The following is a 144,179-nucleotide window of genomic DNA, read 5'->3' as shown; positions in this document are numbered from 1 at the left end:
TGGATTTGTGTGGTCCCATGAGAATTCAAAGCAGGAGTGGAAAGAAATATGTTTTGGTTATTGTTGATGATTATTCTAGATTCACTTGGGTTATTTTTCTTGCTGGTAAAGATGAAACTTTTAACGAGTTTGTTGCTTTTGCCAAGAAAATACAGAAAATCAGTGGTCACTCCATAGTCCATCTCAGATCAGATCACGGAACTGAATTTGAGAACTCAAGATTCGATGAGTTTTGCAGGGAAAATGGCATGAATCATAACTTCTCAGCTCCAAGGACTCCCCAACAGAATGGAGTTGTAGAAAGGAAGAATCGAACCCTTGAGGAAATGGCTAGAACGATGCTGATTGCAAGTGGATTGCCAAGGAACTTCTGGGCTGAAGCCGTGAATACAGCATGTTACATCCTTAACCGGGTAACAATCAGAAGTATCATCAACAAGACTCCCTGTGAACTATTCAGGGGAAGGAAGCCAAACATATCTCATCTTAGAGCCTTTGGTTGTAAGTGCTTTGTACATAATAATGGTAAGAAAAACCTAGGGAAATTTGATGAAAGAAGTAAAGAGGCTATATTTCTGGGATATGCCTCTGATAGCAAAGCTTATAGAGTTTACAATAAAAGCTCGATGTGTGTTGAGGAAAGCATTCATATAATCTTTGATGAAGTTAACCAATTTGTGAGTGTGCAGGAACTAGAAGATGATAATGATTTTGAAATTGGATTGATAAGTGACAGGGATGAAGAAGAGACTCAAAAGCAAACCAAAGAAAAGCAGCCTGCTCCAGAAGAAGAACATCAAGAAAATGGAGAGGTTCCTCAACCAGATGAACAGGTGAATGAGGAACAAGCAGAAGAAGCAAAAGGAACAGAACCAGAAGCTCCTCAAATTGGAGTTCCAGCAAGGGAATTTCAACCCAGGCCATTCAAGTATCAAGGTTCCCATCCAACTGATCTAATTATCAGTGATATAGGAAAAGGAACTCAAACAAGATCACAAATGAGGAATTACTGCGCATTCCATGCATTTCTGTCCATTCTAGAGCCAAGAAATCATCAAGAAGCCTTGGGAGATGCTGATTGGATAGTGGCCATGCAAGAGGAACTCAATGAGTTCGAAAGGAACAAAGTCTGGCACCTTGAGCCAAAGCCTAAGGGAAAGAAAGTAATTGGGCTCAAATGGGTGTTCAGGAACAAGCTTGATAAACATGGCACCATAGTAAGGAACAAGGCTAGATTGGTTGTGAAAGGCTACAACCAACATGAAGGTATTGATTTCGATGAAACCTTTGCTCATGTAGCTAGATTAGAAGCTATTAGAATCCTAGTAGCTTTTGCTTCTTTTATGGGTTTCAAACTCTATCAAATGGATGTGAAATGTGCTTTTCTTAATGGTTTCTTAAATAAGGAGGGGTTTGTTGAACAACCTCCAGGTTTCGAAAATCCTAAATTTCCAAATCATGTTTTTAAGCTTGATAAAGCTCTCTACGGGCTTAAACAAGCTCCAAGAGCCTGGTATGAAAGGCTTTCAAAGTTCCTACTGAAAAATGATTTCAAGAGAGGAAAAGTAGACAAAAATCTTTTTCTTAAATCTCAAGGAACTGATTTGTTAGTTGTACAGATCTATGTAGATGATATTATATTTGGTGCTACTAACAATGGTTTGTGCAAGTACTTTGCTGATCTAATGGGTGGTGAATTTGAGATGAGCATGATGGGTGAATTAAATTTCTTCCTTGGACTTCAAATAAAGCAAACAGCTGAAGGAATAATGATTCACCAAAAGAAGTATATCAAGGAACTTCTGAAGAAGTATAACATGGAGAATCCCAAGACAAATCACACACCTATGGGAACAGCAACAAGACTTGATGAGGATCCACAAGGAACAAGTGTGGATCAAACCACTTACAGAGGTATGATTGGTTCATTGCTATATCTAACAGCCAGTAGGCCTGACATTTCTTTTAGTGTTGGATTATGTGCTAGATTTCAGTCTAATCCTAAAGAATCACATCTAACGGCTGTTAAGAGAATTCTGAGATACCTCAAAGGAACAGATGACCTGTGTCTGTTCTATCCTATAAGTGATGACTTTATGCTTAAAGGATTCACAGATGCTGACTATGCAGGTGACCTAGTCAATAGGAAAAGCACCTCAGGTATGGTTCAGTTCCTTGGCTCTTGTCTAGTTTCTTGGGGCTCCAAGAAACAAAATACTGTTGCATTGTCTACTGCAGAGGCTGAGTATGTAGCAGCAGCTGCATGTTGCTCTCAAGTCCTCTAGATTAAACAACAGTTGCGAGACTTTGGTATTAAATTTAATTGCATTACTATCTACTTTGATAACACTAGTGGAATTTGCATATCTAAAGATCCAGTCCATCATTCAAGAGTTAAGCATATTCATATAAGGCATCATTTCCTTAAGGATAATGTTGAAAAGGCTTTGATTAAATTAGATTTCTGCCAAACTGACAATCAAATTGCAGATATTTTAACTAAACACTTGAACAGAGAAAGGCATGAGAAGATGAGAATGGAACTTGGGATGATTAAATTATACTAAGAAAAAATGCATCAAGTTCCCCCAGGTATGAAGCTCAAACTGACGTGCTTAAACTATTGTATACTGTGCACAAGTGTTATATGTTTAATTACATAGTTAAGACAGGTTGTGAGCAGGAGTAATATTTACTAAGGGCATGTAAATTTGAGAGTCATAGAATATGGAAAGTCCAAAATTGATTGCATGAGCCTAGTTGAATTGTTCCGTGTATCAAGTTGTATTTGCAAGTGTGTTCCACTGATAACTTTCAAGAGATAAAATTTTCGTGTTTGTCCAATTTTCAAAATTCCAAATTCTTTTTATCTAAACACAAAATTCGGATGAATGCATCCAATATTCATCATTATCTTTTGTTCAAAAAGTAGCCCAAATGCAATACTCTCATAAAACACGGTTTTCGTTTCCCTAAGCAATAAATAAGAGTGTCAAATCAACTAAATTCACTTCACCTCCCAAGCGACACCTCACTTATTCACTTCACCAAGTTACCTCCACCATAAAAGCAATGTTAGCCTCCTCAAAATTCACTCCACACAAAAATTACCTTCTCTCTCATCACTCCGATCAAAATTACTCTCCAATGTCTATCTCACCAAAAACCCAAATTGAAGCCGAAACAAACACAAACCCTACCCAAGACATCACCATGGAAATCATCCCGGAAACACAAAATCCTGAAGCCTCCAAGCATGAATCTCCCACTGATTCTAGCACCTCTCGCAAAAGGAAAGCTAAAGACATGCAAGAAGAAATCGAGAATATTCCAGAGATGGGTGTCAACTATCGAGACAAGCCTGCTTCCATGAAGAGGCTGGAGAAGATCAGTGACCACTTTGTGACAGGTTTGGCACTTAATTTACCTTGGTGTAGATCTGTTAAGATCTATGAATTGCTAGATTTGTTTGAGGCTCAAAATTGGGTGAATTTGTTGGGTGAATGTTTCAATCGGAGTTTGTATATTGATGCTATGAAGGATTTCTGTAAAAGCTTTAAGTACTCTAAAGGTGTAATTCGTTGTTGTGTACTTAAGAAGGATATTGAGTTTGATGCTATGTATTTGTCTGAGTTGTTTGATGTGCCCAATACTGGTTACGATATTTATTTCAAAAATAATGTGATAAGGAACCCTCTTCCTGATGCTAATATTGATGAAATAGTGGAGTATCTAGGTGGTGACCCTGAGGAAACCTACATAAACCACAATGACCTAACCCCTCTTGATAAAATCCTGTTAAAATTTGTGTTCAATGACGTAATCCCTCGTTCTCAAAAGAGAGACAGTTCCAACAAGCTTGATTCTATCCTAATCTATTGCCTAGCCAAAAAGATCCAAATCAACTTTCCCTCCATCATGATCCAACACCTTTCCCACTTTGTTCCTAAGGGATGGAAGGTGGGATATGGTAACTTACTCACCTATGTATTTGAAAGCTTTGGTATCTCCTTGTCTAATGTTGAACCCTTGCCCCTCAAAAACACTGAGTACATACAGCCTATATTCCTTGAAAACCATAAGTTGAGGGTTGTAGATGGGTGTTTTGAAGCAGTGCAGGAGGAAAAGGAGACAAGACCTAGGGAAGTGAGTGCACCATCTGAGGGGGAAGATGAAAGGGTTGCTGCTATGGTTGAGGGAGTTGTTCAGGAAATTCAGGAGCAAGAGGAGGAAGAGGAAAAGTAGGTGGAAGAGGTCATTGAGACGGGGGGAAGGAAGAAAAGGAATAGCTTGAGGCTGATGAAGAAAAAGGAGCCCTCTGCACCCATTTGCATTGATATGACTAGGGTGCAAGAGGAATTGCAGAAAGTCACAAGCTCTCCTATTTCGGGCAAGCATGCATCTGCAGGTACAGGTTTTGCAGCTTTTAGCTCCCCACCTAAGGTTCCCAGCGAAGATGTGAAGGAGATGCTCCAGAAATTGCTGAAGTAACAAGAGCAGTCAAAGGTGAAGATGGAGGAACTGAAGAAGAGTGTGCTCACTCTAGATGCTGATGTGAAGGAACTAGTCACGAGCTCAGAACAGGGGAGACAGTCCACTGTGAAGGACATAGTGTCTCAAATAAGCAAGAAGCTGGAGGATCTTGCTGTTGATGATGACCAGAGCATTGCTTCTTAACCTACCTTTCTCTGCAGCCTTTTTATGTTGATAAAACTTTTATTTTATCTGCTTTTGGGAACAATTTTTAATTTGGCCTGTAATATTTTGGGTACTTTTAATTTCTTTTGTTGAAACTTGCGAATTTGGTACATTTGGCCGATGTTTTAAATCGGTTTTGGATGATTATAATCTATGTTTCTTTTGCCTATATGCTTTGTGAATGTTTTTTCTCTATGCATGCTTCTTGTCTTAACACTAAACCACTAGATGGTGCTGTGTTATGGTATACTACATGTTTGTATGTTAGTTTTTGATAATGCCAAAAGGGGGAAAAGAATGCAAACTATCAAGGAAACTTAATTATTCTATGGTCTTTGTTCGAAATCTTCACAAGCTGCCTAATCTCTACAAACAGGTATCATGTATATACAAGTTTTTTCAATTTTTCCTTAAGTTATTCATTTCTGCATTGTTTTTATTTCATTAACATTAGTTTCCATTCTGCATTATATTTTGTTTTTGCATTTCCTTTCTTTAGGAATAAAATGGATTATCTCTGTTTCCTTGTAAGTAAGTTTGGTTTGTTTCTCATCATCAAAAAGGGGGAATATTGTTGGACTTAATGATTTTGATGATGACACAACCTCACTTACTTACAAACTAATAAGTGCTTGATTGTTTAAGTGTGTACTCAGTTACAAAGACTAGGAGAATGAAGTGTCTTGTAAAAATACCATGAGGAACAAGAAAGCCAGAAGCAGAGCTATCCATATGGAAGAGTTCCCTCTCAGGAATTGGCGCTTCAGAAATGAAGACTGGAGAAGAGAAAGGTTCCCTTAGGGAACAGAAGCTTCAGAGAAGAAGCCTCATCAGAGAAGAGAAGTTCCTCCCAAGGAACAGAAGCCTCGGAGTAGAAGCTTCATCAGAGAACATGAAGACTAAAATATATTTTATATTCTAGGATTTATGTAAGTATAAGATATTAAATTGCACTCGAAAAAACTGTGTGGAATTGGTCTAAAAAGATAAAATTTTGCATGCTAGTTTTTAGGAAAGTGGTTAAGTCTTTAACAATTATCTTTTTCTTAACCAAAAAGATTTTATTTCTGACTTTCAAAAATATCTTTAGAAAATAAAATCTCTCACGTTTTCTAAAAGCTTGCGGCCTACTCCTCCATGATTTTCTTCAAGTCATGGTCTTGCACATTGAGGAGTTCATGTTTCCTTAATTTTAGGAACATGATCTTCTTAGTGGGTTGGAGTAGTGGCGTTGTGGATTTGCTGCACAAAGAAGTTTTTCCTAAACGAATTTTGGTCTATAAATAGCTGTTGATTTCAGATGGAAAAACTCACCCTTACTCATATAAGTTTTCAAGCTTCAAATCGAGTCAAGTGTCAATTCCACACAAGTTCATTAGAGTGTGCTTAATGTTCTTATACTAGAGTTTGTTTACTTTTCGAGTTGTAATTTGGGGAATGGGGAAGTTCGAGTGAACGTTTGTGTATGAGAAAGAGAAGTGAGAAAGAGAAGAGAAAGAGAACAGAGAATAGAGAAGTGAGAAGAGAGAAAGAGAAGAGAAGAGTAATAAGTTGGGTGACTTGTTCCTCAGGGTCTCAAGTTCGTAGAGGAACTTGAGTTTGAGTCGTTAGCTTGTAATAGGATCATTTGCCCTATTATAGTGAAGATTTTTTTCCCAAAATCTCAAGTGGTCGTGGTTTTTCTCCTAGTTAGGGCCAAGGAGTTTTCCACGTAAAATCTCTCTTGCATTCTTCAGTTCCTTTAGTTAATCTTTCAGTTCCTTTAACTAACTTAATTTTAATTCCGCAAAAAGTTTGGCTAAATTCTCATACTACAATTCAACCCCCCCTTCTTGTAGTATTCTTTAAAACAACAGGGTATTTGAGTAATTTCATTAAAAAAAATTTACTAAAAAGGGAAAGAAGAGGAAAGTTGCATCTAATGTGAACTTTCCGTTTTTGGAAAAATTTGCATTTAATGTGTACCGGAAGTAGTATTAAAAATTAGTGTGAAGAAGAGATACAATTTGGGGCCCCACTCCTCTAGCTACAACAAACCCTATCCTAGTAAAAATATGAGCAGCAACACGAATGAACTCCAAATGTCCCGAGTCGTTGAGAACTTCTGAACCCGCTTCAGTAATGTGACAACTTCCTTCTCTAATTACCCAAGTGAAGAATAAGAGAAGGGGAGGAAATCATATCCAATTGCCCGACAACTAGATTTGCACTTGACCTGCTTTCGATAACCCACATCGACCACAACTTGTCCAGTGTTAGATCCAGACTTCGGATTAAGTGTGTTCAGGAAAGTCAAAGTCATATAATTAATGTTATAAATCTATGGTAAAATAAGTATTAAAACTACTAATTATCACAATACTTAATAATCAATTTTCAAAAATTCTACAACTATTATAATTTGTTTAGACAAAACTTACTTTTAATCTATAGATTGTTGACTTGTATAATTGTTTATTCGTTGAAATCTACTATTAGAATTAGAAGGTAATTAAAATAAAACAATCAAATTTAAATCAATTGAGTACTCCGCACAATTACACAAAATCACAAACCACAAAACCATTGTCAAAATATTGTACTCCGTACAATTAAATATGGGGTATTTAGTTAAAAATAAAGAAAAATTGCTCAGAATAATCTCAACTTTGCTCTGTCCGCTGAAATTAATCCCAAATTTAGTTTAATTTTTATTAATCCCAACTTTATACTACATCTTGACATCTTGTTGGCTCATGATTGGTTAAAATAATTTTTTTAAACAAAAGGCAGCCATTGCACACGATCGATAACTCTTGCCATCCAACCTTCCCTTTCCTAGATTTCGGCTACCTTTCAGCCGCCCAAACAACAATGCAAGTAGTCTTGCCGTCATACTTCAGTAACTCACAAGCACCACACCGCCAATTCACCACGCCGCACCTCCAATGCACTCACCGCAACACCAAGCAGCGAACTCCACCAGCAGTCACCCCCACGAGCACCACATGCGAGCTCAGCCATCACCAACCACTATTCCCCAACTCTGCACATCCAGCCACCATTTCGCCACCTCCGGCGACCCATTTATCAAAATTTCACAACCGCGAGATTCAAATTTAGACCCAATTCGTTTTGAAATTTGAATTTAGAATTTACCCTTCCTTGCCCCGACTCCGGCCAACATAGCCTTCTCCTTCCTCGATTCCGACAACCCAAGCTCAAATCCGGCCACTCCCTGCCTTCCCTTCCCCGATTCTGGCAAACCCCTTCATTCCCCTCCTCAAATTCGACCACACTCACATTTCTCCTTCCTAAATTCGGCCACCACTTTATCCCCCTTCTCGAAACAGGCCACCCACTCCCATCCCCTCCCCAATATCGGCTGCCATTTTAGGGTGGTTGTCAATTTTATTTTACAAAAATTTTAGTTAATTTTTTTTTAATATTGGACCTATCGCATGGTGACACATGTGCAAACAAGTTGCAAGTCCCTTGGGAGTGTTTTGGGCGGACATGGTATTTAGTTGGGATTAATAAAAAAAATAAACGAAAGTTGGGATTAATTTAAGCAGATGAAGCAAAGTTGGGATTAATTATGACAATTTTTCCTATAAATAAATAAAAAAAAAAACAATAGGGTTCGTTTGGCATCGCTGTGGTTTTCTGTTTTTTGGTTTTTTGTTTTTTAAAAGTATATTATATATGTCACATAATGAATCAAAAATTATTTAGACTTATTAAAATCATGATAATTTTGAAAACTGACAACACAAAAGTGGAAACACCTTTTTCTTGTTTCTTGTTTTTGGTTTTTAGTTTTCAAAAAAACAGGAAACTGAAAACCAAAAATGATGCCAAACAAGCCCATACTTGCCAGTTGCCGCATTCACGGCTCAAGTTGGGGAAATTGAAATGGTTAGATAAAATTTAAATTGTAAAAGGGAAAAATTATATCAGATCTTGAATCTGTTAAGTATAGGTAATTGCCAATTGGAAAAAAATGAAATATTTTATTAGTTTCCTTAGGTTTTTTATTTATTCGTTTATTTATTATTAGAAAATTTTGATTTTTACCACCTTCAAATAACGACTTTATTGAATTTACCACCTCCAAAAAAATTAAAAAAATTTAGGGGCCTGTTCTCATACGCTGAACTCAGCTAAACTAAACTAAACTAAACTGAACTAAACTAAACTAAACTAAATTAAACTAAAATGAACTGAACTGAACTGATTAGTGATTTTTAACTTCGGATTAGTGATCTTTGATTATTTATTATTATACATATGTGTGTATATACAAATATACATATTAAAATATTTAAGAAAAACATACTATGTAATTATAATAGTTATGGAAAAATATTAAAAACATGAAACCCCAAAGCATTTTAAAAACATATACTATTTAATTAAAAAATAAAATATTATTATGACAAAAGAACACAAAACACTTTGTAATAAATAGTCACAATTTAAAAATAATAATAAAAAAATTAAAAAAAATAAAAAGAAAAAGCTGGAACGAAATAAACAAAGCTAACCCCCCAACTATATACCACTCTCTTTAGCGCGGCACCTCAACGCAACATTGTGTCTTGGCGCGCCCACTGTTCAACGTTGACTTTGACTCGTTACGAGTAATATCATACGGAGAGAACGATATTACCGCTTCAAGGTTAATCGTTAAGTAGGTGCTAAAATATCTCTTTGGCTAACAATGTTGTCTAACTTTTACTATGATAATTTTTTTTCGTTTTTTTGAAAAATCCAAAAACATGTTTTTTAATCGTTCTTTTTGCGTTTTCACAAAAAAAAAATCAAAAAATGTTTTTTTCCGTTCTTTTTGCGTTTTCGCAAAAAAAAAACAAACAAAAAAACGCATGTGGTAGATACTATTCTTGAAGATGCACTTTCCACTTAAGCGCAAGACGGAAAATTGCGCACGATACTATTTTTGTTTATAATCATTCAATTACGTACTTTATAATCGAGCTAATGACATTACTTCTTATGAGGTTCGTCATTAGAAGTTCGCATCCCTTAATAGGACGTCATCAATATGTTTATTCTTAAATGTGCCTATTTTCGTGTTCATCATGTTTTAGTTGTAATTGATCAACCTTGATTTAAGAGTATAATTTATGGGGAGTGCTAAACGCAACCCCACTTTACTTAACGCAATCTTTATCCCCTTAATCAATTACATAATACTAAAAGCGAATCTGACATCACACTTGTCATGTTCCGATTAAAAATTTTCCCGCCACTTTTTTCTTTCCATTTTTTTTTCTTTTTTGGAAAAAATCTTCATTAATATTATTTTATATATCCTATGATATTTAACTTTCAATTTGACAACTATATACGAAATATATTCTATACGCATATCTTTCATGTTTTTTATAATAGGTATTTTTCTATAATAAACAAACACATAATAAGGTAATATATTAGAATAATAAAATGTACTACTCCCGTACTTCGTATCATTCTACAACGTATTTTTTCTTTAAAAGTTTTTTTGCTCTAACTAGGATTTGATACTTTAGCTATTATTATATATTTATTGTTTTTTTTTTTATTTTTTTATTTTTTTTTTATAATACGGAGTAATAACATTACAATTCAATAACTATAAGCATAAATATAAAACAAAATTAAAAAATCATGATTATTAATTTTCATTAAAAATAGTCAATTAAATTTGTAAAACATTGTGCAAGTTATAGTATGCTATAAAATATTGTGCCGGTCAAAACATGCCAACAAAATAGGGACATATGGGTATATAATTACATTGCACGGGTTACAATTATAAATTGCATTCTCATATAAAACACTATAATCATTAAATTTTTGTGTTTTTTTTTATTTTTTTATTTTTAATGTTTAATAATCAATAACTTATGATAACAATATAATATTAATTCAAGTTTTTTTTTTTTGAAAAGAAATTCAAGTTTTTTTTTCAATTAAAAATGTTGTTTTTTTAAAAAAAAAAATTATTGTTGTATTAAATTATAATTCACTGATTCATAATTTGATTAAGTAAAAACCGTGCGTTGCACGGGGTTTAAACTAGTTTTTTTATAAAAAAAAAATCATAATAATATACACTATACTTGTTTGTTTCCTTTCTCTTTTCCTTAATTACCTTCTATAAAAGAGCGAAAAAATTTTACAGAAAAAGTGTTTTCTTGTGATAAGAGTATTATAAACAAACTAAGGGCTTCCAATATATGATGATTCTGACTCCGAATACTATGTAAGTTTGTCAAAATTTTCCCCCGAAGTTATCCCATGCAATATGTATGAAACATATACCTTTATTTCCCACAAATCGGATATATTAGTACAAACCATTTCATGTAAATTGAACAAAATATGTAAAACTATTTCATACATAATAAACAAAATAATTTAAATTGCTTCACACAAATTGAACAATATAGTTCAACTATTTCGAACCAGCCACAAGAAATGAAAGGAAGGACTATCATCCGTCAAGTGCTCCTATACAAAGACCCAATTGAAAGCTATCAAATTATCAATTAGAAATTCCAAATAGTTGTTAGTCACTGAAAGCAAGAATGATTGACAAACGGGCGTTTAATTTCAATGGCAAAGCTACATTTTTTTTTTTCCCTAGAACTTAAGAAATCTCAATTAATAATTTAACAGGATCATTACTAATATTTATATTTCAACCAAAAATTTGTGCAATCCTAAATCTTCAACAAGCCCACTTAAGAAAATAACAATTCATTCACCTCAGCACCGGTAAAGGTAATATACCCCACTTTTGAGAAATTAGTAATTCTCATAATCCATAGGTTTTTATTATGTATATAAATATTGCTTTAATTCTTCAAATATCCAAATTTTGCTCCATTTACAGATTCAAAATTTGCAACAATTAAATAGGGAACAGAAGCAAAGAGGGGAATAGAAAAAATCATGAATGTACGGTAAAGGAATTAAAGAGAGTAATTTTGGTATTTCAGGGGTGTGTGTTGAGTAAGTAAGGGTTACGTTTAGCAACCATGTAATTTATTTACCTCTTCTATGGTTTAAAAAGAAAATCCCGAGAACTTTATTTGGGATGATTGCCTCACAAAAAAAAAAAAAAAAAAAAAAAAAAAAAAAAAGAAAGAGAGAGAGAGATTAATAGAACGAAAAAAAAAAGAAATATCGTTCTTAAAAATATATATATATATATATATATATATATATATATATATATATAAAAGAGTACGATATAAAAAAAATATTATTCTCAAAAAAAAGAGAGAATATAATGAATGATAAAACCAAGAAAATGATTTAATTATTTCTTGGATTTTACATTCGGAGGCCATCATTCTTTTTAAGAAAATAGTAAAATATTATCCTTTAAAGATGAGCAATATGAGAATCATAATTGAAAAAAATGATATTGATCTCTATTGTAATCTAAATAATCAACAAATACTATAGTATATTTGATCAGTTTAAGGAGTATGTTCGGGTTGATTAATATTCCTAAAATTTGATGAGCATTTTCAATTCAACTTTCTTGACTTTCTCTTCTACCTTTTTCGAAAACAATTCATTTAAAGTAAAATCCTTAGATGATTACCTTGTTGAAGTCAACACAAATCATGGCATTCCATTAATGATTGTTCGTGAATTTTTTGACATTCTTCATCAACAAACTTGCTTAAAGTGAATTCGTATTACAAGGATTAAAAAAAAGAAATAAAACAATCATTTTGACTTTGGTTCTTTGTTTGAATGCTTGGCAGAAAAGGTTTAAGTGAACGTGCTCAATTTCTTGTGATATACATTACTAGATCATCTTCCACATTCGCATACTAGTCTAATCATGGGTGACAAAACAGCATTGGAGAAACTTAGAAAGGAACTCCAAAACCTAAAGGCCCTACGAGATTAAGAAGCCCAAATGAAGGCTCATAAAAAAGCAGAAAATGATAAAATAAAAACAGAAAAAGAAAAAGAAAACATTTTGCAAGAAAAAACAAGAGCCGGAAGAGTAGAGGCCTTGGAGAAACTTGTCCTCCGAGCTAACTCAGGGAATAAGTACTTCAATTATGAGCTTGCACCACAACCTAGTGGCAAGACTCTCCCTGAAAAGTTCTTGACTACGGATTTGCCAACCTTTAAACTTACATACAATCTTAGGACTCACTTAATGAGCTTTATTGGAATTATGGCTTTGGAAGGGGTTGAGCCAAGCCTATATGCATGTACTTTTCCTCTTTCATTGGACTCAACTGCTAGATCATGGTTTTATAACCTCGATGCAAAACCAACTTCCACTTGGAGTGACGTTGTAAAAGCGTTTTTAACCCAATATGGAGATAACATCGAGCTCACAACTACCTTGCGCGATCTCAAATTGCTTAAGCAAGGGAAATAAGAAGACTTCATTGACTTCTTTTCCAAGTGGCGATCAAAGGTTGCTCTTATTCCACAAAAACCTCCGGATCATGAACTTGTCCCAAAGTTCATAGACAATATGTCTCCACCATACAAGTGCCAATTACAATACCTTGGTTTAGACACATTTCAAAAAGTCTATACTGTGGGAACATTAATTGAAAGGGACTTGATAAATGAAACCATGAATCGTATAGATGAACTTGATTTTTAGAGAGGATTTCACCTACGTCGGGAACGGACAAAGCTCGAAGACGCAATCTTAAGAAGATGTCAACAATTCAAGATGTAGCACCCCAGGTCATGTTTTGTTTCTTTCCTTTGTTTTTATGATAGACTAAGAGATTCATGCTGTCGAATCTACTTATTTTGTACTCTCATTAATTAATGAATAAAAGATATATTTTCAAGTACGTCTATCTTGCTCTCTTTTCAATCTCTTTATAGTTATTGACTTGAATTAAATAAAACATATACATACAAACAGACAATATCAAAAGGCATACATACTAAACACTTTAAGAATCTTAATGAGCTTTGGCTTACAAGATGTATTTAATGAAAAGAGGCCTATTTTAGGCCCACAAAGAAAGGATATGATGATTTCACAAACACAGGAGGCAACTTGAAACTCCATAAATATAATCCCATGTTCTTAACCTTAAAGAAAATCCATCTTTTTGGCATTGTAGGGAATATTTCAAACATTACCCCAAACTTGAACCCCACTGTGATCATACACTTAAGTACAGTGGCGTCCAAAGGAAAAGAAGATAGAGCAAAAGAGTCGCCAACAAGTTTTAGGAACTTGTAAACCGTTCACGAGGTGAAGGTTACACCCCTTAAGGATCCAAGAGATCGTTAACTCCAATAGGTCTGGAACCATGACTAGTAGTTCGGGGATGAAGGTACAAATCCAACCTAAAAGAGATTGAAACTGCCTTAATAATAGGCCTCTACTTTATTCTGATTGTATTCATGTGCGCTTTCTGACTAACATGCAATCAATAGGATTATCCCTAAACTTGTTTATCTAGGTTGGTTGAATATTAATGCAGAAATAAAACTATTATTGGCGATCACTTGAATTATAATCATATTAACCCTAAACAAGATTATTAATTATCTTATTAAGCGCGATTACAAGTACAAATTCCCTTTAAACATGCATAAAAGGCTTGATCAAGCAATAACAATAAATATCAAGCAACATAATAATAATCATTAATAAAATAATAATCATAATCATGATTAAAATAATAATCATAAAAATTATAATCATAAATCATAAAAGTAATCATAACCACGATAAAGCATAATAATAGCAAGATCCTAGACATGATACCAACAAGATTAATAACAAACCCTAGCATGTCTGTAGGCGTCGCTCGAAGTGCGCCTACGTTAAAGCATGTGGTGAATATGCTTGGCACTCATAGGAAGTGGGAATTGACATTACGATTAGGGACAACGATTAGGGACAAATAAAGTAGGGAGCCGCCAACAAGTTTTTAAGGAACTTGTAAACCGTTCACGGATCATAAAAGGCAACCACGAATAAGGGACAACGAAGGCAACAACGATTGACCCGTGAAGGTTACACCCCATTCATAATCCATGAGATTACTAACTCCATATGGTTCGAAACCACGAAAGGAGGATCAGGGATGATGGTACGAAGTGAGTCATGGAGTCACATTCGCCCGTATTGGCCTCTACTCGATTCTTATATTGAAAAGCATTCCTGTGATCTCAAAGGCATACAAACAAAATATTCAATTCGCTCCAAACTATTATTAAGCTAAATTGGTTGAATATTAATGCAACACATGATTCTAAAATATTAGTGATCACTTAAATTAAACAACAAGATTAAAAAGGAACCTAAACCGGTTGTCCAAATTATCTTATTAGGCGTTATTTTCAATTACATATTCCCTTTAAACATGCAGTATGGTGATCAATAAAAATAATAGAATAACATTAATATTGGAAGCAATTCAACAATAATAGCGTTAGTCAAATTAAATATGAAATAACCTAATCATGATACTAGAAATAAGAAAATAAAATAAGAGTAATTAAATTAATTAATTACTCACATTCCGAGCGTTCCTTTAAATTGGTACATCATGAATAAACTGTTAATAACTTCAATAAAAAAATATAAAGTAAATGGAAATTAAATTAAATAAATATTAGATTTGATTTGGTCCAAACCCTCAGTTATTTGTACCTTTCACGCCTTGGTTTAAGGACGGAACCTCGGGTTAAGTATAGACTCCTTGGAGTGCTTAGAGGAATTGTTATGAAAGAATAAGGAGGCTAGAAATTAGGTTAAAGAGGGAGAAGAGAATGATTTTTGGTGTAAGGTGAGAGAGAATGATTATTGGTGCCCCGTACATAAGAAATGAGGGGGTATTTATAGAGAAAATGTGCTGAGGGAGCACACGGAACCCTAAAATGATAAAAACCCTAAAAACGTATCCCGCGACACGGAAAAGTGTACCGTGACACGGGAAATCCCAACGTCAGACGGGAAACTTTCCCGTGACACGGTACAAATTTGCGTGACACGGGAAATATTTAGGTTACGGGAAATGAAAACGCGTTTAGGTATTACGCGGAGAAAACACAGAACTATCCCGTGGCACGGGATGAGCACCGTGACACGGGAAGAAATGCCGTGACACGGCATTGTCCACCGTGGCACAGTGCAGTATGCCGTGTCACGGTGTAAAAAATACGCTTAAATTACACGGAATATTCCCATGTCACGGAATGGGCACCGTGACACGGGAAATTGCACCGTGACACGGGGAAAAAATGAGCAAAATTACAAAAATGGGCACCGTGTCACGGGAATAAGTCCCGTGACACGTCAGCTTTTGCCGCGTCGCGGCATTTTTGCTGCTGCGCGGTAATTTCAGTTTTTTTACCCGTTTTTAAAATAATCATAACTTTTGATCCGTAACTCGGAATAAGGCATATAATATATCATTGGAAAGCTTATCAAGTCTAATTTCCATCACAATTAGAATTAAGTCAAAATGATATGCATATTTTAATATATGGTCGTTTTAGTGTTTTAGTGGAAGGGTGTCGGTTTTAGGCCGAGTTTAGTGTTTTGCTCATATCTTTTTCGTTATAGCTCGGAATTGGGCTTATGATACATGGTTGGAAATCTTATTTAAAGGCCTATCCAAAAAAATAATAATTGGATCAAAATTTTATAGCCATTAAATCAGTATCTCTCAGTTTTGTGATGTGGACACGAAAAGTGGAAAATAGGTTATGGTTTAGGGAAATGAGCTAGAAATTGGATTGGTTCATGAAATATATTGGATAGAACATGAATTTAAGCACTCCAAAGATTAGATACTCAACTCAACCAATAATGGCGGTGAAAGGTGTTCATCAACGGGTTTGGTTTTGGGGAGACATTTTTAGGTGTCTACAGAAGCCCCCACTTTGACTGAGTTTGTAGAAACGTCAGTTTCGAAAACGATAGTCAAAGTAGCCTATAGGGACAGAGAATAATTTAAGACGTTCTGCGATCCTAAATCATTCTGTATACGCCGATACCTGCAGAAAAATGTTAGTTCTACAGATAAAAGAGTAAAGGGATAGAATGCTTATCTAACACCAGTGTATTGGTGGCAAATGAGCTTGGTAGCTTCCTATGCTTGAAGGAATCCACCGGATGATGTCTGTTGAAACGCTTTCCATGCCTGAGGAAAGCCGACTGAGGAGTTTGGTAGTTTTCTAAGCCTGAAGAAACCTACCGGAGAATACTTTCCATGCTTGAGGAAAGTTGACGTATGAATTTGGTGTCATTCTATGCTTGAAGAAATCCACCGATGATGCTTTCCATGCTTGAGGAAAGCCAACTTGGCGGTTTTCTATACTTGAAGAAAAATCCACCGATAACGCTTTCCAAGCTTTAGGAAAGCCGACTTGGCGGTTTTCTATACTTGAAGAAAAATCCACCGATAACGCTTTCCAAGCCTAAGGAAAGCCGACAGATGATGAGATTGCAAGTCTCTATGTATCGAGGACCTTTCGCCGTGAAATGATGGTGGTCCGCTTGTCCCCGGACGTGGGTTGTAGATGGTCCGCTTGTCCCCGGACGTGGGCTGTAATTGGTCCGTTTGTCCCCGGACGTGGGCTGTAGATAAGACCTGCAAAAATAAATTTGCCAATGGACTCGTATATACTGTGATTGACTTGACCACTAACTTGACCAAGTTTGACTTGACGTGACATGACATGTGTATGACTTGTGAGTGTGTGTGTGTGTTTGTATATGTGTGTGTGCAGACACAAGCAAACGAAGATGCAAAAGCAAAAAATTTCCGTCAATTTTTGTCATGAGTGGAGGGTACCGACTTTCTCCCGAAAAAGAAAGATGTGAAAACTGAACTTTTATTTTCGAACTTCCTTCGATGAAAACTTGGAAAAAGTTTTTGAACTTCCCCAAAATAAAATAATGAAAAAGGAAAGAAGTTTTGAACTTCCTCCTTGAGCAAGACGAAATGAATCGTATGGATTGAATTGCTTGTCCTGAAAATAATGTATGCATGATGCATGTTCTTAGGCCAGGAGGATAAGGACAATTACATCATGTGACACAATAGATGAATGAACTTAAGTCATGGAGCTAAGCATCATATATGGTGTAAAGAAGCGATTTTGAACATTACTTAGGTCTGGAAGCTAAGCACGTATAGTGATTATTGCATAATGAACGTTGCTTAGGTCAAGGAGCTAAGCACGATATGCTTTGTATGATTAAAAATCATTGATATATAAATGTTTCTTAGCACATTATGCGAAATAATGAACATTGCTCAGGTCAGGAAGCTAAGCAAGTATACAATGTTTCTTCTACTGAATGTTATCTTTAAATATGATGAAACATGCACAGTGTTGAAACAAGATTTCATGATAAAGGGCTCTTAAAGGGAAGGATGATTGATATGGATATGGATGTGTGAGTGAAGTGTGTGAATGTGATACTAAGGCTGGCTGCAAGGGTTATAGCGATGGAAAGAGATGTGAGAAGAGTTAAAGATGATGACTCTTCAGGCTGGGTAAGCTAATGTGATTTGGGTTCAAGCCCCCAAGTCTAGCTCTAAATGGGTAGGGATAAGCATTGGATATTCTTTGACTCGATCATGCATGGATATGAATATGAATGTGGCCGCACCTCGATGTGAGGTTGCCTACGTATCCGTTAGGAATCAGGCCGAACGTAGCTCTAACCGAACTTTGCACAAGTGTATGTACACCTCAAAGAGGTCTTTCAAGGGTTGTAATGTGGTTAAGTTGATGGTTTAAGGAAGAAAGGGGTAAAAGGATCAAGACCCGAGAGAATCCCCAAGATGTGTAATTTTGAATTTGAAAATTTTGAATTGTGCAAGTTTATTTTCAACTTTTTTTTTTTGAATTTCTTTTTTTTTTCTCTTTTTTTTTTTATTCTTTTGAATCAATGTAGACAATCTCAGATCATGCGGTCCATCACTCACTTAGCATTCATGTTTCTCAGGCACGGTACCAAGCACTCGATGAGAGACGCCATTTGAGACGTGTTCATATCAAAGACATTGGAACACTTGCCTTTAGACATTGTTTTATTGTTGCTTTGCTGCTTTCTTTTTTTTTTTTACTTGCTTTTTGAATGTTATACAACTACACATCTTCCAATCCCAAGGTTAAGTGAATGTGGGTTAAAGAAATGAAGGCCAAACGTTAGACGAGGCTCAAAATGGTTGATGAAGAAATGGAATGTGATTGAACGGTTAACAGGGAATGACATGGTTGCAAAGGTGCCTCAAGTCATTGGTGTACCTTGGGTTTATTTCGGTAATTGATTTTTTTTTATTGAGAATGAATGAATGAATGAAAAATTCTATGATCGAGATGTAAAGGAAAATTGCTCATTTTATTAATGGAAAAGGTGAACGAAACACATGAAACATATAAAAAAATTCAAAGTGGAAAACCTATGCAAGACATGAATGGGGGAATGGAGAAGAATGATAAAGAAAGAAACCATGAAATATTGCACGAAGGATCTGTGTGCCTTGTATTCATTACTTCTTGCCGCCTGGAGGGACAGGAAGTTTATTTGCATCCATCAAGTCTTGAATGACGTCCTTCAAATTCCAATATTGCTCCGTAGTGTGGCCCCTTCCTTGATGGTACTTGCAATAGGCATTGGGATTCCATTTGGCGCTCCTTTCTTCAGGTTTTGGCTCTGGAAATGGTCCAATAGGTGTGATCAAGCCTTGACCGTAAAGGCAATCAAAGGCCGCATCATAAGTCATTCCTAAATGAGTGTAAGTTCTTTTCTTCTTGGGCAATGGAGCATCAAGAGCTAACACTTCATTGATATCAACTTGGCTTATATTGTTGGTAGTATTTTTGTGCTTAGAAGACGAAGAAGAAGGATGGTCGTTCTTCTTGTTTTTCCAAGTGTTATTATTGTTACTACCAGCAGTCTTTATTAGCTCATCCTCGATATTGATGCCGATGTCGTATACAGCTTCGAAAGTGTTCAGTGGAAGAAATTTGAGATGTTCCCTATATTTATGAGTCAGATTTTGAATAAAGAGCCGAACCATCTCTCTTTCTTTGGGAGGATCTACCAAGAGTGAAGTTGTTTCCCTCCACCTGTTCAGGTAAGCAGTGAAGCCTTCATTCTCTTTTTGTTTGAGAATGGAGAGTTCACGTTTAGAAGTTTTAGTTTGAATGTTACACTTGTAACGATTCATGAAACTGTCGGTGACATCTTGCCAAGTCGCAGTATGCTTCGCATCTAAGGAATAAAACCATTGTTGGCAAGCATGTTCTAAGGAGAGAGGGAACACCGTAGGGAAGAGTGTTACGTCCAATCCCTTAAGAGACATGGTTACAGAGAACGCCTTCAAATGGAATATTGGATTGTCAGTAGGCTTGAACTTTGGAATATCAGCAGTGGAGAACTTTTCTGGGAGTCTGTCTTTCACATCCAAAGGAGTGGGAGGTCGTTCCACATAAGTGAAATCCTCAGAAATCTTACTCATTTGTTCCTTCATTTTGTCAAGGGTGGAAACAGTGACCTTGTTTTGTTCCATGGTAGTGACCCTAGTGGTAAGGGTTTGCATCATGGAAGACAGTGCCTCGATGGATTTGTTGATGTTCTCAATATCTTCTTTAGTGGCCATTGTAAGGTGATGAGTAATGGAGATGGCAAAGTTCTCTTTGAACGCCTATTAGATCTGAGAGATTGTTGCGGTAATGACTCGAACCGTATTAATCTATCCCTGTTCCTTGACCAAGTACTGTGAAATAAAATAATTCACTTAATTGTTTGACTCATTGCTCAAGATAGGAAAGGAAGGAAAAAAAATAGACATTTGAAAACAGGTGAGAAAACTCCACTCATTTTTTATTATGACTAAAAAAGAGTGCATGAACCTAATATACGATCATAAACGACCTGGTGCACGACTCGAGTCGGAACATAAAGAAAGTGTGTGGACTATACTTGACTCGTGAGTGACTAAGTGATGTTATAAGACTCGTGGTATGATCGTATGGCTAGACATGTGAACAATAACCAAAATGACTGACGCGAGGACCAAATTAACAAGGAAGACTTGACTGACGCTTTTTTTTTTTTTTTTTGGAAATTCCACCGTGTCACGGTGGAAATTTGCCGTGACACGGTAGAGTTTCCCGTGGCGCGGCAGCCCCTTTTTTTTTTTTTTTTTTTCTTTTGCAGGTCCACCGCGCCACGGTGGACCGTGCTGTGACACGGTGGACAGTCCCGTGTCGCGGCAACCATTCACGTGCCACGGTGGATGCTGACGTGGCACGGGAATTTTTTTTTTTTTTTTCAGGTCCACCGTGCCACGGTGGACAGTCCCGTGTCGCGGTAACCATTCCCGTGCCACGAGAATTTTTTTTTTTTTTTTTACAGGTCCACCGTGCCACGGTGACAAGACACTTTTCTGGGCACCGTGTCACGGTACAGACTGTCGTGACACGGTGCAGTCTGCCGTCAGACGGTAGACAGCCCCGTGTCACGGCACTGTTCACCGTGGCGCGGCAGAACATGCCGTGACACGGTGTGCAGTTCCAGGTCAGTTTTGTGATTTTTCCAGATTTTAACCGATTTTAGATCCGTACTAATTACTATGTGAGAATAAAAACCCTCAGTCATGGGTTAAACAAAAGAGCAAACACATGAAGGTTAGCACCAAACAACCACATAGCATTTAGGCACGATGATGTAAAAAAGTTCGCAACCTAGAGTCAAGATCTATGTTCAACTATTGGTCAAGCTTTGGGTGTCAAAAGGGTACCATGGTTAAGAGTTTGGACGCGTTAGCAAGGCAGCCTCCCTTGAGGGTGTATGCCAACGGGCGGCTCCGCGAGTTCGTGATGAAATCGAACTCGACTCCATGGTTTGGGTGGATTTAATAACTCGGATGAACCCTTATTGCCATGACCGTTTTTGGGTCGATAGAGCTTAAATCCCCCGGGGCTAAGACGCATGTAGAACACATACGTTTTTTCAGAAAAATCGAAGGAAGTCGACTGTGAGGAAAGAAAATAAGCCACCGGACTGATTTTAGGACTGCCGTGACACGGCCAAAATTCCCGTGTCACGGTACTGTGCACCGTCAGACGGTGCACTGTACCGTGACACGGCAGATTCTGCCATGGCACGGCAGTCAGAAGATTTGACTGGTGCCCTGTTTTCCTTCGCACGCAACTAAGTTATCCAACTTTTCCTACGGGACAGACCTGAATGCGACGTTAAAACGTCTATGCATATGCAAAAATGCCAAATTAGTCACAGGAATATTTTTCAAGAATCTTTCAAGTCTAATCCACTCATCTTAATTAAATATCGATCACTCAAATCGATAAATAATCAAGAATCCTCCCCAGTGGAGTCGCCAAATTGTAGGCGTCGCTCGAAGTGCGCCTATGTTAAAGCATGTGGTGAATATGCTTGGCACTCATAGGAAGTGGGAATTGACATTACGATTAGGGAAAAATAAAGTAGGGAGCCGCCAACAAGTTTTTAAGGAACTTGTAAACCGTTCACGGATCATAAAAGGCAACCACGAATAAGGGACAACGAAGGCAACAACGATTGACCCGTGAAGGTTACACCCCATTCATAATCCATGAGATTACTAACTCCATATGGTTCGGAATCACGAAAGGAGGATCGGGGATGATGGTACGAAGTGAGACATGGAGTCACATTCGCCCGTATTGGCCTCTACTCGATTCTTATATTGAAAAGCATTCTTGTGATCTCAAAGGCATACAAACAAAATATTCAATTCGCTCCAAACTATTATTAAGCTAAATTGGTTGAATATTAATGCAACACATAATTCTAAAATATTAGTGATCACTTGAATTAAACAACAAGATTAAAAAGGAACCTAAACCGGTTGTCCAAATTATCTTATTAGGCGTTATTTTCAATTACATATTCCCTTTAAACATGCAATATGGTGATCAATAAAAATAATCGAATAACATTAATATTGGAAGCAATTCAACAATAATAGCGTTAGTCAAATTAAATATGAAATAACCTAATCATGATACTAGCAATAAGAAAATAAAATAAGAGTAATTAAATTAATTAATTACTCACATTCTGCGCGTTCCTTTAAATTGGTACATCATGAATAAACTGTTAGTAACTTCAATAAAAAAAATATAAAGTAAATAGAAATTAAATTAAATAAATATTAGATTTGATTTGGTCCAAACCCTCAGTTATTTGTACCTTTCACGCCTTGGTTTAAGGACGGAACCTCGGGTTAAGTATAGACTCCTTGGAGTGCTTAGAGGAATTGTTATGAAAGATTAAGGAGGCTAGAAATTAGGTTAAAGAGGGAGAAGAGAATGATTTTTGGTGTAAGGTGAGAGAGAATGATTATTGGTGCCCCGTACATCAGAAATGAGGGGGTATTAATAGAGAAAATGTGCTGAGGGAGCACACGGAACCCTAAAATGATAAAAACCCTAAAAAAGTATCTCGCGACACGGAAAAGTGTACCGTGACACGGAAAATCCCACCGTCAGACGGGAAACTTTCCCGTGACACGGTACAAATTTGCGTGACACGGGAAATATTTAGGTTACGGGAAGTGAAAACGCGTTTAGGGATTACGCGGAGAAAAAACGGAACAATCCCGTGGCACGGGATGTGCACCGTGACACGGGATGTGCACCGTGACACGGGAAGAAATGCCGTGACACGGCATTGTCCACCGTGGCACAGTGCAGTATGCCGTGTCACGGTGTAAAAAATACGCGGAAATTACACGGAATATTCCCGTGTCACGGAATGGGCACCGTGACACGGGGAATTGCACCGTGACACGGTGCAAAATCCCGTGACACGGGGAAAAATTGAGCAAAATTACGAAAATGTGCACCGTGTCACGGGAATAAGTCCCGTGACACGTCAGCTTTTGCCGCGTCGCGGCATTTTTGCTGCTGCGCGGTAATTTCAGTTTTTTTACCTGTTTTTAAAATAATCATAACTTTTGATCCGTAACTCGGAATAAGGCATATAATATATAATTGGAAAGCTTATCAAGTCTAATTTCCATCACAATTAAAATTAAGTAAAAATAATATGTATATTTTAAGATATGGTCGTTTTAGTGGAAGGGTGTCGGTTTTAGGCCGAGTTTAGTGTTTTGCTCATATCTTTTTCGTTATAGCTCGGAATTGGGCTTATGATATATGGTTTGAAATCTTATTTAAAGGCCTATCCAACAAAATAATAATTGGATTAAAATTTTATAGCCATTAAATCAGTTTCTCTCAGTTTTGTGATGTGGACACGAAAAGTGGAAAATAGGTTATGGTTTAGGGAAATGAGCTTGAAATTGGATTGCTTCATGAAATATATTGGATAGAACATGAATTTAAGCACTCCAAAGATTAAATACTCAACTCGACCAATAATGGCGGTGAAAGGTATTCATCAACGGGTTTGGTTTTGGGGAGACATTTTTAGGTGTCTACAATGTCACTAAACATATAAAAATCAAAGTTTTAGCCCTAACATGATACTGACATGAATATTAGGAAGAAAATAGGAAGCATAGCAGGAAACACAAGAAGCGTATTTGATATTAGAAATTATAGTTGTTACCCTAAACATGATACTAGGAACTTTTGTTGTCTTTCCAAAGATCAAGTATCCTAACATGATACTAGGAATCAAAATAATAACCTAGACATGATTTCTATATCATAATATCTATAAAACCAATTAAAGCACGTACTTGGATGGCTCGTACCTCTTTCTAAAAACAAAATACACGCGTTAGTAACTTCAAGGAAAATAATAAAATCAAACAATCAAATTAAATAATTGAAAGAGAGATTTGAGACCAAACCCTCAGAAATTAAAACCTTTCATGTCTAGGGCGAAGGCAACTTTGAACAATGCTAGGTGTGTCTAGATCTTGTGAATGCGGAATTTTGTTTGAGAAAAAGGCTAGTTTAGAAAAGAGAGAGAATATCAAGATTCTTGATGAGAATTGTTGAGAGAGAATTAGAGAGTTGATTGATGGAAATTGATGATTAAAAATGGAGGTTGTAGGAGGCTATTTATAGAGAAATCAGCCAAACGGATAGAAAAACAAATCAGAGTTTCGACGAGAATAAAACTAGATTAGCGCCAGACGCTGGACATTAGCGCCAAGGGCTGAAGGTTAGCGCCAGGCGCCAAGCCTTATCGCCAGGCGCTAATAACTGGCGTCAGTCGCTAATAGCCGTTTTCACGCGTTTTCTTAATTTTGATAAAATTTAGCCGTCCAGAAGGGCAAAATCGTATTTTCCTTAAAAACACTTCTTTTAATCTGATTAAAACTCTAAAAAGTCAACCAAAGTCAATTTATCAATGCTAATTAAATTAGGAATGAAAAGAACCTTCTAGAAGAATCTAGAAGACTAAAATCAATTCTAATTGCATTAGGAATGATAAATCAATATTAGGCCCTCCTCTAAATCATTGGGCCGCACATAAGTATCAAATCGGGCCCAGTTTAGTAATTTGGCCATAACTTCCTCATTATTCATCGGAATTGGGCTTATAATATATCGTTGGAAAGCTCTTTTCAACCCCATCCAAATATACCATTATTGGACCCTTGCCATGGATCAAACCAAACTGGATTTGCTGTTTTCTTAAAATAGGTTTTCAAAAACAGAGAGAAAGAAAAGAATTAAAAATTATCCGCAACACTAGAATTTCCACACTTTCATCTCATTCGATTATGATTCGACGTGAAAGGTACTCATCACTGGGTTTGGTTTTGGGGAGACACAAATGGGTGTCTACAAAAGCCCCCACTTTGACTGAGTTTTGAGAAACACGAGTTTCGAAAATAAAAGTCAAAGTAGCGCTAGGGACGGAGAATGATTCAAAACGTTATGCGATTCTAAATCATTCTTGTAACGCCGATACCTGCAAAATAGCGTTAGTTAAAACAGATAAGAGAGTTAAGAAACGCGTATCTTGCACCGTCGAGCACACGTCTCTGGGGGTAACTGATTTGTTGCTGCATTGTTGTATTTGCTGTTGTATTTGTGACAACTTTCCACAATCTGGGGAACACCATCTTGTTGTTTTGATGTTCACTCGTCTCTGAACAATAAAGCTTTTTTGGATATGTTCACGCGCCTCTGAACAAAGAGCTTGAAAGTAGGATGCCCACGCGTCTCTGAGGAAAAAAGCTTGAAAGAAATGTCCACGCGTCTCTGAACAAAACAGCTTGAAAGAAATGTCCACACGTCTCTGAACAAAAGAGCTTGAAAGAAATGTCCACGCGTCTCTGAACAAAACAGCTTGAAAGAAATGTCCACGCGTCTCTGAACAAAAGAGCTTGAAAGAAATGTCCATACGTCTCTGAACAAAAGAGCTTGAAAGAAATGTCCATGCGTCTCTGACCAAAAGAGCTTGAAAGAAATTTCCACGCGTCTCTGAACAAAAGAGCTTGAAAGAAATGTCCATACGTCTCTGAACAAAAGAGCTTCGATGCTTGAATGTTTGTTGCGATAATATTCCGAAGAAAAACTTCCGAAGACCAACGCTTGTCGATCTTTAAAGCTCGCTTGAACTTTGCTTCCGCTATGCCAGTACGTCGATGCTTTTGCTACTTGTGAACCATTATGTCGGTGCCTCTGTTGTTTATGAACCAGTATGTCGACGCCTCTGCTGTTTATGAACCAATATGTCGGTGCTTTTTTATGAGCCAATGCTTAGGCGCTTTAAGTTAAGTGAGATGATTATTCGTCAGGTCGATCACTTATTGCAATTGTAATCAAGCCGACTACTTAAACATGTCAAATTGCTTATAGGGGCTAACTGGCGTACCAAGGAACCCGAAATTGTGGTATGAGATCGAAATAACCATTCTGAGAGGCTTCGAGCTCTGTCGCTGCTGGAATATCTCTGGCGTCAAGACTTGGCTCTATCGCCAGACGTTGGGATCTAGCATCAAGCGCTAAAATCTAATGCCAGACGCTGGATGCTGGAGTTGGGTCTTCCCTATTCTGATCTTGCTGCCGTTGGGATGCACCTGTATTTATCTTTAACTATAGGACTTTGCTACTCTCTTTAATTATTTTAGAGTTGACCTAAGGTTTAATGTCTCTTAACTCATTGACTTGACACGACTCAAGGTATAAACCTGACTCGAGGTTGACTCGACTCGAAGTGAAATGACACGTGTGACTCATGACCCGTGTGTGCATTGTATTGTGATCGTGCGACTCGAAAATGCAAAAAAATTTCGTCATTTTGTGGAGGGTACCGACTTTCTCCCAAAAAAGAAATAAGCGAAGTTTTTGAAGGTGCATGTTGAATGAGCTTAATCCGTTAACGTTGTCTCTCACAGTACAAGGATTGTAACATCTTAGACTATCCTTAACTCGATAATGAAAGTATTTAGGTAACTTAGGCGCGGAGGCTAAGTATTTCATACTTCATGATGCAATGATGATTAATGTTGATATGACAAGGCATGCTTCAATGTCGTGTTAAGATTTAATAATAAAGGGTTCCTAGGGGAAATATATTTAGTCATGTATCTGTGATGTGTGTGAAAGTGATTCTAAAGTTAGGCCGCAAGAGCTAAGTGTGTGGAAAGGTATATTGAGAAGAGTCAAATGGTGGTGACTCTTTAGGCTAGGTAAGCTAATGATGTAAGGATCAAGCCCCCAAGTCTAGCTCTAAGTAGATAGGGATGAGCATTGGAGATCCCTTGATATGATCATGGTGTGTGAATGTGAATATGAATGCATGTTTATTACGGTCGCACCTCGATGTGAGGTTTCCTACGTATCCGTAAGGAATCAGGTCGAACGTAGCTCTAGCCGAACCTCGCACAAGTGTGTGTATACTTCAAAAAGGTCTTTTTAAGGGTTATAACGTGGTTAGGCTAAAGGTTGAAGAAGAAGGGGATAAAAGGCTGAAGACCCTAAATAAGCCCCCAAGGTGTGCAACTTTGCTTTTGAATATTTGTATTTTCATGCTTGAGGTTTCTCACTCTTTTTTAGCTCTTTTTTTTTGCTTTATTTATTTTATTTTTATAAGTGTGGGCAATTCCCAAGGTGTGCGGTCTATCACTCACTTGGCATTCATGTTTCTCAGGCATGGTACCGAGCACTCGATAAGAGACACAATCCGAGACGTGTTCTTATCAAAGATATTTTTATATCAAAGACATTGGAGCACTTACCCTTTTGTACACTTTTATTTATTTTCTTTGCTTATTTTTTTCTATTTTAATCTTTTGAAGTCACTCAAACTTTTTATGAAATTGAAAATTGCATAAGTTTCTCATCATCCCATCCCAAAGTTAGGTAGATATGGGTTAAAAAAAGAAAGGTCTATCGTTAGATGAGGCTCAAAGTGGTTTATGAAGAAAGGATTGTAAATTAGAAAGGTGAAAGGTGATATGATGTGGCTACAAGGGGTGCCTCAAATCATTGGTATACCTTGTGCTTAGTTTGACGTGGATTTTTTTTTTTGTTTTTTTTTTTGATGCAATGCAATGATCATATGCAATAAAAGTAAATTCTCATTTTATTAAAGGAAAATAATGATCCTAGAAAATAAATCTAAGGAGAATAAAAAGATGCATATGCTAGACTTTATTGGGGAAAGAAAAAAAATGAAAAGGGAATAGAAAAAAAGAGGTCATGAAAGCTTATCGTTGAAGCTTGCCTCTTGTCCCTTGGCTTATCATCACTTGGTGTTCTTGCCGACTGGAGGTATTGGAAGCCCGTTATTGTCGATCAAATATTGGATTGTTTCTTTTAGCTTCCAACAGCTCTCAGTAGTATGACCCCTACCTTGATGGTACTTGCAGCGTACATTTGGGTTCCAACTAGGCAATCTATTCTCAAGTAGGGGATCTTGAATGGGTCCAATAAGAGTAATGAGTCCCTTTCCATGGAGTCGATCGAAAGCATCATCGTAGCTAATTCTAATAGGGGTGAAATCCTTTCTTAGTTGCTTTCTAAATCCTCGATTATCCATGGCTAAGATTTCATTAAGGTCGAAAGTACCAATACTGTTACTAGAGTAGGTGTTTTCGGAAGAAGAAGGATAGTCGTTCTTCTTTCCTTTACAGCCACTATTGTTATTGTTACTGATCTTGGCCTTCTTGTCGCGCAGGGGAACATGAAGGAGATTTGAATCAATGAGGTCTTGAACACAATCTTTGAGGGGGAGACATTCTTCGGTGGTGTGACCACGACCTTTATGGTATTAGCAATAAGAATTTGGGTCCCAATTAGGATACCATTTTTCAGGCGGAGGGTCTTTAATGGGACCAATAGGGTGAATGAGACCTTGATCGTGAAGACAGTCAAAAGCTTCATTGTAAGTCATTCCTATTGGTGTGTATTCTTCAATGGTCCGTTTTGCCCGCGCCTTAGGAGCATTGAGTTCTTCATTAAACCCTTGACGAGAATTTTGTTCGATAACCATCACCCGATTTGCTAGTCTTTCTACACATTCAAGAGCATGGCAATGACATCTTGCAGTTTTCGAACGTCGTCTTTTAGACTTGACGAGTCTTCCCTGGTATTATCAATGAAAATACTTTCACCTTCCTCAATCATGGCCACTTCATCAATAGAGGTTATATAAGCTGTCTCGATCATGGGCTCACCTACAGGTGTGATAAGGAGTGAAGGATCGAAGGATGTTTGATCTTCTACGATGGCTAGAATCTCAGAAGTTTTACTGTCATCAATCAGATCTTGAATAGCTTCTTTGAGTTTCCAACACTCCTCAGTGTCGTGACCCTTTCCTTGGTGATATTTGCAGTTCTTATTAGGATCCCACTTAGGTGGCCTGGCTTCTGGAACTGGATCTTTGATAGGCCCTATGGGCATGACTAGTCCTTTGTGGTGTAGCTTCTCGAAAGTTGTTTCATAACTCATACCAAGTGGAGTGAACACTCTTTTTGACCTTTGGATTCGTGATTTAGAGGCGTTCATAGCATGTACTTCATTAATGGGAGAGGAAGAAGAAGGATGGTCGTTCTTCTTTCCTCTCGCACTATTATCTTTCAGAAGGTCATCTTCAATGTCGATGCCTATATTATACACAGCCTTGAAAGTATTCAAGTTGTATTGGTATTTTAAGTGCTTTGCATATTTTTCTTGAAGGTTTTTAATGAACATCCTTACAGAATATTTTTTGGTAGGTGCCTTGACCATATTAGCAGAAGTTTCCCTCCATTTGTTGAAGAAAGAAGTGAACCCTTCGTTTTCTTTTTGTTTTAACATCTCAAGTTGTCTGTGATCTGTTTTATCTTGAATGTTTCACTTATATCTATCTATGAAAGTGTTTGCTATCGATTCCCAGGTAAAAGTTTTCTCTTTGTCAAGAGAGAAGAACCATTGTTGGCAAACGGTTTCAAGAGATAAAGAAAACAAGGAATGAAAGACTTTCCTATCAATCCCCTTAATGTTCATTATAGTTTCAAAGGCTCTTAGATGAAAGTAAGGGTTATCTGTTGCCTTAAATTTTGGGATGTTGGTGGCATCGAACTTATGCGGAAGAAGTTCCTTGTCCAGCGAGACCCCTTGTAAACTAATGCTTTGGAACTTGTAATAGCTAGATAGCTTGCTCAAACTTTCTTGCATGAGCTCCATTTGTTGTTGCTTCACAGGGTCATCAATTTTGAGGGTTAAAGCCTTCAATGCTTCATTCACGCTAGTTAATTGATTCCTAAGTTCATTGACTTCTTCTTAACTTGCCATTATCTTCTTAGTTTTCCTTTTTTGACGAATCGGTTTATCAAAAAGTAAGACTTGAACAAAGGTGTTGTCCTTGATTAATCGCCCTTCTCTCCTTGACCAAGTACTGTGGAAAGGGAAATTAAGGATATTCTTTATTAATTATTTGACTCAAGCTCTATTCAACATGCATATATGGAAGAAGGAAAGAAGGATGAAGAAAGATGATGTAGATGGAGGGATATGAAGAAATTAGGAATAGACTGTACCCCCCCCCCCCCCACTCAAGTGACGGAAAGAACCGACTCATGCATGAACCTAAGACATGGTCATGGTGACATATACCCAAAGTGTGTGCTAAGACTAGTGAGTGTAATGAGTGTAGGTGACTTATTAAGACTCTTGTGTGAGACAATGTGGCTAGCCTATGCGACTAGACTCAATTAAGGACTTAGCGAGGTATTTAATAAATTTAACGAATTGATTAACAGACTATTCAATTAGACACAAAGTGATGACTCAAGCATAATACCGAACTGTCGCCAAAACGACAGGACTGGCGCCGCACTATGCATTGTAGCGCCAGACGACAGAGCTGGCGCCAGGCGCTACACTCCATAGAGTGGCGCTGCAGTCCAAATCGCAACGCCATTGCTGAGCGTTAATCTGGAACTACTTTCGTTATTATTACTCTACAGGGTATGCCTAAAGTCGTACTAAGTCAATTCTGATTAAATTATTAGACTTTAATTACTCAAAATTAATTAATTAATTAATTAATTAATTAATTAGGAAAAGTCCTTTTAGCCATTAATCAGTTTATTTGATCTTAAACACAAGTGAAACAAACGGTTAGAAAAAACACATAGAATATGCACAACAAATAATGCACAATTAGTTACGTAGGCACAATATGATGCAATGAGTTTGCAACCTATCCATGGATCTAGTTCTCTAAAGTTCGGGATATGGGTTAGTCAAAGAGGGTCCATGGTTAATTGTTCGGATGCACCGTGCGGAAGCCTAATCGTGAAGGGTTGGCGCGAGTGGATGGGACACCGCGAGTTAAAAACTCGCTTCCATGGTTTGGTGAATTCAACATTCTAGGATGTACCCTTTGTTGCACAGAACGTTCAATCAGGTAGATGGAGCATGAATTCCCAGAGGGTTATGACACATATGGGTTTCAGAAAAGTGAGAAAAACTCAATCACGAAGTAGGATCGAGCAAATAGTGCTAAAAACTGGTTAAAATTAGAACACATATTTCTGGCTCGGTATTGGAAGAACTTGGCGCCAGCAAACAGAGGCCGGCGCCAACAATTTGGCTTTGGCGCCTGATGACAGAAGCTGTCGCCTGGCGCCAGAGTCAAATTAGTGGCGCTAAACTCTGTTTTCTGACGCTAGTTCCTACATGCCTCAGCAGCTTTCTGTGCTCGACAAAATTTTCCAGTTTCGCGCAGCATTATTTCGGTCCTAGTTGTGAAAGATATTTCTCAAATTTCCTACGTGTAAAAATCCTATGTTTTAACTCATTACGGATGGTCTATCCAATGAGATCTTTTTTATGCATATGACAATAATGATAATCAAAATTACGCACATGAAATACTTAGAAATTTTCGAGTCTCATCCACTCATTCTAAATCATTGCCGAAATAAATTTCAGGAATTAAAATAGAAATCCTTCCCAGTGGATTCACCAAAAAATATAGGGAATATTTCAAGCATTATCCCTAGCTTGAACCCCACTGTGATCATACACTTAAGTACGGTGGCGTCCAAAGGGAAAGAAGATAGAGCAAAAGAGTCGCCAACAAGTTTTTTTAGGAACTTGTAAACCGTTCACAAGGTGAAGGTTACACCCCTTAACGATCCAAGAGATCGTCAACTCCATAAGGTCTTGAACCAAATAGGGTTCGGGGATGAAGGTACAAATCCAACCTAAAAGAGATTGAACCTGCCCTAATAATAAGCCTCTACTTTATTCTGATCGTATTCATGTGCGCTTTCTGACTAACATGCAATCAATAGGATTATCCCTAAACCTGTTTATCTATGTTGGTTGAATATTAATGCAGAAAAAAACTATTATTGGCGAACACTTGAATTATAATCATATTAACCCTAAACAAGATTATTAATTATCTTATTAAGCGCGATTACAAGTACAAATTCCCTTTAAACATGCATAAAAGGCGTGATCAAGCAATAATAATAAATATCAAGCAACATAATAATAATCATTAATAAAATAATTATCATAATCATGATTAAAATAATAATCATAACAATTATAATCATCAATCATAAAAATAATCATAATCACGATAAATCATAATAATAGCAAGATCCTAGGCATGATACTAACAAGATTAATAACAAACCCTAGCATGTCACTAAACATATAAAAATCAAAGCTTTAGCCCTAACATGATACTGACATGAATATTAGGAAGAAAATAGGAAGCATCGCAGGAAACACAAGAAGCATATTTGATATTAGAAATTATAGTTGTTACCCTAAACATGATACTAGGAACTTATTGTTGTCATTCCAAACATCAAGTATCCTAACATGATACTAGGAATCAAAATAATAACCTAGACATGATTTCTATATCATAATATCAATAAAACCAATTAAAGCACTTACTTGGATGCCTCGTACCTTTTTCTAAAAATAAAATACACGCGTTAGTAACTTCAACGAAAATAACAAAATCAAACAATTAAATTAAATAATTGAAAGAGAGATTTGAGACCAAACCCTCAGAAATTAAAACCTTTCACGTCTAGGGCGAAGGCAACTTCGAACAATGCTAGGTGTGTCTAGATCTTGTGAATGCGGAATTTTGTTTAAGAAAAAGGCTAGTTCAGAAAAGAGAGAGAATATCAAGATTCTTGATGAGAGTTGTTGAGAGAGAATTAGAGAGTTGATTGATGGAAATTGATGATTAAAAACGGAGGTTTTAGGAGGCTATCTATAGAGAAAATCAGCCAAACGGATAGAAAAACAAATCAAAGTTTCGACGAGAATAAAACTCGATTAGCGCCAGACGCTGGACAGTAGCGCCAGGTGTTGAAGGTTAGCGCCAGGCGCCAAGCCTTAGCGTCAGGCGCTAATAACTGGCGTCAGTCGCTAATAGTTGTTTTCAACGTTTTCTTTATTTTGATAAAATTTAGCCGTACAGAACGGCAAAATCGTATTTTCCTTAAAAACACTTCTTTTATTCTGATTAAAACTCTAAAAAGTCAACCAAAGTCAATTTATCAATGCTAATTAAATTAGGAATGAAAAGAACATTCTAGAAGAATCTAGAAGAGTAAAATCAATTCTAATTGTTTTAGGAATGATAAATCAATATTAGGCCCTCCTCTAGATCATTGGGCCGCACATAAGTATCAAACCGGGCCCAGTTTAGTAATTTGGCCATAACTTCCTCATTATTCATCGGAATTGGGCTTACAATATATCGTTGAAAAGCTCTTTTCAAGCCCCATCCAACTACACCATTATTGGACCCTTGACATGGACCAAACCAAACTTGATTGACTGTTTTCTTAAAATAGGTTTTCAAAAACAGAGAGATAGAAAAGAATTAAAAACTATCCGCAACACTAGACTTTCCACACTTTTGCCTCATTCGATTATGATTCGACGTGAAAGGTACTCATCACTTGGTTTGGTTTTGGGGAGACACAAATGGGTGTCTACAGGCATCCCTTTTGAGCCTCGTCAATTGAGGCTTAGTTATTCAACCTACATTATTCCATACCTTAGGATGGGAATGGTGCAAAGATACAAATGGGAAATTGGGGGAACGAAACATAAGAGGGGGACACAAATTTATTCTAAACCCAAAAGGAAGGATCCAATGCAAAAGAAAAAAAGAAATCGTTCTAAACCCAAACCAAAACTTGTCGAAAGAAAAAAAAAGAGAGAGAGGACAAGGAAAAGGCACCTAATGTAGGACGTTGCCACACAAAGCAGAAAGATTTTAATTAAAGAAGCACCAAAAGTAAGGGATTTTGGGTGTATACTTGAGCCTATCCATTCTTCATAACCCTAAGCCTAGCCACGTTACAACCATGGAAAGACCCTCCTTGAGGTAGACCATAACCATGTACCAAAATCATCATTCCATGAAAATATGGCCAACCTTAGGCCTTTGCATATATGGACCTACTATTGAGGAGTCATTCCCATATATATAATGCATGAAGTGATGAGTTATGATTACAAAATCATAAAAAAAATCAAATGATTTGGATGGTTTGATAGCCATTGGCTTGATGACACCAATTTAGTAAGGCAATCGAATCAAGCTAAATTCGATGTTTTCCATATCTTTTGCCAAGAAAAATGAGATGACTATCACTCTAAAAAAAAAACAACAATCATCTTATTTTCTTTTAATAATAGGGCTTTTTATTACCAAGGTAATTAAAGTTCTATATACATTTCCTAGAAAGAAAAAGAGTTAATACGATAAATGGATTTGATATGTCAAAAGCCTCGACATCAACTTTAGATGTCTTTTACAACTCTTGAGAATTGGTATTTTCACTTATCATGAGCAACTAAAATGTCCGCCTACGTGGGATATCTCCATCTTCTCTAAGCAAGGAATATTGATTGAACATGATCGCTACATGAAAAAAAATGATCGTTATCGCTATCACACGTATACCTCACTGCCAAGTCATCACGATGATTCAAATATTAAGTCAATAATCCTTGCTTTTCGAAAACATGTCTAATTGTCTTTCTTTATTCTTCTATGGGAAATTTGGATTCCCCTTCCTTTTTATACAAATCCGTCTTTTTTGTTCATTTCTTTTATAAGGGGGTAAGTCAGGATGATCCCTCCCATTTGGCATCTAAAATACTCAAAAATAGTATAATTTTTTCGCTCTTCGCCTCAAATTGGGGGCTTAAAAAAGCCAGGACATCCCCACTTCTCTCTATTTACAGATTAAAACACGTTATTTATGTTGTAAAACCAATGTCATGCAAAGCTTATTACGAACCATCTTAATAACTTTAAATGACAAAGGGAAGAATACTACTTCCTATTTGACCAAGATAATTAATTATGTTACTTGATAAAACAATTTATGATAATCATATGCAATATTCCACAAATTAAAAACACAAGTCTTGGGGCTTTAAATAAACATGAGAAACATCCCCTAGCATATGTATACATGAATTCCAAAAGCCACCTAAAGTCTACGCTTGGGGACTTCAAATTAAAAATATAGGTCTCACCTTAACTTTCATTTTAAAATGAGACCATATTTTAGAAAGTGATTTGAATGATTTTATAAATTATTCTAACACTTCACCAAACCTAGGTTTGATAAACATTCATTTTCAAACTACGGTACTTATTTAATTGAAAGAACTTCACTTTTAATTAGAAAAATATGACAATGATGACAAGTAGAAAAACATAAACAAAATCAGATATACGAAAGTTTGCTCACATTTTCATATCTTTATTGAAATAAGTTGCAAATTACAACTTATCTTCATTAATCTTGTACTAAAAAGTCACACTCAATTACGAGCTAGACTTTCTTTTCATTTTGGGTCCAGTTTTGAAAATAGTATAATTATCGAATCCATTTTCAACTTTTGAATTCTAGTTTGAAACAACATGTTTCTAATAAAAATAGTATTCAAAATTTCCCTTCTGAATTATTGTTTTCTTAAATACTACCTCCGTTACATATTATTTGCAACGATTAGACATTTTTCCTCTCTACTTTATGTCAAATCGTTGCAAATAACATGTAACGGAGGTAGTAAATAAATTTTCAGATTCTCAATAACCGTTTGGATGATACATGTGTATACATAAATATTTCCAAAAGGAATGAATTAAGATTCGGCTTCTTCTTGACTCGAACTTGTTCTCGCTTATTGGCTAAGGGATGGTAAACGAACCACCTACAAGACCAAAATCAAAGAATGACAAGAACAAAGAAAATATTTGATGTTCTAAATCAACTTTGAAGAATAAAATCACCGCAATGATCTTTACAAACGTTTAGACATTAGGTAAGATTACTAAACCTTAAACACAATTGTTTTTGGTCTATAAACAAGCAAAAAACTAATTTGCTTTCTTGAATATAACTTTAACTAAAGTGTGAAAGCCATATCATTGTCCTAAATATTTCAAAAACAAAAATAGGATATATACACAGGTCCATCTCAATATCATATGAATGGCCTAAACAATAGCAAGTCATTAGAATTTACCCCCAATTGGGGGCTCCAAGACTTGTGAAATAGCAAGAATGCGCATAACCCGACACATGGGGGCTCCAATATCAACAAAAAAACAAAATGAGATATTCATGCCATTCGAGCTACTTTCGAGAATCGCCTAAACTACAAATGGTTTACGTAGATCTCGAGCCTTACAATTTTCAAATGTATCAAAATGATATAATAATCATGTTGTTCCTTTAAAAACTAAGTTTGCAACTGAACTTGGCCATTAAACAGGTCACATACTCGAGCCATTTTTAAGTTCAACTTCAAAAACTAATCTTAGTGCATAGAGTTTAGAGAGTATGACTAGTATAAAGCAAAAGAAACAAAATCATGATACATACTTGCTCATATGAAAGTTTAGTACTCAATCATTCATCATGAAAATTATATCAAGACACTTTATTAACATAAAACAAACAATTTCATGAGTTAGAATGTAAACAAAAGACTCCTAAATTCTAAATTAAGGAGTCTTCATTTAAAATTATTCTCCATCGTTGCACACATTGGAATTTCGCAAGGAGGATAACATCTACTTTCTCGAGATTCAAAACAGTGACAAAATTTGAACTTAAAAGAAAGAATTCAAATGTAGCAAGAATAGATGAAAAATTTGAACAACATTTCATTTTACCCTTACTTATTCTAATGAATGACCAGTATTACTAGAATTAGCAAATTTCTTTGTTAAAACTATCAATGGTTAAAAAATGGTTTAAACACACTAGTTTAATCGTTTCCAAGATCCTAGTTTTTATCACAATAAGACAAAACACGGGATTTGTAGACCCATTTCAAGCAACATGAAAGGGTCTAATTATTGACAACAAGCAAATCATCGAAGTCACCCAACACTGGGGGCTACAACATTCAAAAATGAAAAATGGGGGCTTACAAACCCGAAATATAACCAAGCTACACCAGTTCGATGATCTCTTCAAGAATTTCCTAAACTAACTACTTTTGTGCAAATCTTGAAATCACAGTTTTATAAGTGAATAATAATAACCATCGGTTATTTTTATCATTGATAAAACCAATTCTGTAACTTAAGGATGAAAAAAATATAATAATAAACATGAGTCGCGAGAACAAATTCATGCCATTGTAAAAGTTCAAAATTTCATTGATAATTCTAATGCATAATTGTTGTTCTAAACACTTCAATTTACATTAAAATTAACAAGTATAGTCTATGCGAGCAATAAAGTTCAAGCACAAAGTCAAAATATATATATATATATATATATATATATATATATATATATATATATATATGTGACAGGGTAAAACAATATATAAAAGGATCTAGGGCATAGGTTCACCAATAAATAATACTCCAGGGTAAAACATAATAATCAATCATTGACATTGCATAAATAACATGATTAACAGGCTCTCCCAATTTATTAATCAACATAAATCTAACAGGCTCTCGCAATTTACTAGATCTAAGTTCTTATTGAAAATAGCCTTTAATATCAAATTAACATCTACTCGATTCATCAATTTAATATTGCTATACTTTTACAAGCCGTAATTGTAAAACGTTAAAACAATTCAATAAGAAATCATCATGCAATATCAATAATCAAAAATAGTCAATCATCAATGCATCAATTAACCAGATTGTAAAGGGCTTTCGCTACGTATTACAATCACAGAATTAATCTACCGGTATTAAATCTCATCTCTCGAATCTCGACTTAACCATTTATAAATTAATCTGCCTATTGAAACTAGACCTAAACATCAATTCTCATCTCTCGAATTTCGAATCAATGTTGTCAAACTCATGCATAAAAGATCAGGCCTAATCTAGTCACAGAGCATTAAATCAATCAATAGGAAATTAATCTAGCATTGACAATCAACAGCAATAAATTACCCCTTCATATTATTTATGGATCCCCATAAACCCTAGAAAGAAAACTACTCACACATAATAGAAACTAAACTAATCAAAGCAATAAAGCAAGACATGATTAAAGGAATGAAATAAACATCTAAGATTAAGAGAAGAGAAATTGTTACCATAATAAATCTGGAATTAAGAGTAGAATAAGAACAAAAGTTTAAGAGAAAGAAAATCTAAGAGAACAATTAAGAAAGTAAAGAAAGAGTAAAAGGAAAGAGAAAGAGAGAGTTTAAAATCGTATTACGGAGGAGTATTTATACTCCGTACAAATCCTAAACTAGAACAAATTAAAACGACGCTAATCGTCTCCTAATAAATACACGCGCCCGATCAGGCGAGGCACCGCCCGATCGGGCGCGCCTTTTACTCTTATAACACCAATCTCGCGCCCGGCCGGGCGCGTCACCGGGCGCCAACCTTAGCTTCTCCCGCCCGGCTGGGCGCGCCTCCGGGCGCCAGCCTCTTTGGCCGGGAGGCTCACTTGGGCCACTATTTGGACTACGATTGGGCCCATTTCTTCGGGCCAATCTGGGTTTCCTCTTTCGGTCTTGAATACTCGGTCCAAATGCCCCGGTATCACCTATACTGAGCCCTTAATCACCGGTTCGATGGCTCTAACCGGCCCTTAATCTGGTCGTGCTTCTCCAATGCTCGTGATTGCTCCAAAATATCTCGGTAAAATACTCCAAAAGTATAAATCCCTGCAAAAGTCAACCAAATCTACGAAACACTAGAAAACACCAATTAGTAATAAAAGTGGCTCTAAAGAGCCAAAAACACTACTAATTACACCAAGGGACGGGGGTAAAATACTATATAAAATAGACACATCAAACTCCCCCAAGCAAAACCTTTGCTTGTCCCTAAGCAAAGATCTCATCAATGAATCAATAAACATGCTTCACCCCAAAAGTAAAAATCAAGCACAAATGATCCAGGGGAAATCAAATAAACATGCTTCAAATCAACCAATCAAATCCATCTAATTACCAATCTTCCCTAACAATTGTCAAATAGAGCAAACCACAAGAGCATATAGAATTCAAGACTAGTGCTCACGCACTCCACTCTCATTTTTGTGGCGAGTAAAAGATGTACTTGATCGCTCTCCATCCAACCCCTTTATGTGAACAATTCCCTCCCAACTCATACTCTCGTGTGTATAAAACAATGAACGCTCAACCTACTAGTCGACTCGAAATATGCCAAATCATAACTTGCATTGATAAACAACACTTTCACATTCATACAATTCTATGCACAAAGGTCGGAAGGTCTTTAAAGCTTGTAATGTAAGGCTAGGATAAAGGGTAGGATAAATTTGGGAGTATGTGAGAGAAAAGCTATGAATTAAGGGAGCCAAATCCTATCAAAACCCATGATCAAAATAAATAATGATCAACATCTCCTACATAACCAACTCTAACATCAACCAAATATACTTCAATCATAATAAATAATCCCAACTCTTACATATCACTCATAAAATATAATAATGAAGAAGTGGAGTGAATAAACAAACTTTATTTCCAAATTTGAATTTTCATCAAAGCTCTATTTTTTTTCTTTTGATCAACCTCCAACTAGAATATTTGAACATTGAACATTTTTTTCTTTTGAAGTTCACTTATTTTTTCAACATATTTTTTTCTTTAAACTTCTCTTTTTTTTCTTCATAACATCATGCTTTATTTTTTTCAAGAAAATATAACTCTCAAACTCATCAAAAATAAACATGATCACAACAAAACAACTTCTCAAAACCCACCCAAATTGTGCAAATAATAAGCACACTACAATTGTCATAACATCCGAGCGCCAGCCTCTTTGGCCGGGCAGCTCACTTGGGCCACTATTTGGACTACGATTGGGCCCATTTCTTCGGGCCAATATGGGTTTCCTCTTCCGGTCTTTAATACTCGGTCCAAATGCCCCGATATCACCTATACCGAGCCCTTAATCACCGGTTCGATGGCTCTAACCGGCCCTGGGCTATTGAATCTGGTCGTACTTCTCCAATGCTCATGATTGCTCCAAAATATCTCGGGAAAATACTCCAAAAGTATAAATCCCTGTAAAAGTCAACCAAATCTACGAAAACACTAGAAAACACCAATTAGTAATAAAAGTGGCTCTAAAGAGCCAAAAACACTACTAATTACGACCAAGGGACGGGGGTAAAATACTATATTATATGCTTGGCATGCTCATACAGGATCAATACTTTGTCACTTTACATGAAATTTGTTGCAATATATTGCTTAAACATGTCACAACGATAAACAAACAAATTCATGAAAACAAGTCGAATAAAAAACCCCCAAATTCAACATTTGGTGTATAACGGTTCGAAAATCGCCCAAATTCAGCGAAGAATGAACGAATTATGGAAAATATGAATAAGGGACGAGACCTACTTCCTTTAGCTTTGAAAAACAAGAAAATCCGAGTTCTTTAGAGAGAGAAAGAAGCGAAAATCTTGAAGGAAGGAGAGAGAAAGTGAAATGAAAAATCGTGCTCAGCGATTCTCTTTTTGCTGACTTAAATGTCGTGCGCAACTAAATTAGTTGCGCGTGACAGACCAGCGCAACTCAAAATGATGCGCGCGCTTGGCCAGCGCGGCCTACTAAGTTGCGCGCGGATACTGGTCACTAAAATGACCGGTATCCAGATTTTGATCCGTTTGATCATTTTTTCAACGGTTTTTGCTCGTTATTAGACGTAATGGCGCGTAAATTATCAAAATCTTTTTAATTTCTTTACATATTGTAGTTTGTTTTCCTTTTTGTTAGTTTTTTGCATCATAGTGCATGCACACCGTGCTTTATGCCTTCCCTAAGCATACGTTTTAAACGTTTTTTCGTAAGAGTGCCTTAAGACGTTCCATGGTGGTGCTTTACGTAAAAGCACCCATAGACAGGTTTGTCATTTTATTGTACTGACGTTATAAATGTCCGGGTTTTCTTCTTTTTTCACGTCCGAAGCAAAAAGGAAGGCGTTTTCATGCAGCGTAAAAATGCAAATGGCGTATCATACGGCGCAAAATTGTACGGCGTAGGTGTTGCGTAAAATTTCACTCAACCCAATCTTTGCAGGATCAACCTCTCGGGACTAAAAGGTAGAGAATTACTGTAGGCGTTAGCTCAATGAGTCAACAGGCGCTCCGAGCCTTCAGGAACAGGCACTTCTTGAACGGATACGGTAGTTAGTGCGCTTACTAACTTACCGGACAGTTAGGGTGTCGAATCCACCCCTTGTATAAAGAAGCGACGAGACGATGTCGCACCTATGTAGTCATGTGCCACCAGTCCTGAGACACGTGTACTCATCTTGTGGACAAAACTGATGAGAGAGTTGCTGACTTTCTTCCCTCTCACTGAATTTGGATATATGCCTCCAGTCCTGAGACATGTATTTCTATCTTGTGGACTTTTGGCTCGAATACCGAACCATTTCGGCTCGAATGCCAAAAACCCCTTTTTCATCTTTTACTTTGTTAAAGTCAGGCTAAAGTTTCAATGACATTTCGAGGGACTTTAGACCAACGATGACATGATTGGGAGGAAATCCTCCCCTTTTATCCTTTTAAAACCGATCTCTTCTCATGACCTAACATCACCCCGAATACTTTTACTTGTAAGAGTGTTCTACAATTGCAAAGGATCAATCTAGATTCTTTAGCGCGTTAAGACTAGGAAGACTTTTTCTAGCCTTAATAGCTACTTGTTTCAAATACTTAGCGAACCAAGGATTGTTTCGACATCCTTAAACATTACTGAAAGATTCTCTATCCTTAGAGAACTTCGCAGAATGAGTCTCGGATTTATTTTCTTGACTACTTTGATCATAGTCTATTCTAGACTCGATCAAAGTGGGGGCTAACTGTAGACATCTACTTTTGGCCTCCTGTCCCGACAGGAAGTGCAATGACGATAAATAAAACCATCTTCGTGTTGGATCGAAGTGAAGAATACTTATGGATGACTAGTTAAGCCACAAAAACACAAAAGACTAACCCAAGTTAAAGAAAAAGACAAAAAAAAGGTTCAATTAACTAAACCCGAATATAATTAGGCTTAAGCCCGTGCTTAAACCCTAATAATTACGGATTTTGGAGCGCCTAGGTTATAACTTAATGCTGCCGCAGAAAAAGCCGCGCGCATCTCATAAAGTCGCGCTAGGCAGCCGTGCGCAACTTATTCAGTTGCGAGCGACACCCTGAGTTGCGCTGCGGAAGATTCAGAATTATTCGGTTATACGGAAAATATAAAATCGAATCTTACCATAAGGTCGCGCGCAAGATAATTAGCTGGGATGCCGCGTGCAACTTCATCTGTTGCGTGCGACACCTTCTGCGGTAGAATGATCAAAACCCTAAACCTAATCATTCCCTATAAATACGAGCTTAAACTGAGGCCTCAACAGACAGAAATTAACCAAAAACTCTGGCGAAATAACTTATGAACTTGTGCAACCTAGCCCTCTTATCCTAAACACTCACCCTTTCGATATCTTGTTACTACAATGGAGGTTCCCCATCAAGAAAGAGTCCATAAGTGTTCTAAACGAAGATCTAGCAAAGAGAAGTGGTAAATTCCCGAGCACTTAGTTAAATCACCTTTATTTTCTTGTTTAAAAGGACTTCAATTAATTAATTAGTGTTGCTTGATCACCTTTAAAATAATTAATTAATCAATTCCATATAGTATCTTGCGTTAAATAAAGATTAGAATTGAATTAAATAATTGTTGGTTGATCACTTAAGCCAAGGCGAATCTTGTTTATTTTCTTGTCCTTTTCACGAATTTAATTAAATAAGAATAACGACATTACGATGTTATTCCTACGTGAATTAATGTTTGTAAATAAAATCAACTAACATAGTTTTAGGTATCGCGTTGCCTATATTGTTTGGTGATGAAATTGTAAAAAAGGAAGAGCTAGTAGAGGTCGTACTAGGGCTAGGATGACGATTCCCCTCTAAAAGGAACGTTATCTTAGCACCCTCGCTCCCGAACTCATTTCTGGTTTATAGACCAATTTGGGCATGGGTAAACTTATGATTTGTGCTAATTATTCCATGAATTCCACATGGAAGAAAGGCATAAACGAGGTTTATGAGTTTTTCCTAAAACTCATTGGCGACTCCTACTTGTTTCTTACAAAAAAAGCGTGATGATAGAATCAATTCTAATTCAAGGTCCCCCAAACAGTCAGGAATTCAAATCCTACTACACCCTAACAAGTGTAAAGTCCTAGGCTTTAAGTGGCCAAGGGCATTTAAGGAGAGTACCCCTTACCATGGGATCACCCTCCTTACAATTGCTAATTGGATTTGTTATGTTGATGAATGAATTGCAAATTGCAAATTGTATTTGTTGTGTTGACGAATTAAGTGCTAATTGGGTAGTGAAATAGATGAATTGAAGCTATTTTGTTTTAGGTTTTTTTAATTCAATTTGGCACATCAACTTGATAGTCACTATTTTACAAGCTTTGGAGTTGTGAGGCATGGTTTGTGGTGTAATATTTATTTTGTTACTTTGGTTGATGTTTAGCCATATCTTGTTTGCAATGAGTACCAAACGGGCATCATTCACTCTGGAAATTGTAACCATACTTTTGGGAATTCTGCCGGAATATGTCTCCCCATCTGGTGGGAAAGTTAATTGGTATAATATTGCAAATATTTTAAACACCCGAACAGGTAAGAACTTTTTAGCTGTTTTCGTTAAGAATGAATTGGTTCTTGAATATGAAAGAAAAACACAAAGCTTGGAAAGAATTGAAGAGATGGACTAGTATTGGATGGGGGCCGAATAATTTCCCTCAAGTTGATCTTAAATCAGAAAAAATGGCTAGCCTTTTCTAAGGTACTTGTTGAGTATTTCTCCCTTTTAAATTTATATAATGTAGGCATATATTTTCTCTTTCAACTAATGTCGTTCTTTGAAACGATATCCTTTTTTAGAAATATAAAGCCAATGGAAGATCCCTTCTTAGGACTCCATTCGAGAATGAGCAAGAATGGAATAAGATATTGCAAGGTGGTTATGCAACTAGTGATTTAAGTTTTACACCTGCTTCACTTGGGGGTAAACAAAAGGAAGTTGTTGTTGAAGTTGAAGATGAAGGATCAGGTCACTCTGATGATGTTTAGGAAGATGAAACCCGCAACATTGCCATCCAGCCTTGTGTTGCACGAAGTGACTCAAAAAAGCGTAAAAGCATTGACAACTAGCCCTCTTGAATATCTGGTAAAAAGTCTAGGGAAGAGGATATTGATGCGTGTCTTGATGTACTAAGGCGATCCTCTTTGAGTCAATCTTCTAAACACAAAAATGCTTTTGATGAAGTTATCAGTATCTTGGACTCCATGGGGATTTTAACACAGTATGGGGAAGCCTTTGCTATAGATATTCTTGATAGCTTTTGCAAAACTCCCGGTGCCATTGATCTTTTCACCGCTTTTCGTTCTGATGAAGGGAGACTTCACTTAATTAGGAAGCATTGTACGCTTCTAGATACTGCGTATAAGGCAGACACCTCTTTCAGTTCACTGATATCTGACGATGTCTTGATGTATGACAACTAGTATGTTAGGTTAGAATTGTGTGACTTTCTGCAGGCTTTTATGTTTGTGATCAGATTTTCATTGTGGATTTAAGTTACAACATATGTTGTTGTAATATGATCGGATGATTTCGTTTAAATTATTTCTTTTATGTGCATTTGTGTCAACTTTTGTGACCATTATGTATCAACTTATGTTTATCCTTTTTTTATTTAAAGTTCGTCTAAAGTAATTTGCGTTACATGTTTTTTGTGGTTATGTAGAATGGATGATGAGTTGGTGCAAGAAGTTTGACACGTATAGCATTGTATGAGCTACGCAGATTGACGTCCCAAGTTGAACGGATACCTATGCATGTTGGTGGGGAAACGGGGAGTCAATGGATTCATAGGATGCTGACAGGCCATCATAATCTGTGCAAAGAACAACTTCGGCTAAGTAGAGAAATATTTATAAGTCTTGCTAATTTCCTCAGAGCACAACAATTATTGACAGATGGTACTGTTAAACATATACACATTGAAGAGCAACTTGGGATAGGTTTGTACATGCTTGCCAAACCTACTTCCGTTCGTGATACTGCTGAAAGATTTCAACATGGGGTATCAACTATTTCGGGGTATTTCTACAAAGTGTTAGAGGCATTGCAAACATTGTCAACTCAAATAATTCAACCTTATCAAAGTTTGAATGAAACACCTCCTGAAATTCAAAACAACAACAAATACTGGCCTTTCTTTAAGGTACTCATTCACATTAAATTTACAAGATGATTAGTGTCCATGTAATGACCATGTGTTAACTTTTGTTCTTAAGATTGTGTTGGTGCCATTGATGGTACCCTCATTCATGCGGTTGTTGCTAATGTTGTGGGCAAGGCCTACATAGATCGAAAAGGGGACAAATCTTGGAATGTGATGGCAGTGTGTTCACATAACATGTTGTTTACTCACATCAACGTAGGCTACGAAGGCAGTGCACATGATAACACTGTTTGGAAGCAAAGTTTAGGAGATGTAAGAATGGGATTCCCTCATCCACCGCTTGGTACAAAAAAAATGACATTTTCATGAATAAAATGGGAAAATCCATTAGTTTCATAAACTAACAGTATGATTATTGCGCAGGAAAATACTATGTAGTCGATTCAGCGTATCCTAATACACACGGGTACATGAGTCTACATACAGGACATGATTTGAGGTATCATTTGCCTGATTTCAAGAGAACAGGTCCTCCATAAGGAAAGTTTGAGCATTTCAATTACCTACACTCGTCTTGTCAAAATGTAATTGAGCGGATGTTTGCGATTTTGAAAAATAGGTGGAAGGTTCTACAACCTTAATCGACGCCGCAAATGGAATTACGTTTACAGTTGCAAATAATCGTTGCTTAGCTTGTTGTACTCTACACAATTTTCTTTGTTTACATGAACTAGGGATTCTATTCACGCACCAAGTTGAAGTCATGGAGCGAAACAGAAGATCATACTATGTACGATCCTAACAGAAAAGCAGCTATGCATATTGTACGACAAGAAATAACTGATCAAATATAGGAATCAGTTCAGAGGAATGCCGAGGTAATGGAGTAGCTTGGTGGACAAGAAGAAGACGAAGAACTAACCGATTATGAAAATTAGTTTAAGTTGTGTAGTACTCTCATTTTGTCAATGAGTTTAACAGTAGAAATGTGTATCAAAAAAATATAATCATTTAAACAATGAATTGTATTAATATTAGTATCAATATTATTATTAAAATTATTATTATTAAGTGTTGTTGTTATCATTATTATTATAATTATTATTATTATTATTATTATTATTATTATTATTATTATTATTATTATTATCGTCGTTGTAATAATAGCTTAAAAGAATGAAAATTTGGCTTTATATCATTACCAATATCATTAGACATAAACTGATTAGAGCTGAACTGAACTGAACTGAAAATAAACGTATCAGAACAGGCCCTTACTTTACCACCTCATAAAAAAAATCACTTTTACCACCTAATCCTAACTCCGGTGACGGAAATCGCCTTGGGGCCCACCATAACGGCTAGTTTTTCAATTTATCCCCAAATTCTCTTGATTTCCCTTTCTATTTAAACCAGCCTTCTTTATTTCTACATGAAATTGAAGTTTTTTTTTTTTTGCGATTTTCTTCACAAATCCTTAATTTGGGTGATCCCTAACAATCCTACATCCTCAAATTATCAAACTATTCAAGATTTGTACTCATATCTGAATCAATTCAACTGTTCGACAACAATTAGCAGAAAGGTATGCAATTTTCATGAAGTGTGTTGTAATCTTTAGCAATTCTTTTCGTGATTATGTTGCAACTGTTAAGTGTAATTGAAATTGCACGTTTTGTGTTATTAATTCAACCCCAATTTCATTATAAATAATTAGGGTTCATGTTAGTCAAAATTTATTTGGGGGTTTTTTGATATTTCAATTGGGCAATAAAATAAGGGTTAGATTATGGTAATTGTGTTCAAATACAATTGATTTCAAAGCTTTTGTTAATGAATTTCAGAAGGGAATGTCTTCTATTAGCATATCACCTTCAAAGGAGAAAAGATGCCAATGTGGAGTTATAATGGCAAGGCTTACTGCTTAGACTAGGGGACTAAGGAGAATCCTGGACGGAAGTTTAGGTCTTGCAAATTCTATGATCTTGTGAAAGAGACAAGGGGGTGTAAAGCTTTTGAGTGGGTGGCTAAACCAGATGGAACACCATGGAAAACAGAGGTGATTAACAACTTGCTGCTGGACAAGAAATTGATGAAGGGTGAGATTAATGACATGAAGAGGGAAGTTGATGATGTTAGTGGACAGAGGAGGTGCTTGCTTAATGATATTGACAGCTTGAAGATGAAATGCAAAGCTCTTAGTTCAGATAGGAAGAAGATGAGCAAGGAGGTGAATGGAAGCAATGCAACAACAAAGAAAATGCTGACATTACATGCTTTTGTTGTGTTTTGTTGTTTTGGTTTGGTTTTGGCTATGTTTTTTAGATCTTAGGTTCAGTTGGGAATGCTAAGAAACATAAAATCCCCAACTAATGTTTTCTTTTGTTAAGCTATTATGTGTGATTGTAGGGATGGCATTGCTTGTACTTGTTTTGACAATTAATCAATAAAAAGAGGAACTTTTGCTAGAAACTTGTTATATTACTACTTGTAACAAAAGCCATTTAACTGTTTTTAGTTGGTTATGACAAAATTTATGGCACCATAGTGCAAAAACATTGTTCAACTACCAAATATACACTTCATTAGTAAAAAAATTAGGTTGTGTTAACTACAAAATACTACTCTAAATCAGAGCACAGTGCATTCACATCTTTTACCTTCTTGCTCCTCATTACATGAAGCTTGGACCTAGTTTGAATTTTGACTTTGGATGGGGTAGCTGCTGGCACTGGTGTGGGCTGACGGAGGCTCTTCTTGCTTTTGGTGATAGGCTAACTTAGAATAGGCACTGTTCTTGCAAACTGGCTTGACACAACTGCTTTTGTTGTAGCCTGACTTGACCTAGCCTCTGTTGTAGCCTGACTTGATCCAACTGCTCCTGCTGCAGCCTGACTCCCAGTTGCTGCTGTTGTTGTAGGCTGATATTGTGGCAACTTCAGTGCAGCCTGCAATTACATTATAAATAGAATTAAAATCAAAGCAACTAAATACAAACAAGTGCATGTGAAAATACCAGTCAGCAAAAATATACTTGTCTTGCTGCTCTCTCTTCACTTTTCTTCCTTTGTTCCTTAAGCCAAGGAGTCAACAACTGTGGCCTACCACCCATTGGGTTTTCTGCTGGTGGGTTGGGCTGTTCTGGTGTTGCTTGTTGCTTGCATGTTTTGGCAAAGGGGCCAAACCACCATAGTTCTTGCACTGCTTCTTCACCCTTGGTTTCTTTCCCTCATATGCTGCATAACTCCCCTCCCCTGGTTCTAGCTTTGTTTTTTTGGCCTTTGGTCTTCCAGGTTGCACTTTCAGCACAAGTGGCAAAGGCTGTCTTAGCCTAACCTTTTCCCAATGTTTAGGGCCAGGCATTGGCTGGATGCATGGGGTTCTCATATGCAGCCAAGTATGTCACCCTATAGTAATATGGGTGCACATACATCTCAGGATCATCTGTTTTGTCCAATATGCATGAAAATGCATGGACACAGGGTATCCTTGTCAATCCCATCTAAAACAAGTGCATGTTCTGTGTTGCAGGTCCACAATGCACTGATCATCCTTGTAATTGACTTCATAAGTCTCACCCCTTGAAGCCTGAACCTCACATGTCCTGGCATACTTCTCGAACCCATCAAAAACCTTGTTCACAAATGGGGTTAGTAAACCTTCCCAAGAACTTGCTGCCTCCTACTTATCATGACTCCTCTTCATCATATATCTTCTTAGCCACTCCATTTGAGTGAGAATAGGCTTGTCTCTGGCATCTTTTATCACTGCATTAAATGTCTCACACATGTTGTTTAATAACATGTCAGACTTGCAGTTTGTAGAGAATATATGCCTTGACTAGTAATGGGGGTCAATGTTAGACAAATACTAATATGCTTCTTCATCTAGGAAATTGATGCTCTCCATAGCAACCTCAAACTCAAACTGATAGAAGCCACACACATCACAATCATTCAATTCACAAGTGACATAATATATAGACATGCCAATCATTCAACTCAAAATAGAAACACATGGCCAAATTAAACACTAGTTAACAAAAAAAAAAAAAAAAAAAAAAAAAAAAAAAAAAAAAAAAAAACAAGTACATCCAACCACATACAAGTTCACCTAAAATACATACAAATTCATTAAAAAACACACAAGTTCAGCCAAGTTTAGTTGCTCACCAGAGTGCTTGCCCTAGCAGCAGCCCAGAATAATTCTTTGAAAGTTGCACCATGGAATTTCAGTTTAAAATTTGCCCAAATATGTCTCACACAAAACCTGAGCTCAGCTTTGGGGGTTTCAATTTTTTCTAGCGAATCCTACACACAAACCATAAACAAACAAGTTAGTGTCCTAAAAGCTGGAAATAGAGCAAAGAGATGAGAAGAGATATTGTTAACTTACTTTATGTCTGTCAGACATAAAAGTCAACCCAAATCCTTGCTCAAACACACAAAGTGCTTTCAGCAAACTCTTAAGAAACCAACACCAGCTATCTTTGTTTTCAATCTCTGCATTACCCCAAGCCATTGGGAAAATGGCATTATTCCCATCTTTTCCAACTGCAACCATGATCTGCCCAGGGTAAGCCCTTTTGAGATGGCAACCATCCACACCAATGATGGGTCTGCAACCAGAAATGAACCCATCCCTAAGTGCAGCTAAACACACAAACATCCTCATAAAAAGTGGCCTCTCAATTTGACCAATGTCATCCACCACCACATTACACTCACTTACAGGGTTCCATTTCAGAATAGCCTTCCCATAGTCCCATAACCTTGATTATTGTTCTGCTGAAGACCCATATATTATTAGCTTTGCCCTGCTTCTAGCCAACCATGCTTTGGAATATGTTATTTTGATCCCCAAGTCATTTAAAGCCCTGTCTTGAATATGTCTGATCTTCCATATGGGGTTGCCCCTAAATTCTTCCAAGTATCTGTCAGCCATAAACTCTGTTGTCACCTTGTTCTTCATTTTAATCCTAATACACCTATGCTTCAACCTTAGTGTCTTAATTTGCCAAGCATCTGATTTCACAAGCCTAGTTGCATAAAACTTAAACCTACACCTAACACCTTTTACACATGTACACTTCACTAACCTACAGGTTTTCTTGTTGTACACACACTTGCATTTCCTCTTACAATATGTTGTCAGTCTCTTTGAGTCATTGTGAAGCAAATAATACTCATACCTATTTTCAATTGCATGTTGTCTCAAAGCTTTTCTGAGTATTTGCACATCACTGAACCTTTGACCCACTACAAACTTGATAGCCCTATCAAAGTCTGTCTCAAGATTAAACCAAGTTACACTACCTTGATCATCTGAATCACCTTCCAAACTCCTTAGCTCATCAGAATCACAAGCTGCCTCCTCTTCAACCCTCACTTCAATCCCTTTCAATCTTTTTTTCTATCTCAAACCTTGTGTCCTGATCCTCAACATCACTATGCTCCCCTCCCTTACCAACTCCCCTTAAACTTCCCTTCACTTCACTGTTGATATGCTCCAAGTTTTTCTTCAACCACTCATCATCATCATCATCTGAGTATAGGTCCTCTTCTGCCTCATCAACTTCTAACTCAAACTCACTCAGTTCAGAATCAGAGGACTATGTTTCACCCTCTTCATCCTCAAACTCATCAGTATCATCCCTTAAGCTCTTCTTTCTTTCTTTTTTCTTACTTTCTACAGCACTAGTTGCAACAAATCCTACCTCCTCACTACTTTTGCCTTACCCTTGTCTGCAGCAGTGAGCTTACCCTTCCCTTTTAGTGTAGTAGCACTCACTTTCTTAACCCTAGGACTCCTCTGCTCTGTCTCTCTGTCATGTATAACAATGCCCTTTAACCTAGGGCTTCTCCTAAATGACTCTCCTTCAGTGGGCTTACTCACTAATGGGCTAGTGTCAACTACTTTAGGCCCACCCAACTTCTTTTTCAGTTTCTTACTTTGTGTGTCTGTCAGCTCATTCCCATCTATACATTTGAAGGGTGTCTTGGCAGTCCCTTTAATTGGTTCATGACTGATCATAAACATCTCAACTGCCCCTCTTTGTTCACAGACTCCAAGAAACCATTCACCTCACCATCAACCAGCTCCCTTTTACCATTCACCCAAGACTTCCCCTTTTGTTTATACCAGCAACTAAACCCCCTACGAACCTTCACATTAACATACACAAAGCCATGTATAGCTGCTTGCCTCAAAAAGTGTACATCTATCTTAGACACTTCCACATCTTTCATCCAATAAACCCACCCACCATCCCAAGTTAACACCCTCCTATTTTTACCAGCTAAAGAAGGTATAAAGGCACCCCCTAATGTAATTTTTAGGTTGACCCTGTCCATTCTGTAACAATTCCAACATAAGCATACACACCAATAAACAATTTCAGTAATAATGCTCCAATTCACCAATTACAGCAATAAAAAGCAATAAACAATGATTGTGCACTAAATTAACAGTTATCAAGTACAGCTAACCCAAATTAACTAATTATTTAACAAAAAACACTGTAATTCAGTCAAAGATTCGCATAATTAGGGTTGATAATACTTTAATTCACATATTCCAAAAAAAAGCATAATTTGCCCCAATTAACAACCCCAAATCCAACGAAATATACAAAAAAAGGTTTAAAGTACCTATTGTAGTCAGGAATCTCGATTTCTATCAGCAAATTACCAAGCTTTTGGTCCCCTCCCCCTGTTGAAGATGACAAGTGAAGTTAAGGTGTTGCAATTTTGTGGTTCCAGCTCGTCTTCAACCACCCAAATTGATTTAGGGTTTCACTTTTTTACAGAGAGAAAGATGAAAAGCCAAAGGAGAGAGAAGAAACTACATAGGAGAGAGAAGAAATTGAAGAGGAGGAAGGTGAGAAATTGAATAGGGAAAGTGGGAGAAGGAGGAGAGAGAGGGAAATCGAGTTTAAAACATTAAATTTGGAAGGAAGTGACAGTTTGTGGGTCCCACAGGCAGTTTTCGTCACCGGAGTTAGGATTAGGTGGTGAAAGTGATTTTTTATTATGAGGTGGTAAAGTAAATCTTTTTTTTTTGAGGTGGCAAATTCAATAAAGTTGATATTTGAAGGTGGTAAAAATCAAAATTTCCTTGTTATTATGTTGGCTTTGTCAGTTTGCACAATTTTTATTTAATTAACCAAAGACTACAAACATTGTATAGTGGGTTCATTCTGTTAAGTTTTATAGTAGTTATTTTTTCTTTACCTAATAAAAAAATTGAAACCTATACAAAATTTTTATAATCCCCCATATTTTTCAAATATAATTATTTATTATTTTTACAATATTTTTAATTTAATTTTATAGTATGAATTATTTTGATGTAAAAGTAATAAGATTAACTATTAAGTTTTAATTTAAATCATAAGTCTTTTTAAGTTAGTAGTTGTAGACACCCATTTGTGTCTCCCCAAAACCAAACCCATTGATGAGTACCTTTCACGTCGAATCATAATCGAATGAAGTGAAAGTGCGGAAAGTCTAGTGTTGCGAATAGTTTTAATTTCTTTTCTCTTCTCTCTGTTTTTGAAAACTTATTTTAAGAAAACAGCCAATCCATTTTTTTTGGTCCATGATATGGGTCCAATAATAGTGTAGTTGGATGGGGCTTGAAAAGAGCTTTCCAACGATATATTATAAGCTCAATTCCGATGAATATTGAGGAAGTTATGGCCGATTTACTGAACTGGGCCCGGTTTGAGCCTTATATGCGGCCCAATGATCTAGGGGAGGGCCTAATATGGATTTATCATTCCTAATGCAATTAGGAATGGTTTTAGTCTTCTAGATTCTTCTACAAGGTTCTTTTCATTCCTAATTCAATTAGCATTGATAAATTGACTTTTGTTGACTTTTCAGAGTTTTAATTAGAATCAAAGAACATTTTTGAGGGAAATACGATTTTATCCTCCTGTACGGCAATTTTTATCTGATTTTAAGAAAACGCGTGAATTTCTGAATCAGCGCCAAACGCCAGTTGTAGCGCCAAACGCCAGCTGTAGCGCTTGGCGCTAGCATTGGCGCCTGGCGCTAATGTTGGTGTCTGACGCCAATAGCCAGCGTTGGCGCTAATCACGTTTCATTTGCGTCAGAACTCAGTTTTGATATTTTATCTTTTTGGCTGATTTTCTTTATAAATAACGTCGTAAAAACTCCGTTTTCATTCATCTACAATCACCAGTTATCACCAATTCTCTCTATTCACCAACTCTCATCAAGATTCTCTTGATTACTCTCTCTCTCTCTCTCTCTCTCTCTCTCTCTCTCTCTCTCTCTCTCTCTCTTTTCTGAACTAGCCTTCTCTCAAATATAAAAATTCCGCATTCATTAGACTTAGATACACCTAGCCATATTCGAAGTTGCCTTCGCCCTAGACGTGAAAAGGTTTAATTTCTGAGGGTTTGGTCCCAAATCTCTATTTCAATTATTTAACTTAATTGTTTTGTTTATTATTTTCCTTGAAGTTACTAACGTGTGTATTTTGTTATTAGAAAGAGGTACGAGGCATCCAAGTAAGTACTTTAATGGTTTTTATTGATATTATTATATAGAAATCATGCTTAGGTTGTTATTATGATATTCCTAGTATCATGTCTAGGGTAACTTTAATACTAAGTATGATTGTTATGATGCCTTTTATTTTCTTCCTAATATTTATGATTGTTAGTATCATGTTAGGGTTAATGCTTTGATTTTTTATTGTTAGTGACATGCTAGGGTTTGTTATTAATCTTGTTAGTATCATGCCTAGGATCTTGCTATTTTTATGCTTTAACATGATTCATGATTATTTTTATAATTGTTTTGATTATGATGATTATTATTATGATTTTGATTATTTTTATTATTATGATAATTATTTATGATTGCTATTATGTTGCTTGATATATTTATTGTTATTGCTTGATCACACCTTTTTATGCATGTTTAAAGGGAATTGGTACTTGTAATCACGCTTAATAAGATAATTAATAATCTTGTTTAGGATTAAGTTGATTATAATTCAAGTGATCGCCAATAATGATTTATTTGTGCATTAATATTCAACCAACATAGATAAACAGGTTTAGGGTTAATCCTATTGATTGCATGTTAGTCAGAAAGCGCACATGAATACGATCAGAATAAAGTAGAGGCCTATTATTAGGGCAGGTTCAATCACTTTTAGGTTGGATTTGTACCTTCATCCCCGAATCCTATTTGAATCAAGACCTTATTGAGTTGACGATCTCTTGGATCGTTAAGGGGTGTAACCTTCACCTCGTGAATAGTTTACAAGTTCCTTAAAAAACTTGTTGGCGACTCTTTTGCTCTATCTTCTTTCCCTTTGGACGCCACCGTACTTTAGTGTATGATCACAGTGGGGTTCAAGCTAGGGGTTGATGCTTGAAATATTCCCAACAGTAGTCCAATGCTTAAATTCTACTCAAGCCCAAACCACACAATTCCTACTCCTAATAAAATTAGGAAACTAAAGCCCAAAAAAAAATACAAAACCCTCACCTCTCTTCCTCTCTTTCACGTGAAATTGAAAAGAAAAAAAACCCCCCCCTCAACTTCTTCTCCTCCCTCAATTCTCACGGAAAAAAGCAAAGAAAAAAAAAGAGAAGCCTAGCCTTGAAGCCGCTGCACCACCGCACCACCACTCGGACCACCGCCAGCCGCACCTCCGGCCATCGTCAGACCAGTTCGCCCCCCTTCTCTCTCCTTCTTCCTCTTGTTTCTCTTCTTTTATTTTGTTATTTTGATGAAAAGCTTCAATTTTTATTTGATTTCAATTCTAAATTATTGTTATTAGGCTTTGATAGTATGTTTAATTTATAAAAGATTATACATTTATGAGTTTTAGCATGTGTTAAAGCATAATGGTTTTGATGATGAGGAACTTGAACTAAAAGCAAACTCAACTAATAAAGATTCTCTAGTGTTGATTAGTCTAGGTGAAGATTGATCTTGGTGATTGAAGAACCATCTGAAACTAAGAAGACATGAAGAAGATCTTTATTGAAGAAGTTAAACAAATCAGAGGAAGAGTTCTCTAACAAGAACTAAGTTCTCTAACAAGAACGTTCCCTATCAGGAACTTGAAGACAAGCAGTTTAAGTTCTTTGGTGGAACTTAATATGCTTGGAGCCCAAGTAATCTACCAGATCAAAGTGCGGCGCAGTAATAATATTTACTTAAAGTTTTTATCTTATAAATTATTGTAAATATGTTAAGTAGATTAGTGCACGAAATTTATTAGAAACGTGATAAGCTTGCTTGGTAAATAAAAATAAATATGGAAAATAATAAAAGATAGATTTTAGGAAAAGATTTTCTAAAAAGATTATTTTCTTTAAAACCAGTTTGTTAAAAAGATAAGTCTTCTTAATAAATATCTTTTTAAGCTTATTTTCCGGAAAAGATTTTATTCCACTTGATTTACATAAAACCGTGTTTAAAGATAAGTTAAGTTAACTTATTTATCTTTTAGAAAACCTACTTTCTATATGAGTGTTACTTGTATAAATAGTAGAGAGCAAATTAAAATGAGTTTAGGTTTTTGTGAGTTTATGCGTGGAGAAATCACAGTGCTATAATTGAGTAAGTTTACCAAGCTTCTAACTTGTCATATTAGTTTCGAATTTCGCGCATTGCTTACCTATCATACTAGGTGTCTTTTATTTGTATTGGTTGGGTTATTTGGGTGAATGTGTAGTTTGTTTTATATACAGTTTTGTGTTGGCTTTTAGGTGAAGCTGTGAGTTCTGTACTTAGGTGGTACGAGTAGTTGTACTTTGGCAGTACATGTGTTTAGGGTAAAAATTACCCATGACAAATGGACCAATCCGGACCTGCCACGTGTCCACCACGTGGGCCAATCAGCGTCCGCCATTTGTCACCCTAAGAGGTCCAACATGGACTAATCAGGCCACGCCACGTGGCCTCCCATATGCCAAATAGGCAAAATGGCCACCAAGGCCCAAAGTCCGAGAGAAGCCCAATTTGCCCTGGTTAACCTAAACCTAAAATTGGCACGCTTCTCAAGACTATAAATACTTAATTAATCCTCATTAAAGGGGATTCAGCAATTGATGACTCTCACCTAGAGAAGTCTAAACACATTGATCACTCCTCCCCTAGAGGAACCAGATCTCCCACCTTTACTTTCCGCATTTATTACTCCTCAAACAAGTACTAACTTGACCGTTGGAGGCGGAGCTCCCACCACAAGGAGTCTCCGTTGTTTTGCAGGTACAGGCGCAAGGATACCAGTCCCGGAATTGTAACTCTCCCGTAGGACATCAGAAAACCCCGAAACATTTTGGCGCCGTCTGTGGGGAGAGTACTTTCGAGATGGTATCACAGTCTGTACCGATTCTAAGTGAGAAGAGTCCCATGGACGACCCCCTGGTCCAGTCAGACCAGGGTACCGACGAAGAATATGAAGTCGAGACTCACACGGCCCCTGACGGGTCCCTCAGAGCTCGACGCACCCGTCCCATCGAAAGGAAGGAACGGGGAGACTGCCTGGCTGAATCTAGTAAACCAGTCGGCCCGCCGCCTAATCATCAACAGGCGGCCGAGGGATCTGCCCCTATCACCAGGAATGAACTCATGACCCTCATGAGTAGTTTCAAGGGGGAGATCCAAGACTTGATCAACCAAAGGGCGCTAGTTCCTGCAAAGGAACAGTCGGCCAAATCAAACCACTCCCAGTTGAAGTTACATACGCCTAGCACGACACTCAATGGGTACATCCGGCAAAATATCAGCCTCCCAGCATTCGGCCCGACAGCCAAGTACTACAAGCGTCGTACGGTCGGATGCCAAGAGTCGTATGGATAGGCTTGTAAGCTATTATTAATTTTATTATCAAATCATTATTATGATATTGATTTTAAAATAAAAAAAAAAAAAAATTCATTATTATCAAATCATTATCATACGGCCACATGCGCCTAACTTACTGATTTTGTATGGCAAAGCTCCACCTAAGAGCCTTAGGTGGCAACCTACTACAAAGTTAATCTTAGCATTTGATATTATCAAGTGGCATAAGTAGTATCATAACTACCAGCCCACATCGCTATATACATAGCCGGCTCCCATGATGCTTGTCACGAACAGCTTCCTCGGTCAGTTGTTCTACATGTCTAGGAAGCCTGCTGTTTTTCCTTCGATAAAGGCCCGACTGTGAGTGCAACAGTGGCATGCTAACGTCGAGCCTTTGAGATTTTAGGCGCCAACCATAAGAGCAGCCCTCATTCTCGCATAAACAGCCGGCTCTATATGATGTTTTATCAAGGTACAGTCGCAAGGTTTTTGCTCAAAATATAATGCCAAGTATACTTGATACAAATGAGTTTGGTTCCAGCTTGTTCTTCCAAAAGCAAACAGCCAAAATACTCGCACATATAAAAATCTCTCGGCCTGCCGAGAGGAGTAGCGCTTGGCTCGTAGTAATATAATTGGCCATGAGAGTGAATGCTTTAACTTGTTCATGTGCTAGTCTCTTATTGTGAAAGCTGGGCATTGGCGTCTCGCCCAAGGAAGCAGGCGGCCAGATGACAGCCAGCCTAGTCTTAGCCACGAAGCATGACAAATCAGCTAGCCATGCTAATGTAGGCGACACCTAAACATTTGTCTTTCATGAAAGCAGGCGGCATCCACAGCGAACGCATCAAGCAATGCGTGAGGTGATATGGGTCTTCATGTTTTGTAATGAGGGCCGAGTCTTGAATCACTTTGGTCTAAATAATGCCCAACACGATCAAAACATAATTAAAACAAGCGGCAAGCTGATCATACGGCATCATGTGGCCGAATAAAATTTTGAAAGTTAGCTCCATTGAGAAGAGCAGCTCGGCATCCTTACCAAAGCACCATGTAAGCTCAAAATGAGTGCCTTTTGAAATTTCATAGTATCATGGGTAAACATCAAGAATCAAACGACACATTGCTATTGTTTGTAAAGAAACAACCACCATGTGTATGCACGCAACAGCAAGTCCCTTGTATGTCTATAGACAGCCGGCCTAGTCCTAGCAACACAGCAAGGAGGCGGCTCTAAAACACATCCGGCTTGGCTGAGTTCAGATGGTCGAAGCATTCGAGAGCAGGCGGCATCTAGATGTCGTAGCTCAAGCTAGCAGGGGGCACTTGCAACCAAAGAAGCTAGCCATAGTAAAACATGCGGCACATGAAACACAATTATCGTGCTAAGTTCAAATATCATGCTGAGATTTGACGTTGATGCTGGGTACGAGTACATGCCAAGTAGATGCTAAGCTATCCATTCGTCCAACCAAGTGTGTATCCATGTGTTTGAAGAGCCGCATGAAGTGATCATCCAAGCCAAATTTATGAGCCCAAGAGTATATAACTCAACTTGCTAAGTTAGGGAATCCTCATTGCTCTTATTTCAGCCGGCATTCAGTGCTCAGACGCTCAATAAAATCAAATAGTCGGCCACCCTTGTTAATGAAAACAGGCGGCCACAAGTGCTCTTCAAGACTCAATCCCAGTCCCAGCTAGACTCACCTTAAACAACCGACACTTGGTTGAAAGGGCATGAGCAAAAGTGGGTCTTCATACTTTTTTAATAGGGGCCGAGTCTTATGATCATTTTTGTCTAAATAATGCCAAGCACGTAAATAGCATGCAACCGGCATCATGCGCTAGTCACCTAGCTTCAGCCGGCATTTACATTATGGCTTATTGTATTGTGATGCAATGAACAAAGCCATGATTAAACGACACCTTTGTTCACATGTAAACAGGCGGTAAGGTGGTTAACCTTCGAACTTGGCTAAGCAAGGAAAGCAAGAAAGCCACTAACCGGCAATGGAGCTAGCAATGTTACAAAGCAAGTGGCACATGCTCACTTAAAAGTCAGTGGCTAACTAAAGTGGGCAGCCCTTATTGGTTGGATATGAGAAAAACAGAGCTACCTTCGTATTTTGTTAGACAAGCCATAATAAGCATGGATGGCCGAGATCATCAAGCAAATCATCATGAGAACAACCGGCAATTTCTTGCTAAGTCAGAACCTTTATTGCTCTTATTTTAGTGAACGGATGCGCAATAAAATCTAGCAACTTCTCGTGGACGCTTCAGCTTGGGTAGCCGGCACTTCGATGGCACCTTCATTGGTCCTCACAAATAGGCTAGCAGGCGGCAGCTCAAACTCCAACCGGCACATCATGGTAACAGCCGGCCTATAACCAAGCATGATAAATTTTAGGAATTCTTATGGCAACAAGAGTTCTATGGTCACAAGAACAGTCGGCATTTAGTGGTCGGATGACTCAATGAAATCAAGTACCACCTCGTAGACGCTTGAACTTTAGTGGCCGGCACTTCAATGTTTGGCATTGATAAATAACACTACATTGGTCCTTATCATTATTATGATTTTCCCTCGAAAAAAAAAAAAAATTGCCTAAGGTTATTAAACCCGGCAGCATAGTCAGTAACCAATTGAAGACCGTCTCCCTTCAGGGATTACCTCCACTTATTTGTGTGACAGTAAGAGAGGCGGCATGAATAGTAGCCGGCCCCCTATACAATGAAGTCTCGTAGCTATGAAAGCAGCCGACTCTCATTAATAACACCATCCATCCTTTATGGAAGCGAACTAGGTGATCCATCTGCTCTAACACTTGAAATGATTTCAATACTTGATACTGATTCAGAGGGGCAGGCCGCCTATACATTTACAGTCGCCTACTCTCCATTGAGTATTTCACTTTATCATCAGAGGGGCATGCCGTCTGTACCTTTACAGTCGGCTACTCTCCATTGAGTATTTTACTCTATCTTCAGAGGGGCATGTCGTCTGTACCTTTACAGTCGGCTACTCTCCATTGAGTATTTTACTCTATCTTCAGAGGGGCATGCCGCCTGTACCTTTACAGTCGGCTACTCTCCATTGAATATTTTACTCTATCACCATAGGGGCATGCCGTCTGGACATACAGTCGATTCCAAGACAGACGACCACCCTCCTATACTTAGCTAAAAAATGATGGTGGCCTGGCCGACCCTGTGCCTAAATAGGCAGCTGCCCTCCTCTTACTTAGCATCTGCGTCCACCAAAGGACTAACCAAGGCCACAGGCCGAATGATCAGACTAGGCGCCAAGCCAACTGATCCAATCTTCAAAACTAATACGACCTGCCCCAACATCATAGCAGGCGTCCGGCGGCATCCCTCCGGATGAAATTCGTCGTAGAGAGCAGCTCCCTTTTGGGTGGAACATTGCTCTATAAACTAATTACACGGCACCTATACGACTGTCCCCAAGGGCAACCACGTAGCCGTTTTTGAGACAAGGATAACTCTATCACTAACCAAACCAGTGGTAGCAGTTGACATCTGAGTCAGATGACCGCCTGTATTACTTGGGATAAATGCAGGGGGTACCTCTTGAGTTAATAGCCAACAAACATTGGCGAATCAAGGGGTCTAGCCGGCCTTCGCCGCCTGGTACCTCTACTACTCAAGCTAGAGTGTGACGGAGACTGAGTAACTCCTATGTTAACTTATAGTCACTCTCTCAAACTTAGTATGGAGCCTAAAAGGTATGAGTCGCCCGCCTGTTTTTAGCAAACAGGGGCTCTCAACCACTACTCCTACTAGGTTAACAACCTTTGAGTTAATAGCCAAGCAAAACTTGGCGAATCAAGGGGACCATGTATCCGGCTTCCACCGCCTGGTTTCCCTACTACTCAAACAAAATAGGCAGTGATTGACTAACCTCAAGGTTAACCAGTCGCCCTCCTTAGTACAGAACCTAAAAGGTATGAGAGATCCGCCTGTTTTTTGGCAAACAAGGGCTCTCGACCACTATTCCTACTAGATCTGACAAAAGCTACCGCCCAGGCATAGCTACTCTGGCCAGGCGTCCCGTTCACAGAAACAGACGACCTGTCCCCATCAAACTTGGTGAAATTCACCAAATATTATGAAACCATGCCAAAACATTTTGGCACCACTATTCTTACTAGGTTGGCTATACTTAAAGCTGTCTTCTATAACCTAACAGGTGTAGCTACTTCGGTTGGACGTCCCGTCTGACGCCTGCTTCTATGCAGCCACCAAAGCAAACGACCAGCCATCCCCCAACGAAATAAACTAAGTACCAAACTTAGTATATTGAATCAAAAGAGGCCAATGGCCGAATAATGATAAATGCTTACCCCTTGTGCAATAGTTGACAGTCCACCTGATCAGGGGCTATCTGTATAGTGGGGCAAAGAATCGGCATCTGTCTAGTTCGACGACAATCATTATTTTGATTGATTAACTTTGAAAATGTCATACCGCCCAAGGTATCAAAATTTTCTAAGTTAATCAAGTCCATCTCCCATTAGAACTAGACAAGATGCCGACCTAGCAAAGCTTCGAGGGTCTAACTTTCGAAAGGAGCAATCCCTCCTGGAAAGAGAAATTACTCCTTCCGAGGGGCAAATGTTTAGGGTAAAAATTACCCATGACAAATGGACCAATCCGGACCTGCCACGTGTCCACCACGTGGGCCAATCAGCGTCCGCCATTTGTCACCCTAAGAGGTCCAACATGGACTAATCAGGCCACGCCACGTGGCCTCCCATATGCCAAATAGGCAAAATGGCCACCAAGGCCCAAAGTCCGAGAGAAGCCCAATTTGCCCTGGTTAACCTAAACCTAAAATTGGCACTCTTCTCAAGACTATAAATACTTAATTAATCCTCATTAAAGGGGATTCAGCAATTGATGACTCTCACCTAGAGAAGTCTAAACACATTAATCACTCCTCCCCTAGAGGAACCAGATCTCCCACCTTTACTTTCCGCATTTATTACTCCTCAAACAAGTACTAACTTGACCGTTGGAGGCGGAGCTCCCACCACAAGGAGTCTCCGTTGTTTTGCAGGTACAGGCGCAAGGATATCAGTCCCGGAATTGTAACTCTCCCGTAGGACATCAGAAAACCCCGAAACAACGTGTAGTACTTTGGTGGTACGAGTGAATCTAAGTGTGGTGCTTAGATTGGGTAGGATAGGGTCCTATCAAGTAGCAAGTCCAGTGAGGAACTTGTGAAATAAAGGTCCGTGTCTAATAGGTTGTAACTTGGTGTTTGCCCTATTATAGTGAAGTGTTTTGTGTTTGAAATCCCTAAGGTAGGGTCGAGGTTTTACTTCCAGTTGGGCCCTGGAAGGTTTCCTCGTAAAATTTGTGTGTTTTAGCAAGTTCCTATATGCATCGTTTATTTATCCACAAAAAGTAGTCATTAGGAACTCGATACAATTCACCCCCCCTCTTGTGTTAATCGTCTCAACTAACAGCATGTTTAAATTATTATATAAAATTTTAGATTATATATGTTGTAAAATTTAGGGTTTAAACATTGTTTTTTTTTCATGTTTAGGGCTTGAAAACGCACTAATCTAGTTATCTAATTATACTATGTCTGAATTTTGTTAAAGTATAATTATTTTGATCATATATAAATTTTCAGATTGATGTGTCTATTTTATATAGTATTTTACCCCCGTCCTTTGCTCATAATTAGTAGTGTTTTTGGCTCTTTAGAGCCACTTTTATTACTAATTGGTGTTTTCTAGTGTTTTCGTAGTTTTGGTTGAGTTTTGTAGGAGATTGCACTTTTGGAGCTTTTTCCTGGGTTTTCATGGATCAACTACGGAAATTGGAGGAGCACAACCATCTTTGAAGCCCAAGGCCGGTTAGAGTCATCAAGCCGGTGATTAAGGGCTCGGTAATCGGAATGCCGAGGTATTTGGACCGAATGATCAAGACCCTAAGTGGATTTTCGGGTTGGGCCAAAGATATAAGCCCAATCGAAGTTCCAAGCCTCGAGGTGAAGCAAGGGCCCGATCGGGCAAGCTTAGCTCGATCGGGCGTGGCGCGCAAGAGTTGTGCTGGTGCGTGGCCAAAGGCACGCCCGATCGGGTGAGCTGCTAGCTCGATCGGGCGCGGCTGTTTAGAAAAGTACGCAGAGAAAAAGGCGCGCCCGATCGGGCGCGTGTTTTTGGAAGACCTGATTGTCGAGATTTTTAGTTTTCAATTAGGAATTGTTTTAGGGATGTTTAAGTACGATTTTTATATGTAATTTGGATTACCTTCTCTTTTAGATTTTCTCTCTCTACTTAGAATATTTTCTCTCTCTAAAATTCTTATATACTTTGTTCTTGACTTTTATTCTTAATTCCAGATTTCTATGGTAACAATTTCTCTTCTCTTAATCTTAGTTATTTATTTTATTCCTTTGATCATGTCTTGTTTTATTACTTTGATTTGTTTAGATTTAATTATGTGTGAGTAGTTCTATTTCTAGGGTTTATGGGGATCCATAAATAATATGAAGGGGTGATTTATTGTTATTAATTGTCAATGCTAGATTATTTCCTATTGATTGATTTAATGCTTTGTGACTAGATTTGCGCGGATCTTTTATGCATGAGGTTGACAATATTGATTCGAGATTCGAGAGATGAGAATTGATGTTTAGGTCTAGTTTCAATAGGCAGGTTAATTTATAAATGGTTAAGTCGAGATTCAAGAGATGAGATTTAATACCGGTAAATTAATTGTGTGATTGTAATACGTAGCGAAAGCCCTTTATAATCTGATTAATGTATGCATTGATGATTGATTATTATGTTTTACCCTGGAATTTTATTTATTGGTGAACCTATGCCCTAGACCTTTTATTCATTGTTTTCTCCTTATTCTTAATCTTCGTAATTTAGTTTTATATCCAAATTTATATATTGGTTACTTGATAATTTAGATTACCTTAATTAATTAGGAATAGAAAGATCAGTTTCCATGTGGATTCGACCCTACTTCCCTATCTATTATTAGTTAGTGGTTTTAGGAATTACTTTTGATTAGGTGATACGACTTTAGCCTGTCACAGATTATTAAAGTTTCAATTTTATGAGCAAGTTATGTTAATTTCATGTTTTTATGCTTCTAAGCCTACAAAATAATTATTGTGGGTATTTTATGATTAAAAAAGCTTTGAACTTTAAATTCCAACCTTAAAAATAATTTTCAGATTTCATACTTTTTATTTTGAAGCCTCTAATTGCATTGAATTGATATATTTTTGGGTTTTTAACACACTAACTTGCTATATAATGATTATTTCTAGTAATTATGCTTATGGGGTTATTTTATATACTTAAACCAAATTTTCAGATTTATTTACTTACTTTAAAGTTGCTGTAATTTGATATTAAACCCTATATTTTCATAATTTTAACATATAAACTTATAGTTGGGATGTTATATTATTAACTTTGACTATTGGGGACAATTTAAAGGCTCTATTTTGATGATTTAAGAGGCTTTAAAGTAGTTTAGTATTGCTGTATATTTATTTGCTTGGGTATTGATTTATTTCTCATTGTTTGGTTTAGAAGAGGACTTTGTAGAAGGCGACTTCTAGTTTTAAAGTGGCCAACCGGATTGTTTACACAAGGTACGTACAAGTTACGAAACCTTGCTTGTAGGTGCATGTTTAAGGACGGATCGAGAACTTAGTATCATGTATAGGATTGACTGGGTTAAATTGTTTGGTTATACATTGTGAATTTCAAATGATGTGCACTAGTTTATAATGCAAGTATTATTTGTGCTCTAATTATGCAAGTTGCGCTTAAAGGCAAAGGTATGTGATTGGTGTAAAGATTAAATTATTACTCATTCATGATTATGCAAACATGATGAGTAAAGGAGGAATTCAAGTCTTATAAGACGAGGTTAAGATTTTGGGATGCCTTATGCACTCAAGGTGTTTATGCACCCAGGTAGTAAAGGAATAATTAATAAATGTTGTTTGTCACTAATAAATCAAGAATTTAAATTGGGAATTTGCCATGTTTAATTGAATTGTGTTTGGAATGTTTGTATTGTAATGTATATGAGTCACCACCAAGTCTAAACCTGTAAATCATGTAAAGTGCAAGATGGATGAGTAATAAAACTCTGGGTTGGTGCACATCTGGAGTAATGACAATCAGGGGTTGGGGTACATGGGGTATTAGCCGTGTACTTTTATCGAGGCCGTCTGATCTACGAGTCTCCTATTTCAAATATTTTTTTTTAAACTAGGAGTTAGGTGAGATCTCATACTAACTACGGTCACAGAGTCGTGCCCGTGGTCGTTGGATGTGTATTGATGTTTTCGAAAGGAGGCATGGGGTTTTTCTTTTATTGATGTTCCAAATGGGACATGGGTTGGACAACCTTGTCTATTGCTAAAGCCAATGAAATAAATAAATGAGTTAGTTAATATCAACTAGTGAGGTCTTAATAAATTTGATAATTGAGTCATGTGTTGAGTCTGTATTTAATGATGCTTATGCTTGATTATTAGTAGCATGTTAGGTATTTTCTTAATTTTATTTTGCAGCTTGTATGTACTCAGCTTTGCTGATTGCGTGCTTTTGTGTGTGTCTTTCTTTGGTAATGGTCTTCGCCTTTCAATGACCTTGTGACGATCCAATTTTTACACTTGTAATATTGGGGAGCAGATTAACCATAGGTTCTTACACATGCAGCATCTATTTGTAGATGGTGGGATCTTGAGTGAAGAGTTGGTTGCTTTACTTATTTTATTTACTATTTACAATTAAAGTTACTTAAACTCAACTTTGCTTTCATACTATTTCTGTTGGTTTCAGTTTTGAATAAGGGTCTTAAGGGTTCCAAGTTGTAAGATTTAATTTGGTTTGGTTATTGGTTTTGAAACTTATATATATTTATTTTAGTTTTTTCGCTGCTATTTTCTGAAAAAGCTTTAACGTTTGAATACGTGGCGGTAGCACGCCAGTAATTCTCTTGGAATTGTTCAGATTATTCACAGGTTTTTAAGAGAGAATTATTGGGGTGTTACAATTTTAGAAATCCAAGTGGGGTCAGTTGACCCCCCACTATATTATAAAAATAAGGATCTTGTCAATGAACGCCTTTGGGGTGTTGGATAAGCATTTATAGTGTTACCCCAAAGTGGTTTTAATTTGGAAAGCATGACAAAATCACGCATCGAACAATATATTTAACGTTAATTTTAATTTAATCTTTTGACTTTTAGCCAGCTTATTCAGGGCGTTCGTTAGCTTTTGTCTAAAAATAATATATATTAATATAATCTCAAAGATACTCGATAGTATTTAAATCTCAATTAACGTAATTTATACCAACAAAAATGATTTATAATACATAATTAATCAAGCAAGCAATGAAAACTTAAAGAAACAACAATCTATAACTAATACGGTAGTAGAAATCTATTTCACAATCCATTAATCTTAGTCAATGTTAGATTCAAGTACTCAACCTAAATTGGCACATCTCCTCTCACTCACTCCAATTAATTATAGTAATCAAAATAACCCGAACTTAATGCTAAGAGAGGAATATATGCTTTGTGTCAATGAAGTAATATGTACTCCTTAATAAAATCCACCGTTCTTTAATCTTTTTTGACTCATACTCAAAATTGATACAATGTCCCCTTATTTTTTTGGCATATAATCGCACACTCGTAAACTCGCACACGCACTCGTAGTAGCACCACCACCTCCGAAGCCGTCGAAAACGCGCGCGGCGCGCCCTTACTACTCTATCACACACACACACACATCGCTCTGTTTTGTCCACCATATTTTTCTTTCTCCTCATTTCTGTTGCATCCAACCTAACAACAATGGCGAAACTCACTTCATTTTCTCTCTCCTTACTCATTCTTCTCGATCTTCTTCTCTGCTTCTCGCCTTTCGTTCTTTGTTTAAACATCTCCAATGATTCGACGAGCTTTATCAATGGCGATGTTAATCTCACTGAAACCAATAGTACGAATTCTACTAATAGTTTCGCCGACATGTTCGATCGTGCTTTGGAGAAGGAATTCCCCGAAAATGATCAAAATGAAGGTTGTTAATTCTTAATTTTTCGTTTTTGAGGTTTTTGGATTAGATCTGATATTGTGCTTTTTTTCCCCTAATTTTTGGTTGAAGTTGTTGCCAATTGCATGAGTTAGGGTTTTTCGGATTTTCGATTTGTGGTTTTGCTTTAGTTTAGGGTTGGTAGATCAGTGTTGAAAATTGTCGGTGTGATTTGTATTGAATAATGTGGATCTTTTATTAATAAAATAGTTGGTTATTTTGTGCAGTTGCTGATTCTGGAAGTTTTAACAACAGTGTTGCGGAGCAGCAGGTTAGTAATGCCGTTTCTTTAAGCTTAATTTGGTAATGTAGATGTGTGAAATTAGTTTGAATTTGCATGTTTTCGGATCTTTCGTTTTTGAGTTCTTGTGAGATTGGCTGTCTGAAATCTGAGATATTTTTTAGTGGAATCACATGCAAAGTGTTTCCTTTTCTAGAAAGTAGCTTGTTTGTGTTGATGACAGTGCCGAGTTCAGGTTTATATTCAATTGTGTGTTTATGGAACTGGCATTGGATTTAATTGTTTTGAATAACATGCAATCTGTTGATTACGGTGCCTTGCAGTATGTCGGCTCTTCGATATCTTTGCAAGATTGAAAGAATAGATTAAATTGATCTTTCTATGTCCAGGCCTCCTGGGTCTTATATTGTCTTCTGGAATGAATATCCAGGACATATAATTAACAGGATATTAGCTCTAGAAAGTTATGAAATAAGCTAAGCTGTAAGACGTGATATGATTAAGTATAGATTCTACAGAAATCAGAATCCAACTTCACTGTATGTCGGGAGCTGTTAGCTGGTAACCTCTTGATTTATGAGTATTAACTGTTATAGGATATGGATGGTGATTACATTTAATGTTTCTACTTCACTATATCTGGGTTTTTTGCATTTTGATTTATATCATTAATCTTAGTATAGGATCGTGCAAATAGTAGCAATGATGAATCTCATAAATTGGGAAAAGGTAGTGAAACAAAGCATATGATTGGCATATTAGAGAATGGAGCCAGAGTGCTCTTACTATATTGTTTTTTTAAAAGAATCAATTTTCACTAATTTGTAGGTTCACCTCTTGTACTAATGCTTCAGTTTATCTAACGGTGTTAGGATGAAAATCAAAGGCATATAAGTTGCTTTCCTTAGAGCTCCTGGTGTTTGATGAGAGGATTCTGTTACTTGAGTGATTGAGTTGCATGCCAACGGATGGTATGGATTGAAGGTGATCATTTGATATAGTGTTGTTGTGATACATTAGTTTATTATAAGCTTTTGTATCTTTTTGGAAGTGAATCTCATTGTGAGTTCCCTCCAAGGTGATTTGGTTGACCTTATAGGGTAGAATTTTTTTTTTTTGTTAGGGCAGGATTCAAATTAAAGGTTCTTAGCTCTTACTTCCTATCAAGATTGTACGTAAAGAAGAAATTTATTGTATCTAGGAAATTTATTTTGTTTGAAGGGTACATTGGTGTTTTCCTTTTATGAGCTTTGGTCCTAGCATTTATCTATATTTTGAGTTCCACTTAGAAGGGTCAAGGATGTGGATTGCAAAAGAAAGATGAATTGGGATTCGGATGGTTTGTGTATGTAGCTGGTTCCTTTGGCATTAATGAGGTGTACCCACTAAGGAAGAAAGAAAACTGCTATTTTATGTGGGTAAAGTTCTTTGCTTCAACAATTGAAGTTTTAAGTAGCAGATGCTAAGAAAATTATGTACAAATTAGTGGTGTTTGAATATCAATGAAGCATGATTATGTTATCTCCTCAGAGTGTCATTGCGCTTTCACGTGTTGATATTAATTAGCCTCTCCTATCTTGGGATCAACTAAAACTAGGGAACCAAATTGCTTGGACTACCAATTTGGGTTGCATAAGCCTCTCACTTACTCTCATGAAAACATGCGTTTCACAAGCTCATATAGTTTTCATGAAAACTCACAAACTCAATTTACTCAGCTCTAAAATAAATCGTTTATATAGGCAATATAAAACGTGTAAAACCCTGCCCTTAAGGGACTAATAAACCTGTGCATGACTCCTAATATAACATTAAAAAGATATGACTTATTCTTACTAGGCTAGGATTAACCCTAGCAGTTTCCTTGCACTTAAGTGTCCTCTACCACCCATTTACCCTTGTGTTAAAATAGTTGTATGGTTGTATAACTAATATAACCAACCCAAAACAACGACATATATATAGACTTTAAGTGTTGACCAAAGCTACTTAAAACACATCATATGTCAAAAGGCCAAAATTGGGTATTAATTACCTCTGAAATGCTAGGCGGGCAACGATTATGCTTTGCAAAATTGTAACGTCACAGTCAAGGATCTTTGAAGCATTTTGAAAGGACGTTTACCTTCCATGCCCGTTTCTTACCAAGGAATGTTAACAAGGCAAGAAATTTTGTTTGAATTGCTATGGACATGCTCTTTGTTGACACCAAGTAGTCTCTCTTGCAGTAGATTGCTGGAGCTCTGACCTTTACCGGACGACATCAATGAAGACTGACATCCCATTCACCTAGAACTTTGCTTCTGATCTGTCTCTGTCTTCTACTTTCTCCAATCATTAACTATTGCACACAGAGCTTTCTTCTCTCAGTGGAACCGGCAGGCGGAGGGTGTAGCTTCCTTGAATTGGGAAGGAGTGATTAATGATTAAGGAATATGAAGGTTTAAAGGTGGTCAAATAGAAGAGGGGGGATGTGTGGCATTTCTATGTCTTTTGTATTATTGGCTGTGTCATTATTGATTTATAATTACTTCAAAAATAAGTTCTTTTGTAGGGAGATTATATTCTTGATTTTAGTAAAAATAAATAAATATTTTATGAATTTTTACACGTTTCCTGAAATTTTTAGGATTGCTGTTTACTTGCAAGGTTTTGTAACTTTTTTTTTTTTTTTTTTTTTTTTTTAAAAGTGATCTTGCTTAGTATTGTAAATATATTTGCACTTGAAGAGAAGACCTACATTGTATTGCTATAAGAGAAGCATCATGGTTTTCTGATACCTTTTTGTTTGGTTTTTTTATATAGTATTAGGCAATTTTTTTTAAGCCTCATTTTAGATTCTCCTTTTGACAGTAGGGTTAAGGTCTGAAGGAGGTAGGTAATTGGAAAATTGGCTAGTTATAAGGATTTTATATGTTGTTTATGGATACTGCTTGTATCAAATATTCACATGTAGCTTTAAAATTATTATATGTGGCTTCTGCCTTATCTTTTTCTTATTAGACCTCTGTTATAAGTACTCAAAAGAAACTTTCTTTGTCTCATACAGGCTGTTTTGGAGACAGTTGCTAGAGTGAAGTCGAAGAAAAATGAAACAAAGGAGGAGAAGTATGGATAACTTATTTTGTGGATAAACAAGCTGGCTTGTAGCATGATTTATTGCTTTCTGATATTGCTTCATGAAAAAAGAGGAATTACTGGTGCTTGATAGCTGATTATTTGAGGTGTTTTTGAAACAATGGTTCTTTCTAATTTCTGGTTTGATATGCTTAGCTTGACATTGTTGCAAACTTTGGCGTTTTTATTTTTTATTTATTATTTTTTTTAATTGTTTTTTTCAGAAAACTTTTTTGTTTTATAATATGGGAGGGTATTTGATTTGCTGGTTTTGATTTTGAGATATTTCAATCACGTGTTCTTAAAATTTGCTAATGATAAAGAATACAAAGTGTTTTTGTGTGTGTGTGTGTGTGTGTGGGTGTGTGTGGTCTTCATGTGATACTTTCACAAGAGTAGCTTATCCATATGTATATTCGAAACTCTTACATGTGTTGTGTTTCTGTTTCAGATCTTTTTTTTCTCATCAAGTTTTCAATCTGGACAATGAGAATGGACCTGAAGAAACACCTACCTTGATAGATAGAAAGGTACACCCTATAACTTGAGTGTTATCTAGCAGCTGTTGTAGTGGCATCATCTTTCCCTTCACTATCTTTTCCAAAATTTCAAAATCACATGAATACTTATGGGTGAGCTTTCCCAATGGTTGCTTACAGGATAATGTCTTCATTATATCCAATCCAAAATCGAAGTATCCAATGCTGCAGCTAGACCTTAGGTTATTCACCACTTTCTCTTGTCAATTGATTGATTTTTTAGGTGGTAACAATTATTTCATATCTGAGGGTACTATTCCTGGATTTTCTGCAGGTTGATATCAGAGCTGGTTGTTGCCATTGTCTCTGCAACTTGTGGTGGCATTGCATTTGCATGTGCTGGACAACCGGTATGACTCTTGATGCCACTACCTTCTGCTGATGGATTGTCCTTGTGGTTGCATTTCATTTGCATGTGCAACTTGTGGCGGCATTGCATTGCATGAGTGCTGATTGTTGCCATTGTCTCAGCCTTTTGTGGTGGCATTGCATTTGCACGTGTAACATTCTGTTGTTTGTATGATTGTGCTTCGATATATTATCTGCTAATACTATCTCCATGACCTGTAAAGTTAGAAATGGTCAACTGATTTCAATAAAATGTAGATTACAGTTTTGCAGAAATTCCTTTTGGATCTTAATAGGTTAAGAGAATTGTCAGTGGGGTTAATGTATGGCTGTATGCACAGCTACATGGATTCATGGATTTGGGGAGGTCAAAGCATATGCTTCTTTTCTACCAAGTTTCTTCATTGCTCAAGTGTGGCATTTGATAGTCGTCAACTTTGATATGATAAGGTCACATAGGGTCAAAATCATGCAAAATGTTCACAAAAGGAACAGTGTGATACTTGTTCAAATGTGAGTACTATAAATGCATTGTTTCCTAGTAGTATTAGAGACTTGCTTTGTAGGTGAATTTTTCTTATTTCTTTCTTTTGTTGGCTTCTTAGTTACTCGGAACTTTCAGTTCAGGATGATTGTGTGGAGGAGGTCAGATATTTGTTGAATGCTCTTGAATGTTGTTTCTAATGAATTGAGCCAGATTGGGGAATAGTTATGATGGTTTTTCTTTTAAATTGTTGTAGAAACACTTGCTAAATTCCTCTGAGGCCCTAGAACTCAGTTTCTTCCCTTAACAAACATTCTGAAGTTGAAGGTGAATAGGTGATTCGTGATGGACTCTGAACAGCAGTTTTGGATGGGCTTAATACTAATGATAAATTGCAACTTTGGAACTCCAAACAAAGCCATATTTAGGATGTATCTTTTGTGCTTTTGAGGTGGGGTCTGGGGAGAATGGAAGCTATATGATTTTATGTTTTTACATTACTGTTTTGACACATGCGTTTGAGGTTGTACTTGTGTAGTGAATTTGTCTAGATTAAGTCTTGACACACGTGCAAGTTTCATGCATTGGTTTTAGTTGGTATGATTATTTTGCATCTTGTTGGTTTGCGAGAAATGATAGGACCTTCAATTGGATTTTACATTGAATCTCATTTGGGATCAGTTAGCCTTCTTAGTTTGTCTTTGGTGTTTGGACATTTGCAAATATTTTCGTAGATTTCTTCCTAACTGGTTTGTCATCGTGATTGACTCTGTTGGTTTGTTTGTTTTACTTTGATGGAGGATTACTTGTCCACTGCCATATACGGAGTCATCGTTGTCTTTTATCATTACTTAATTAATTAGATTAAAGGTATTATGTGAAAACCAATCATGATCTACTAGCACTTTAGTAATTTAGTGGTTTTTTGTTTCCTGTTCTTTTCTTCTTATCTTTTAAAATTTCAAATTTATTGATATAATTATAGTTTTTAGATGGAGTGAGTAGTCCTTAAGAAAGATCTTTAAGGCTATATAATTATAAAGACATGTAATCCATAGCTAGCGCATTCATCATAGTTAGCAGCTCCAACTCCATGTCAAAGTCATGATCAATATTATCACTGGCATAGATAAGAGAACCTTTAGGCTGGTTATCCAGACATTTATTCAGAATTGCCGAAATAAAAGGATCGTAGGAGTTCTCGTTAGGTATGTGACCAAATAGGATCATCTCTAGTGGGGGGTAGGACTAAGCAAAGCAAAAAGGTTTTTCTATGAGATGGGAAATGACTCTTGTTTCTTGGAAAGTTTGGAAAAGTGAGTGGGTGTAAGGAAAAGGGGATAAAATAAGAGAGATGTGAGTAAAAAAGTAGGTGGGTGGCCTAGATGTAAGAAAAAGGAGAGAGTGAATGAAAAAGGAGGGGGTAATATAGTAAAAATGATTTGCCAAATATGGAATTTAGTTGACACATTTCTTTTATCACGTTTGCAATGCAAAAATTTAATCGTTAATATTTGTAATTGTCAATAAGTAAAAATTCTAAGGTAGTTTTGAATTACACATTAAGCAACTTAAACTAGTCAAATTAGTTTGTGAATAGTGGCAAAATTCAAAACAAATCAACTAAAAAGGATTGGAGGAAGTAGAAGTGGTCGAACTTTCTAGAACACCGTCGAATAAAAAGTGAGTTGAATTTTTTGAAACTCCTCATGACGGAAATTGTGTCAAAATTTTAGAAATACTTTAAAATGAAAAATGAGGCAAGAGTGTAACATTTTCGGTTTTCTTATGTAATGCAACTGTTGCTCTCCTGTACTGAGAACAATAGTATTTTCTCTTAATTTTAAAAAGGACAACATTGCAGGTTATCACTGGTTATCTGCTGGCAGGATCTATTATAGGACCCGGGGGCTTCAGTTTTGTGACTGAGATGGTACAGGTATGCATTATAAAGATCCATAAAATTTCTCTGGCAATCACTTATCATAAAACATTGCCTTCTTTCATGATGTGTTAATAAATGTTTTGCTATAATAGTAGATGATGTCATTTTTTTTGCTTTTGGGAAGAATATCAAGGGTGGGGCACAGGGGGTTTAAACTTTGGGGTCTGTCTTTGTGATCAGGGATCATGTGATCCCTTTTCATTTGTGCCTCAATGCTTTCCAATCTCCATTATGTGCACATTACGAACTGGGAAAATATTGTAAGATGGATGGATTATTGAAGTCCTTGTGCTGAATATTTCTCATGTCTATTTGTGTGTTACTGTTTTGCTGCCGCAGGTTGAGACAGTGGCTCAATTTGGAGTAATATTTCTCTTATTTGCATTGGGCTTGGAGTTCTCTGCATCCAAGGTTCTTTTAATGTTAATGTTGGCGCTTTCATTGGAGCTTAAAAGTTTAACCAATAATTTTCTGACAATTTTTTGTTAAAAATTACTGCACAGCTTCGCGTGGTTCGAAATGTAGCTATTCTTGGGGGTGTATCCCAAATTTTTCTGTTCATGTTCCTCTGCGGAGTAACAGCTTCAGTATGTCTATTCTTCACTTAATATCTTCCTCCACTCCATTTTATTTGCAATACTTGTCATTGCACAATCTACGCTTGTCATTGCACAATTTAAACTATATCTTTAATAGTATTTTATTAAGATTTACAAAAATTAGATTTTAATCATGTACTAATTTTTGATACAAATCCAACAAAATCCACATGACTATTTTTTCTTCCGTATAATTCACAATAAGACGTGATAAGAGAGTATGAATAGTTCTAAAATTCTAATTTTGCCAGCAAAATGTAGTGGAGGAAGTATAACTCAAAAGTATCTATTAGGTGAGTAGCTAAATTACTTGGTTACATTGCAACAAAAATTAACAAACTTTATTTGTTATTTAGGTCCAGATTGTGGGTAACCTACTATTATGCAATCGTTAAAAGGAAATTTTCACAATATATTTTCAGCTTTCTTGATGATAGTGTGGGTGATAATTGTGATGAACATGTTTTCTTGTAGTGTTGTTTTTGCTATAGAGGACATCTGGTTCTGTAGATTTAATGTGGTTTTCATTAATGAATTCCCCCCCCCCCCCTGTTTAGAACATTTAATTTAGAGTCCTGTGAAATGCATTTATTGTGATAAATGATGGCCAGTGTCCACGTTTTGATTTTACAGCTATGTGGTGCTAAAACATCCGAAGGTGTCTTTGTTGGCTTATTCCTGTCAATGTCTTCGACTGCAGTGGTATGTCTCTGATCTTTTATTTGGGCATTGTTGTATGAAGTTGTTATGCCATTTTTTAATGTCTTTGGTGCTCTTTTGGTGTTGAGCTGGCTCTTGTTTTGGTGATTTTCTTAAAAAATAAGTTTTGTAGTTTGTGTTGTAATGTTGGCCAGAATAAAATTCGTTGGGACAGAATACTATCGTTGGATCTTTAACGAGTTAATTTTTACTGATGAGCGTTATTTGTGTAAACTAATGCTAAGTGTTTGTATTTGTAAGAAAAGGTGTCTTTCCCTTGTCAGTACAAAAGTTTGACCTTTTGTAATGTGAAAGTATATGCATCATCTTTGATCCATTATTTACGTTTTGTTTTCAGTACTCTTCTTTTTTATTTGCGTACTTACTACAACTTGTTTTATCTTGTAATTTTGTTAAATTGTTTATCATGATTCTGAATTTTCTTTGTAACTACCTTAGGTCTTGAAGTTTTTGATGGAAAAAAATAGTGTTAATGCCCTTCATGGTCAAGTCACTGTTGGAACCCTGATTTTGCAGGTTTGCATCTTCTTTATTCTGTAATTTAACTTTATTCAGATGTGGGATTGTTCCTGTATAATGACATGTAATTTGTTGGGGGATTAATTGTCTGGAGTCTCTGGACAGTGAGGTATTTATGCATGCAGTCAGCTGATCCTGTTTTGTATTTGATCATGCAGTCCTATGCTTCTAACTAATAATCCTGTACTGTTGCTAGGATTGTACTGTAGGTTTGCTATTTGCTTTCTTACCAGTTCTTGGTGGTACCTCTGGCATTCTTCAAGGAGTTATATCCATGAGTAAATCGTGAGTAATTTCTAGCTTATTGATTGATGAGATTCTATATAAGTTTATGGGTGGGTGATTACTGTAAAATGGGCAACTATGAGATGCAATCTTCACACCTTAGCATATGTCATCAACAAATCAGGATAAATGTTTTAAAAATGGGGCAGGAACTGTAATAACTCCATGTGCCCTCTTCTAATTTCTGCTCACCATAGTTACTCCGACACATAACTTAGCAATGCTCATAAACTTCTATTGCTTTATTGATTTGTATCTTCTATCTATAAAGTAATTTGACATTGCACTGGTCCATATATTAGCCTCTTGTAGCGCTAGAGTAGTAACTAGTAAAATTTAGGGCGTGAAGCTTTGAATCACTAATACACTCTCAAAAGATCCAGACTCCATGGCTGGGTAACTGACTGCAAGGAAACTGCCTTTTCCTATGCCTACTTTCAGACAAGCTATTCCAGCTGTAAGTTCCCTTTGCTTCCCTCTTTTTACTCTACAACCTAAGAATTCTCTTGTTCTTGCCCCATAATGTGCTACCTTAAGACCCCTCGCTCTTTGCTTTTAAATAGCCTTAACAACTTAAGCCCAATGATACCCTGTTTCCCCACATTAGCCAAATTTACTGCACTCAACTTAATTGGCCTTCCATCATACTGCTTCCCTGACCATAGTGAATTAATGGTCGTATGGATTAATGCTGGAACCGATTTGGGTGATCATTGTGGCCATGGCTCATGGTTCTAGTGGTGTTTGTTCAGGAGTTTGATTGTGCTACTGCTGTTAGTCCTCGAGGTTATCCGCTTCAAATCATACCTGTTTATAAACCTCCATGAAATCTTCCTGTCTGAATCTGTTGGTGGGCAATATGCACATGGTTTAGAAATCCCTTGCTCTATTGAAGGCTTTATGGTTGAAATTCTTTTGCTGAACTGCTGATGTTCCCATATCTAGTTTTTGTGACAAAGGAGTTCTCAATTAGTTGTAATGTTTACTTAGTACGTTTATATATAGGTCCAAAGAAATTGTTCGAAAAGGTTTTGATGATCTTCCTGCATTGTTTCAGTATATGCTTGTGGGCTTGTCCTTGGGATTCTAAAATTCACTTTCTTTGTTTGGTAGGATACTGCGGCAATATTCTCATTCATTATTTGAAATTGTTTGTGCCATCCAGGTTCCTCACTTTAATCTCCTTTTTGGCTATCTTGTCAATTTTGACTCGAACTCTTGTTCCTCGGTTTCTTAAGCTTATGATCAGTCTTTCTTCACAGGTAAACAACCAAGCTTTTTGAAACGGTGCTCTCTTTTGTGATTGTTCTATAATTTTGATCTTAATTGCATATTTATATGTGCAGACAAATGAACTTTATCAATTGGCGTCAGTGGCTTTCTGCCTGCTTGTTGCTTGGGTTAGCCTCAGTTTTCCCTCATATTTGTATTTTCTTCTATGTTACCCAGTTAATAGTATTCTTAGTAATTGAGTTCATACTTCTTGTGATTCTATTCTTTCTACTGTTGGAATTGTCACTCTTAAATATGATCTGTATTTTCTTCTATGTTACCCAGTTAATAGTATTCTTAGTAAGAGCAACTCCAATGGTTGAAAAAAGGGACTGGCTTGTAAATATTAAAACTTATAAACCAATAGCTATACCATTGTTGCACATCTTGCTGATTAGCTTTGGCAAGCAAATTAGCTTTGTAGAGCCAATTAGCTTGGTAAATATTTATTAGATAAAAAATATTTTAAATTTAAAAATAAATTAAATTATAACTAGCTTAACCATTGGAGCAACAAATAGCTAGAATTGTTGTAGCTTAAAAAGATGATGTGGCACAACAAGCTATTATATGAATTAGCCAACCATTGTAGTTGCTCTAATTGAGTTCATACTTCTTGTGATTCTATTCTTTCTACTGTTGGAATTGTCACTCTTAAATATGATCAATGGGAAAGGAACTTCGCTCCATGTGCCCTAACTGTGTGATATTTAACTAATGAAAGGAAAATGTACATGCTTATAGTTATTTTTGCAAAATAGAAGTGGTCCCATGCAATTTTCATCTAGGCAAGAACTCAAATAAATTTCAGCTTTGTTGCTTAACTTGATCAGAGTTCAATGAATGAAATTACTGCCATGATTCTCTTATACTTTAGTAATGATGGTATGTACTAGGTATCTTTTTTTTTAGTTGATATTCTATTGAGTTCTACTTATTAAATGAACTCTCTATTTTCACAACCTACGCAGCTTACATATGTAAGGTCTTATATACCAAGTGTTACTTTTTTTTATTTTGAACTCTCTGTTTTCACAACCTGCCAGCTTACATATACGCGGTCTTTTATACCGAGAGAGGATGGGTGCTCTAACCAAGCTTCTGCAGAGAAAATTAAACCGTGTTTTTTTTTTTTTCTCCAACTTGGTCATTTGATTGCGTATAGTTTGTTTTTTCAAGGCCTTGATTCAGAAAAGGATACACTTATGTAACTTTATAGCAAATAGTAGATAGGTTATTGAGACATTTGATAGAAATAGAAATAAATTTAAAGTCACTTGACCTAGAATAGAGATAGATTGGGCAGAGAACTTGTTAGAAAAGCAGAAGGAAGGAGATGTGTAAGTATCTTGAGATGAGGGAAGAATGAGATTTGTGGGAGTACGAGGATGTAATTATGACAACAATGATTAAGTAGAGGACAGGTTATTTTTACTATTTTCAGACTCCATATGTATGTTGTAGTGTTGGGGTTGAATTGGGATTTGAGGTCAAACGAATTGAGACGCATAATTTAGTGACCTTAATGTTGGATGGGAAAAGAAGAATTGTAGATTCATTTTCAACTTTAATATACAAGTTAACCCTTGGTTTAAGGTGCTTTTCAAAATAACTCTTACTTTTTCAGAGTTAGTGAATTACCATAGTAATCTTGTAGTGTCGAAGTTCTCTTTTAAAGTGAACTTTTTATCTATAATGGAAAGTGATTTTTCATCAATGTTTTCTTCAGTGAAACTTGTTTACTGAAACCTTTTTTAATTAAAATAAGATTACTTTGGGACTCATATTTGCATTTTAGGAAATTTGGGTAATTGATGTTCAACTTCCAAGTTATCTTGCATTATTTTCCTCTTTTTAATCAGTTGATGCTGATTAGAAAGGGTTAGGGAATCAGGAAGAAGACTTGTTAGGGAGCTGATGCAGGTGTGAAAGCATTTTGGGATAAGGAAACGTTGGGAGTTTTAAGAATCAGAGAATCTGTCTACAAATTATAAAACTCAAGTTAGGACTTAGTTAGTTGACTAGTGACCAATTTGAGGCTTTGAGCCCCTTTACGTCGGGTCTTTTGCTTTCAAAGCTCAGCATGCCTGGTTTCCTGGCATTGTAGTTGAATTGATTCATCTTGAAGAAAAGGATTATTGTTGGTTAAATGTTGCCATAAACCTTTTCCATTTTATTCCTGTATAGTGGCACCTACAGAAGAGATGTGCTGGCGTAGTTTACTGGGGGGGGGGGGGGAGTCCGAATAGATTGTTCACTACATGATAAACTTCCAGTTGAGGCGTACTCAACTTGTAGGGTTTTTTTTTTTTTTTTTTTTTTCGTGGACATTAGTGAAAGCTCTTGTGAATTTGACTATCCATGCTCAAAGGAGCATTAGATAATTGTTGGGAATGGAAGTTGGATCTCTAGCACAGATTGCTATGGGATGACTTGAATGGACAACTGGGGTTAAAAGAAAGCCAGTAGCTTGGGATTAGTTAAATTAGCTGATGAGCAAGAAAATGACATGACCTTTGAAATTGAAGAGCTGTAAAACTCTCATCTTTAGCTTCATGAATTGATTTTCTACTCTTTTTTTACTTTATCTCTTCTTTCACTTTTAAGTTCATGAATTTCATGTATTACAGTCCCTTAATTCATTTTATTTTATTTTATTTATTTGAGAGCTGTATAAAGATGCCGCAGGTTTCCTTTTTTGTCTATCATTTGACATGAGTTTATCTTATCAGTCTAGTGATAAGCTGGGTCTAAGCCTTGAACTGGGATCTTTTGCAGCTGGAGTTATGATTTCAACTACTGATCTTGCTCAACATACACTTGAACAGGCAAGCTTTCACGTTTCTTCGAATATTTAGTTATCCATGTCATTGCAAAAGCAATTGCGACTATAACTCAACTCTGATTTTAATTTTCTTTTTTTACGGATTATAACTGAAGAAGAACAAGAGCCTCGGCTCACCAATAGAACTTTGCTCTTACTTTCTGAGTATGTTGTAAATGACATAGCTCTAAAGTTGTAGCTGGAACATTCAGTTTTCATCCTGTACTTCTGCAATGAGTTCCACATTTCCCTATACAGTTCCTACTCTCCTAAACTATATTATTTATGATAACATAACTCAATTTCTAGACTTGCATTTGTTTTTAAAAATTGATTTTACAAATTTTCAACTTTAATGCATTCAATATTCTTCCTGTAATATTGCAACAAGCTCCACATTTCTTTGCACTATTCATTTCCCAATACAACTATTTTCATTACTAAAAGCTTTTAAAACCTTTTCACTCACTGTCTTACTTTATTTACCTTTTTCTTACACCCACCCCTTTTTATACAAACTCTTTCTTTATCGTACACTTACCAACCTTTTTCCAGCATCTCTTTTACTTTTCCTTACACCCACTCATCTTTTTCAAATTCTCTTAGACTACATAGAAAAATAAAAAAACGGAGGTAGTACAACTTATTACATTTTACAAATTAATGGAAGTTAGTGGAAGTATTGAAAATTTGACCATAATAATCAAGTATGTGTGCTCTTTTGTTTTTCTTCTCTTAGAGGAGTATTGTTTATTACTTGGAATTAGCATTATTTCAAACATAGGGTAGATAGTTTCTCATTTAATTTCTGAATGTTTAATTCAAATGTTGTTAGTTCTGTCTCCATTTTGATAATTGGAGAATGCTTTTTCAGTATTTTTTTCCCTTATACATTATGCCTGCTTTTGTAGATTGAGCCAATACGGAACTTCTTTGCCGCTCTTTTTCTTGCGAGCATCGGAATGCTAATTCATGTTCATTTCCTCTGGAGTCATGTTGACATTTTACTGGCAGCTGTCATATTAGTGATAATCATAAAAACACTTGTGATTGCTGTAGTAGTCAAAGCATTTGGTTACAACAACAAGACCTCACTTCTTGTAAGATTTGATTTTGTAATTACAGCTTTCCCAATTTGCAAGTCTTTATGACTGTAGTTGTCATGGTCAAACTTTATTGATTTGTATTAACAGGTTGGGATGTCATTGGCTCAAATTGGGGAATTTGCTTTTGTTCTTCTTAGCCGTGCTTCCAATTTGCATCTGGTTGGGGTTTGTGTTTTTTTCCCTTACTATCTTCTGATCTTATCGTTCTTGGAGGATCTCTTGAATTATTTTGCTACAAAAAAAGGATTTGAACTGGTTATATATTTTTTTGTAACTCTGTGTTGGGAGTGGCTGATGCGGGGCTTAGCCCCCCGAAGATTTCCACTCACTTCTCTTCTCTTGCATGACATAACAAGTGTAATTCTTTCTTGCAGGGAAAAGTTTACTTACTGTTGCTTGGCACAACCGCTCTCAGTTTGGTAAGTTCGACTACTGACATGTCTTTGAACTCAAGTTTCATCGGTTCAGATCACTTTACATTTAGGAATAATTACACTTAATGATTTCTATTTTTGTGGATTGTATATTTTTTTTTATTCTTTTCTTCATGTAGCACTGTTATACTGAGGGACTATTGAATATTGATTCGCAACTTATGTAGTGGGTTTAGGGTTATGCTCGGCTGTATGCTGATGCCAGTCCCTAAGGAAATACTTAAGCTTTTGTGATGTATGTGAAGTGGGAACATTGTTTACTGAAGTGATTGATTGATGGTAGGCTATGATCTGACCCCTCTTCCACTTTTTATATTCTGACATCTTTTTGTCGTAACGAGTGTTTAAAAAAAAAAAAAAAAAAAAAAAGAAAAAAAGAAAAAGAAAAAGAAAAAGAAATTAAAGCGAAAAGAGAGAGCATGAGGATTACTAAACAGCCTAGACCATCAGATACTGCTTAAAAATATACAGCTATTAAGTTTTTAAGTGCCTGTTTAGTAACTGAAAATCTTCATTAAAATGACAAGAACTTAGTTGGACATAAACTGGAGGACGGTGACCTTTTCATAGACAACCTGCAGACACTATCTTCCTGCTCTCTTTCCCTTTTCTTTCCTCTTTTCTTTGTGGTTTGTCCTTGCAATTTGAATCACTCTTTGATATGCTTTTTAGATTTCTGTCTATAGACTAATAATTCAATATTTCAGGTGACTACACCATTGCTGTTTAAGTTAATACCTGCAGTTGTTCATCTGGGAGTGTTGCTGCGGTGGTTTTCTCCTGACATTTCAAGTGAGGTAATTATCTTCCACTGAACTTAATAGTTATAACAGCTCAGTATGTGCATTGGGTTTAACTGCTTAATTCAGATGCCATTTTTCTCCCTGCTCTTAAAATTTTGTGTTTTGAGGTTACTTGTATATTGCTTATCCTCCCAGATTGGATTTAAAGGCGATAGCCTTCGCTCAGACAGTGTTAAGCGTATAGCTTTGATCGTTCAAGGGGGGTCTCATGATTCATGATATTAAATAAAAACATTGAACCAGAAAAGCAAATTTCGGGTATTACCTGATGGGCTTCTTACTCTGGGGGACAGGTTCCTAAGACAGCAAAGGAGGTTGACTGACAATCAACTTGTGCCACACTGCGCCAGTATTGGCGTCTACTGTATACAAACTCTCTGACAGATTGAGAACTGAGGTATATGGCAAGTGAAGAATGGAAAATGTACAAAAAAATACAATTCAACTTGCCTAAGTTTCAAGCGGCTGGAAGTGTTTCCCCATTGCGTGCATAATTTTTTGTATATTAGTGTTCATTTTTGTAATGTAATTCATTTAATTTTTCCTGTTTCCTAACCCTTTCCTTAGTTTAGTAGAACTGCTGATGCAGCTATAGGAATGTTAATTGTATAATCAGAAATCAGAGCTTATTTTTCCTGAGCGATCCATACAGCACTAAATAGAAGTGAATGCAAAAGAAATTTTTCGTTCTTTGTATCTTAAAAATCCTCAATTCATAGTGGATGCAAATTTTTCCGTGTTCATTTGCTTGTCTTACATTGAACTTTACTCTGGAGGTTGATTTTACAATTATTTAGATCAATTTTATATCTAAGAAAAGGTTTTTCTGACTAAACTTTGCGTTTAGCAAACACTTATTTTTGCTTTTATTGACAATTTCAAACCCCTTTATTTTGAATTCCTTCTTTTTGAGGATTTAAAGGATATACGTAGTATGTTATCTCCAATTTTTGTCAAATTTGAAAGTAAACAAGGGATGTTTATCACTACTAATTCTCAACTATACCACTCATATTCAAAATCAAGGGTGTAGTAATTGTCATAATCTAATTTTAAACGCATGATTTTATTACTAAAATTATTTATAATTGTTGTTATTTCTGAATTTCAACCCCTCCTGGAAAATCGCATAAATTTCTATGGTAAGAAGCTAAGAACAACGAGAACTTATTTTAAAAAAACCTTTTATGATTATTAATCCTAGACACTATTTGAGTATATCATGTGCACAATACATCTACATTGTTTTTGCTCATTGGGAGCTCTTCCAAACGAGCAAATGGCAAACATTTAGTCTCGTATATACGGTACATACACTCGTATATATATGAAAGTTGTCGACGAATAGAAGTGTTTTATCTGCATAAATTGAATTCCTACCTTCATTTGTCTACAAATCCAAACGTGTACAACCAACCGTACAAAGTATCCTTATATGTAGTATATATAAATATATAGTACTTGAACCAATTCTTGGCACACAATTTCTGACCTTATAAAAGAATGTGTTGCTTGAGTTACAAGCAAATCAACCTCTTAATCAGCTAAACCAATAATAGTTTCCACCTCCTTCACCCAAATTACATGCATTAAATTACGCACATAACAAATATCCATGCTTTGAACATCGAATCCAAAGGCAAGACTTTCACATTTTTCCACAAATAATCTTAGACAATGCAAATTAATAATCATACTACAGTATATAGTAACGGTAAAGGCTACACATAAATAACAACCATGATTCAATTTTTTGGGATTGAAAAAATAATTGATGAAATTAATGTAAATAAAACAAATTTAATACAATACTACATAGTATTATAACATGCTAGATTATTATTAGGATTCAGTAGCCGTGCCGTCTTGGGCGTAACACAAATTCATACAAATTTATATGACTTCTTCCGTAATTCATGATTTACTAACTTTTTTCCTCATAATTTACTCCTCTTTTTTACCAAATTCAAAACTTTTGAATTTAATGTTCAGGTTGTTTTGTCTTAGTTAACATTATTACTAGTGTGTTGTTTCAAATGGGTAAATTTTATGGTAATAGTCAATAATTGAGCACTAGTAAAAGTAGCTGTGCAAGAAGCAGAGGAGAGAAAATTGATGGTGCTGGGTTTATCATCTAGTTAAGTTGTCCTTCATCTTCATAGGATTCGGCAACCGTTGATTGGTTAGTATTTCTTTGTTTTACTCCGTACTAGTTAATTTTGCTTGAATCATAAATCGTTACTGTTTTAGGACGGATAAGTCTTATACTTAAGTTTTATGTGATTCTTTTTTTGTTGCTGTTGTTTGGAAGACTATTATTGTGATATGTGGTATTGTGAATGGGTTTGGTAATTTGGTTTTTTTTTAAAGCATTTGTTTATAGCAATAACTACCGAGTATTAGCCCATTTGCAATAAATGGGTAGTCTTAATAAGTTCTATTACGTAGTATTAAATAGAAACATTCAACTTTTCATATTTAAAAAAACAGAATGTTTTCATATAATAAATATTTTTTTTTAAAAAAAAAAGGTACTTTAACATCGACTAGTTTTTGTTTTTTACACAACATGATCAAAATTAATAGCTTATGATCATTAATTTTGAACATTATTTATTCGAAAAGGTTATATAGAGTACTTCGTATAATATATGTGGCCTGTTAACCTAGTAACTCATATCAATTTAGTAATTATACAAGATATCACACATATGATATGGTCTAAGAGTTATTGTATAGGAATAGGAGTACAAATATTATTTCATAAACAAGGGACAAAATTATAGAAAATTTCAACTCAAACCACTTTTTGAAAATAAGGCATGATAAATTAAGAGAGTACATTATTTGGCTAATTGCCTACTTTTTTTAACTCATTTCTCACTTTTCTGATTTGTCAACGTTCTCAAATTCAAGCATTTGTTATACATAGACTAATTTTGTTTAGAACTTTTTACTTTATGTTAATTTGCTAGTCTATTATAATACTTAAAAAATAATGCTTATCTAATACAGAGTATTTCTGTTTAATGACTCTAAATGAAGATTTGTTAGCAGTAATGGAAGCATTTAGCCCGAAAGATTCATCTATTCTATCAAGTCCTTACTCATCACCAAATCTTAGTGCCTTACTGAAGATTAAAGTCATATCATGGTAATTTATTTACCCCTTTTTTAGTTCCTCTAACAGTTCATTATATATTGAATCATGTAACAAAGTTTTAAGACATAAATCCATTTATATGTGTTACATAATGATTTATATGTGTACTTCAGGAGTCAAGAGACTGGTTTGCCTGTAACGGTTCGTGTTCGTGTTGCTAATAGATCCTTCAACTTGCACAAGGTAATAAGCTAGCAAATAAAGCTAAATTTAGTTATGTATGAAATTGAAAAGTTGGAAGTTTTTCTTAAGGCTAATGTTTGTCCTGTTTTAAATGTTTTTTTAGTCTCCATTGATATCTAAGAGTGGATATTTCAAGAGGCAGCTAGATGAATGGCAAGAAGTTGATTTGCCATCAAATTTCCCTGGAGGTTCAGAAACATTTGAGATGATCGCGCTCTTCATATATGGTTCTTCCACATTTATTGATCCTTTCAATGTTGCATCCCTTCGTTGTGCAGCCGAGTTTCTAGAGATGACAGAAGCATTGGGTGGCCCTGGCAACTTATGTGAAAGAACTGACCTGTACTTAACTCAGGTGATACTGCAAAGTTGGGATGATACCCTCATTGTGCTGCAAAAATGCCAAGCATTGCTCCCTTGTGCAGAGGAACTTCTAATTGTGAGTCGGTGTATAGAATCGTTGGCCTTTATGGCTTGTATGGAGATTCTTGATCCTGAGAGAAAAAGGAAGAAGGGTATTGTTTCACTAGAAGCTCTTGCATCCGAACCATGGAACAGAAAACTCGTAAAGGAAATTGTAAGTGATCAAGATCATCTTTGGGTAAAAGATCTAGTTGCTCTTCCATTTGGGTTTTTCAAAAGGGTTATTGGGTCATTAAGAAGGCAAGGCATGAAGGAGAAATATGTAAGTCCCATTATTGTTTTTTATGCCAACAAATGGGTGATCTCTAAGAAAACGCGACAATTTTGGGAGTGTTTATGTGACAATGATGATGACAACAACAATAGTAACACTCGTGATGATGATACAAGTGAAAAGGTATTGGAAACATTAAAAGGAATCCTAAACTTGTTGCATGTAGGATCAAAGGTGAGTAAAATAATTCCTGTTGGGTTCTATTTTGCCTTATTGGCTAGATCTCTCGAGCTTGGTGGATCAAGCATGGTTGAAGGAAAGGAAAGGCTACAACAGCAAATTGTGTATCTTTTACCTCTGGCACACGTCGAAGATTTTCTTCTTCCAAAGCAATTGACAGAGTCCTTAACATCAAGTATGGAAGTGGGTGTGATGGAGAGTATATTTTCCTCATATGTTTTGTCTAATATTGAAATGAAGCAAAGCCCTCCTATGGGAAACACAATTGTGGCAGAATTATGGGACTCTTACCTCTCCTTGATTGCTCATGATCCGAATATGACACCAAAGAAGTTCATGAATCTTGTTGAGATAGTGCCTATATCCTACAGAAATAACCATGATCATCTTTATGCAGCAATGAACACATACATTCAGGTAAGCATATATCTATACTCGAAAACTATTCAGTACTGCAGTCCAATTGGTGAAGCATATTAGTAATGAAAAAAATATATAGTCTAAAAACAGAACCTTGTAAGAAACTTATGCATACATGTGAGAATGTGTTTAACAGTGTGATCTGTAAATTGTTTTCAGGCACATCCACATCTGTCACAAGAAGAAAAAAACACGGTCTGCAAGTACTTGAACTGTCAAAAATTGTCTCAAGAGTTATGTGTTGAGGCAGTGCAGAACGAGTTCATGCCACTTCGATTAATAGTTCAAGCACTCTTTATTCAGCAACTCAACACACAGCATGCCTTCAAGGAATGTTCAGAGTCATTCAGATTTGCATATTCAAGGGAACTCTCAGGAAGTCTTTCGAGTTCAAGATATCAAAATTCGAAAAGCCAAAATCTAGGAGAAAGTGATCATGAGGGTGAAATAATGATCATGAACAAACCATTAAGTTGCCTACTAGAGAGTGATCAATTAGTGATGCAAAAAAAGTCTGAGATACTTGCAGCAGCAAAAAAGGAGTACGAGTCCACGAGTTTCAGAATTCAGAATCTTGAACAAGAGCTTGTATCTCTTAAGAAGAGTCTTAGGTTGAAGAAGAGCGCGAAAGAAACAGAAGAAGATCCTCCCAAAATGAGTAACTTTGGGTTAGAAGGAAGATCATATAGTAGTAAAAGGAGGAATAATTCACTTGGACAAGTAACTAGTTGCATTGGTTCAGTGAATTTTTCTTCTCAGAGGAAATATGCTGGCAGATTATTGAAGATCTTTAGAAGGGTGACTTTGTTTGGAAGAGCAAAACTAAAGAAAAAACCTAGTGTTACAGGTTCATACAGAAACAAGCAAGTATAACTAATTACTACTAACTGTAAGTTGAATGATGATTAAAGAAATAAGTGCTTGCAAATAAATAATTCATGGAAGGAGATCACCAGTTGAAGCATTATAATTAGTTATTTTGTTTAAATTTCACGAGTATGTTTCATGATTTTGTGTTGTTTTATAGAAATAGAATATATACATGAGTTTGATGAATGATGAATACCAAGGCTATGTACATAGGTTTTTGTGCATACAATTTTCTCAACTGATTTTCGCACGAAAAGAGGTTTTAGCAAATTGATACCATAGTCCATATGATCTAACCCCATATTAAACTAACCCAAAACAACTTTTCAGCAATGTAATAACTGGACTTGGATTTGGTGAGAAGGGTCCATCACTGGACCATTTTGACTCCATAAACGAAGACCACGAAGTAATAGTAGGGATGATAATGGATCGAATCGGATTATGGATTATGCAAAATCCGACTCTGACCCTATTACCCTGCAAGATTTCGGCTTTTTAATCTGCCTCTGCCTCCGCCTCCGACATCCGACTCTGAGAATCCGACTCCGATCCGACTTAAATTTCCAACCCTCGATAAAAACTACTATTTGTCGCTCCCAATTTACCAGGTAACACTCCCTTTTTGACTTAAATGGACCACTATGCCCTTTATGCAATTTGTGTTATAAAAAGTACCTTGTTCCCCATTTGGACACCATACATGAAACAGTCCCCTCACTTCACGACATTGCTGTCCCGAGCCTCCCAAAATTGGTCCCCACGGCCTTGCAACCAAATCGGTCCCCACGACCACCTAAATGTTCTATTTTTAAAAATCGTGAAATTTTCCGACGGGTCTTGGGTCATGGACAGCGAGTGGAACATACGTACGCCGGAGAATGCGTCAGATCATTCTGTAAGTTTTTTTTTTTTTTTTATTTTCGGTAATTAGGACATCCGCCTAAAATTTCCAGATGTACCATGGAACATCCGGAAATTTCAAGCGGAAGATGGGATCCGCCTAAAAAATCCGGATGTTCCATGGTACATCCGGAAATTTTAGGCGGATGTACCAAGGGACATCCGGAAATTTTAGGCGGATGTCCCTATTCATATTTTTTTTTAAATGTTAAGTACGTTTATTTAATTTTTTTTATGTTTATTAAGTTTTTTTTTTTGATGTATTTTTTTTCGTGGTCTTGTGATTATTGTTGTGATTTAGTATTTGATAATTAATGTAATTTTGTTGTAATAATATGATTATTAGTAATATGTTTATTTTTTGTTTCATTATTATTATTATTATTTATATTATTATTATTATTGAAAATATTATTATTATTATTATTATTATTGTTATTATTATTATTATTATTATTATTATTATTATTATTATTATTATCGTAGTTGTTGTTGTTGTTGTTGTTGTTGTTGTTGTTGATATTATTGTTGTTGTTGTTGTTGTTGATATTATTATTGTTGTTGTTGCTGGTATTTTTATTGTTGTTGTTGTTGATATTGTTATTATTAATTAGTAGAAATATAATTTTAATATTATTATTATTATTATTATTATTATTATTTTTATTATTATTATTTTTATTATTATTTATTAATTAATTAATGTTATGGTCTTATAAATTGTTTTGTAGTTGTTATTATAATTTTTTTATTTCATTAATATTGTTATTGTTTTGTATTTGTTATTATTATTATTATTATTATTATTATTATTATTATTATTATTATTATTAGTATTGTTTTTATTATTATTATTATTATTATTATTATTATAATAATAATAATAATAATTATTATTATTATTATTATTATTATTTTGACATAAAGCATGTTTTGTTTAATTTGTATAGGATATGGAATCTGAGGAAGGTGGTGACGGTGTGAATTATAGTGGGAATTTTGTCACCGATACGTTTTTTCCTACATTTGACGATGCAGTTACATGGGCTGATGGTGTTTCCATAAAATTGGGATTCATATTGGTGGAATCGTCTTATAACAAAACCAGAGATGGTCGGCCGTATCGGTATTTGCGATGTGATCGGTCACGAAGGAGCAAGCCGAGAGATTTGGAGAACGCGATACGGAAGGACACCAAAACCAAAGCTAATGGTTGTCTATTCTACATCAAGATATATTATGATGTGAGCACCGAAAGTTGGAAGATCATTGCGAAAAATTATCACACCGGGACACATAACCACCCAATGATTGTGTACCCAGAGGGTCACCGTAAAGTGAGCGGATTGAGTCCGGGTGCAAAACAGGTTGTACGGGACATGACAAAGTCTAAGGTTGCTCCCCGTAACATCATGTCCACTATTGCCGAGCAATTTCCTTATGATCATCCAAACATCCGACACATTTACAATTGCCGAAATGACTTCAGGATGGAGATGTCCGAAGGAAGAGGAGTTGTTCAGCAATTTCTTCATCTGGCGAGAGAGAGTAAATACATTTACTGGGTCACGAATGATGATCACAACGTTTTGCAACATGCATTTATGGTGCACCCGATCATGGTCAACATACTCCGCACATACCCACATGTCATAGGTATGGATTCTACTTACAAGACCAATCGATATAACATGCCTTTCTTTGAGGTAGTAGGCGTGACACCGACAAACCAGAATTTTCTAGTTGGATATGTTTTCATGCGCGACGAGTGCACGGCTAGCTATCGGTGGGTGTTGCAGAGATTAAGGGAGTTGATTGGGTTTGATATAGAGCCATCTGTATTTATTTCAGACCGTGATCTTGGGCTTTGTGCGGCTTTGAGAGAATTCTTTCCAGGGACGTCACATTTACTCTGTCTATGGCACATCAACAGAGATGTGGAGGCTAAGGTGACGAAGATGTTTGGAAACAAGACGGTTGGTGTCAGTTTTAGAGCTGGGAGATGGTTCAAAATCGTGAATGCAACAACACAGGCGGAGTATGATCGTGCTCTAACTGCCATGCAAGTGAGGTGGGGAAAATATCCGGAAGTGATTCAGTATGTTTAGAGAACATGGCTTTGTCATAAGGAGAAATTTGTGAAATTTTGGACGAACCAGATTCTTCATTTTGGTAACACCACCAACTGCAGAGTTGAGAGCCAACATTCAGCAGTGAAAACTTGGTTTGAATCATCCACAGGTTAGTTGTATGATTTTATTAGTTGTTCTCGTTGTTACGTAATTGTAATTGTATTTGATTTTACTAATTAGAATCATTGGCAGGTGCTTTGGATACCGTATGGGCCCGAGTCCATTGTCATATCGGTAATCGCATCATACAAATTCGTATTGAGTTGGAGGCATCAAGGTCTAAAATTGGTCAGATGTACAGACAGTTGCCACTGTCATGTATAAATGGCAAAGTGTCCCAACATTGCTTGAAAGTTCTGGATAAGGAGACGAAAAGGATGGGGGATTTGAGTTACCAGGTCCATGAACGGTGCGGATGTGCTATGCGTGTGACCCATGGTCTTCCATGTGCTTGCCAGATACATGATTCGATAGTTGCACAGACAGGATTGTATAGCAGCCAAATTCATTCTTTCTGGAAGATACTGGTTATTGGTGATGGTGTTAACATTCCTGAAGTGGTAAATGATTCGACCGAGGAGGCTGCACATTTTCGGTCCCTAATCGACGAAGTCATGGAAAGTGACCCGGCCGTACGTCGAAATGTAACGCGAATCATTGAAGAGGAGCTACATCCAGATCATTCACACCTTGAAGAACCACATATCAACCTTAACACTCGTGGTCGACCGAAGAGAAATAACACTAGGCGTGATCGTAGCTATTTCGAGCATGTGAACCGTCAACACACTCAACGTGGTGGTGACCCAGAACCAGGTAATACTAAAATTCTATATTTGATATAAAAATATGTAAACTTAATACTTGTAGCTTTACTAATAATTTATCTTTTAATTTTGTGTTGTAAATCCAAGTGACATTAGTCAATGCAGGTATTTGAACTTGCTTCCAGCCCCAATGTTGTCGTACATTACGTTTTGGAAGGATGTCATCGGTGATGGGAACTGTGGCTTTCGTTGTGTCGCCGACTTCTTCTTTGGCGATCAAAATCAGTGGTTTGACGCTCGGGAAACAATAGCGAACGAGATCGCTGGTAATCCTGCTTTGTACGAACGGATTTACGGGCTTGGGCGACTTTGGATGAACGTGGAGCGTATTCGATGGGATGGTGGGGCTGTCGGGGAGCGGCATTGGATGGTTAAAATTCAAGATTTATTTCCTATTGCTACGTGGTTCAACGCAAGGGTGATTTGTCTTGGAGTAGGCCTAGTACCAACTTGCTACTACCCATGCATCACAGTCTTACCGCTTAGGGCACGCAACGGGGTTCGGTCACCGACTCGAGAGTTTGTGATTGCTACAGTTGGTGGATCACATTTTATCCGTCTTGACCTTGTACCTGATTCACCACTCCCGCCGATTGCCGGTTAGTGGACGGAACACCACGAGGATAGTGTCAATGGATGGGATCAAGCATATCAATTGAGAAGGGACATGCGGGATGCATTAGTTAGGTAGTTTGTGATGTACATTCACTAACTTTGAACATTTGTAAGAAAATTAGAATTAAGAAATTAATTTTAAATGTATTTGCTTTTAATCTAACATGATATGCAACAAAACATCAAATATAAAATAAAATAAGTGTCCAGTTTATACATTACATTTAAAAAAAATTAAAAATAAGTTCATAACATAATTAAAACCACTAACAGAACATCTAATCAACATAATCTAAAGTCCCATTTTTGACCTCCAATCAAATACAAGCTGCTCAGTCATTGTTCGAGTCTCACTTGACATTTCAGGATATTCAGCTAGTGCTCTTTGGTGAATCTCCATGGACCGACCCATCCACTGCAAATCAAACAATAACATATTATAAACACAAAAATTCATAAAAGTCATTGTTAATATAATAATAAGCATAAATACTTACGTAATCAGTGTTAGTCCGCTCAGGCAAGTTGCTTGTAACTCCTGCACCTGGAGATACCCGCGGGTGAGAAAACCTGTACATCCACTGCATGTAACCAGGCGCAAGCGAAGGAGCTGCAGCACTAAGCCTGGGTAGGGCACCTAAAACAACACTCTGAGATACCCCAGGGACAAACCTGTTCCACATCACAGCTGTCATCTCAGTCGGGAAGTCTACCCGATACATCTTCAAGTTAGTCGGCCTCTTGGCCTTCTCTGGCCTGATGATCTCGCGGGGAATGCCTTGCACGAAACCAAGCTGGCGCACCACTCTATCAGGCATGTACGGCTCAATGATGTTACGGTACTGGATGCAGCCAATGAATAAAGTGGGGGGCACTCGTAATGCAGGATCAGCTCCGTACGGTAGCCAGTTCACTTCACGGTTAGTAAGCGCATCAATCCTAGTACGAAAAGCTAACAGGCGCTCCAGGTTCTTGCTAGGACATCCCGCTCCAACATCCCAAGCAGACGCACGAGGCATTTGAAGGTCCCGGGTCAAGGTACCCTGCTGTGGCCGAAAGCACGGAAAGTACTCGTAAATCCACGCTTGCAGAAGCATGAGACAACCAGCAATCGAATCAGCACCTTTCCGTGATGCCATGCCCAGTTGCCGATACAAGTAGGCCAGTGCAGCTGTTCCCCAAGCATACTCGTTAATAGGGACATCCGTGTGACATAGCTCGTGGAGGAAGGAAGGATGTGTACGGTTACCACTCTTGTCTACAAACAGTGTACCTCCAAGCACTAACCACAAGTATGCATCAAGCTGCTCACTAAAATCCCGGTCAACCGCCAATGTCGACTCAAAAATCTTATTAGTCAACACCCCACTACCCTGCCAAATGGTCTTTGTGCCGCAAACCTCAGACAGATCATCTGGAGTCATATCCATGGTGACCGAGCACGCGTCCCGTAACACGTCCGTGCTAGGAGTAGTGGTCACCATATTGCCTGCAACCCATAACCCAAGTATGTTGTACACGTCGTGCAGCAAGATCGTAATCTCCCTAAATGGCATGTGAAAGGTGTTCGTATCTGGCTGCCACCTCTCAACAAAAGCAGAAATCAACGGCCAATCAAGTCTCTTAAACATCAGGCCGGGCAAGTGAGACAAACAACTAGCATCAATCGCCGCAAGGTCCTCCACAGATTGACGACCTCGCCAAGTGAACAAGTCAGAACATAACTTTGTCCTACTCAAACAGCGCAAAACACTACGCTCCTGCTCCATCCAGATATACCGTGCCACGTGACCGCCAAAACTAGGGATAACTGACCCATCCTCAGGCCCACCCGGCATCGGTTCCTGCACTAACCATGCCTCTGCAGAGCTGGAAGTAGGCTGACTCGATCCACTACCAACAAATCTCCCAGACTGACCCCTATATACCATATGGAAATCCTGAGGGTCCTGTTCTTCATCCCGGTCACCAGCATGACTAGTCAAACATTCTTCTTCCTCGTCAAATATGGGTGCTCCACTTGCAGAGTACAAGGGCCGACTACTACCAGACTGTTGGTCTCTCGACCAACCACTAGTAGACCCGTATTGCTGCTGCTCGGGCTGAAGCGGTGAAGATCGAGATGTCTGTCTTCTAACAGACGCATTCAGACGTCGTGATATTGCATGTCGAGCACCAGAACCCTTGATCTACATAAAATAAAAAAATAATCCGATTTTAGTAATAATAATAATAACAATAATAATAATAATACTATTATAACAACAACAACAACAATAACCATAATAACAATAATAATAAAAACAACAACAACAACAACAACAAATACAAATTAACAGCAACAAATAAACTTAACAACAACAATAACTAACTAACTAACAACAACAACAACAACAACTACAAATACAAATTAACAACAACAACAATAACCATAATAACAATAATAATAACACTAATATCAACAACTATAATACTAATCATAATTAAAAATATTAATAATAGTACTACTAATAACAATAATAATAATATTATTATAACAACAAAAAAAAAAATTAAACAACAACAATAACCATAAAAACCCTAATACCAAATTAGTTTAATAATAATACTAATCATATTTTTAAAAATAATAACACTAATAATAATAATAATAATAATAATAATAATAACAATAATAATAATAATAATATCAACAATAATAATAACAATAATAATAATAATAATACTAACCATAACACTTCAAAATAACAACAAAAATAACAAAATCCAAAAAAAAAAAAACAAATTAACAATAACAACAATAACCTTAACATTAATAATAAAAACCTAATATCAACAAAATAATAAAAATTATCATATTTTTAAAAATAATTACATTACAAAATATACTAACCATAATAATAACAACAACAATAATAATAGTATCAACAATAATAATAACAATAATCACCATAACACTTCTAAATAACAAAAAAAAAACAAAATCCGAAAAAAAATTTTAAATTAACAATTTTATTAACGGGCAAAAAAAAAAAAAAAGGAACTTCCGCCCAAAAATTCCGGAAGTTCCATGGAGGATCCGCCTGGAATTTCCGGATCCTCCATGGAACATCCGGAATTTCTGGGCGGATGTCACTTCCGCCCAAAAATTCCGGATGTTCCATGGAGGATCCGGAATTTCCAAGCGGATCCTCCATGGAGCTTCCGGAATTTTTGGGTGGAAGTTCCTGGGATCCGAAATTAAAAAAAAAAAAAAATTACCTCTTCGCCACCATCGCCGCCGCCTCCGCCGCTGCCACCAGCGCCGCCGAAGCTCCTCCCTCCGAATCTCAGCCTAATCCGCCTCGAATCACCCATTTTTTTTTATGTTTATGATGATTTTTGTTTTTTTAAAAAATGAAGAAAAATTTTTGAATTTTTTTTTAAATAGAGTGTTTTAAAGAGTTAGAGAGTAAGAGAGTAAGAGAGTTAGAGAGAGAAGTAAGAAAGTGAGAAATGTTGGTCGGGAAGGAAAAAACCGTATTTATATATTAGGGGTAAAATTGGAATTTCAAGACAAAAAGGGAGTGTTACCCGGTAAAATGGGAGCGACAAATAACAACACCCTTATCAATAGCAACCCGTATATAATCAACTTTTTTTTGACACGAAATGATGTTACAAGGGGGATTCGAACCCTCATCTAGTTAAACCTGAAATTGGGCCCCTTGACATATTGTTTCTAGCCCACTACCAACTTAGCTAAGGCAAACTTCTTGTTTATTCTTACACTCAATTTTATATAACTATTTTCCCAGTTTTATTTTTTTTCCTAAAATTTTTTTTCCTCTGTTTTTTTTTTTCGAAAGTGGGGGGACATCTTGTTCCTTCATGGGTCCGCCCATGCCTCAATTCCCCTTCAAATTTTAGTGTTCAAATTCAGATGACACCAACCCAGAAGAAGCCAAAATTATTGGAAGACCTCAACAACATCAACAATGGCGTCGGCAGCAGCAGCAACAATGATGATGATGAAGACAATAGACTAAGGCTATGTTTGGATAACAAAAAATTGGAAAGAAAGGAAGGGAAGGGAAAGGGAGGGAGAAAAACTTCCTTGTTTGGATAATATGTTGGGGGAGGGAAGGGGAGGGGGAAGGAGGGATCTATTTCCCCTCCTCCTTTAATAAAGACCATCCCTTCAAAATTGGAGAGATTTGGAGGGAAAATGGAGCTCATCATTTCCTCCACTTTCCCTTCCTTCCCCTTCTTCCTATTTCCCTCCCTTCCATTTCCCTTCTAATTTGTTATCCAAACATAGCATAAGTTCTCTACCAAAAAACCTCCTTATCACCATACTCAATTTCCTCCCCATCAATTCCGCTGCCGCTACCTCAGTCTTATCTAGCCGATGGCGCTATGATTACATACATCAAAAAGTTATATATAGAAAAATATTATTGTATGGTATATAGTACTTGTATTAAATAAAAGAGTAATATATTTGTGGAATATTATAAATAAAATATACTTAATTCATAGGAAGGGATTAATTACAGTATAATACTCCATATTAAACATTCTGTACGAAAAACAAAATAACTTGTCACAAAAAAAAAATAGCTTTGGAGGAATTTTTTTTACAAATGGATGACACGTGTCATTTCTGGTTTTTCATTTAGTATATAGCTATGGATAGTCAGTCATTGATTTTTTCTACGTAGATATTGATCATCAAGGTAATTTTCTTGGCAAAAATAATTAATAAAAAATCTTATGTTGATAATCTATATGATATTTTCCTAAAGATGTGATTGTTTATTGTTCTTTCTATAATTAAAGATTTAGACAATAATTAATTTATTACAATTAAAGTCGTTATTTATAAAAGATTTTCTAGAAAGAAATAAAAAAATTAGGAAAAATTGTAAATAATAATCCCAACTTTGCTCCATTTTCTTTTAATAATCCCAACTTTGGATTATTCTAGAATAATCCCAACTTTTGGGGTTGTTTTCTTTCTTCAATCCCAAACCAGTCAACAAAAGTCAATGACCTCTAATAGTAGGTCATATTACACGTGTCAGCTTATCATTGGTGGAAAAAAATTAAAAAATAATAATAATAAAAAAAAACCCAGAAAACACCCAGCCTCCCACTAGAACCCCTCACGCCCCAACCTCATCCATCGCCTCGCCCTCCGCCACCAAAAAACCCATGCCCACACATCAAAAACACCAACCTCCCCTCGCGTCGGAAACCTTCGCCGCTCGATCAAAAACCACAAAACACCACCAGCCCTCCTCCCTTCTCATTTTCTCTCTCCTCGATCTTCCTAACCAACCGCCGCACCACCACCATCTTCCGACACTTGCAACGCTTATACCTAACAAACACCTACATCCCAGGCAAAAAACTCCACCCCATCTTCAAAACCCCTTCAAAACAACCTTCTAGCTTCAAATCAATTCTCACAAAGTCACAATCGTCATTAACATCGAAGATGAAATCAAATTTTGGAAGGTTTTTGTCGGATTTCACATAGAATTCGCCCCCGCTGGTACCGATTTTCCGGAAGTTGTCGGAGATAAAGGGACGACTTACCGGCGGGAGGAGATTGATGGTTTTACCGGCGAGGGAATTGGAGGGTGGGGTTTGGGGTTCCGGGGAGGGAAGGGGGAAAGGATCGGGGGATTTCAGTTTTCCTTTTTATTTATTTATTTTTTTTTTAAAAATTCAACCAATAAAACTGCACCACGTGTCATTTAAAGAAAAAAATAAATAAAAAACCCATTCAACCGGTAACCGGTCATTGGGATTGAAGAAAGAAGACAACCCCCAAAGTTGGGATTATTCTAGAATAATCCAAAATTGGGATTATTAAAAGAAAATGGAGCAAAGTTGGGATTATTATTTACAATTTTTCCAAAAAATTATTGTTAAAAATCTTATGTTGATAATCTATATGATATTTTCCTAAAGATATGATTGTTTTTTATTCTTTCTATAGTTAAAGATTTAAACATTAATTAATTTATTACAATTCAGGTCGTTATTTATATTTAAGTTAACTTTTTTTTTTATTTTTTTTTTATCTCTTTAAACTTTACTTATAAAAGATTTTCTAAAAAGAAATAAAAAAAAGTTATTGAAAGACATTTAATTCAACTTTTTATATTTATTGATTGATGATTATTGATTATTTATTGATTGATTATTGATGATATAAAGACCCGCCCATTTATCTATGAGACGGATCTAATGGCGGGTCGCCGGGTCATGACTTTTACAGGCCTCGTTCCTATTTACTACCTCTCTCAGACTCAACGTTCTCCATTGAAGCGTTCTCCGTTGAATCTTATCCTTGTATCCCCCATTGAAGCAGCTTCTAAGGTAAGTTGTTTGTTGTTTTCTTCATCATATCAATTTCACAATCTAGGGTTTATATTAATTTAATTATCAGTGCTTTAAGTTTAGGGTTCGTAAATTCTTAGATTATTAAACATCATATCCAAGAGATAAGAAATTTATGTGCGTAATTTGATTATTGAATCAAATATCCCTAAAATTATGTTATTTTTCGAGATAATTCAATATGAAATCTCTTTACCCTGGGCCTAGGGCGGCTGGGCTCCTGCCTGCCTCAGGGACGGGCCTGTCTCTCCTCCATTGAAACATACTCTCAACTCTCCATTAAAGCTTCTTCTGAGGTTACTCTCTTCCATTAAAGCACCGTATGAGGTTCCATACATTCTTACTTCTTCTTTTTAATCATCAAATAATTATTAAACTAACACATTAATTCAACACTCAGCAGACTAAATTTAGGGTTCTTCTGAGGTAGATTATTCAACTATTAATTACAATCACTTAACTCATATAAATTTCATTGTTAAAAATTTTCTCTTAATACCCTTCAAAGAGTATAATTTAATGTAAATTTGCAAGCTTTTTTTTAAATTGGTTAAATTTGGTTGCTAATTTGTTGCAGGATTTTGTTGATAAAATTCTTTAATGTTGGGACTAATGTGTGAAAATGGGGTTTTTCTCCCTGGAACTAAAGTGGCTGCCCCTCCTGCTCTTTGTCCGGATCGGGCTTGGGCTTCTTCGTCTGTTACTTTCAAATCAGATAACAGCAAGAAACTTCTCTCTTGCAAAGCTTCCATTGATGCTCCTAATTCTTCAATCAAGTATGTTTTTTTTTATTTTTTTTATTTTTAATTGTATTTTTGTTAGAATTGTATTGTTTATTCTTGATTTTGAAGTTTTATACTTTGCTATCTCTTCTATACAATTCCCTCTGTCAAACTAGCTATTTGCTATGTCTGTCTATGCATTTTGCAGTGATTTTGAGTGCTATGTTCTCAATTAATATGCTTTAGCTTGTACGGCCGTGTGTTTTGTGTTGGGTTTTGGGGGGTGGGATTATTTGCACATTTGGGTTTTTTTTTTGGGGTTTAAGGCTCTAGATGAATTATGGGTATATTCAGAATTTCTATATATTTGAATGAATTGATAGTAAAAACATAAGGGTTTATTCACTAATTCTATGCTTAAGCTTGCATGGCCGTGCATTTTATGTTGGTTTTTTTTTTTTTTTTTTTTTTGGGGGGGGGGATTATTTGCACATTTGCGGGGTTTTTCGAGGGTTTAAGGCTCTACCTGAATTATGAAGGTTAAGAGAAATGTGGGTATATTCAGAATTTCAAAATTTATTAATGAATTGATAGTAGAGACATAAGGGTTTCTTCACTATTTCTTTAATATGCACATTAATTAATACTGCAATTGATAAAAAAAAAAAAAAAATGTGGGTTTGTTTGAATTATTAAGAATACGAAGTACGTAGTAGTTGATTGATGAATTGATGATTTCAGTATTGTAGTTTCTGACCAGGAAATTGGGGTTATTTGTTGCTTTGTTGTGTTTGATCAGGAGTGAGACTAAGGCTTTGGTTGTACAAGGTGTGTCTGAAAAGGTTGTGGGTGTTTTGGGAGGTGGGCAGCTTGGTCGCATGTTATGCCAAGCTGCATCAGAAATGGCTATCAAAGTAGCTATTTTGGACCCCTCTGAGAACTGCCCTGCTTCTCCTTTCTCACATTATCATATGGTTGGGAGCTTTGATGACAGTACCACAGTTGAGGAATTTGCAAAAAGGTTGGAATTTCAGTAAATAAAGTCCATCCCTCACCCTCCATCCCTTTCTTCGGAAGTTCGTTTATGTATTCGACAATACTGACCAAGTGTCCTTTTGGGGGCTAGATGTGGAGTTTTGACAGTGGAGATTGAGCATGTTGATGTTGCCACCCTTGATAAGCTTGAACGACAAGGAGTTGATTGCCAACCCAAAGCCTCTACCATTAGGATAATTCAGGTATAGATATATACTCACAGTATATTATATATTTATATGGTACAAAAAATTGATGATCTTAGTTTTTTTATTCATGAAATTGGCAATTGTTTTTGTTATACAAGATATTTACTTTTTTGCTATGTTTGTGGGGGACATGTGAAGTACAATTAGGGGAAGACTTAAACTATCAAATAATGAATTTTGTGTCTGTCTGTCTATATTACTTTTTATGCAGGATAAATACCTTCAGAAGCTACATTTTTCTCGACATGGGATCCCTTTGCCTGAGTTTATGGAGGTGGGTAGTGCCCTATGAGGTATTAGTCAATCTACAAATTTTTAGGAAGCATTTGTTGCTGCTTGTAATTCCGTCTTTAGGGATCCTACAGTTGAATTATGTTTAACACAGATAGATAATGATGAAAGTGCTAGGAGTGCTGGAAAGCTATTTGGTTATCCTCTTATGATCAAGAGTAAAAGGCTTGCCTACGATGGACGTGGTAATGCTGTTGCTAAGTGTGAAGAAGATCTCACTTCTGCAGTCAGTGGTATGATCTTCTCTATCGAACTCTATAAATTGACTATGAAGTGTTTTCATAGAAACTTTTTGGCAGTAATTGATAAGAATTCATAACCTTCTGTTATCTCGTTGTTGTTCTATATGTTCAATCTCCTTTCCTTTAATATCTTGTAATTTTTTTTAATCAAAAGGATGATATAATTGCTCATTTGTGACTCTAGGATTCATTTGCTTAAATCAAACTACATTGAAACTTCTCTCTCAAAAAAAAAAAAAAAAAAAAAAACTACATTGAAACTGTGGAATTTCTTTGAAGATAGGGGGAACATGTGATTTTTTAATTGGCTACTGTTTATCAGAACAAGAGAAGAATGTGCTTTGATAGGAGACATCTGAGTTCCCTTTAGATGTCTTAAAGTGCTTGACATTATATTCTAAGCATCTAGTAAATGGCGAGCTGGTTTCTTTTTACTACCTCTGTTGTCATGACTTATGAGTGAGCGGTCCAATGAATATTTTTACTTGAACTGTCTAGTCTTATAGGTTGTTCGTTCCCATAAACAATAGTCCCTCTCTTTCTTTGTCTGTTTTCCCCCTTCTCTTTGCTACTTGTTTTTCTACCTTTTGACTTTTTCTCCGATTAAAATGTGCAGCTCTAGGGGGATATGAGCGAGGCTTGTACGTCGAGAAATGGGCTCCATTTATAAAGGTTAGCATCACAATATTAGAAGCACTGAGTTGTTATTTTTATTTCTTTATTGTGCATATTATAAATGGTTATTCTTGTTGTTAACAGAATGATCTGCATAACGCAGGCAAGATTTTAAATTCGTCTGAACTGTATTACTCCGTACATTCTTATTAAAAATTAAACCAATTATGGCGTAACATTCTGTCTTGGGATAAGAATGTATATGCCCGAAATCATTAAAATGGAACAACATGATCTGGCTGATTTTTGCCGTTTATGCACGAGAAGGCTAAGATACTCTTTTTGACCTGGGGGTCAAGTTCAATATGATCTACCGCTATGTACATTTGAAACGTTCTAAGGCTGGTTGTCTAAAGAAACATATAATATGTGCTAAAACATCCACTTTGAATATATAATTAGGCTGGAAATTCTTTTTGGCAAGCAGAGGCTGTAGTCAGGTCTTGGGTTAACATCCGTGAAAAACTGAGAATGTTCTGTACATTTTTCAAGTGGTATAAATAGTTTTGTACCCCCCTTCTTTTTTTATCTTCTAATGCTAATTCATATGCCCAAGGAATTATGAAATAAGTTGATTAAGAGTAGGGTGAGCCATACGTTTCATTTCTTGAGCAAGTATAACCTCCCCCCCCCCCCCCCCCCCCCGCGCTCTCTCTCTCTCAAGGATTTTCGTAAGAGTAAGAAAAGTGAAGCTTCTGTTACTTCTGAACTCACATGGAAGCTTTGGCCCCAAACTCCCATTTCTGTACCTAACAATTTGCTATATTATTGCTGGAAATCCGGATTGGATATATGAGACCTCATCTTAATCATGAATTTCTTGAATGCTATGGGAATTGCTTTATATCTCTGTTAGGAGTTGCTGCAGGAAGAAGGCAGAAAAGTAGCTACAAAAGAGAGACAAAGAGGGAAAAGACTATTATTAGTGGAGAATAGGGAGAGAAATATGGAGAAACCTATTTAGTGTTAAATTCCTGCTTTTGTTATTAAACTTTTGGATCATGATGCAAGTACGTGTTTTGAAAGAAAAGATTATTCTTTTATCTAGCAATTTCTAATAACATATACTGCTTGATCAGGAATTGGCAGTCATTGTTGCAAGAGGAAGAGACAATTCTGTCTTGTGCTATCCTGTTGTTGAAACTATACACAAGTAAGTGTTTGTAAAGTTGTGTTTAGAAAGTGGTTTGACATTTTTAAGTGCTTAATTTGTCACACCTGCATGGATCAGAACTTGTTTATTTATCCATTCCCCAATAAAAAGAGGAACCGAAAAATATGTTTACTTATTGGCTGCGGGTGTTTTGGTAGGGAGAATATTTGTCACATTGTTAAGGCTCTAGCTGCTGTACCATGGAAAGTAAGAAAACTAGCCACTGATGTTGCACATAAAGCTGTAAGTTCTTTGGAAGGTGCAGGAGTCTTTGCAGTAGAATTGTTCTTGACGGAGACTGGAGAGGTTTGTTTTTTTGTTAATGTTGAGCATTTTGGAGGGTTATTTTTTTATCTATTCTTATCCTTGATTTGACTTTATGTATTTTGGTTTATACGTCTACAAACCATTCTTTCCATTTCTTTTGCTGTACACTAAGTCTACATTTGGTTGTGGCAGATTTTGCTTAATGAAGTAGCTCCCAGACCGCATAATAGTGGACATCATACTATTGAATCATGTTATACCTCTCAATATGAGCAGCATTTGCGAGCGGTTATTGGTCTTCCACTTGGTGATCCATCTATGAAGACACCAGCTGCAATCATGTATAACATATTAGGAGAAGATGAGGTGATTCTTTTTTCCTTGCATGTCTATCTCATTTTGAGTTAGCTGATGATGCACCCCAATTTCTATATGATTCATCTTTATTCTTTTAGGGGGAACCAGGTTTCCGTATAGCTCATGAACTCATGACAAGAGCTCTAGCTTTGCCAGGGGCGTCTGTTCATTGGTATGACAAATCAGGTTTGTGAGAGAATCCCATTCTGAGTTCGTTTTATCCTTTCTCCTGAGGCTACATGATCATGTTTCATGAATCATAACACTGCCGATTTGTCATTGCAGCAATGAAAAGGCAACGCAAGATGGGTCACATCACTATTGTTGGCTCTTCTATGGGCATTGTGGAGGGACATCTGAAATCCTTGTTGAAAGACGACAACCCGGATGGTTAGTTAGCAAGGACCTGATTTGTTTTTTTCTTTCTTATTTGGAAGGGGGCGAGGGGGGTTTGTAGGTTTTGATTGTTTTCTGCTGCCGCACCTAAACTATAATAGAGGTTGCTTCCATTATACTTTATGCTCATCTTGTAACTATCATTTGCCATTTTACAGTCGATAAGCGCACATATATAGTGAACCAATTTTATTTGGTCCATTATAATCTAAAGCTAAAGAATTGACAAAATTTTGAGCTCCATTTGAAAGTCACAGCTTATCTTTGACTTTCCTTGTAGTCATCTATTTGGGATAAAATTTCAAAATTGTGCGAGGCAAGGGACGATGAGACAATTGGCGGCGGGAGGAGGAGAGAGCAACTTTAGCGGGGTAAGGAGGGGAGAGAGGATGTACAACTGTGGTGGGATGGTTTTTGTTGAGAGGAGAGAGAAAAGTGAAAGGAGATGTAAAATTGTGGTGGTGGTGGTGGTGTGAGGGAGGAGAGAGAATAGTGGTGGTGACGGTTGGAGCCTTGGAGGGTTAATGTGATGGCTGTGATGGAGGAGAGAATAAAAAGTCAATTGCCAAAAAATGTGAAAATTACGGCAAGGTTTGATCTTTTTTTTTAAGAAAAAAAGTGTTTTTAAAAGGTTGTTTATTTTTTTTGACAAACTTTCCTTTGAAATAAAAATGTTTACAACTTTATAAGGTACCTTGTCACAAACTCATAAAAACGAATAGAAAAGTTGCTATATCACATACTATGTTTTAAATAGTCCAATCAAATTTTTTAATAGATAACAACAAATAGCAACAACCAAAGCTTTAATCCCTATATGATAGGGTCAGCAGCATGTACCAAGATGTTATTTCTGTTGGTCTTTGACATAGATCCTCTCTCATCATTCCCTTTATTAAGTGCTATATGCTCTTGTAAATCCTATCTCTTAATATAATTATGAATCGCTCAATCCAATTTATCTTTGGTCTTCTTCCTCAGCAAATTTAGCAACAAATGAAAAAATATAACACCACCAAAAACAAAGGGAGCATTTACCCTGTTGGTCGAGGACATGCTACCAATGTATAATAAGGTGTGCCTAGGCGCTAGGGGATTAGGGTAAAGCGCCTTTAATGCTCTAGGCAACGCGCATTCAAAGAGGTGCACCTGAGGCGCACATAGGCAAATTTTTCAATTGATTTATATTGTGCAAGGCGCACCTTGGTGCAGCAGGACCTTCATCGTCTAATTGTTCCTTGAGCCTTTTTATACATTGCATAGTACAAGATCTACATAGTGATGTCTGTTCCTTTCGTTATTCTTCATAAAATGTTCCCCATTACTGGATCTGGGAAGCTATCATAAGATTTGAAACCTAGCGTCTTATATTTTTACTTATTACAGTTAGTAAATGCTAACATCGTGCTTTGAAAGTTCCACCAATGTAGTGAAAGCAGTTTGTGGACTGCTGTTAGTTTGTAATTCTAGTATGGCAAGCGATAATGTAATTAAAACCAGCAATTTTGAAGCCATGCTGCTTGGCGTTTCAAAGTGAGCTGCGTTGTCGTAGTTGAGGACCTTTATTATGTGTGAACCTTGTTAGATTGTTGTGGGAATTCATGCTCTTTCTTTTTTAGATGCAGTCTCAGCTCGAGTTGGAATCATTATGGGATCCGATTCAGACCTTCCCGTCATGAAAGATGCCTCCCGGATCTTAAATATGTTTGGAGTGGCACATGAGGTGAATTTCTCACTTCTGTGAATTATATATGCCAGTCTGACACAGTGGATCTTCATGTAATGCAGCTGGCATTTGTTGATTTTTGCAGGTCAGAATTGTTTCTGCACACAGGACTCCAGATATGATGTTTTCATATGCTACATCTGCTTGGGAACGAGGTATCCAAGTTATCATTGCTGGTGCTGGTGGTGCAGCTCATTTGCCAGGTTACTTATTTAACACTTGCCTATTCCTTCAGATCTCTGTATTATGTTGACAATCTTGATTTATTTAGTGTGTTTTTTTCAGGAATGGTTGCAGCACTTACTCCAGTACCAGTAATTGGTGTCCCTGTGCGTGGTTCCGCACTGGATGGAATGGACTCACTCTTGTCAATTGTTCAGGTATTCTGTACAAATTTATTAAGTGTTAGCCCCTTCTCGTCCTATACTTGGATTGTGGAAAGGTTGGATGTTGGAAGCTCTAGATGTTTATTTCTTAAAAATTCAATCGCTCCCTGTGCATGTTGCATGGACGTAGGAGTCCCTTGTACTACTGTGCATGATTTCCTCATTTCTTAAATTAGTGTAACGAAAATAGTTTTATTTGCCTTTACTTTTTTAAAAGAAAAAGAAGGCTTAAAATATTACACATGGTCGTGGTTGGTGGTGGTGGTGTTGGTTCATGTACATTTTACAATTTCTTGTCTAAACCTGTGTTTGACTGTTTAGGTATATGTATAGCCATTCGTCTATCTTTGGGTGATATTATTGAATATGGCTTGTGTACTTTATCAATTTAGATGCCTAGAGGGGTTCCTGTTGCAACGGTTGCAATAAACAATGCTACAAATGCTGGGCTTCTCGCAGTGAGGATGCTGGGTGTTGCTGATTCGGACTTGACCTCTAGGTTAGTCAAACTGGTCTTCCACTTCTTTTTTGTTTTTTTTTTTCTTGTAATATGAAAAATGACAAAGCATGCACTTTTTCTTTTTTTTTTTTTTTTTTTTTTTTTAACCAATTGATGAAACTAAGAGATGTTTAAGGAGGTATTTTGCATGATACTAAAGCTCATGCTGTGCTTTTGTTCCTGTAGAATGGCCCAGTATCTTGAAGATGCTAAAAATGATGTGTTGGTAAAGGCTGAAAGACTACACAAAGATGGGTGGGAAGCTTATTTGAACAACTGAGAAATGTTCTCTCATTATCAAAGGGGGAAATTGTTGCACATCAATAAACTACATCCCCAAAGAACATGGACTCACGGAGTGAACATAGATGTGCGATTCTTTTGCGGCGAGGAGCAGGCTAGGATGCCACCACAAGCAACTCATACCAAGCTATAAAAATTGAAGGATGAGAGTGCGTATGATGATGAGCCATCACTCGTGTGTCGGAAAACATAAGAAATCCCTTAAATCATGAGATGGATACTAAAGAGATGTTTTAGAGGTGTATTGCATTATACAAAAAGACATCCTGTAGTTTGGAATACTCCAAAGCCCATTTAGAAAGAAGGTAGGGACAAAGCACAAAGTGGGTTAACCCCATGAAAAAGCTACTGTACTATTCTATCTTCTGTATCTTATTTTCCAATGCGTAAAATGTACAATTTTGGCACGTAATAATCATTAGTTGGCCCCTAAATTTGTATGTTTCTGACTAAAGGTATGTTTAGGATAAAAAAGAAAAGTGCTTTGAACTGTAATAAAAATGAAAAAGCTTGTTAGCCACCAGATGCCTAAAAATATCAAAAAACCCATCACGGATATGGCTAGATTTAAATTAGATTTTTTTTTTTTTTGGGGTTATTGGGTAAGCAATTTTATTAATACGAAGTATCGAATTAGATTACAATACCTTTATGTAGCAATGAATGTTATTCGACTTCATTCTTTACAACAATACAAGAAATTATTATGTAAATCAGTAAATGTATCCTTGATGTACTAATAACAATAAGGATATACAAGTAAATGATTGAAACAATTCATTAGCAAGCAAGGAATGAGACATTGCAATTAAAAAAAAAATCATAAATGCTATAGTATTTGGTTAATGATACCTTCTTTCACATAATCTTGTGGTTTCATTTTGATTTGCTCAAATTGTCTAACTTGTGCTTTATAAGTTAAGTGAAAACTTACATGTTAGAAAAGTTTTCTTTTGCTGGTGTACTAGTATGTTGTACTGCAGGGGCCAGAAAGATCCTACATATGAAATTCTGATGGAATGGTAAAATTGTGGACCATTAACAAAAAGATCATTGCTCCCATTATTAGTCCTACACATACTGTGTTGTACTTGAGGACCGCGGAGTTTTGATAGCTCCTCGGCCATCGCTGATGGCCCAGCAGAGCCCTTTATGCTCATCAGATCATAACAAAAATAAGTGCACAATCTACACCACTAAGAATGTATGGATGGATAGTTTTGCTGATGCTGTAACCATATATCTGCTAACGTGCCTAATGATGAGGTAACCTTAATTGATTGAGGAAACGACATTATCAAAGAAATCGAGAGGGATGAGACGACAGAGAGTACTGTGGTGCAGCTGTTAGGATATAACAAAACTCAAGTTTGATCATCTGATTACTTAGGTCCAAAGACAAGCTAATGAGAAATTGTTATTTCGAATACTCGAATGTGATGTTCTGTTGCCTAACATTTGAAGCCAATTGTTCTTTTTGTCATTCCAGATGGAAGGCAGCCTAATGTGCAATGTGCACTTGTGCATAAGCAGTTTTTTCCTTGAGAGTTGGTTATATAGTTTACTTAGTCCAATACACTTAATTTGATTGTGCTAACTAGGACTAATTGAAGGCTTTGAAGCAGCTTGCAGAATTGAGGGTGTCTAATATTAAGTATATATTAATTTGGATCGATTGGAGTGGTTTGAGTAACTACAGAAAAATCAATAGACTTGTGTGAGATTATAGATGATTAGGTTGTATGAATGAATACACTGCTTTACAAAAATAGACATTTGTGAGTTTGTGACTTCATGTATTGTTCACCTTGTATTTACTTTTTTTTTTTTTTACAAGAAAAGGATAATATATTACCACTAGATGATTAAAACATCTAGGAAATCATAGTTTTGGAACAAAAGGGGCTGCCATGGTTGCATAGTAGCAGAAAATTGCAAACCAATAGGCCAAAACCAACAACTAGAAAGAAAGTAAAGGAAAGCTGGAAATAAATATGTATATAAAAGCAGGGAAGCAAAGTAGTAGTAGTGGATAGGGGAGCCCAGCAGCAGGGACTCAAGGAACACTTCAGGAAGGAGATTAGTTGCCATCCATCATGGAGATGGAGTTAGCAAGCTCCTTGGTGTAGGAGTGAGTTAGACCAGGAGGGGAGTAGAAGTGAAAAAGAATATCGTCATCAGTCATCCCCCTGCCAATTTCTGCCAGACCATGAGCAATCTTGTTAGCAGACCTCTTGAAATGGAGCACCGTAACCTGCCATTCCCTTTTGAGAAGCTGAGAGACATCATTGATTATGTTGAAGAGCTGATGGTCCATGTAGAAATGTGGGTTTTGAATCATGTAAGTGAGAGCTTGTGCATCGGTTTCCAACTCAAGGAACCTTATACCTCTTTCCCACGCAGTGTTAAGACCTTCCCTAATGGCGAGAAGCTCAGCTGAAGCAGCCCCTAGAGTCTTGATACTCATAGTGTACCCAATCTGCCACTTCCCTTTTTCACAGCGTATGACACCTCCAGCACCGCCTTCTCCCAAGCTTAGCCAAGAACCATCTGTATTGAGTTTATAGTAACCCCTTTGAGGGGGGAACCTTATATTTACTTATTTCTGATTAAATGATCAATTAAAATCATATCAAACTAGATAAGTTAAATCACATGTACTTATAAGGTGAACTATACGAGCTTTAAGCCAACATATTTTTTTTATTTTTTTTCCGATTGGAAGAAGATTAATTTCATTAATCAAAAGTCACAAGTAATCCACAACAATACTAAAACATTTTCAAACCTCACATTAAGGGAAAAATAACATAACGTTTACAATCAAAATCATAACAATTTTGCATATTTGGCATATTTCACATGCACTCCATCACTTCAAGCTTAACGTGAGCAATGAATTTTAAAGTTTTCACTTTAAATAGAGTCATTGTAGAGTTGATGACAAAGTCTAAATTCACATGAATCTAAAGTATCTTTTCTATTGTAATCAAAATAAAATTTGGAAAAATTTATAAAAGTGGAATAGACTCTCGAAAATTGAAAGAACAAAGCAAAACAAACAAATTGTTAGAGTGTGAATAAATACAATATGTTCTGTTTTATTTTGTTTTGTTTTGTTATCTACCTCCCTTTCGTCAATCTAAACACAACTTTAGACCATACAAATTGTATAGATCGATCTTACCTTGACTGGTTTGACTTATCTAATAGTAAGACTTTACTCCCTCCGTCCTCTTTTGATAGTCCCTTATTGACAAATTTTAGTCCCAAAATGTTTAATCCATTTGCTTTTTTCAACAACCATTAATATTATTTTTTTACCAAAATTCCCTCCCATTTACAACAATATTTTTGCAAATTTAACTTTCTATGTAAATTTTGTTTTCCAATGTTCTTTTATTACTTTTTCTCTTTACTTTTTTATATACCAATGTTAATTTACTATTTCAATGTACTTTAACTATTCTTATTTGTGTTTATTAATTCCCGTGAAAAATGTCGGACTATTAAAAGAGGACGGAGGGAGTAATTAGTGAAGTCATCAATAATTTGTTCAACGCGGAGATCATAGTCCATTAGACCGTGTAAATTACACACAACACATGGACGGTTATGATAATTTCAAACATCAAATATCATAAGTTTCCTTTCAAAAAAAAAACAATAAAAAAAAACAACTAACTAATCATAAATTTAAGCAAACTTCTCACGTGCTCAATAAATTTAATTAATAATATAACAAAATTACAAAAATACTAAAATAGGTAGTCTAATCAAAAGTCTTCCATCAATTTTAACCTTTCTCATTCACTCCACCACCACCACTAACCAAAAATAATTTCCATGTCACTTAATGTGTACAACTATATATATTTCCCAACTAATTCCTTACTCTTTTAAAAGTACACAAATTTCCTCTCTTAAAAAAAAAAAAAAAAAAAAAAATCTTGATTCTCAATCTAAATGACTAAATCTCTACTATAAAGAAAAGAATCAGGTGCTTATTTTTTTTGCGTTGGATAAAAACACTAGAGTTTTTAAGACTTGAAAATAATGGATAGTTTTGTTGAAGAATACCCTCTTTATTGGGGAACAGCTGACATCGGAATGTATTTCGATAATCAAGACTTCGATAGGTGTGTTCGATTACCTTATTTTTGCTGATCTCATAACTTTGATTTCTTCTTTGTTTTGGTTTTGGTTTTGATTTTGATTTTGATTTTGATCTTATATTTATATTTGATATTGAGTTATATTTGTTGGTAGTTTGGGATTAGATGAAACATTATCATCTTACTATGATTACGATTCGAGCTCGCCGGATGGGTGTGCTTCTTCGATGGCTTCTAAGAACATCGTTTCGGAAAGAAATCGTCGCAAAAAACTTAATGAGCAACTTTACAATCTTCGAGCTGTTGTTCCCATCATTTCTAAGGTACCGAAAGATTGTTATATTCACCCGGGTGTATATATTTTTTTATTTTTCCATGATTTTGAAATAGCTGCATACTGTTATAAGTAGTTGGTAGTTGTTGAATTTAAATTTTCAGGTTTGAATTTTATCTATATTTGGCCCGTTTTGACATCTTAGAGTATAATTTTTTCTTTATGTTCAACATTTAGCTAGAATTAGACACTTTATAAGTGCTGATTTTACTATTTCTAGTAATTGAAATCTTTCTGGCAAGTTGAACCTACAAATTTTGACAAATTATTAACTAAATGAACTTTTTATTTATTTGTTTTTTTATTTATGTACAAAACTAGATGGACAAAGCATCAATAATCAAGGATGCAATAAACTATATAAAAGAGCTTCATGAACAAGAACGGAGAATCAAATCTGATATATCGGATCTCGAATACCGGAGATCGAAAAATGGAATTGACAATACATGTTCAATGATGGATTATGAACAAGAGTTGTCTGGTTTACTAATTAAGTCCAAGAAGAAGAGGACTGATCATCGGAAACAACATTATGACTCCAATGGTTGTTGCCGAACATCTATCGATGATTTAGAAGTAAGTGGGTGTTCAAAATCAAATTCGGTGAATTTATTTTTCGTATTTCTTAGAGCACTATCAATGGTGAGCTAAAAATTTGCTCATGGGCATTTTGGGTGGGCATAAAATTTGCTCATGCATTACAATGGTGAGCAAATGAGAAAAAGCTAAAAAATGCTCATGAGCATTTCTGAAAATGCCCAAGACTTGAGCATTTTTGAAGATGAATAGTGCTCCGGTGGGCCCCACAATTTGCAATAGTTATATTTTTTGTAACGCAAATTCTGAAATAAATATTTATTTAAAAAAAAAAATTAAAATTACCAACGGTCATAAAATTTAATTCTCTATAAATAGACATGCATTTTGGTATATTTTGGTATAATTTCAGAAATACCATAAATCCTCCATATTCTTTATTTTAACGATAAAAACGACACAAATAAAAAAAAAGTTACACAAATTTAGACTAGTTTTTATTTATTTGGAGTAATATTGTTAAAATATAAATGAAATTAATAAATAAAGAAGTGTTGTGTAGGAGAGAGAAAGTAATAGTGGGGTATTGGAAAAGTAAGAGAGAGAGAGTAGTGGGCAAGCATTTTTTTTTTGCTCACCATTAGGAGAGAAATTGTGAAAAAAATTTACCCATGGGAAAAACAGATTTGTTGAGAGAGAAAGTGGGTAGAGAGATAGTGGGTGGACATTTTTTTTGCTCACCATTGAGAGTGGTCTTAGGGTTGAATAATTAATTTTTATCATGATATACGCATTTTTATTTGAAATATAATTAAATCATGTATCAATCTGTGTAATTAATATTTTGATAAACTTATAATAATCACAAATTTTCATTTTAGAAGTATTTTAAGTAGTTGTAGCTTTATTGTCAATGATTGATGCAACCACTTAAAAAATATGTGCAATAAAGCCAATAATGGTCTGACTAAATCTGAAAGATATGATAAAATTGTATAATATTTATGAATTGTTATAATATTATGGTAGATGTTAATTAAATTGTTGTTTGATTAAATACAGGTGAGGGTGTCATACGTGGGGGAGAGGACTATAGTAGTGAGCTTGACTTGCAGTAAAAGAGAGGGCACAATGGTAAAATTGTGTGAGATGTTTGAATCTTTAAAGCTCAAGATAATAACAGCTCATATCACTGCTTTTGCTGGGAGACTTTTGAAGACAGTTTTTCTTGAGGTCAGTCTCTTTCTTGCTCCCCATTAATTTCTGTATGTGGTTTTGATTTACTCCCATCACTTGACCTAAATTTAGTACGTAGATTTCAAATTGGTGGATATTCTATTAGATTCATGAGTCTATCACCAGTGTGTCTATGATCTTGTAGATGTCAATTAGATTATACGGAGTAACATCTTAAAATTACTACTTCTTCATGAATTAAATTGCATCTATATTATTATTTGTTAAATAGTCTAATGAAGAACATTTAATAATGTGATTAATCAACCCCGGCCTTATCAAGGTGACACATTTTTTGATAGGAATCAACTCAATTTTAAATTATCTATAATTGATTTCATTTACATTTTTCAGTCACATTTAGGTTAACTTTGTATTGGGTAATAAATTAGGACTTGAAACCAACAAATTTCGAATTCCTTTTATCAAAAAAAAAAAAAAAAAAAAAATTCCTTGTTAAAGAGGGTAACCCCTTTTTTTTTTTTCTAGATAAATACTTCATTCATTATCTATTAGATTAAGTACTTTATTTTCTCATGCACTTGTCAATACATATTTTCAATCAATATAATAATGTTAATTTATATTAAGTAAAAATCTAGAGTAATAAATTGATTTAAAAAATAAATAAAGGAAATAGAATATGTACATAATGTAAAAGTTTTAGTGAAATGAACTTAAAACAACATTGCGACTTTAAACCACAAATAACATAAATATTCTAAACCATGTAATCAAATTCTAGAACCTACAATACATAAATTGTATTTTAGCTTAGATGTGGCAAAAATTGACCCCGACATATTTAATCTGACCTACTTCGAAAGTGATTTGATTCAATTTTTGATCTACATGGATACAATGATTTAACACAATTTTAAACCCAACCAAATCTGACTAAAGTACGTGAATTAATACATCTGGCTTCACTAAAGACATGTTTAATCAAATGATATGACAATTAACCTATTATAAATGTACGGGTCTTTTGGTTTTTGTCTCTATTGACATAATTGATGTTATCGGTGAGAATCTATCTTAAGTCGAACTAATTACTAAAATCTACGAAGTATTCCATATACATGAAAAAGATCATATATACACACCTTATATACTAGAGAGAATTTGAATTTGTCAAAGTTTCAAGATTAGATCGGTAATTCAACTCCTTTTTCAGGTCTTCAAAAAACAAAAAAACGTATACATTTTGTAAATTAGTTTAGATTATTGTGGTAAAACCCGAAAATATATATATATTTTTAAGTAATACATTAATAATATGACTGAATTTATTTTTAAAATTATTATTACATTATTTGAGAGCATATTTTGTATTTGTTACAACTTACAAGTATGACTTGTTAACTTGTTCTAAACTTCTAATTAATGAATAAGACAACAAATTGCAAAGCTTTAGGAAACCATAATAGCCAATTAGTCAATAACATTAAAATGGCTAAACAGTGTTGAAGTGTTGATGGGGGTGGGCCCATAAAACAATAATCGTAGAAAAAAAAAGGCCTTGAAATTCGTTCATATGGCCAGGTTTAAGCGGCTGGGCTTTGACGTTTTAAAGCTTCGATAACCGTATAAGCCAGCTCAATTGCTCAATCATTTATCTGAATCATTTGCATCACTTAATAAATAAATTACTCGTATAAAGAATACTATGGTCTTAATCTCTATACAGTTATATGTTCGATTAATTTTTTTTTTTAAATTGAATTATTTGATAGTGTAGCATACTTAATAATTCATATTCTGCACTCGTATATTGCAATAATGTGTATTGATAACATTTCTAAAATATATTACGATCAATACCGTATTTAATTGAATTTCATTGATAAATGATGTCCTCATAATTCATATAATTGTACAACTTTACAAGTGATAATTATGAGCCTGTTCTCATTGACTGAGCTGAATTGAACTGAATATTTTATAAGAGAAGGAAATTAGGAGCTGAACTAAACTGAAAATAAACGTATGAGAACAGGCCCTACTACTAATAATTGTTTGTGATGCAGGAATTATTGTTGAGAAACTAATGATTTAATCATTCACTAATCTTGAGCCATTATAAAAAATACTCATAGTAAATAGACTTATTAAGCATCATTTTTGTTCAAGTAACCTTTGATCGACGAGTAACCTTTAACCCCTGAGTGAGATAGTAACCCTTGACCGAGTAACTAACCCTTTATTGATTTATTAAATCCTAACCGAGTGAGTAACTCCTGATCGACCAAATAACCCCGAATTGAGTAATCTGTGGCCGACTTAGTAACTCTGACTGAGTGAGTGACCCCTATACCACTAACAAAGTAACCCTTATAATAGTTTGTTACACAATGTGATAGATTACACAAATTACGCAAAATATTGTCACATCTCACACACACAAATAATAGAGAAAGATTAATAAAAAATAAAAAAATATAACCTGTGGCAGTCACCAATTACCAGTGACTGAGATTTCAACAAGAGAACCCCACTAGAGCAAATATTATTTTGATAGAACCCCACCAGAGCAATTAAGAAAAGGGGACATTAAGATAATCATACACCGTAGAATTAGTTACGGAGTACATGACACCAAGCAACTCCGTTTTCTATGTCTCCATCCAACAAACAACTTTATTAATGAATACTCGCAATCTTTCCTTTTTTTTTTTTTATTTTTTTTATTTTTAATTTTTAATTTTTAAATTTTATTTTATGGTAAAGGACCCTCTCATCTATCAACCCAAGCTTATGGTTGAAGACTAATATCAGTTTTATTTGTACTCTATTACGACCTATCACAATAGAATGTTAGGCTTGAAGAGTTGATGCAATATGAGCCTATGACATTTTTCACATTTATATTCCACTTAAAAGGGGAGTGTATGATGAAATTTAAGCCTATGACATTTGTGTCATGTTGGCTTATGATACCGTGTTAAAAAAACAATTTCAACCATCCGCTTAACTTAAACTTATGGTTGAAACTCAAGATCTATTTTTATACTCTATTATTTTCTTTTTCATTCATACTAGTTTGTCCCTAAGTAAAAGTCTTAAGTTTCACTGTTCTAATATTTACTTTTAAAGTTTTAATTTAATCAAATTAGTAATATACTTTGTATAATATATTTACCTTTAACCTAACATTCTTTACCTAACATTCCTTATGTACAAAACGCAAATGAGATTTATGTGTTACTGGAAATAGATCATAAAATTATATTACCTCAGTTTCATATTTTTTGCAACTTTTGCCAAAAATAGATGCTACACATTTTAGTTGCAACTATTGTTTTATTTTCTTTTTAGGTTGTTATTTCTCTCTATCTCTCTCTTCATCACACACATTCCTATTTTTCTCTCTCTACCTTTCACTAACAAACAAATTTTGCAGAGAAGTCCGTGTACCCTTCAAAGTTGCAAAAAATGTAAAATAGAGGTAGTAAAAAAATTTCGCATGTCACATACAACACAATGGTTATTTTGGTACTTCAAAAGTTTTATTATATACGAGTTAACTAGATTGTACTAGTAATTGCGTATCTATAACATCTTAAATTGAAAGTGAGGATTAACTGAAGTGGTTAAAGTTTCTCTCTCGATTTTAGGTGGTTATCCTGGGATCGATTCCCATTATATTGAGTAAAATTTGGAGGACCACATAAACAATCTAGATGCAATACAATACATACAGGCTACATATGGTGGACGGTGATTCTTTATGAGTTAGAATGTACTGTTACTCGATTTCACATGGTATGTATGGACAAAAAGATCACATTTCACAACTAATTATACGACTGAAATTTTGGAAAATAGGCCAGTTCACAACTAATTGAACAGGAAAAATGGGTTGCATTTGATAGAGACAGAAAAACACATATTCCGTATTGGTTTGTAATGGAAATTATATTGAAACTTCTACCATGTATGGACCTAAATTCACAGATGATTATTAAGACTTTAAGACTTCCCATATTTTGTGGTTGCATTTGCATTCTACCAATCACGACAAATTGGGAAGTTGCGGGGTAATCTGTCTTAGAATGTTATCTTAATTGGTCAAAGTATTGGTATAGGTTCCCTGAACTCAAATTTTGTCTATATATCATTGTTCATTCGACTTCTGGTACCTTGATTGAGCGAATTCTTGTATTCAATAGCATATGACTTATTTACTTGACTTTGGTAAGTATTGGTACCATTTTTTAAGAAAAATAGATGGAAAATAAAATAATCTTTATTATTTTGCAAAGCTAGTACTTTCACTTTGCCAACTTCTTCAATAGATGTGCATGCTGCATTCACAATAGCACATGCGCTGTTTAAAGTTAGTAGCGTTACCAAGTACGTTATTTGCTGCATTTGATGCATAAAACAAACTAACAAACTAAACTTCTGCATCAATTATCAATGTAATTCATGAAAAGTAACATCATTGGTCTTGTTTTAATTTATTTGATCCATTTAGCCCAAAAGTTCTTCAAATGATTAGCAATTTATATATTTTTGTCACGTTACTATTTCAAATTACGCTGTTAACTAACCTGATTAATGACAAATCAAATAAATGGAGTGTTAGATTAAGAGTATCTTATATCTACGTTCACTTACACCTAATATTGATTTTGTGTCTCTCAGGCAGATGAGCTGGAAAAGGATCACTTGAGAAGAAAGATTGAGACAGTGATATCGTCAACCCACGTCTAACGCACGTCACAGTTTCTCTATCTGCCACTAGTGGGAAGTTTCATTGCAAATATTTTGCTAATTTTTTTGCTTTCTGCTTATTCTTATTGTTTAGGTGGCTGTTTTTTTCTTCTTGTAATACTTGGCTTGTATCAAAAAAAAAAAAAAAAAGAAAAAAAAATCCTTTCTGTTGAGTTTGGAAATTTGCTCAAGAAAAAGAAAAAAAGAAAATTTGATGCTTTCCACTCTTGAGATTGGTTGCTCACTTGTTTTTATAGCACAAATTGAATAATATACGTGGCTTTCGACTAATGATGTTAAAGCAGAGAATTAGGAGAAAATAGCTTGGCTTCTCATTAAGGGGAAACCCCAAAATATATATATATATATATATATATATATATATATATATATATATATATATATATATATATATATATATATATATATATATATCCTATTACTCCTCCTTAAGTTGGAGCATGCAAATATGCAATTCCTCAAAAAAAAAAAAAAAAAAAAAGAGTTGGAGCATGCAAATCACAAATGCCCAACTTGCGTAATAAATAACCAAATTGATTTTGACGAAGGGCTTTGGTCAAAATATCGACCAACTATTGACCGGTAGGCACATATGAGGTAGAAATATTTCCCCTTGCAACTCATCACAAACAAAATGGCAATCAATCTCAATGTGTTTGGTGCACTAATGAAACATTGGGTATTGAGTATCACAATAGACATGCATTGGCATCGAATGAAGCACACCAAGACAACGCAATAAAGATTTCAACCACTTGAACTTACAAGTCGTAACAACTATTGAACGATATTCGCTCTCCACGAACGAACAATCGAGACATATACATTTGGTTGCTTCTTATTATGAAACCGGTGACCGACCAAGAAGCACAAAATAACAAGACAAATAGCGAAGAGTTAAAGGACATGTAGCCCAATCACTATTACAAAAAAGTTGTCACTAGGACGAAGTAAAATACTCTGACCTTGCTGGCCCTTAATATAACGTAAGACACTCACGACAACATCCTAATGAGAAACCTGTGAGTATGAACTGAATAACTCAACTCTAGTCGAGTTATAAAAAGATACACTAAACGCCCAAGCGTCTATACTAATCCAGATGCCCATAGGGATCATTCTCCGCATAACCAACTAATGACTTTGCTCTATTGGTGCAATTATATAATACATGTATTTTATTTTTTTCAAAAAATATTTTAAAACCTTTGCATACATTTAATAGCCAAAAAATAGTCGCAAATCTGCGATCGCTTTGAAAACGGTTGCAATTTTGCGACTCCGTACAAATTAGTCGTAGGTTTCATGTTTTGTAAGCGTTTTTATAATGGTCATAAAAAACGGCCACAATTTTCCGAATTTTGGTAGTGGTGTATTGATAGGTTTACAACCCAACATTCCTATTTTCGTCAATATATATATCTAAAAGATATTTACATTGAGATGGAAATAACCTCATTTCACCTCGTGCTACCTCAATCCCAAGAAAGTATTTCTAACACACCAAGGTCCTTCATATGAACAAATGAACTAAAATATTGCTTGAACCTCAAAATCATATCATGTGACGAACCTGCAATTATTAGATCATCAACGTAAACTAGCACATGAAGAATCACATCACTCTATTGATAACTAAACAATGAATAATCAACATATGACTGAAGGAAACTAAACTTCGCAAAGCACTACACAATACAATTTAGCAAACCATTGTCGCAGAGCCTGACACAAACCATACAAAGACTTACATAACCAACACACCTTCCCTAGAGAAGGGATACTATAACCCTGTTGGGAATTTGTGTTTACAAGGGTCACAAAGAAAGTAAACAAAATTAATGGAAAAATCTTCGAGGCGTGAACGAGATCAGTTTCCCAAAGGTATAATTCCGACCCTATACGACAACCGGGTATCACGGAAATTTACTCAGGAGATACAACAAAGAACATTGCAATCACAAGTAGGATGATTACAATACAATGTAGATAAGCTTTTGTGATTTGTGATGATGAATAATAACTTGCAAAAGGTTTCAAGAGAATGAGAATAAAACTGATTTCTTGAAGTTTTTTCATCAATATGAAACTCTCATATTTATATCAAGAGCAATGAACCAAGAATAACAGAAGAATAACCGTCAATATTGTCTTCCGCGCCCTACTGGGTGAGAGAAATCAAGCAACCCAGAAACATTTGGGTGCTCTCGCGCCCTACCGGGCGATGATGGCCCTACTGGGCGGTGACAATGCTTAATTTTCCTTTGCTCTCACGCCCTACCGGGCGGAGGCTCGCCCTCCCAGGCGTGTCACCGGGCGGGCTACAGAGCGGAGGAACATTTCTCTAAACCAAGATACAAATTGCTCTTTTACTTGTTCAATTGAATTTCAACACCTTAACCTAAGAAATTCAATCAAACACACGAATATTTGTCACCAATACTCTAAATAATTCAACAATCCTCCCCCATTTAGAGTATTAAACTTGACTCATTGCAAAACACCATCATCACAAAAACAATCTCATGCATAAATGAAAGTGTACAAAGGCTTGAACTCCCACTTAGTACAACATACAATTCAAGAATCCGTATCCATTCGGTATCGTAAAATGTTTGAACCAAAAGCAACACATATTGGATACTTGAAGATATTACACACACAAGATTAATTAATTAAATACATATTTACTTACACTCAAGCCATGTGTCCATATCTATTCATAAGTACATCAAAGCTATGCCCCTAATAGCTTCTTGAAGCGGATAAACCTCGTACTTATATAGGCAGACTTCCAACATGCTCCTGTAACCAAAGCACTTTATCAGGAATTCTATTAAGTTTAAAAAAACCTCTTTTCATCACAGTAAACCGGAGCTTTACCTTGGATGAATATACAAGTTCCCAATCATCAAATAAGAGAATTGATCTCATTGAACTTAAGACCCAACGTCTTATTGGGCGTTAAGTTGAGATTCCCCTAATTGTGATTATTTAGGGCTCCAATCCTAAACCGATTGCCACCCTATTGTTAACATCTCTAGCCAATGCCTTTGTAAAACAATCGGCGAGATTAAGATCCGTTCGAACATAATCAATAGTGGTCACACTATCCTTGATAAGCCCTTGGATGTAAATATGCCGTACTCCAATGTGCCTTGACTTACCATTATAAACTTGGCTATAAGCCCTTGCCAAGGTAGCATTGTTATCACAATGTATCACTATTGGTGATATCGATTTTGGCAACAAAGGGATCACAAACATGAGATCCTGCAACTATTCGGCTTCTTTACCAGCCGAATGCAAAGCAATGAACTCCAATGTCATTAAGGAGTCCGCAATGCAAGTTTGCTTTTTTAGAAGCCCATGAAATGGCACCTCCTCCACATTGGAAAAGCCATCCACTTGTGGAGGAATGATCTTTGTTAGTGATCCAACTTGCATCTGAATACCCTTCTACAACCGAAGGATATCCTCTATAAGTACTTCAACAATCGTTGAACCGCTTGTTGATGTAGCATACTAGGCTTGCTATTGTACCTGCTCAGTTGAACAACTGAATAAGAAATATCCAGTATAGTACTTGTCATGGCATACATCAAACAACCTATTACGTTAGCATATTCAAGTTGTGAGACTGCATTACCTGCATTAGGTATCAACTTTATGCTATGACCCATAGGTGTTGAATAAAGAGAAGTAGTGTCTTCACTCACATTGAATTTCTTTAGCACTTTCTCAATGTAATGAGATTGTGACAAGATCAACTTTCCTTTTTCCCTCTTTATCCTTATGCCAAAGATGACATCCGCTTCACCTACATCTTTCATGGAAAACTTTGAACTAAGGAAAGACTTTGTCATTTCAACTTGTGACAAATCTGTTCCAAAGATCAACATGTCATCTACATATAGACAAATTATGACACCTTGACCGTTGTCATCAAATTTGCTATAAATACACTTATCTAAATTGTTCAGCTTAAAACCATTAGACAACACAACCTCATTAAATTTTTAATGCCATTTCTTAGGTGCTTGTTTTAGCCCATACAAAGATTTAATCAACTTGCAAATTTTTCCTTCTTGACCTTCCACTACAAACCCTTCCGGTTGTTGCATGTAAACTTCTTTCTCTAGATCTCCATTCAAGAATGCTGTCTTGACACCCATTTGATGGATCACAAGCTTGTGGATAGCCGCAAGAGCTATCAACAACCTTATAGTTGAGATTATAGCAACATGTGCATATGTATCGAAATAATCGATACCAGGATTTTGTGTAAAACCTTGTGCCACTAATCGGGCTTTGAAATTTTCAACCGTTCCATCAATCCTCAATTTCTTTTTGAAGATCAATTTGCACCCAATTGCTTTACATTTTTGTGGTAAATTAGCTAAAACCCAAGTATTGTTTCCCATGATAGATTCTATCTCATCATTAATAGATTCCTGTCAAAATGGAGCGTCACGAGATCTCATAAACTCATCATAGGTCAAAGGATCATCTTCCGCATTAAAAATGTATGGAAATTGTGTCGAAACAGATTCCCTTGATCCTTCAACTAAGTACACATGAAATTCCGGGCCAAAAGTTTTTTCTTTCCTAGCTCTCTTACTTCTCCTAGGTTGTGATGATGATGTAGATGCATCCTCTAAATGAGTTTGATCATCCACCTCTTGATCAATGACAATTTGATCAAGACTTTGAGCATTAGTATTCGGAGTTATGTCCTTTGGTCTAGGAATTGAAGAAAATCAATTTTCATCAAACAATGCATCCCTTGACTCAATGGTGGTGTGAACTGACCAAAAGTAAATTTTCTCTATTACATAGAACGTATAGTATTTTCTATGATCCGCATATCCTATAAAAATGCATTCAACTCCTCTTTCACCTAACTTTTTACGTTTAGGTTCCGACACTTTTACAATTGCCCTACAACCCCAAACTTTGAGATGACTCAAGTTTGGTTTCCTTTTATACCATATCTCATGGGGTAACATCTTTACCTTTCATGGGAACACGAATTAACACGTAACAAGCCGTTAAAACGGCTTCACCCCAAAATCCATCACTTAAACCTAAATATGACAACATAAAATTTACCATTTCTTCTAGTGTTATTCTATTCTTCCTTTCCGCTACACCATTTTGTTGTGGTGTATATGCCGCGGTTGTTTCATGTACTAAACCTAAAGATTGGACATAAATTTTGTCAAAGTATTCACCTCCTTTATCGGTTCTTAACTTTTTAATTCTTTCCATTGGTTTGTAATTTTACTTCACTTTTGTAGATTTTAAATTTGTCAAGGGCTTCATCTTTAGAGAATAACAAATAAATGTAACAAAACCTTGATAAATCATCAATAAAAATTACCAAATATTTCTTATTCCCTAAAGAAGGTGTGTTATGAAAATCACACAAGTCACTATGCACTAAATCAAGCAATGAAGTATTTTTCTCAACAACTTTAGAAAATGGTTTCCTTGTGATTTTGGTTAACATGCATGTCTTACACTTCTCTATTCTCTTATCAAACATGGGTATCAAATCATGCTTAGACATAAAATATAACTTTTTATAATTAACATGACCAAGTCGCAAATGCCATAGAGAAGAATTATCATTAATAACATAAACAACATCATTCAAAGTATTTGAAATACTTAACTTAAACATACCATTACACAAATAACCAATTTCTACCAATTAACCTCCTTTAGACAAAATAAATTTATCCGACTCAAACATCATTCTAAAACCTAATCAATTCAAGATCGCATCGGATACAAGATTCCTCCTAAGTTCGGGAGCAAACAACACATCTCTCTAAATAAGAGACTTTCCCGAACTAAAGACTAGCTCCACTTGTCCTTTACTAAGCACCTTAGCCGTAGAATCATTTCCCATATAGAGAATTTCTCCATCATCAATCTCCAAGAAGGTCTTGAATAATGATTTATCCTTTTACACGTGCCTCGATGCGCCCGAATCGATATACCACGAACAATCAGCCTGTACACAAGTGATTTCAGAAATCATACACACATAATCCATAAATGAATTAAATGAAATTTGTGCACAAGATTTACCTTGTTTGTCTTGAGATTGGCTAGCATTGCCATTCCCATCTTGAGCCTTATTCTTGCTCAACTTTTTCTTCCAGATTGTGCAGTCTTTCTTGAAGTGTCCGGGTTTTCCACAAACCTAACAAGCACGTGACTTTGTACCATCACTGCTAAACTTAGGCTTCTTGCCCTTATTTTTGTTCGATTCATTACCCCTTTTTCTCACATTTGGCTTGGAATCCTCCACTACATTTACCGTAGTTGAACTAGTTTTTGCATCCTTATTTCCCTCTTGCACCCGGATTTCTTCCTCAATCCGAATGTGAGAAGCCAAACCCTCAAGGTTAACATAATCCTTTCTATGCTTTAAACCACTTTTAAAGTCTTTCCAAGAAAAAGGCAATTTATCTATTATAGATGACACTAAAAAGGTCTCATCAAGAACTATGTCATGCTGTCTAAGACTTCCTAATATTCTTTGAACTTCATGAAACTGTTCCATAATTGGCCTACTTTCAACAAACTTGTAATTGTTAAATTTACTAACAAGAAAGTTCTCGCTTGAAGCATCTTCAGCCATATGTTTAGTCTCTAATTCATCCCATAGAGACTTAGCAAAATCATTAAACTGATAAACTTCGAAGAGTTCATTAGACATACCATTGAGAATATGGCCCAACAAATGTAATTGTCATTCTCTCACTTGTTGCGTTTCCTTGTTTCATCCAAAGATTTATCCTCCTTCTTCTCAGGATTTGGAGTAGCAAGAACATAAGCCACTCCAATTGTAGTTAAGAAGAAATTCATCTTCTGTCATCTTCGAAAATCAACTCCCTCGAATTTATCAAACTTCTGAAAATTGGTCATCAATTCCTTAACATTTGCCATCGTAGTTGAGATTCTACTTTTGGATTGTTGGGGAATTTCTGCTTACAAGGGTCACAAAGAAAGCAAACAAAATTAATGGAAAAATCTTCGAAGCGTTAATGAGATCGCTTTCTCAAAAGTATAATTCTGACCCTATACTACAACCGGGTATCACAGAAATTTACTCAGGAAATACAACGAAGAACAATTGCTATCACAAGTAGGGTGATTACAATACAATGTAGATAAGCTTTTGTGATTAGTGATGATGAATAATAACTTGCAAAAGGTTTCAAGAGAATGAGAATAAAACTGATTTCTTGAAGTTTTTTCATCAATATGAAACTCTCATATTTATATCAAGAGCAATGAACCAAGCATAACTGAAGAATAACCATCAATATTGTCTCTTGCGCCCTACCGGGCGAGAGAAATCAAGCAACCCAGAAAATTTTGGGTGCTCTCGCGCCCTACCAGGCAGAGACCCGCCCGACCGTGCGGTGGCTCTCGCCCTGCCGGGCAACAATGGCCCTACCGGGCAACAATGGCCCTACCGGGTGGTGACAATGCTTATTTTTCCTTTGCTCTCGAGCACTACCGGGTGGAGACCCACCCTACCGGGCGATGGCTCGCCCTGCCGGGCGCGTCACCTGGCGGGTTACAGGGCGGAGGAACATTTCTCTAAACCAAGATATAAATTGCTCTTTTAGTTATTTAATTGAATTTCAACACCTTAACCTAAGAAATTCAATCAAACACATGAATATTTGTCACCAATACTCTAAATAATTCAACAAACCCGAGGGAAGCTGCATGTAGACCTGACAATCTTGACCCGACCTGATTGACCCGACTCGAATGACCTAACCCATAACCCGAAAGTTAACCCGAAATCATTGACCCGAAAATGACCCGAACTGACCTGACCCGACCCAAAATAGAGTTGATCCGAACATGACCCGATGACTCAAAGTGACCCGACTCGAATGACCTGATCCGAAATTGACCCAAAACCCGAACTTGACCCAACCCGAAATGACCCGAAACCCGAAGTGACCCGACCCGATTGTAACCCAAATTGATTGGCCCGAATTGACCCAACCCATAGTGACCCGACCCAAATCCTAAGTGAATAGGGTGAAATAGTGAATTACTTAGTTTAGGGCTTCTTTATTTCCTACGTAATAGGTACTCATGATTTTTTTTTTCTTAACGATTTTACTTTAATTTTCCAACTATTTTTTTTTAAGTGAATTTATTTTGGTGACCTGACACGAACTTGACCCGAATAGATCCGCTCGAATTGACTCGATCCGAATTTGACCTGCCCCAAAATTGACCCGAAAATTGATCTTAAAAATTGACTCGACCCGAACAGACCCGACCTGAATTGACACGACTCAAACTTGACCCGACCCGAACTTGACCCAATGTGCTGACTCGATTTTGACCCAAAACCCGAATCAACCCAACTCGACCCCGAACCTTACCCGAACATTTGCTGACCCGAACTTGACCCGACCTGAATTGACCCGACCCAAACCCGACCTGAATGACTTGTTTGCCTGGTCTAGCTGCATGTACACCTTTTCCTCCAAATCACCATGAAGAAAAGCATTACACACATCTATCTGATGTAGTTCCTAATTACAAGAGATAACAACAACAAGAAATATATGGATAGTACTCATTTTAGCAACCAAAGCAAAAGTTTCATTATAATCAATACATTCAACTTGATGATTACCATACACAACCAATCGTCCCATTAGACGCTCAACATCACCATTAGGCTCTTTTTGAGAAGTAATTACTGCCAAAAAAAATTATGTCTCACTGTAGGCGTCAATTAAAGCGCCTACTTAAGCATGGTGTGAATATGCTAAGCAATCATAGGAAGTGGGATTTGACATATAACGATAGGGACAAAAAAAAAGTAAGGAGCCGCCAACAAGTTTTTTTAACGAACTTGTAAATCGTTCACAAATCATTTAAGGCAAACATGATTAGGGACAACATAAGGCAACAACGATTGACCCGTGAAGGTTACACCCGTTCATAATCCATGAGATTACTAACTCTATATGGCCTAGATTCACAAAAAGAGGATTGGGGATGATGGAACAAACACTAGTGGAAAAACATAAATGCGCACCTATTATTGAAAATCAATGCAAAAAACGCAAGCCTATACCACAAAATTTAAAAGGGCACTGGTTAACCGATGCCCTTTCTCCAAATATTCCTTAAAATTAGAACTATCTCGCTCTCTCTTCTCCCTCTTTCTCTTTTCTCTCGTTTTCTCTTCTCCCTCTTTCTCTTCTCTATTTCTCTCTTTCCTTATAGATTTCCTCTCCACCCTAGCTTGCCACCACATCCACCACCATTGAAACCTTCCTCTATTACAGATCCTCTCTCCACACTAGCTTCCCACCTTGAAAATCGAGACCTTCGATGGCGACAACAAGTGTTTAGAATAGCAATGTCGCTGATGGCGACACTGATCTTCACCAAGTTTTTCTCTCCCTTTTTTTTATATATAATTTGGGTTTCGATTCCGACTTCGTTGAGTTTCAAGGTTATAATTTATGATTTGGTTGTTGTGTTTGAGTTTGAGTTTGTATGTGACAGTTTGATTTTTTCAATTTTGTCCCTCTTGTTAGAAGATAATGGTAAGTTTTCAATTCCCAAAACCCCCTTTATTATTTTTCTTGTAATTTAGATATCTAATTATTTTCACTTTATTCAGATTATGGGTTTGATTGGGTTTAGGAAGTTTGAATCAAATCCTGGAGTATCTGAAATTACATTATAAAATTTGTGCAATTACCATTTTTAATTTCATAATTGGGATCCATTAATGTTAATTTCTTCCAAACTTGCTCCAAGAATATAGCTTAGTGGATGGTACAAAGTGTTTGAGGCCAAATTATAGGTTGCATGTGTCCTAGTCTCGAAAGATAATACAACAAATTTAAGCATTGCATGGACTTATTTTCTAGCCTAGTCCATGACTTCCAATCTAAATCCTAACCCAAAGGCTCATGATGTTTATAGAGGGCATAACATATAAATGAGTACAAAGATACTACATGGATAAAAATGGTAATAAATCATTTTACTCAGTATGGAAAATAAATTATCAATACAATAGGTGCATTCTAGAAGCATATTAAGCTATATACCTACTAAATTTTCACGGAGCTGAAAATGTTTTTGTAACCACCCAGAGAGCTTTTATTTGCATTTTTAAAGTCTTGTAGCTTCTTAAGTTTTTCTAAGATCACTGACATTTATATCTTGATCTTGGTTCAAGATCAGACTTTTCTCTACACCAACTCTTGATTTTTCAAGTGCTCGTCATCACTACAGCAAGTATGATCATTGCAGTGATAACATCTACACATCAAGCTATAAAATTGAGTTTTTACTTCCATTCTTGAGGGGTTCATTGGCTATCTACTATTTCTTTTATTCTTTGTAGTAAGTTTGGCATTTAATTTTCCATTTGTTTGAGCTCAAAATCTAATTATTCTATAAGATATTTTGTCTTTATCTTGCATGTGACTTAATTTTAGCTAGATTAGTAATTTGTGTTTTTGTTTAATTTGTTTGTTTTCTATTGCAGTTCATTTTGAATCTATAATAAGGTAGAGAAATGTCTTCTTTACCATCTTTCAATTGGCCCTTTTTGAAATTTTTCCCGCCAATAATGTATTTTAAGTCCAAAGAAATTTACTTTGGTATGGGTATAATAGATATTTTTGTTTGGGTACAATAAATATTTTGGTTTGATTTCTCTAATGTCTCTATTGTTGTTTATAAATCCTATATTATTAGGTTATAAATGGAATCAATCTTTCTATAGTTTCCTTTTGTCTATTTGTGATTACTATCTTAGACCTTTTGTTTCCTTTATTTTAATAAATCACTGAAGATTCATCCTTGAGTTTTGATTAGATTATTTGAATCCTTGGTTGTCTTTACTCATATTAATAGTTTTATAGGCTTGTAGATAAGAATTGAAGATATGAATGATTTTTATATGTATGTTTCTATTTTAAATGAAGAAATGCATGCATGATGATATAACTACCGGGAATGATTGTTATACTCTGGAATTAGCTCCTTGTATGTTGCTATTTTAAAACTGAATACATAATGCTTCTACAAAAGGTGCCTTAACATATCATGTTTTTGTTTTGTAAGCACGAGCTACATAATAATGCTTCTACGCAAGGATGCTACTGCAACTTCCTTGCCAAGGGTGCTACTGCAGCTGCTGCCTTGCCAAGGGTGCTACTGCAATTGTTGCCTTACCAAGGGTGTTACTGCAGCTGCTGCCTTTCCAAGGGTGCTACTGCGGCTGTTGCCTTGCCAAGGGTGCTACTGCAGCTTCTGCCTCGCAAGGATACTATTGCAGCTACTGTTTTGCAAAGGCTGCAACAACAGTTGCTGCCTCGCAAGGCTGCTAATATAGCTGCTACCTTGCCAAGGTTGCTACTGTAGCAGCAACTGTAGTTCTTGTTTATTTTGCTTTATCTGACTTTGTTGTGGTTTGTTTAGGTGAGATGAAGGTTAAATATGTTCTACTCTAGTCTCTAGCTACTTCTAATCTGCTCTGTGCTACTGTAGTAATATTCACGCTACTATTTTAATATTCTTACAATTGGGTCTGTTAACAATATTTAACTATGTTCTATAACCTTTTTTTTTTTGAATGAAAATTGTAATATTACAGCTTTATATTAATGAAAATTATAAGTTTATATATATGTTAGTGTTAATATATCAATTAAAATGACAAAATGCAATAATAATAATAATAATAATAATAATAATAATAATAATAATAATTTGCTCTGTACTGCTATGGTTGGCAAGTCTTTGGGAAGTTACTTTGATGGTCTTCAATTTGGTGTTGGGGTTTCTTTAGGAGGTGAGACAATTCTTCATGCTGCGAATTTATTGATTGAGGATCGTGGTTTTGATGTTGGTCTTTCAAAGTTGTTGGTGGATTTTTGAAATGCCTTCAATCTAGTTGATTGTACGGTCATGTTACATGAAGTTCGTAATCGTTGTCCGGGCATTTTGCGATGGGTTAAATTCTTTTATTGTAATCCAGTCAGCTTGTGTTATGGGGACCACACACTTTATGGTCTTCTCAAGGAGTGCAACAGGGTGCGTGATCCCCTTGATCCTCTACTTTTTTCTTTGGTTTTACAACCCATGGTATATAAAATCAAAGATGCTTTTGAGGTATGTCTTCAGGCGTGGCATTTAGATGATGGCACTATTATTGGGGACACTTTAGTAGTGGGGAAGGTTATGCAGTTGATTATAAAGGAAGGGCCTCAATTTGGGTTGCATCTCAACGTGAAAAAATTAAACTTTTCTGGCCTTCAGAAGACCCACGAAGCAGGCTTGTGGGTGTCTTTCCGCCTTATCTTGAATCCTTCGCGTGGTGTTAAGTTGATTGGTGGTTCCGCTAGTTTTGATTCCGGTTTAGTGGTAAACTAGTGATGCACAGGGTGACCAAGATCATTATGCTTATGGATATAGTTATTAAACTTGATGATCCTCAATGCGAGCTGTTGTTGCTTAGGGAATGTACCGGAGTTTCTAAACTCTACTTTGCTTTGCGCACTTGTCTTCCTAGTACTTTTGAGGCAGCTCAGCGCACATTCGATGTGGCTCTTTGATTTTCCTTGGAGCATATTGTTACTACTTTGGGACCTGGGTTTGGCGATTGGCAGTGGCGGCTTGCCACCTTACCATTTGCATTTGGAGGGCTTGGTGTTTATTCTACAGTTGATGTTCGTCATTATGCTTTTCTTGCTTCACGGTTACAGTCTGATGGGCTGTAGACAAAGCTTCTATGGCATGCTAGAATTGTTGGTCTTGGTCGAGCCTTTGAGAATGCGTTGGGTCTATTTAATTGAACGGTGGAGTCTGACATTTTGAGTAATCCTAGTGAGGTCGCTGTCTAAAACCTCATGAAGAAATTGTCATATATATATTTCACTAAGGTTATCGATCCTGCAGAATCCACCTTTTCCTTATCTCCTCAACAATCAGCATTGTTGAAATAGTAAATTACTTTAATTAGGGAATCACTACATCCTAGTTGTCGTTAATTGTGTATCCATGTGGTAGAATCCATTACCGTACATACCAATGATGCTAAGGTGGTCCATAGACTTTTAAAGAAGACAGGTATCCCTTGAGCCATTATTAGTGATGGAGGTTCTCACTTTCATGAGCGGAAGTTAGATATTATTCTGAAGAAGTATGATAATTGGTTTAGCTTACCCTCCCCAAACTAGTGGCCAAGTTGAGGTTTCTAACTGTGAGATTAAGGATATTATAGAGAAGGAGGTAGAGAAGTATAGGAAGGATAGGAGTGATAAGTTGGATGACACACTTTGTGAAAGAAATGATGTCCTTCGAACATGTGTATTATTTTGATAGAGGGTTCAGAATTATTAGAAAGCTAATTATTCAATGAGGTCAAGTGATTGGAATGCCTAGTTGGAGGCCACTTCCGATCAGTAATATTAATGCATAATTAATATTATAGCTTAATCTTGACTAAACCCTTCGGGTCACACCCTATCAAGTAACTGAACCGGAACGATGGATTAATCCGAAAGGATTGAATGAGTCATTAAAGTATTATGAACAAAGACATTGGATTTTGTAGGGAATGTTTCAAGCATCCCACACTAGAGCCCCACTATGATCATACACTTAAGCATGGTGTCGTCCAAAGGGAAGGAAACTAGAGTAAAGGAGTCTCCAACAAGTTTTAGGAACTTGTAAACGGTTCACAGGGTGAAGGTTACACCCCTTCACAATCCATGAGATCGCTAAATCCATAGTGGTCTGAAACCATGACTGGATATTCGAGTATGAAGGTACAAATCCAACCTAAAAGAGATTGAACTTGCCCTAAAAATAGGCCTCTACTTTATTCTTCTCATATTCATGTACGCTTTCTAACTAACATACATACAATCAATAGGTTAATCCTAAAACTGTTTAATCTATGTTGGTTGAATATTAATGCACAAACAAATCTAATATTGGCGATCACTTGAATTATAACCATATTAGCCTAAACAAGATTATTAATTATCTTATTAAGCGTGATTACAAGTACAAATTCCCTTTAAGCATGCATAAAGGCGTGATCAAGCAATAACAATAGTACACATCAAGCAACAATAACAATCAAATCATTATAATAATATTCAATCTCAATAAAGCATAATAACATTAGCAAGATCCTAGGTATGATACTTACAAGATTAATAACAAAACCTAGCATGCCACTAAACATTAAAGATCAAAGATTCATCCCTAACATGATACTAACATGATATTAGAAAGAATAGGAAGCATCATATAAGCATACGAGATATTAGAAATCTTATCTATTACCCTAAACATGATAATAGAAATCATAAAGACATTTTAACATGATACTAGGAATTAAAATTATCAAAGCATGATTTCTATATCAAAAGAATAACAATTAAATTACTTACTTGGATGCCTTGTATCTTTTTCTAATAACAAAATACACGCTTTAGTAACTTTAAGGAAAATAATAAAACAAACAATTAAATTAAATAATTGAAATAGGGATTTGGGACCAAAACCTCAGAAATTATCAACCTTTCACGTTTAGGGCGAAGGAAACTTTGAAGTTGTCTAGGTGTGTCTAGAACTTGTGAATGTGGAATTTTTTAAAAGGGAAGGTTTTGATAAAGAATAGAGAGAGAATAAGCTTCTAGCTTTTAGAGAAAGAGAATAGAGAATTCTGGGTTGTTGATGATCTTAAAAACGGGAGATATGACCTCTATTTATAGAGAAAAAAAGTCCAAAAATCAAAATAAAAGAGATCGAGTTCCATTCGGAATAAAAGACCTCATGTCTCCATACGACAGGGACCAGCGCTAGGCGACAGGGACCAGTGCCAGGTGACAGGCACCAACGGCAGGCGACAGGCACCCGCGCTAGGAGACAGACTCCTGGCGACAGACTTCGTCATTCGGCGCTAATTAAAAGATAAAAACGCTCTTTGTACGGAATCCTTTTCCTAATATAATTAAGTAATTAGACTCCGATTTATCATTTTTAAGATCCGTTTTATCATAAAACACTTATTTTATTCCAAATAAAACTCTTTTAAATATAATTATCAATCCTAATTCCATTAGAATTTAAAAGAACCTTCTATATTATTCTTGAAGATTAAAGTCAATCCTAATAACTTTAGGAATAATAATTAATAGGCCCTCCACTAGATCATTGGGCCGCATATAAAATTCATTTCGGGCCCAATTTAGTATTTTGGTCATAACTTCGCCATTATTCATCGAAATTGGGCTTATAATATATCGTTGGAAAGCTCTTTTCGAGCCAATCCAACTACACTATTATTGGTCCTTATTATGGACCAAAATAAATTGGATTGGATATTTTCATAAATAGAGTGTAAAAAGAAATAACTTCAAAAATAGAAAGAGAGATCTTTTGATAAAAAAAAATACCGCATCACTAGACTTTTCACACTTTCAATTCGCTCGATAATCAAATGACATGAAATGCATTCATCACTGGGTTTGGTTTTGGGGAGACACATTTGGGTGTCTGCAGAAGCACCCACTTTGACTGAGTTTGGAGAAACGCAAGTTTCGAAAACAAAAGTCAAAGTAGCGATAGGGACGAAGAATGATTCAGAGCGTTATGTAACCCTAAATAATTCTTATAACACCGATACCTGTAAACTAGCATTAGTTAAACAGATAAAAGAGTTAAAAACACTTATCTTGCACCGTCGAGCACACGCCTCTAGAGTAACCGATTTATTGTTGTATTTTGTTGTGACGACCTCCATAGTGCTTCGTGAACACCATCGTTGAAGACCGTTGCTTGTAACCATCTTCAACTGCTTGTGACAATTCTCCTCAGTACCTCGGGAACATGGTCGAAGGTGAATGCTTGTATCCATATTCAGAGTTGTGGCAGTACCTCGCCATGGATGTGCCTCGCCGCTATAGACAATCTCCTCTTTACCTTGGGTCATCGTCGAAGACCGCTACTTGTAGGTTGTAGCTGATTAGGGGATTTTTATCCACCAATCACCGTCTGACAAGTGGACCAACCAGGTTCCGCCACGGGTCCTTCACGAATGCCAATAGGAGCCTGCCACGTGTCAATCACAGATACGTCCTCTACGGACCAATCAAGGCACGCCACGTGTCCACCCATGCCAAATGGGAAAACCGGCCATCAAGGCCCAATCCAGTCTAGAGGCCCGATCAGCCCTAGGTTTACCTTAAACCTAGAGAGTGGCACGCTTCTCAAGGCTATAAATACTTAATTAATCCTCATTAGTTAAAAAATAAAAAAAAATCAAGTAATCAAGCAGAGAAGAACAGAAACATTACGAAAAACACATTAATTACACACAGTAATAACCGGCTGATCTCGCTAACAAAGCAGATTACCAACACTAAGCACTCTCACCTAGAGAGACCTTATTACTTTAATTTCCGTATTAATTACTCCTTAATCAGGTACTAACTTGACCGTTGGAGGCGGAGCTCTCAGGAGTCTCCGTTATTTTGCAGGTACAGGCGTCCGGTTCCAGTCTCGGAATTGTAACTCTCCCGCAGGACATCAGAAAACCCCGAAACATTTGGCGCCGTCTGTGGGGAGAGTACTTCAGAGATGGCATCCAAGTCTGTACCGACTCTAGAAGAGAGGCGTCCCCTAGACGACCCTCAAGTTCAGTCGGACCATGATACCGAAAGTGAATTTGAAGTTGAAACTCATACAGCTCCAGACGGGACCCTAAGGGCCCGACGTACCCGTCATACCGAAAGGAGGGAACGGGAGCATCTTCAAACAGGAAGCGAGCCAGCAGGCGCACCGCTTGCTCGGCAACAGCCGACTGATGGGTCTGCTCCCATCACAAGGAACGAACTCATGACCTTCATGAGGGACTTCAAGGGAGAGATCCAAGAGTTGATCAACAAGAAGCCGCCTGCTTCAGTCAAGGACCAGTCGGCCAAGAAACCTTCCACTTCACTGAAGAGGAAGCCAGTTCAAGGGCGAGAGGCGACTCCTCATCCTAAATCCAAGAAGCGGGAGCCACTTGCTCTTGATTTCACAAAATTCCGTTATCCTACGGGAAATAGGAAACCGGTTCGTCATATTCAGGCGGACGGGTCAAAGCAAACGTTCAAAGATGCTCGGCTCCTGCTAGAGCAGAAGAAGAGTGACCGATTATCAGAGTCGGCTTCTACTTCAAATTTTCAAGACAGTTTGCGAAATGCCTCGATGAGGCATACTCAGTCGTACCATGAGAGTCAGTCAGGCGGCACCTCCCGTCAGTCCGGCTTTCATAGTGCCCAGGCGGTACCAAACTTACCATTTGTGCCGCAACAACAATATTTTATGCAGCCACCTCCATTTGGTGGACCTGCAGCAAAAAACGTCCAACCTATGGACTGGCAGCTACGGCTGCTTAGACTTGGTGAACAGCCGTCGGCCTTCTCCAAGGAAATTACTGAAGCCGCTCAGCCGGCCAAAGTAAAAAATGTTCTAGTAGGCGCCTATGATGGCACTACTAACCCAGAAGACCATCTGATGGCATTCACCAACCTGATGTACCTTCAAGGGTTGGATGATCCCACTTGGTGCAAGTGTTTCCCAGCGACTCTCAAGGGAATTGCACAGCAATGGTTCGGCAACCTGCCGACTGGTTGTGTAAACAGCTTCAGGACGCTTGCTTACTTATTTGCCTCCAACTTCGCTATGAACATCCCTGCGAAGAAAACGACCCTTGATTTGGGAACAATTCAGCAGGGCGAGAAGGAGGGGCTTCGTCCTTACATCAGGCGGTTCAACCTGATGAGTACAGATTCAAGGGTTACCGGATGAGGTAGCTTATACTGACTTTTTTAGAGGTCTCAAAGACGGGTCTACCTTCAAATTTGATTTAGTTCGAAAAAGGGTGGCGACTCTTCAAGAGGCCTTGATTGAAGCAGAAGCCTATATACAGGCGACTGATCTGTGTACGATAAAACAGTCGGACGGGAAGAGGTTCGACAAAAGAGAGGGACGACAGAAACAGTCGTCCAACAAAGATGAGAAAAGAAAAGAGGTCTGGGCGGCTGATTCCTCTAAACAGCCGGCTCAGAAAAAGAAAAAAGAATTCAAACCATACTCCCCAAAGTATGTGTTTAACAAGGATAACCAGTTTATCCTAAAAGAAATAAAGGGACGGTTCTCAATTGAGAAGCCGCTCCCCATGAAGGGTTCTGCAAGCAACCGGAACCAAGACAAAATCTGTGCTTATCATGATGACGTTGGTCATCACACCAATGACTGCATCAGTCTCATGCGGTACCTAGACCGCTTGGCTGAGCAAGGTGATCTTGAAACTTATGTCAAATAATCTACGGGGAACACCTCCTCAAAAAAGCAGTCGGCCAAAAAGAATCAACAGGCCGACAGTTCCGATACTGATGATGCAGTCGTCTACACCATTGCAGGCGGCTTCTCAGGAGGCGGCCCCACTATTAGGGGCAACAAAGATAATATAAGGCGGTTAGATGTAAATTCCGTTCACCAAGAACGGCCGTCCAAATATACTTTTCCTGAGATTGTCATCACTGAAGAGGATCTAGGAGGGGTAAGGGGGCCGCATGACGACCCTCTCGTTATTGAATGTAAAGTGGCCAACCAGAGAGTTGGCCGAATCCTCATAGATACCGGGAGCTCCTCAGATCTCATCAGCAGCAAATGTCTGTCAAAACTGAAATATCAGACGGACTGCATACATCCGGCCTCCCACCCTTTAATAGGGTTTGGAGGAGGAGTCGTCCACCCACTGGGACGAGTAGATTTACCCATTCGCCTGGGCGAAAAAGGGGAAGGACGACACATGGTAGTCGGGTTCCTAGTAGTAGAGGAACTCTCGGCCTACAACATGATTCTGGGTCGACCAACCCTGAATAATTCCAAGGCTGTTATAATCCCGTCTCTTATGTTGCTCAAGTTTGAGAAGGATAATGGAACAGTCGGCTCCCTAAGGGGAGATCAGAGGATGGCCCGAGAGTGCTATCTCTCGGATGTCAAGCCCACTGTTATGGCCACTGGGTCAAGTGGAGGAAAAACAGACCTTGACAATGTCAAGGAGAGTGCGCCTGTTCAAGAAACAGGCGACAAAAAGAGAAAGGCGTCCCAGACAGAGTCCGCAAGAAAAGCAAGAAAATAGCAATCATTGGCAGAGGAGCGGCCGGATGAGTTCCGCCCTCAGCCGGCTGGTGAGCATGCGGACCTGATATTAGACGACTCACGTCCTGACCGAACAGTCAAAGTTGGGACGACTGCTCTGACAAACCTTGGTGACGACTTTCACAACCTGTTGAAAGAATACAAGGACATCTTTGCATTTGAAGTCCATGAAATGCCAGGCATTAGTCCTGATCTGGCGGTACATAAACTTGCTGTGGATCCGAAAAAGAAGCCGGTACGACAAAAGAAGCGGAACCATGGCGAAGAAAGAAGTCAGGCGGCAGCCGCCGAAGTTAAAAAATTATTTGATGCAGGGTTCATTCGGCAATGTTACTTCCCAGACTGGGTTGCAAATGTGGTGCTTGTTAAAAAGCCGAATGGCACCTGGCGAATGTGTGTAGACTACACAGACTTAAACAAGGTGTGCCCCAAAGACAGTTACCCTCTGCCTAAAATTGATAACCTGGTCGACTCAACAGCCGGCCATGCCTTGATGAGTTTCATGGACGCCTATTCTGGTTTCCATCAAATTCCTTTATGGAAGAAAGATCAGGAAAAGACGGCCTTTGTCACTGATCAAGGGTTATACTGTTACACGGTCATGCCGTTTGGTCTTAAGAATGCCCCGGCTACCTTCCAACGAATGATAAACACAGTGTTCTTTGATCAGATTGGGAGAAACGTCGAGGCATATATTGATGATATGATTGTCAAGGCTAAACTTCAGAAAGATCATCTGACGGACCTCCGAGAAACTTTCGCCACACTCAGGCGGCACCATGTCATGCTCAATCCCAAGAAATGTGTATTTGGAGTTGAGTCTGGAAAATTTCTCGGATTCCTTATCAATCAGAGAGGAATAGAGGCGAACCCTGAGAAGATACAGGCGGTCATTGACATGCAGTCGCCTCGTACCGTCCGAGAGGTTCAGAAGTTAACAGGTTGTCTGGCGGCCTTGGGGAGATTCCTAAGCCGATCAGGCGACAAATGCCTATACTTTTTCCAGGCAATTAAGAAAAAGGCAAGGTTTGAATGGGGGCCGGATGCTGAGGCCGCCTTCCAGAAATTAAAGGTTCACTTGCATTCCTTGCCGAGGCTGGTCAGCCCTTTGCCCAAAGAAGATCTCTACATGTACCTGGCCGTCTCTGATCATGCGTTAAGCGCTGTGCTACTTGCTGAAAGGGACGGCTGTCAGCTCCCGGTCTACTTTGTCAGTCACGTACTGAAAAATGCCGAGTTGAGGTATCCCCTAGTGGAGAAATTTGGTCTTGCACTCTTCATGGCTGTTAAAAAATTGAAGCCCTACTTTTTGGCACATGCAGTCGTCGTGTATACCGACCAACCAATCAAACGACCCCTTACCATCATGGAGTCGTCAGGACGAATGATCAAATGGGCCATAGAAATACAGAGCCTCGAAGTTACTTTCGAGCCTAGAAAAGCAGTGAAGGGGCAAGCCTTTGCTGACTTTATTGTAGAGATGACTCGTCCTCCTGACTCTCAAGTTCCAGACCAAGTCTGGAAGGTATATGTGGACGGAAGCTCTACTTCAAATGGTTGTGGAGCAGGCGTCGTATGTCAGTCGCCAGAGGGCGACAGGTACGAGTATGCTCTACGCTTCAGTTTTCAGGCTTCAAACAATGAGGCAGAATATGAAGCTTTACTAGCCGGGATCCGCATGTGCAAGGCGGCGGGGGCAAGAAAAATAGACGCCTGTTCCGATTCACAATTGATAGTGAGTCAGTGCAATGGCGAATACGAAGCAACCCATCCGGCCATGATCAAGTATTTACAGGCGGTCCGACAAGCAGTCAGCTCCCTTGAGGATTTCCATCTGATCCAAGTGCCGAGATCAGAAAACAACCAGGCAGATGCACTGTCAAAATTAGCATCATCCGCCTCCTCCGATACTCCTCGAACTGTTTTTTGGGAAGTAATGGAGAAGAGAAGCATCGAGGAAAACCCTATTGGAGTCCTAGACAGAAGCTCAACCTGGATGGATTCAATCAGGGCATATCTGACAAACGCTACACTGCCGGATGATCCTCAACAAGCGGCAACACTGAAAAAACGAGCCTCTTGTTTTGAGATGATACAGGGAGAACTTCACAAGAGGGGGTACCTTCAACCATTCTTAAAGTGTGTTACTCCTGAAAAGGGACGAGAGATACTAGATGATCTTCACTCTGGTTTCTGTGCTTCCCATATAGGTGGTAGGATGCTTGCTCAAAGGGCAAGGCGGCAGGGCTACTTTTGGCCTACTTTGGAAGCAGATGCAATGGAGATGGTGAAAAAATGTGACAAGTGCCAAAGGTTTGGCAAATTAATTCACCGTCCGGCTACTGACCTCACTACCATTCACAGCCCACTACCGTTTGCTAAGTGGGGCATGGACATTCTGGGTCCATATACGCCTGCTACAGGCGGCAGGAGGTACATACTTGTTGCCGTTGACTACTTCACTAAATGGGTAGAGGCGGAGGCTGTAAAGGGAATCAAGACGAAAGATGTAATTTCATTCATTTGGAAAAACGTCATCACTCGGTTCGGGGTTCCCATGTCTATGGTTTTTGATAATGGTCCCCAATTTGAGACGCCTGTTCTCAAAAGCTGGTTGGGAGACCAAGGAATTGCACATTACTTTGCATCTGTCGGCCGTCCACAAGCAAACGGCCAGGTAGAAGCCTTTAATAAAATCATCTCAGACGGTCTCAAGAAAAAGATTGAACGAGCAGGCGGCCTATGGGCGGATGAACTACCACATGTTCTCTGGGCCATTAGGACGACTGAAAAAGGGGCGACTGGAGAAACTCCATTCCTCCTAACTTATGGTGCGGAAGCTGTTCTTCCAATAGAACACTACGAGCCGACTCTTCGAGTAATGCTGTATGACGAAGAGGCAAACTGGGAAGCCATGCGCCTGGCATTAGACTCACTTCCTGAAAAGAGGGGCAATGCTGTTTTGCGCCATGAGATCTATCGCCTGAGAATGACTAGATCATACAACAAAAAAGTACACAGGCGTCCACTCAAATTAGGGGACTTTGTACTTAGAAAAATGGAAGCAGTAGGTAGGGCTAATGAGTCTGGCAAACTAACTCCCAACTGGGAAGGACCCTACCGAATCTATGAGGAAGTCAGGGACGGTACCTACCGTCTGGAAACACCAGACGGACAACCGTTGCCTCGAACTTGGAATGTAGATAACCTTAAAAAATATTTCTTCTGAGAGATGTAAAGTAAAGAGCTACTTAATAAAGTTTGCACTTACTATTTAATTGTATTACGAGGGGCATGCCGTCTGTACCTTTACAGTCGGCTACTCTCCATTGAGTTTTTCACTCTATCTTCTGAGGGGCATGCCGCCTGTTCCTTTACAGTCGGCTACTCTCCATTGAGTATTTTACTCACAATACTTAGCTAAAAAGATTAGGGCCTGGCCGACCCTGTGCCTAACAGGCGGCTACCCTTCTTTGACTTAGCACCTACGTTCACCAAGAACTTACCAAGGCCACCGGCCGAATGATCAGACCAGGCGCCAAGCCAACTGATCAAATCTACAAAACTAATACGACCTGTCCCAACATCATAGCAGGCGTCCGACGGCATCTCTCCGGATGAAATTCGTCGCAGAGAGCAGCTCCCTTTTGGGTGGAACATTGTTCTATAAACTAATTACACGACACCTATACGACTGTCCCCAAGGGCAACCACGTAGCCGTTTTTGAGACAAGGATAACTCTATCACTAACCAAACCAGTGGTAGCAGTTGACATCTGAGTCAGATGACCGCCTGTATTACTTGGGATAAATGCAGGGGGTACCTATTGAGTTAATAGCCAACAAACATTGGCGAATCAAGGGGTCTAGCCGGCCTACGCCGCCTGGTACCTCTACTACTCAATCTAGATTGTGACGAAGACTAAGTAACTCATATGTTAACTTAATAGTCACTCAAACTTAGTATGGAGCCTAAAAGGTATGAGTCGTCCACCTGTTTTTAATACAGGGGCTCTCAACCACTACTCTTGCTAGGTTAACAAATTACGAGTTAAAAGCCAACATTGGCAATAAAGGGAAACAACCGGCACCCGCCGCTTGTTATCCTACTTAATTCCTTGACGACTAGGTAATACTATTTACTTGGTCAGACCAATTGAATAAATTGTTCGAATACCGATTGAATAAATGGTCGACTGATCGTCTATCCTGGAAACAGACAACCAGTCGTCCAGGGGCATAGGCGGTGTACTTACTATTTGTACCTGTCTTAACGTTCGGCCATACACAACAGTCGGTCTAGTGAACAAAGGGATATTAGATATGGAATACTTAGACAAATTTGAATCAAAACAAAAATTTGATTAAAAATGAGCCGGTCATTAAGGACCAGCAGAATATTCAAAACCCCGGCCCCCTGGCCGGGTAATTACAAAGCAAACGGCACGCAGGCCGTTGAAAAAATACTTAAAGCTTAAGAAGGGGGCAGTTCAGTATCAGCAGCTGCCGCCTGGTCAGCACTCTTCTTGCTGGACTCGGCTTTAGCTGCACCCTCTTTTGATGCCTTACCCCCAAGTGGCACAAGCGCCACAACCGGCTCTTCCTCCTCCAACGCACCTTCCAATGCCTCCTCTTCAGCAGCCGCCAGGATCTGTTGATTATATGTTTCCGAACACTGGCGGTACGTTCTTTCCCAGGAGGCAAAGTCGGCACTGGGGAACAGTCGTTCCCAGGTCATGCGCTGGATCTGAGCGGAGTCTTCCACCATCTCCCGGACGAGCTCTTTCTTCTCTTGCTCGGCCTTTTCCGAGAGCTCTTGGGTAAGACTCTTCTCTTGGTTCACCAGGCGTTCTTTTACGTTGGCCAAAGATTTCTCCATGGCTTCGTAAGAGTGCATTTTTTGGCGAAGAGGTTTCAGCTCGGCCTTAAGGTTTGTGACGGTCGCCTCCAGCTCGTCAACCTTCTTTTGGGCCGCCTCTAACTGAGCCCGAACAGCGGCGGTAGCCTGCGCCTGATAATAAAGAAGATCAATGGTCAGTACTTCATTTTGGGCAATTTGAAACATTGCCTTATCACAGCTGGAGGCGGCCATAGCTTTTGCGGCCTTTACCTCTTTGTTTTTCCGATCAATCGGCTTGCGAAGGCTGTTGACTCGGAGCAGGGCCTAAGTACAAAGAAAAACAGGCGTCAGCTTCCAAACAAAAAAGATAACAGGCGTCCTGGAATTCAAAAACTCAAAAATATGCTAAGTATACCTCAGCAAGGACCCCTGAAATCCCATCAAGGTCAAGGGTGCCGGCACCCCTGACCGCCTCCCTTTCAGATGGAGGAACTACTTTAACCATGGACTTGGCTACCTCAACCAAGTCAAGCCCCTGAGGGCCGGCTGCATTAAGCGAAAGGAAAAAACAAGTTAGACCTAGTCAAGAAGGAAGCAAGGGTGAGTTTTTACAAGTGTGTCCATACTTCTAGGCGGCCCCGCCGGGGTTTTTGAAGAAGTGGCCGGCTGCTTCTCAGCCGCCACAGTTTTCCTGGAAGACCCAGGAGAGCTTGCAACAGTCGTCCTCCGGGCCTTGGGGTCCGGCTGTTGCGAGGAAGAAGCCCTTGGAGCGCCAGACTGAAAACAAAAAGAGTTAGTATATGCATAAGACAACTAAAAGAGGAAGTTTTCGAAGCTTACCAAGGGTGCCCCCTTGTTGGGGGAGTCGGCATAAGACTGTTGCATGAGCGAGGCCCGCAACATGGCCGCCGCAGTCTTGGATGCTGTTATTTTACTCATGGCGTCAGCTGCAAGAAATAAACAGCAAAGTTAGTAAAAATCCCAAGTAAACAAGGCGTGAAAAAACAGAGTATTTGTCAGGCCGGCTACCTCTAGAGCACCGACTGCTGAGGCCACAGGCGGCCAAAAAGTACTCGTCATAGAGCCACTTGAAGCTCGGGACGCAGTTTAGGGGTACTTGCTCTCGTACCCCTGACGTAGGGTTCACCCTAGTCTCTACTTTGAAGAGTCCTTTGTCTAGGATCTCTCTTTTAGCCTTTGGGGGAACAGGCGGCATGCTGCGGCCGCCTGCGAGAAGAGGCGGATCCCTATTCCACTTGTTAAAATGTTGGTTCAGCCCCGTGTCTGAACCCTCAATGATAAGGAAGGTGTTCCGCCAATCCTTCCATTTGTTCGCTTTACCTCTCGTCATGAGGTAACC

At 36.9% G+C, this 144,179-nt stretch overlaps 6 protein-coding genes across 13 annotated transcripts; 4 read left to right on the top strand and 2 right to left on the bottom strand.

Annotated features, from left to right (window-relative positions):
• The first annotated feature begins 67,373 nt into the window (after positions 1-67,373).
• On the top strand, positions 67,374-83,856 carry LOC110712879 (K(+) efflux antiporter 4-like). Of its 2 annotated transcripts, none has more exons than XM_021891331.1 (20): positions 67,374-67,865; positions 68,105-68,148; positions 71,168-71,226; positions 71,687-71,765; positions 71,895-71,956; positions 72,049-72,124; positions 74,471-74,545; positions 74,891-74,962; positions 75,055-75,138; positions 75,784-75,852; positions 76,309-76,386; positions 76,586-76,674; positions 77,840-77,936; positions 78,021-78,074; positions 80,679-80,774; positions 81,682-81,870; positions 81,964-82,041; positions 82,251-82,295; positions 83,018-83,107; positions 83,407-83,856. In XM_021891331.1, the coding sequence occupies exons 1-20, from the start codon at positions 67,640-67,642 to the stop codon at positions 83,434-83,436; spliced, it is 1,692 nt and encodes a 563-aa protein (XP_021747023.1). In that variant the 5' UTR covers positions 67,374-67,639; the 3' UTR covers positions 83,437-83,856. The 2 variants fall into 2 exon arrangements, with proteins under 2 accessions (XP_021747023.1, XP_021747022.1); XM_021891330.1 differs by having other exon boundaries at positions 67,375-67,865; positions 83,249-83,856.
• A 2,316-nt stretch (positions 83,857-86,172) lies between these two features.
• On the top strand, positions 86,173-88,821 carry LOC110712934 (BTB/POZ domain-containing protein At5g48130-like). Its single transcript, XM_021891400.1, has 4 exons — positions 86,173-86,267; positions 86,390-86,459; positions 86,563-87,753; positions 87,916-88,821. The coding sequence occupies exons 1-4, from the start codon at positions 86,173-86,175 to the stop codon at positions 88,627-88,629; spliced, it is 2,070 nt and encodes a 689-aa protein (XP_021747092.1). The 3' UTR covers positions 88,630-88,821.
• A 4,574-nt stretch (positions 88,822-93,395) lies between these two features.
• On the bottom strand, positions 93,396-96,460 carry LOC110712999 (protein MAIN-LIKE 1-like). Its single transcript, XM_021891457.1, has 3 exons — positions 96,365-96,460; positions 93,601-95,292; positions 93,396-93,518 (listed from the first exon to the last, which is right to left on the bottom strand). The coding sequence occupies exons 1-3, from the start codon at positions 96,458-96,460 to the stop codon at positions 93,396-93,398; spliced, it is 1,911 nt and encodes a 636-aa protein (XP_021747149.1).
• Positions 96,461-99,341: 2,881 nt separating this feature from the next.
• On the top strand, positions 99,342-108,191 carry LOC110712887 (phosphoribosylaminoimidazole carboxylase, chloroplastic-like). 7 transcript variants are annotated; one of them, XM_021891343.1, is made up of 18 exons: positions 99,342-99,475; positions 99,704-99,823; positions 100,074-100,272; positions 101,018-101,239; positions 101,345-101,456; positions 101,674-101,736; positions 101,848-101,986; positions 102,612-102,667; positions 103,750-103,823; positions 103,982-104,129; positions 104,283-104,456; positions 104,546-104,633; positions 104,733-104,837; positions 106,463-106,566; positions 106,655-106,772; positions 106,855-106,949; positions 107,348-107,454; positions 107,641-108,191. In XM_021891343.1, the coding sequence occupies exons 3-18, from the start codon at positions 100,097-100,099 to the stop codon at positions 107,732-107,734; spliced, it is 1,875 nt and encodes a 624-aa protein (XP_021747035.1). In that variant the 5' UTR covers positions 99,342-99,475; positions 99,704-99,823; positions 100,074-100,096; the 3' UTR covers positions 107,735-108,191. The 7 variants fall into 7 exon arrangements, with proteins under 7 accessions (XP_021747035.1, XP_021747036.1, XP_021747034.1 ...); XM_021891344.1 differs by lacking the exon at positions 99,704-99,823 and having other exon boundaries at positions 106,469-106,566; XM_021891342.1 differs by lacking the exon at positions 99,704-99,823 and having other exon boundaries at positions 99,343-99,475.
• A 1,646-nt stretch (positions 108,192-109,837) lies between these two features.
• Positions 109,838-110,224, bottom strand: LOC110712998. The gene has a single exon (XM_021891456.1). The coding sequence runs from the start codon at positions 110,222-110,224 to the stop codon at positions 109,838-109,840; it is 387 nt and encodes a 128-aa protein (XP_021747148.1).
• A 1,066-nt stretch (positions 110,225-111,290) lies between these two features.
• Positions 111,291-118,992, top strand: LOC110712886 (transcription factor bHLH35-like). The gene is made up of 5 exons (XM_021891341.1): positions 111,291-111,896; positions 112,027-112,195; positions 112,528-112,785; positions 113,809-113,979; positions 118,633-118,992. The coding sequence occupies exons 1-5, from the start codon at positions 111,814-111,816 to the stop codon at positions 118,699-118,701; spliced, it is 750 nt and encodes a 249-aa protein (XP_021747033.1). The 5' UTR covers positions 111,291-111,813; the 3' UTR covers positions 118,702-118,992.
• The last annotated feature ends 25,187 nt before the right edge of the window (positions 118,993-144,179 follow it).

Source organism: Chenopodium quinoa, unplaced genomic scaffold (assembly GCF_001683475.1).
Source record: "Chenopodium quinoa cultivar QQ74 unplaced genomic scaffold, ASM168347v1, whole genome shotgun sequence".
Lineage (NCBI taxonomy): Eukaryota > Viridiplantae > Streptophyta > Magnoliopsida > Caryophyllales > Amaranthaceae > Chenopodium > Chenopodium quinoa.
This window is presented reverse-complemented; position numbering and strand designations above follow the sequence as displayed.

What these genes read in the sequence shown, in the direction of transcription:
- LOC110712879 (XM_021891330.1), top strand. Translation starts at nt 67,640, where the DNA reads ATGGCGAAACTCACTTCATTTTCTCTCTCCTTACTCATTCTTCTCGAT. An exon ending in CGAAAATGATCAAAATGAAG is followed by an intron (nt 67,866 to 68,104) that starts GTTGTTAATTCT and finishes TATTTTGTGCAG; the next exon opens with TTGCTGATTCTGGAAGTTTT. An exon ending in TCTGCCTGCTTGTTGCTTGG is followed by an intron (nt 78,075 to 80,678) that starts GTTAGCCTCAGT and finishes TTATCTTATCAG; the next exon opens with TCTAGTGATAAGCTGGGTCT.
- LOC110712999 (XM_021891457.1), bottom strand. Translation starts at nt 96,460, where the DNA reads ATGGGTGATTCGAGGCGGATTAGGCTGAGATTCGGAGGGAGGAGCTTC. An exon ending in GCGGCGATGGTGGCGAAGAG is followed by an intron (nt 95,293 to 96,364) that starts GTAATTTTTTTT and finishes TATTTTATGTAG; the next exon opens with ATCAAGGGTTCTGGTGCTCG. An exon ending in AGCGGACTAACACTGATTAC is followed by an intron (nt 93,519 to 93,600) that starts GTAAGTATTTAT and finishes TTTGATTTGCAG; the next exon opens with TGGATGGGTCGGTCCATGGA.
- LOC110712998 (XM_021891456.1), bottom strand. Translation starts at nt 110,224, where the DNA reads ATGAGTATCAAGACTCTAGGGGCTGCTTCAGCTGAGCTTCTCGCCATT.
- LOC110712886 (XM_021891341.1), top strand. Translation starts at nt 111,814, where the DNA reads ATGGATAGTTTTGTTGAAGAATACCCTCTTTATTGGGGAACAGCTGAC. An exon ending in GATAATCAAGACTTCGATAG is followed by an intron (nt 111,897 to 112,026) that starts GTGTGTTCGATT and finishes ATTTGTTGGTAG; the next exon opens with TTTGGGATTAGATGAAACAT. An exon ending in TGAAGACAGTTTTTCTTGAG is followed by an intron (nt 113,980 to 118,632) that starts GTCAGTCTCTTT and finishes TGTGTCTCTCAG; the next exon opens with GCAGATGAGCTGGAAAAGGA.
- LOC110712887 (XM_021891343.1), top strand. Translation starts at nt 100,097, where the DNA reads ATGTTGGGACTAATGTGTGAAAATGGGGTTTTTCTCCCTGGAACTAAA. An exon ending in ACATATTAGGAGAAGATGAG is followed by an intron (nt 104,457 to 104,545) that starts GTGATTCTTTTT and finishes TTATTCTTTTAG; the next exon opens with GGGGAACCAGGTTTCCGTAT. An exon ending in CACTCTTGTCAATTGTTCAG is followed by an intron (nt 106,950 to 107,347) that starts GTATTCTGTACA and finishes TTATCAATTTAG; the next exon opens with ATGCCTAGAGGGGTTCCTGT.
- LOC110712934 (XM_021891400.1), top strand. Translation starts at nt 86,173, where the DNA reads ATGGAAGCATTTAGCCCGAAAGATTCATCTATTCTATCAAGTCCTTAC. An exon ending in GATCCTTCAACTTGCACAAG is followed by an intron (nt 86,460 to 86,562) that starts GTAATAAGCTAG and finishes ATGTTTTTTTAG; the next exon opens with TCTCCATTGATATCTAAGAG. An exon ending in CAATGAACACATACATTCAG is followed by an intron (nt 87,754 to 87,915) that starts GTAAGCATATAT and finishes AATTGTTTTCAG; the next exon opens with GCACATCCACATCTGTCACA.